Source organism: Hemitrygon akajei, chromosome 27, assembly GCF_048418815.1.
Source record: "Hemitrygon akajei chromosome 27, sHemAka1.3, whole genome shotgun sequence".
Lineage (NCBI taxonomy): Eukaryota > Metazoa > Chordata > Chondrichthyes > Myliobatiformes > Dasyatidae > Hemitrygon > Hemitrygon akajei.
This window is the reverse complement of record NC_133150.1, coordinates 31,593,667-31,737,845: the sequence shown is the minus strand read 5'-3', so window position 1 is coordinate 31,737,845 and position 144,179 is coordinate 31,593,667. Positions and strand designations below refer to the sequence as shown.

At 42.9% G+C, this 144,179-nt stretch overlaps 1 protein-coding gene across 8 annotated transcripts; it reads left to right on the top strand.

Annotated features, from left to right (window-relative positions):
• The first annotated feature begins 32,057 nt into the window (after nt 1–32,057).
• Nucleotides 32,058–132,549, top strand: LOC140717229 (chemokine-like protein TAFA-2). 8 transcript variants are annotated; one of them, XM_073030567.1, is made up of 7 exons: nt 32,083–32,651; nt 45,582–45,633; nt 87,689–87,773; nt 90,605–90,720; nt 111,414–111,566; nt 120,390–120,514; nt 121,646–124,815. In XM_073030567.1, the coding sequence occupies exons 3-7, from the start codon at nt 87,763–87,765 to the stop codon at nt 121,769–121,771; spliced, it is 531 nt and encodes a 176-aa protein (XP_072886668.1). In that variant the 5' UTR covers nt 32,083–32,651; nt 45,582–45,633; nt 87,689–87,762; the 3' UTR covers nt 121,772–124,815. The 8 variants fall into 8 exon arrangements, with proteins under 8 accessions (XP_072886671.1, XP_072886669.1, XP_072886668.1 ...); XM_073030566.1 differs by having other exon boundaries at nt 45,571–45,633; XM_073030563.1 differs by lacking the exon at nt 45,582–45,633 and having other exon boundaries at nt 32,084–32,651.
• The last annotated feature ends 11,630 nt before the right edge of the window (nt 132,550–144,179 follow it).

Here is a 144,179-nt window from a genome sequence, read left to right as displayed (position 1 = left end):
TCTCCAGTGTCAGCAAATCCTTTCTAATGTAAGGGGCCCAAAACTGCTCACACTACTCCAAGTGAGGCCTCACCAGCACTTTATAAAGTCTCAGCATTTCATCCTTGCTTTTATATTCTAGCCCTCTTGAAATGAATGCTAACATTGCATTTGCCTTCCTCACCACAGACTCAACCTGCAAATTAACCTTCAGGGAATCCTGCACAAGGACTCCCAAGTCCCTTTGTGCCTCAGATTTTTGAATTTTCTCTCCATTTAGAAAATAGTCTATCTTTTTATTTCTTCCTCCAAAGTGCATGACCCTACACTTCCTGACACTGTATTCCATCTGCCACTTCTTGCTCATTCTCCTAATCCGACTAAGTCTTTCTGTAGCCTCTCTACTTCCTCAAAACTACCTGCCCCTCCATTTATCTTCATATTGTCTGTAAGCTTTGCAATAAAGCCATCAATTCTGTCATCTATGTTATTGGCATATAACGTAAAAAGAAGTGATTCCCAACACAGACCCTGTGGAACACCACTAGTCACTGGCAGCCAACCAGAAAAGGCTCCCTTTATTCCCACTCTTTGCCTCTTGCTAATCAGCCACTGCTTTATCCATGCTAGTATTTTTCCTATAATACCATGGGCTCTTAGCTTGTGAAGCTGCCTCATCTATGTCAATGTCTTCTGAAAATCCAAGAAGACAACATCAACCATTTCTCCTTTGTCTATTCCGCTTGTTATTTCTTCAAAGAATTCCAACCAATTTGTCAGGCAAGATTTTTCCTTGAGGAAGCCATGGTGACTTTGGCCTATTTTATCATGTACTTCCAAGTACCCCAAAACCACATTCTTACCAGTCAACTCCAACATCTTCCCAACCACTGGGATCAGACTAACTGGACTATAATTTCCTTTCTTCTGCCTCTCTCCCTTCTTGAAGAGTGGAGTGATTCTTGCAACTGTCCTTACTTCTAGAATCATTCCAAAATCTGATGATTCTTGAAATATCATTACTAATGCCTCCATAATCTCTTCAGCCACCTCTTTCAGAACCCTGTGGTGCAGTCCATCTGGTCCATTCCATCTGCCTTTTACACTTTATGTATCTGAAAACACTTTTGGCTTCCACTTCAATATTATTGGCTAGCTTACTTCTGTATTCCATCTTTTCCTTCTTAATTACTTTTTTAGTTGCCTTCTGATGGTTTTTAAAAGCTTCCCAATCCTCTAACTTCCCATTAATTTTTGCTCTATTATATGGCCTCTCTTTGGCTTTTATGCTGGCTTTGACTTCTCATTAGCCACAATTGTATCATCTTGTCTTTAGAATACTTCTTCCTCTTTGGGATGTATCCTGCACCTTGTGATTGGTTTCTAGAAGTTCCAGCCATTGCTGCTCTTCCTTCATCCCGACCAGTGTTCTTTTCCAATTAATTTTGGCCAACTCCTCCCTCATGCCTCTGTAATTCCCTTTACTCCACTGTATTACCAATATATCTGACTGTAGCTTCTCCTTCTCGAATTGCGGAGTGAATTTGATCATATTATGATCACTTGCCCCAAAGGTTCTTTTACCTTAAGCTCGCTCATCAATTCTGGTTCATTGTGCAATACCCAATCCAGAATAGCTGATAGTCAAGTGGGATCAACCACAGGCTGCTTTTAAAAAGCTGTCTCGTGGACATTCTAGAAATTCCCCATCTTGGAATCCAGCGCCAACATGATTTTTCCAATCTACCTACAGATTGAAATCCCCCATGATGATTGTAACATTGCCCTTTCAGCATGCATTTTCTATCTCCTGTTGTAATTTGTAGGCCACATCCTTACTATTGTTTGAGGGTCTGTATAGAACTCCCATCAGGGTCTTTTTACCCTTGCAGTTCCTTAGTTCTATATATGATGATTCAACATCAAGATAAGGATCCATCTTGGAAAAAAAATGGATGTTGTGCCTCATAATTAGCAGAACTTAGTTAATGAGAAGGCTTCCAAGGAATAAAGCGTGCAGAAGGAGAGCTTTAGAACAAGGATATTAGTGCATGGGGCCTAGGTGCCTGAACACACTGGTACTGGTTGTCGGTAGATGAAGTCATTAGGTCATATAGCACGGAAACAGATCCTTCAGCTCTCTGCAGCTATTCTGACCATCAACCACCTATTCACAGTAATCTCATTTTTCCTCTCACATTCCTGTCATTTGCACCCCCCTCTCCTGATCCTTCAGCCACCCCCTTGCTCCAGAGGCCAATATATAGTGGCCAGTTCTCTTGTTATCAATATGCCTGTCGCATGTGAGAGGAATATAAATGAAAGTACCCGCAAGGAGACCCATACTGCTCGTGACTGGTAGGGGTTGGTGTCGGGACCACAACTTTTCACATTATACGTTAAAGATCTGGATGACAGAATCGATGGCCTTGTGGCCAAGTTTGCAGATAATACAAAGACGGGTGGAGGAGCAGGTAGGGAGACCATTCAGTGTGTGTGTGAAATCAGCCTTGTCCCCCACTGGGTCTCCCTTCCACCCACCATCCGCGCACTCTCCTTCCACCACGATCACCCCTCCCTCTCACAATCAATGTGACCATCCCTCTTCAATGTGATCATGGCTGATCATCCACAGTCAGTACCCCGTTCCTGCCTTCTCCCCATATCCCTTGACTCCGCTATCTTTAAGAGCTCTATCTAAGGACATGGACAGATTGGGAGAGTGGGCAAAGAAGTAGCAGATGGATTACTGTCCGGGGAAGTGTATGGTTATTCATTTTTGTAAAAGGAATAAAGGCATAGACTATTTTCTAAACATAGAAAACCTACAGCACAATACAGGCCCTTCGGCCCACAAAGTTGTGCCGAACATCTCCCTATCTCAGAAATTACTAGGCTTACCTATAGTCCTATTTTTTTCTAAGCTCCATGTACCTATCTAAAAGTCTCTTAAAAGACCCTATCGTAACCGCCTCCACCACTGTTGCCGGCAGCCCATTCCACACACTCACCACTCTTTGAATGAAAAACTTACCCCTGACATCTCCTCTGTACCTACTCCCCAGCACCTTAAACCTGTGTCCTCTTGTGGCAACCATTTCAGCCCTGCGAAAAAGCCTCTGTCTATTCACACGATCAAAGCTTCTCATCATCTAAGTGGAGAGAAAATTCAGAAATCAAAGGTGCAAATTGTCTTGGGAGTCCTAGTGCCTAAAGACTAACATTCAGGTTGAGTTGGTACTAAGGAAGGCAAATTCAATGTTAGTATTAATTTCGAGAGGACTAGAATATGAAAGCAAGGATGTATTTTGAGGCTTTATAAGGCATTGCTCAGACTGTCCAGAATTTGGAGTATTGTGAGCAGCTTTGGACCCCATATCTCAGACAGGATTTGCTGACATTAGAGACGTCCAAAGCAGGTTCATAATAATGATCCTGGGATGAGAGGTTTAACATGAGGAGCATATGATGGCTATGGGCCTGTAGTAAAATGAGGGGAATCTCATTGAAACATTGAATATTGAAAGACCTAGACAGAGCGGATGTGGAAAGGATGTTTCCTATAGTGGAAGAGTCTAGCCTCAGAATAAATGAATGTCCCCTTAGAACAGAGATAAGACAGAATTTCTTTAGCGTGAGGGTGGTGAATCTGTGGAATTCATTGCCACAGATTCTGAAAGCTAAGTCATTGGGTATATTTAAAGCAGAGGTTGATAGATTCTTGATTAGTAAGGGCATCAAAGGTTACAGAGAGAAAGTAGGAGAATGGGGTTGAGAAGGAAATTAAATCAGCCATGATTGAATGGCGGAGCAGACCAAAGGGCTAAGTGCTCTAATTTTGCTCCTGTGTCTTAAGGTCATATAGTCAAGGGAGCGAATCCCTGCTAATAACATTCAGAGTCATGATCACACCCAAGATTCTTGAACTGGGAGGCAACATTGCCAACAACTGTACTCTGAGCTTGATGCACCATCAATAACTCTCGGAGACGTGAGGCGAGATATAGGCTTTTATTGGCTGGAAGAAAGAACAAGCAGCAATTGACCACCACACTACATCCTGGAGACTGAGGCCGGGCCTGTGTCTCCAATCGCCTTTATACCGGGGTCCGTGGGAGGAGCCACAGGAGCAGTCAGTGGGGGGGCGGGGGGGCGTGTCCAGACAGGTATATGTAGTTCACCACAGTGCTGCAGTGGAGGATGCATAAAATACTACCGTTAGATAAGGTCAGTGAAGTTGGAAGAGGAAACAGAAGTGGGGAGTGCCAGGCTAAGAAGGAATTAGGGTATCTTAAAATCGAGATGTTGTTGAAAGGGGAGACAGTGGGTTCGTGATGAATCAGACAAGGTGATTGGTTATATTTTGAAAACAATAAGGCAGCTTACCACCACCACCACCTCAAGGGCATGGAGGAACAAGTGCCAGTGTAGTTATTAGTGCCCACATCTCCTTTTGCCAGCAGATGTTAAGTGTCAGATTATCATCAGCTGGGAGACATTGCAAGAGCAAAACCAAAGCACAATTTTCAGAAAGAGCTCTGGATATTAACTATGTAGTGGCAAGTTGTTAACTAGTGCAGGACAATCTTTCAGTGTTGGGGACTGGATATATTTCCACATGTCAACCAGTGATACAACCTAATGACTCGCTGCAGTTGTTCACTTTTGTAGTAGCATTAATCTCCGCTACCAAAAAACAAAGTATGGATTGAACACCGCATTCATGTTTCCCTCCAAATCACCGTTTAGCTTTATCTCTGAATTACGCCGGATCATTATGAGAATGATGAATTCCCCAAGTAATTGGATCTTCAGAAATGGACTGCAGCATTTCGAAAGAAGCCCCTTTACAAGAGCAAACTGGAATAGGCATCAAAGCAAGTCTTGCTAGTGTAACATTTATTGTGAAAACAAATGATAAAACGGCTGCTCTTCAAAAACGTCTCATTGATTTGTGGTGGCTTTTGGTAAAATCAAATTACTTCGGTATTTTTTAGAGATCTCCAAACCTCGCTCATGCTTTGACCATTATCTCTTCTAACTAAAGGAACGCACACAAAATGCTGGAGGAACTCGGCAGGTCAGGTGACATCGTGCTGGAGTTCCTCCAGCATTTTGTGTGTGTTACTCTGCACGTCCAGCACCTGCAGAATCTCTTGTGTCTACCCTTCTAAGCAAATGTTTTATTCTGAAGGCACTGGCTCCTGCAGTCCTATGGGCTCCAAGATAACTCTGAAAGCTCAAAATAACACTACCAAAGAACACACTCCTCCAAGGGGACCACAACCTTGTTGTGGTTTGGAGTCTTGTGCACCTCAATGACCCGGCTGAAGTCAGGGCTTTACGCTTTGGCTCATGGTCATGTCACCCATGCCAAACAGGTCAAAGTGCAGAAACTAGACTAAGAATGGTCCACCAGGGGGTTCAGCTCAGGGTTAGCAACCCTGACTGGTAAAACAAAATTGTTATGGAAACAGCAGTGAAGACGCCTTCTACATCTGAGTGCGATGGTATTCCCGTGTCTCCAGCTGGGGCTTGTATGACTGATAGTAGTGAAAACTGAGAGGAAGCTACTGACATGATGACATACTGAACACCGCCTGAGATGGAGGACCTTCACTGCTCCCTTCACACCAGTGCCGTAAAGCACCCACTCTTTCTGGGTGAGCTTAGATCGGGGGATAGTCAACAATGGAGAACTCCACAACTGAATGGAAATCCGTTCTTATCTAAAGGTCACAAACAAAGGAGATGCTGCCTAACAGTCTTGTAGCAGGACCCATGACTTTATGTTATTGAATGATTTGCCATTGATGTTAAGTTCAGTATGGTTGTTCCACACTGCAGGCACTGTTAATTACCGTAGGCTTTGGCCAAATGCTAATACGGGAGTGATTGAGCGCTCGTTCAGCATTCTATGGGATCTGCCTTCACGGTAGAGATGAGTTACGTCTGTCATTTAATGTCCACACTTTGCTCTTGCAGAGGCTGTACACTTCACACCTCACTTGTAAGTGAGTCTGTACTGATTCCTTCTCAGTTACAAAGACTATATCTTTGTAACATGCTACAGTCTAACAACCCTCTGGATTCTCCTTGCACGTTCGATTTTCCACATCTATGCACCCCAGTTTTACTTGTTCCACCGTCAATGTCCTGGCCTTCAGCAGCCCAGTTCCTATTGTTTGGATTTCCCTTTACAAGATCTGTTTATATCCCTCATTCCTTCAGGTTTCTTTTAGCACTATTAATTGGAACAGGGCTTTGTGCTTCTCCTAGTATCTGATCATGTGGCTCACTGCCAAATTTTTCCAGTAACAATGTATATCATGCCTTGAACAGTTGGCCCTATCTTGATAGATTTGTCCTCCGTCCCAGTCCTGACCAGTAAGATCCAGCCAACTATGTTAAAGAAGTTATGTGAATTTATTTTTGTTCATTCTTATGAGGTATGAGCAGGATTGTTTCCCTATCCCTAACCCTGATAACCCACTGCCCAACTATAACTGCTACCCGACTATTCATGAATCCAGTTCACAAGATAATCTTTGCCACGCTCCCTTTTCACTTCACCCATTTAAAATGTGTGAGGAAAGTTAAGGGGAGATGTCAGAGGTAGTTTTTTTTACACAGCAATTGGTTAGTATCTGCAACACACTGGAGGGGTGGTGGTAGAGACTGACGCAATATGGACGTTTCAAACGTTTCAAAGGTACATTTAATGTCAGAGAAATGTACACAATATACATCCTGAAACGCTTTTTCTTCACAACTATCCACGAAAACAGAGCAGTGCCCCCAAAGAGTGAATGACAGTTAGATGTTAGAAACCCAAAGTCTCCCCCAGCTCCCCCTCCCTCCCGCACGTAAGCAGCAACAAGCAATGATCCTCCCCACCCCCCACCACCGGCAAAAAAAAGCATCGGCACCCGCCACCGAGCACTCAGGCATGAGCAAAGCAACAGCAAAGACACAGACTTGCAGTTACCCCAAAGACTACTCGTTCATTTAGGAGACTCTTAGATGTAAGAAATATGGAGGCTACAGGCTGTGTAGGGGGAATGGGTGAGATTGATCGTGCAGAAGGTTTACATAGGTTGGTACAGCATCATGGGTCGAAGGGTCCACACTGTACTGATCTAAGTTCACAGGGCTCCTTCCAAATAACCCGGGTCCGGGTTCCTACACTCCCTTCTGGTCAGCAGGGCCCTGATTCCCAGGTTCCCATTCTCTGGGGTCCTCCCACTTACCCGGGCCTCAGCTCCTACCCTCTCTTTTCATTCACTGGGGCACATGACCTGCCTCCATTTCAACTTGTCTGGCTCTCTGGAAAATTTAGTATCTCGCTGTGTAACATCTGTATAAAAGTAAATGAAAGAGGGCGTTGAGAATTAACAGAAATTATATCCGACAATCTGGAAAATTTGCCAGTTTGGCACCAATTTAATCTTGAACGTGCCAGATTATTGGAGCGTTGCTTGTCATCGTGAAGGTGGTGTTGATATGAGATATTGGATTCTGCCTGACGCAGACGGGGACTTGCTGACGTTGTTAAGTAGAGATTACGTGGCTCAGTGGCACAGCTATTAGCACTATTGCTTCACAACTCCGGAGGCCAGGATTCAAACTTGACATTGGGCGCTGTCTGCGTGGAGTTTGTATTTCTGTAAGTGCCTGTAAGGAAAATGAATCTCAAGGTAGTCTGTGGTAACACATGCGTACTGTGATAGCCTTTGATTTCCAGAAGTTAGATCAAACAGCAATGAATATAGTTGTTAACAATGAAACAACCTTCTTTCTTCGGCTGTCCATCGATTTCGAATTTGACTGAGGCCTGGGCAGGGTTGTATGGAAGACCGGCAGTTGCCCAAGCTGCAAGTCTCCCCTCTCCACGCCACCGATGTTGTCCAAGGGAAGGGCTCTAGGCCGATACAGCTTGACACCGGTGTTGTCGCAGAGCAATGTGTGGTTAAGTGCCTTGCTCAAGGACACAACAGCTGAGGCTCGAACTAGCGAGCTTCAGATCACTAGACCAACGCCTTAGTCGCTTGGCCACGTGCCAACACCAATATATTTCAACAACAACAATATATTTCAAATTCAACATGATATGCAACTGATAGATGTCTGCTGCACTTGTCTCTTGAACCGGTGGAAGTCACAAGTTTAGCAGGCACCGTTGAAGAAATCATGCGGAGTTGCAACAGATTATGTAGCTGGTACACACTCTATAGCCACGGTGCGCTAGCAGTGTATGTTCAGTATGGAAGACTGAAGCTCACAAGGGGCTTACTTTGTCCTGGAAAGCTTTGAGTTCTTGAGTGCTTTATTATTTCAAAAATAAACTTTATTCATAATTTATGTGTGTGTGTATATATATATATTTATATATATATATATATATATATATATATATAGCAGTGTGCTACACACAGTGCTGAAATAATGACACGCAGTCAGTGAGCTGCAGTTGCAAAAGAGGTTTATTCAAACTTCGCAGCCTCACTTTAAAGCCTTCCTGATTCGTCCTCCCCGGGCGGGAATGCTGTAGGGGGCGCGTATTCACAATCCCGTCCTGCGCGCGGGCTTTTCCCCTTGCTGGTGAAGCAGGCTTGGCGCCCTCTTTGGGACCGGCCTCAATGCCGGGGCGCGCCACTTTGTGAGCTGGTTCAAGTGCGCTGGGAAGTGGGTCGCCACATATATGTATATATATATATATATAAATAAAGTCTATATATAAATATAAAATAAATATTTTTCTCCCTGGGATGATACATCCTTTCGATGTTTGTCCTGCTTCCCCACCATGTCTAGATGCCAATGGAGCCTATACTGCGTTCCCTCCCCACAGAGCCTTTGTGTTGGCTGCACCCACTGTCCCTTTACGGTTTTCAGCACTCTACTTTTACTTGTGTCATCTATAATGAGAACGTCACTTTATAAACTTAATGTGTGGAGGACAGTGGAAACCAGGCAAGCGGGGAACATAAAGAGTTTTCTTTCTGCTCCTTAATAAACTCCGGTGTAAATTTCAGCAAAAATGGAATTCATTGCTCTGTTTCTGTTACTTCCAAACATTTTGGATTAGAATACTGTGTGGTTTATTCAAGTGCCATTATGTCTGAGATGCTGGGGTTTAATGTTGAACTGATGCTCACATGCAATGCACTAGACAACACAATCGTTGTCGGACACCTCGTACTACAAGTATTGAAGCTGACCTCAGTAACAATGTAGTCAGCTTCTGCACTGCCACAGTGAGCTGTCTAATCACATGTCTGTCATGACATTTAGCTTTCCTACTGAAAAAAATTTCCACGCACTTGTATGGAGAAGCACTTTGTTACATGACTGATGGTAGAAACTGAGAACTTCCTCTCCCAAATCCTGTGGCTGCTGGGCCTGTGAAAATTTGATAGCTGCTTGTTCAGTGACAATATCTGGTGATATTCAGTAAAACAAAGGCAGAAAATACTCCGCAGGTCAGGCCGCATTGGTGGGAAAAGAAATAGTCAGTGTTTTCCCACAGATGCGGCCTGACTGCTAAGTATTTTCTGGTTTTGTCCTGGATCTCCAACATCTGGAATTTTTTTCTTGGTATTCAGTGAAGTTTAATCAAAAGAACTGTGGTGCATTTCAGCCATGAGGGTATAGAATTGTGCCAAGGGATTCAAGAGAAGCTTTTTCCGGTGATGTATGGTGCTGCAAGACATAGATTGTGTGAACTCGCCAGGTTATTTTTAGCTTGTGTTGATTTTCCTTGTGACAGGAAAGAGTGATGTTCTGTGAAGCACCACACCACTGGACAGTGATTCAACCATTTGGTCATGTTACGCATTATGCGTCAGTGCCGTATCAGCATGTCTTGCCTTCCTCACACCATTGTGGATCTGCTAATGGACGCCTTTGACAGGGATTTATTGTCAGACGTAGTTTAAAATTATGTCTCTTATAATTTTCATGTCTGTATGCATGTAGTGTTTAAGGTACAGAGGGGAATTGGGGGAGGGTGTTTGTGGTGGTGGTGGTGGGGGGGGGGGGGGGTGGTGAGGAAGCTGTTTCTTCCAAACGTTGGCACACTCCCGAGGTTCTCTGATGAACAGTTATGGATAATCTCATTTTGGAGTCAGAGGGCAGAATGAGAATCAGAATCAGGTTTGTTACCACTGATGTATGTCGCGGAATTTGTAGTTTTGTGGCAGCAGTGCAGTGCAATTTATAAAACATTACTATAGGTTAAAATAAGACAAAAATTAAATAGTGCAAAAAGAGAGTAAAATACTAAGCTAGTGCTCGTGGACGATTCAGAAAACTGATGGTGGAGAGGAATAGGCTGCTCCTAAAATATTGACTGTGTGTCTACAGGCTCCTGAACCCCCTGATGGTAGTAATGAGAAGAGGGCATGTCCTGGATGGTGAGGGTTCTTATTGAAGGATGCCACTTTCTTGCGCCTTTTGAAGGAGTCCTCGATGGTGGAGAGGATTGTGCCCATGATTGATCAAGCTGAGTTTACAACCCACCTGCAGTATTTTTCAATCATGTGCACTGGTGCCTCTGGTACCAGGTGGTGATGTTTCCTCCCACAGTTAGAGTTCTCTCCATGATGCATCTGTAGAAATTTGCACGAGTCTTTGGTGATGTACCAAATTTCCTCGAATTCCTAATAAAGTATTGCCACTGGCGTGCCTTCGTCAGTATGTTGGGCCTGGGATAGATCCTCTGAGAAATGAACGCCCAGGCATCCGGTTCAAACCCCACCGTGGAGTGTCAAACATATTTGCTGCTGCCAAAGGAGTAATGTGAAGGTCTGAATGAGAGATGATGAGGTCTCTAAAATCTTACTGATGAAATACGAAACAGAAGGCCAATGGGTCCCTGCTGCCCATTTACTGAACCTGTTTTATTCCCACCTTCTCTCTTTCTCTCCTCACATTGTCCCCAACAGATTCACCTGAACCGTAGGAGGAATTTACAGTGACCAATTAACCAATCAACATGCAGGCCTTTGGGATTGATTTATTTAGAGCAGCCTGGGGACCATGGACAACTTGGTTAATGGTAGGTGTTCATGTCATAAAATAGGTTGGGAACCCCTGATCAGGTGCTTCAACTCAGTAACTGGTCCTTCTGGCCCAATGAGATTGCCCAGTTACACACATGTGACCCATTAACCTACTCACCTGTATGTTTTTCAAACTTGGAAGGAAACAGGAGCACCCTTGCTGCTGCACAGCTGGAATTATCTTTACATAATGTGCCGCACAATTTTCAGGCTCTATGTAGAATTTCCTGCTCAGAGCAATGATTGGTCCACACAGCTGTAAAGAAAAATTAAAGCGAACGATGTACAGAAGCCTTAAGTAGGAGTCTTAGAACATTATTGCATTCTAATCATTACAGTTTAACAACAGTATGAACACTTTGGCTACTTTGCATTAAAATAGACTTTTTTTGTTCTAATTATATATTTGCATAATTGTGCATAATTTATCTTTATGCTTTTCCTGTGTAAGTGCTTTTGATGCTGCTGCCGGTGACTTTTACATTGCACCTCTGCATCTGGAAATAACCTTGACTTCCACTTTTGACTTTGAAAGCAGCAATTGCAGAGGTTTTGTAGAACAAAGGCAGAGTTACTGCTCCAAGGACTTGAGAGAATGCAACTGCACAGTAACAAGCTGTTTGAGATGCCCAAAATAACCACTGTGCTTGATAGCATTTATGCGAGGTCTTTCTAAAGGACGTGAAGGATGACGGCAAGTGCTTAGGAGCATTGCCATTGCGGAAGGTGTCATGGTGGTGGACTGTGGAGACAAAAACACATGCATTAGCTTTGAAATATACAATAAAATGCATTATTTGCATCAAGGATGAGCCCGCATGTAGCTCCATGCTCTGGTGGCAACATAGCATGCCTGAAGCTTGCTAACCCTAATGTGTACATTTTTGGAATGTGGGAGGAAACCGGAGCATCTGGAGGAAACCCATGCAGAACTATACTCACTTGGTTTCTCAGCAGTCGATGATTTTAAGCTGTAATTCCGGTGTTAGATTGGAAGGGCCACAACTTAAGCCAGCTAGTTACTGTAAGCAGTTTCCCTATCCTGCAACGTACCTCATCAGCTGATGCTGCTCTTTTCTCTGATCCTGTGACATCAGTTCTGGTTTGTTTGATTTTCCCACCAAAAAGCACAGCTTCTCCCAAGCTTCCTTTGTGCAACAACCTTATAAGCATAGGTTAGTTATTAAGAAATGTGCCTGCCACATTTACAGGAATGGATTGAAACTCAGAAACGTTTATGCTTATGAAAAGCTTCCAATTACTTCCTGTTATTTATGGTCTTGAGACAATTTCAGCAGCTGATGTTGCAAGTTGAAGAGATCAGCAGGTTTTTCCTGATTGAATTGAAAATAGTGGTGTGACTGTATCATACAGTAGTTAAGAGGGCAGGACTATAATAATGTGTTTAACTTACTGGAACTAATCGGTGTGACTGAACTATAATTAATGTGGTACAAGACTTTAACATGGTTAATGTGTGTGACTGTATGGGGGTACATGACTGCTCAAAGTTAATGAGGGATATGGATGTACGCTTGTTATTGGTGTGGGGGTGGTATGGGTTAGTCTGCAGCAGTCATTGTTGGTGAGATTGTACAATGGGCAGTGTGGCTATCCTAAATGAGGACAGTAGTCTGTCTGTTTATTCATTTATTTATTTAGAAAAACAGCACGGTAACAGGCCCTTTCGACCCAATGAGCCCATGCTACCCAATTATACCCATGTCAATGTTGTACTGTAGCTCCTGGGATTTGTGACTGTACTACTGCTAATTAAGTGTGGCCAATGGGTGTTTCCCTGGGTTAAGAGTCATAGAGTCATCCAGTGGGGGGGAAAGGCCATTCAGCCCATCAAACCCATGCTACCCGTTGTACCTCTTCATCATCACAAGACGTGAGCGATCATGGTCTATCCGTGACCATGATTGTTCTTAGTAACTTGGAGACCCCAACCATTATCGATACTCTTCAAAGCTTGTCTGCCTGGTGTCAGTGGTCGCATAACCTGGACGTGCTATGCACCAACTGCTCATAGGACCATACACCACCTGCTCCCATGGCTTCACGTGACCCTGAATCGGGGGCTAAGCAGGTACTACAGCTTGCCCAAGGGTGGTCCGCAGGCTAGCAGAGGGAAGGAGCGGCCTTACCCCTCCTTTGGTAAAGCTGTAGGATGGAGGTATGTCCTACCTACCTACTCTAATTCCAGTTATCTCATTAGGTCTGTGGCACTCTATGCCAAGGGGATCGTCACTACAGTTAGTGGTCTGTGGCTACTCCGTACTTAACATAGCTATCTATGACTGAATTACTGTACATTAAAGTTGTGTGACTAATTAAATTGAGTCAGCCATGCAATAAGTGAAGACATGGCTGTACAACAGTTATTGAAGATGTGATTCCACTATTGTCGATTAAGGTGTGACTATATCATAGTTAACAGGCAACACACACAAAATGCTGGTGGAATGCAGCAGGCCAGGCAGCATCTATAGGAAGAAATACAGTTGACGTTTCGGGCCGAGACCCTTCACGAGGACTCCTGACGAAGGGTCTCGGCCCGAAATGTTGACAGTACTTCTTCCTATAGATGCTGCCTGACTTGTTGCATTCCACCAGCATTTTGTGTGTGTTGCTTGAATTTCCAGCGTCCGTAGATTTCCTCATGTTCACAGTTAACAGGTTTGATTCTGCTGCAGGAAGTGTGATTGTTCCTCAGCGAATTAAAGCAAGCAATGGAGGTGTGATTCCCATGCTAGATGGATGTTTTGCTGTACTGTAGATAATGGAGGTGTGTATAGGGGTTTAAGGAGATTTGGTATGTTACCTAAAGCACTCGAAAACTTCTACAGATGTACCGTGGAGAGCATTCTGACAGGCTACATCATCGTCTAGTATAGGGTGGGGGTGGGGGGGCTACTGCACAGGATCGAAAGAAGCTACAGAAAGTTGTAAAATTAGTCAGCTCCATCATGGGTACTAGTCTCTCTAGTATCTCAGACATTTTCAAGGGGCAGTGCTTCAGAAAGGTGGTGTCCGTTATTAATGACCCCCATCACCCAGGGCATGCCCTCTTCTCATTGCTACTGTCAGAAAGGAGGTACAGAATTCTGAAGGCACACACTCAATGATTCAGGAACAGCTTCTTCCCCTCTGCCATCCGATTCCAAAATGGACATTGAGCCCATGAACACTACCTCATTAGCTTTTTATTTCTGTTTCTGCAGTATTTTTAACTCAGCTACTTAATATGCATATACTTACTGTAATTAATTAATTTTCTTTTGCTATTATCATGTATTTCATTGTACTGCTGCGGCTAAGTTAACAAATTTCACAACGTATGCCAGTGATATTAAACCCAATTCTGACTCTGATTCAAAGGAGGATTGTCTCCAGCGGTTAATGGTGATGTGACACCACCACAGTTAACAGCAGTGTGACGTCGCTACGGTTGAAAAGGTTCATGAGCCGCTGCGAGTGCATCGAGGATGTCGAAGGCCCAATATCTGCGAGTCCCCGTCTGCTGGGTGGAGGCAGGAGGCCGAAGATGGCCTGTGCTAGGATTGGGGAAATATGTATGTGCTCGGGAGGGTGGGTGGGAGGGAAGAACGGGGCTCGTTTTGCCATTGTTGCTTTGTCCCTTGTGTCCCGTTTTGTTCTGCCGAGGGTTGTTTGCACCGGAATGTGTGGCCACACTTGCAGGCTGACCCCCCAGCACAATCTTGGGTGTGTTGGTTGCTACTGCAGCAATGTTTAATGTTTCGATGTACATGTGATAAATAAATCTGAATCTTGAGTCTTCAGCCTTAATGGAGTTTTGACTATCATAGTTATGATGGTGGTATAATTAAATGAAGTAACAGAGGTCTGACTCCTCTGTGGTTAATGGAGGTGTGATAATACAGTTGAAGGAAATGCCACTGTTATAGTAAACGGATATATGATTGTATTAGAGTTAATGTGGGTGCAATTGTGACTCTATACTTTATAACTATGCTAGAGCTAATGGGGATGTAATTGTACATATAGTTAATAGGGGTGCAATTGTATGCACTTAAGGAAGTGCAATTGTGTAGTTACTAGAAATTTGCTTGCACTACAGTTAGTGGAAGGTGACACTATAACACTGGTGCAATAAATAACTTGCTGGAACATCTCAGCAGGTCAGGTAGCATCTGTGGAGGCAAAATGTACGTACTGATCTTTTGGGTTGAGACATGGCAGAGGAAGAAGACAGGTAGCCAAGATATAGAAGTGTGTGGGAGGGGTAGAACAGGAGCTGGGAGGTGGCAGGTCAGTCTAGAAGGGGAGGGGCAAGGATGGGTAGATAGAGTTGGGTGCGGGTGGGTGGAAAGGTGATCAATAGAGGAGAGAACCTGGGTGGATGGGTTGGAGTGGGGAAGGAACACGAGGGATATTGGTTACTTGGAAGGTTCAGTGTTCATATCATTGGGTTAGGAGAGACGCATGTGAACCACAACTGTTAAGAATGTAGAACGTAGAACATCACATTACTATACAGGCCCTGTGGACTGCAACGTTGTGTCGATCTTTTAACCTACTCTAAGATCAATCAGGATTGTTTATTGCACTGGGTTCCAGCATCTGCAGTCTTCTCTGTCTTCTAGGCTTATCAACCTTTTCTTGTAGTCTAACCTACTTGTATCCCTCAATTTTATATACCCCAGTCATGCCCCCACTTAACTTCCTTTGTTCTAGAGAAAACAGATCTAGACTCTCCAGTTTCTCCCCATAATTCAAATGCTCCATCCCAGGCAAAACAGAACATAGAAAACTACAGCACAGTACAAACCGTTTGGCCCATAATGCCGTGCCAGTCTTACACCACACTCTAAGGTCAATCTACCCCTTCCCTCCTACAGAACCCTTCATTTTTCTCATCTAAGAGTTCCTTAAATGCCCCTAATGTATCTGCCTCTACCATCGCCCCAGCAGGGTGTTCCACACACCCGCCACTCTCTGTGTAAAAAAGACTTACCTTTGACATCCCCCCTATACTTTCCTCCAAACCCCTTAAAATTATGCCCCCTTATTTTAGCAATTTCCACCTTGGGAAAAAGTCCACTCCATTTATATCTCTTATCTTGTACACCTCTATCGTTACCTCTTATTGCCCTCCGCTCCAAAGAGAAAAACCTTAGTCCAGGTAGCACCCTGGTAAAATTCCTCTGCGCTCTCTCTAATGCTTCCACATCCTTCCTGTAGTGAGGAAACCGGAAATGAACGCAATATTCCAAGTGTGGTCTAACTAGGGTTTTATAGAGCCGCAACATTACCTGGTGGCTCTTGAACTCAATCCCCTGACTAATGAAGGACGATACACTATATGCCTTCTTGATTATTGATCTATGCATATGGATCCCAAGATCCCTCTGTTCCTCCACACTGCTAAGAATCCTGCCATATTTCCTGTATTCTGCCTTCCGATTCAACCTTTCAAAATGAATCACTTCACCTTTTTCCGGGCTGAACTTCACCTGCAAGGTTGGAGTCCGATGTCCCCACGGGTTTGTGAATTGGTGAGATTGAAGTTTGAGGCCTGGCGTTTGGGGTCCTGTCATCAGTGAATCCAGTGCTCGAGGCCTGGTGTTCGGCGATCGGCAGGTTTGAGGCCCGAGGGTCAAACTGGAAGTTGGGATGTCAAGGTCCACTGGAATGAGACCCAGGTCTGTGAATCTCTGTGAGTCTTTTGGGGTTGTCGATGGCCTGCATATCAGGGTCTGAATCCGAGCCTGTCTTGGGAGTAGTAGACTGTGTATGTGCATGTGTATGAGTGAGAATTGGGGCTTGGCTTGCTTTGGATGGTCTGTTGCTTACGTTCTGCCAAGCATCGTGGGCATACTATGTTGGTGCCGGAAGGAGTGGCGACCCTTTTGGGCTTTCTCCAGCACACCCTTCAGTGTGTTGGTTGTCGATGCAACTAACTCACTGTAAGTTTTGATGTACACATTGTAAAAAGAACTTGAATCTTGTCAGCAGGGATATGGGCTCACTGCCACCTGCAGGTTGCACTTCAAACTGCAACAGAAATAAATTGCTGATCTATTAGGGTCTAAATCTGGCAACTTTCTACTCAACAGCAATGTGGAATGCATTCACTGAAAGGACTGCAGTGAGTCATGAAAACTCTCTTCAGGGAGAGTTAGCGGTAGATAATAAGTTCTAGCCTTGCCAGGAATGCACAGAGAGCCTATGTGGCACCACTGTTGTTAATAGAGATATTCTTAACAAAGGTGTGACAGACTGCTGCTCAAGGTGAAAGAAATACTTCAGTTAACATAACTGTGACCAACCATAGACTGTGGTGGTGTGACCATGACAACCAACAACTGAAGACATTATCACTGTGCTAGTTCCAGTTACCATGGTTGGGGTTTATTTCCCACCAGTACCTGTAAGGAGGTTGTATGTTCTCACCGTGACTGCATGTATTTCTTCCAGGTGCTCTGGTTTCCTCACACATTCTGAAGGCGTACAGGTTAGGGTTACTAAGTTGTGGGCATGCTATGTTGGCGCCAGAGGCATGGCGAGACTCGCAGGCTGCCCCCAGCACAATCCGCGGACTGTGTTGGTCGTTGACGCAAAATGACAAATTTTCAATGTTTCAATGTACTCGTTAAAAAATAAAGCTAACCTTTAACGGAAGAGTTCTCTGCTACAGTTACAGACGTGTGATTGTATTAGTTAATGGAGATGTGACTTCTTCAGTGGCCTTCCCTCATTCAATAAGTTGGACACTTGACCTCACTATCTACCTCATTATGATCTTGCACCTTGTTGCACGAGCCTCCCATCGGGGACATTTTCAAAAGGTGATGCCTCAAGAAGGCGGCATCCATCATTAAGATCCCTCACCAAATGGACATGCCCTCTTCTCATTACTACCAAAAGGGAGGGGGTACAGGAGCCTGAAGATGTACACTCAATGTTTTGGGAAAAGCTTCTTCCCCTCTGTCATTGCATTTCAGAATGCTCCATGGACCTGTGAACACTACCTCCCTGTTCCTCTTTTACGCCATCTATCTATCTGTTTTTATTCCAACTTATAGTATTTTTTATGTCTTGCACTGTACTGCTGCCACAAAGCAGCAAATTCATGACATACTGTATATTAGTGACAACAAACATGATTCTGGTTCTTATATTTTACCTGCACTGCATTTTCTCTGCATTTTTACCTGCACTGTTGCACTTCATTCTGCATTGTTATCGTTTTACCTTGTTCTACCCCAGTGCACTGTGTAACGATCTGATCTGTATGAACAGTATGCAAGACAAGCTTTTCACTGTATCTCAGTACACGTGCCAATCATAAACCAATTCCCTTTCCAATTCCAATACCATAATGAGATTGCAACTGCGCCTCAGTATAACAGATAGTCAGAAGTGATGTGATGCCACTCCAGCTAATGGGGCTGTGACTCTGCTCATTGAATGGAAATGTCTCATCTGTCGTTAGCAGAGGTATGATTACTACAGGTAGAAAAGGATGTGACTGTACTACAGTTGAAGGACGTGTGCCTCCAACAGGTTTGACGGAGGTGCGCCTGTATTCCGGTTAGAACACAGAACATAGAAATCTACAGCACACTACAGGCCCCTCAGCTCACAATGTTGTGCCGACCATGTACCGGTAACCTACTCTAGAAACTGCCTAGAATTTCCCTACTGCATAGACTTGTATTTTTCTAAGCTCCATGTACCTATCTAAGAGTCTCTTAAAAGACCCTATTGTATCCTATTGTATTGCCTCGCCTGCTGTGTTCCACCAGCATTTTGTGTCTATTGTATCCACCTCTACTACTATCGCTGGCAGTACATTCCATGCACCCACCACTCTCTGTGTGAAAAACTTACCTCTGACAGCCCCCTGGTTAATTGGGGAATGCATATACTATGGTTATATGTTGAAAGGGTCTGCCCCTGTTACTGCAGTTAATGAAAGTGTTACTGTGTTATAGTTAATGAGAAGTGAATGTTTACGTAATTGAATTGTGCCTCTTCTGCATTTACAGGGGATTTCAGTTTATACAGTTGATGGCATTATTGTATTATCATTTAATGTACATGTGACTCTCCTACATACTGTCTAGGCTCTAAATATTCTCCCCTACATCTCTCCATCCCTCCCTCTTCCTCTAAGAATTTCATTAAAAATTACCTGTTCATCACTCTTTTGCCAGCCTCTGCCGAGATGTGATTTGGTGTTCCGTGACTTGGATTGGGCTCCCTTGCAACATCAAAGGCTCTATGCGAACGTGGGTTGTTGTCGTTCTGCTCGGACAGGAATCCCAGACCAGCTTTTCCTGTTTGGGCCTGGGTTAAAATTGCCGTCAGTGTTGGCAAAGCGTGCTGTGGGTTGGAGGGTGTGTTCCTTGACTGTCAATCCAGAGTCAATGGGACCTGTATGCATAAGGAGTGGTAAGTAATCCAAATGGATATTTAAGTCCTGTTTCCATTGGTAGTTAAGGTTAAATCCTCCCTCCACCAGCTCCTATCCGTCTCTGCCCACACGCTGCTGAGTATTAAAATCTGGCATGCTACCAAGTCGGATTTTCAGAACCTTTGTATCTGGAAAGAATCCTCATGAATGTTTATGACTCAGGAGAGCAGATTTGTCAATGATTTGTAGGCTTTGCTTCTTGTTATAAATAATTCAGAGTGTTCAAATCTCCAGACTGAATTTACAAACTCTCAGGTAACCAGCCTTGACAGACTAAATATTTGTGGGTTCTCCCTGAAAACCCATCGGTGACCCACTTCAAAATCTGTTTGGGAAAATCACAGCAAGTCATCGTGTTGTACAGCACAGAAATGAGGCCTTTCAGCCCGTTGTGTCCATGCCCACCTTCTTTGCTCATCTGCACTAGTCTCATTTAGCCGCATTGGAACTACATCCTCCTGTGCCTTGACTACTTAAGTGCATATCTCAATCTCTGAAAAGTAGTTATTGTATCTGATTTCCCCTCCTTCCCTGGCAGCATCCATTATTAAGGACCCCCATTACCTAGGACATACTCAATACTACCATCAGAGAGGAAGTACAGGAGCCTTAGGGCACACAGTCAACGTTTTAGGAGCAGCTTCTTCCACTTGGCCATTAAAATTCTGACTGGTCAATGAGCTCATGAACACTACCTCACTATTTTGTACTCATTTTCCATGACTTATTTAATTTACGTACAGTATAAGTGGCCGCTTTATTAGGAACACCTGTCATTAATGCAGGTATTTAATCAGCCAATCATGTGGCAGCAACTCAATGCAAGCAAGCATGCAGACATGGTCAAGAGGCTCAGCTGTTGTTCAAACCAAACAGCAGAATGGGGAAGAAATGTGATTGGAGTGACCATATGGTTGTTGGTGCCGTTCGGGATAATTTGAGTATCTGTGAACCTGTTGGAATGCTGGGATTTTTCATGCACTCCAGTGTCGTGAGTTTACAGAGAGTGGGGCAAAAAGCATAAAACATCCAGTGAGCAGCAGTTATGTGGGCGAAAACACCTCATTAAAGAGAGAAGTCAGAGGAGAATGGCCAGACTGGTTCAAGTTGACAGGAAGGCAACCGTAACTCAAACAACCATGCGTTAGAACATTGGTGTGCAGAAGTGCATCTCTGAATGCACAAAATGTTGAACCTTGAAGTGGATGCTTACAGCAGCAGAAGACTGCGAGTTCCACGCCTGTGCCTAACGAGGTGGCCACTGAGTGTATGTATATATTGTAATTTGTAGTATATCTTATGTCCTGTACTGTATTGCTGCTGCAAAACAACAAGCTTCACAATGTACAACAGTGCTAATGAACCTGAACCTGTTTCTGATTATGATTGAGCATGCTTCAGGTATAAACCACTCTCTGTGTAATAAAACTTACTCCTCAGATCCCCTTTAAAAGTCCTTCTTCTCACCTTAAAGCTGTGCTGCTTTATTCTAATACCCCTACCACAGGGGGAAAAGTAGATTTTGATCTATGTCTCTCATAATCTTATATCATCAGGTTACCCCTTCATTGTCCTTTGCTCCAGGGGAAACAAGCCCAGCCTATCCAACATCTCCCAACATATAAAGGGTAAGGATTTGGGGGAGGGGTTGTTGGTTGAGTATTTGTTCTGTCTTCTATGGGGGATGGGGCAAATGTCAGACCAGAATGTAAATCCACTGCGGGGAATTACACATACTGTTACACAGCTAGGATGCCTAAAACTTTTGCATGGTACTGCATTTGTCAATGTTAGTTAGTTAAAGTCCTTATAGGCTCATCTCGGTTTCCGTGCGGAAAGCGACTGAGAGTACAAGACTACCCCCCCCCCCCCCCCCCGGATAGGATGTCAGTCTATCGCGAGGTTAGCCCCCAGCATTTTGCAGGTACCCATTTTCAGCTGGGTGGACTGGAGCAATGTGTGGTTAAGTGCCTCGCTCAAGGACACAACACGCTGCCTCGGCTGGGGCTCGAACTCACAACCTTCAGCTCGCTAGTCTAACACCTTAACCACTTAGCCACACGCCACACATTTATCAATGTAGAGTGGCGAACAAAAAGCGGGAGCAAAAGATGTTGGGAATGGCGAGGGTGGAGTGCCACAGGAGGGGTGTGGGATAGGTGGCAGAGGAGGAGTGCCAGGGCAGGGGTGGCTAGGGTACAGACACACCCAGCCCTGAGCCACCAAGCAGGGTCATTCGATTTCAAACAATTGGTTTATTGATCATTACAGAATGCCCCTCTGGTTCTCCATGCTCCTTTCACTCTCCTTACCATGATTTGCCTCTCCCACTCTTCCCCCTTCCCACACTCCATTCTTAATAGAGACCCATATCAGAATCAGGTTTATCATCACTCACATTTGTCATGAATTTTTTTTGCGGTAGAGGTACGGTGTAATACATAAAATTTATTGCAATATTGTGCAGAAGTCTTAGACACTTCAGCCCTGTTTATATATGTGTGCCGAGCACTTTGTACAGTACTGTATATTGTACACAAAACAGAAGAAGAAATGGAATTTCCTGACTCTTGCAACAATACAGCTGGTTAAGACCAGAATCCTCCTAGACAGAGCGTTTCCAGGAAGAAGGACAATAGTGAGACGCAAGTAGATATCAGGGCATGTAATCTGAAGCTTATTGAAAGAGGGAGCACCTGAGGAAAGAGAGGCACTTAGGTTAAAGGAATCCCCTCCAGACCCTGAGGCTTTACTGCAGTATCTTCTGATGGCTACTAGCAGAGGACTGAAGAAATGAATGGCGAGCAAGAGGTCAGGGTTGAAGCACAACATCAGTACCTCGTCACAGACATTCAGACAAAGCAGGGCAGTGAACAGTTGCTTTTCTCCCTGCACTCCTCTCATTGACTCTTTAACTTAAGGGATATCCAATTCTTTGGTTTAGAAAATACATATTTTGTTAAAGCCAGAATTCTAAAGTTACCTCTCTTCCACTTTCTGTGAGCAAGAGGGAAGGTTGTGTCAGGGTGGGGTATGAATCAGAGGATTATTCGAAGCTCAACAACACCCAGGATTTGGGATCTTTCTGCCTCTGATTGAAAACCAGTGTGACAGATTTTAAGAGGGGCTTTCCATCTCCATTGACCTTCTCTGATGATAAAGTTTTATTTCTGATGCTCTGCTTCCCTCTACTTAAGACTCCCCCTCCCCAACATCTAGTTAACGGGGTTTATTGATTGTGCAAGCAAGGACCCCATTAACAAGGCAGGAGGAAAGTCCCACATCTCTGCTTTTGTACCTTCCATCTTGTCCCGAAGACACAGAGAATTTCTCATCGTCTCATCTCTAGATCTCTGTCCACTATTTCTGACACTTCCAATCTATTGCTCACACCATCTTTTCCTCCTAAATCATTCCTAAAGGACTGTTCTCTAACCAATACCCTGATTCACCCATCCATCACACCAACACCCCATTCCTATCCTCAGCACGTTAGCAAGCAGTCAAAGCTGGCTCTGCTTTCTACCATCCAAGCCATTATCACAGGGAGAGTGACTTACCTCTTTCTATTTAAGATATTCTACTGATGGACATGACAGTCTCCTCAGCAGTGGGTACATCATACACTTTGTTTAGTTACAAGCATCACCCTGGTTTTGAAAATTTCTATTAATCATTCCTCTTTTTGCTTGCTTACTTGAGCCGATTTGGCGCATAGGGCTCTGACAGCGTCTCGCCGGAGTCCTGTATCCTGGGCTAGTCTTTCAAGTTGTCCCCAGGTGTACCCCACCTTGACCATCCTTCCTTTTCCTGGGATGAGGTCTTTGGAGTTTCTGTTGGCATTTCTGTAGCACTGGGTTGTATGCGAGATGGGGTTGCTAGCCCCGTGCCCAACCCGCCTCCTTTCGCTGCCAGGCTTGGGCCACCTATGAAAGAGTTAGGATGTTTTTTTGGTGGGACAGAATGATCCAGACACTTCTTTCTGATTGTTGTGTGAAGAAATGGTTCTCAACATAATCACAGAATTCTGGGGTCACGTCCCACTAGAGCAGGGGTACTCAACCTGGGGTTCATCTTGCTTAATGGTATTGTTCAATGGTATAAAAAAGGTTGGGAACCCATGCACCAGAGGAAATGATTTCTCCCTCCTAATCTTAGCATCTCCTCAGAAATGCATACCTTTACAACAGGAGCATCCTTTAATCTAATGTCAAGGTACTACAGTCTTGGTCTCTTGTTGTTTAATCTTTTCAGTTCAAGAACCACCGAAGTTAGAAGTGAGGAGACAACAGCTGCAAGAGCTGAGGTGACTGGAGAGGAAGGACGAGGAAGAAATGTATACAATGACCCAAGGAGGCAAGGGGAATCTTGTATTAGGGTGGCACTAGAGCAGAGGAATATTGTGCAAACAATGTCATTCATAATAATGGGTACAGGAAAATAAAATAGAGTATTGTCTATTGTTCAAAACTGTACACTGGATTTCCAGCGTTACACTGAAATTTTGCTGTTACAGAACTGCAGATAACTGCATGCCAGTAGATTTATCAAGAGACTTTGATATTCCTAACTTAATACTATGGCCTGTGTTAGAAGATCACTTTTCCCCCCTGAGTTTTACCAAGTTTTTCTTGCTGCAAGTTACATTTATTTTGCATCAGATTTTGGAATAAATCCCCACTGATTCCTATAGGCAATTCATGAGATTGCCACACAGGGGCAGCAGGACACCAAGAACCAAACAGCTGGCAAAACAAACTCCTTTTTGATGATGACTTTTCCTCGTGAAGAAAGTGGGGCAGATATTAACTTTGCCCAGTGGTGAACACAGGGCATTGTATGTTATCACCCATTTTTTTCTTCGTCCTGCGTTTTATATTTCCAACAGCTTCTTCATCCAATTGGAAGCATGCAAGTGTACGAACGCAAGCCTGTGGTTGCATTTACGGTGTGGGTGTGCACACGTGCAAAAACACATCAGCATGCATGCAACAGTACAGCACACAATGTCGTGCTGGTCTTGGTAATCAATTTATATTAAATGTCTTTTTCCAGTGTGTATTGCTTGGTTTGTGTGCATTGCTTGGATTTCCAGCATCTGCAGATTTTCTCTTTTTTTCTTCCAGTGTATCACCCAGATCCCTCCATTCCTTTCATATTCACTTACCACTTTTTGTGTTAAAGAAAACTTTGCCCCCTCCTCAACCTTTTAAACATGTAATTTGGTGTTTGACATTTTTACCCTGGGGAAACAATTCTGACTTCTACCCTATCTATGCCTCTCATAATTTTAAAAACCTCTACCAGGTCTCCACTCACCCTATAACACTCTAGGGAAACCACTCAAGTTTGTCTAGTCTTTCCTTGCAGTTTATACTTTCAAATCCAGGTAGCTGGTAAAGCTCTTCTCCACCCTTCCACAGTATCCACATCCTTCCTATAATGGAGTGCCCAGAACTGTCCTCAATCCTCCAAGTGTGGTCTGAATGAATTCCTTATTCTTTGCAACACACGCAAAATGCTGGAGGAACTCAGCAGATCACTGGGCTTCTATGGGAACGAAGACACAGTCGGTGTTTCGGGCTGAGACCCTCTTCAGGACTGCAGAGGCAGTAGGAAGGCATCAGAATAAAAAGATGGGGGGGGCGAGGTGAAGGAGGATAGCTAGAAGGTAAGGCCAAGTGAGTGGAGAAGGTAAAGGACAGGAGAGGAAGCTGGAAGATGTCAGAATAAAAAGGTGGGGTGGGGGAGGTGAAGCAGGATTGCTAGAAAGTAAGGCCAAGTGGGCGGAGAAGGTAAAGGGCAGGAGAGGGAGGAACCTGATAAGAGAGGAGAGTGGACCATAGGAGAAACGGGAGGAAGAGGGGATCCAGGGGAAGGTTTCAGACGAGCGAGAAGAGGTAAGAGGCCAGAGTGAGGAATAGAAGAAGAGAGAAGGGAGAGGGAATTTTTTTTTTTAACCAGGAGGAGAAATCTATATTCATGCCATCAGGTTGGAGGCTACCCAAACAGATGTGTCTCATCTTGGCACAAAAGGAGCCTATGGACTGACATGTTGGAATGGGAATTAGAATGTTTAGCCACCGTTTGGAAGCCTCGGTTAATGACAAGAGTTTTACTGCTGAACCGAGGCCAGTGTTAGGGTAATTGAACATTATGTAAGTAACGAGTAGAGCAGATTAGCTTTATTTGTCATATGTGCATCGAAACATTGAAAATACAGTGAAAGTCATCGTTTGTGTCAACCACCAACATGGTTCAAGGACGTGCTGGGGGCAGGCCACAGGTGTCGCCAGGCTCCTGGTACCTACATAGCATGCTCACACCACACTAACACCAACCTGACCATCTTTGAAATGTGGGAGGAAACCGGAGGAACCACACACAGTCATTGGGAGAACCTCGCTGTAAAGTGTTAGGCTAACTTCTACACTATCGTGCCACCTGTTTGAATATGTTACCTACTGCACCCCTTATAGAATCCGTGGAATGCTCATTCCCTTTTCAACAGCTATGGAATCTGCTTTGCTGCACTATCTCCCTGATCACCAAGAAAGTTATCTGACCAGCACTCTGAGGTCCAGAGGGTCTAGATCAGGTCATCTTTAACTTTATAACTGCCATGAATGAAGCTCCAATACACCAACATCTCTTCATCTCTGATTCTTAGCGCAACCTTAGTGAATTTTCTTCTCAATTGCTTTTAAAGTCGATGTGTAAATACACACTCAATAATGCAACTGCGATCCAATTACAATTTTGTAATTGCTTCATTATCTCCTTATTTTCACATTCAAAACCTCTAGATATTATATGAAGGATGTCAATTGTCAGATTTTATGTTATTACCTAATTCATATATGTCAAACTCAAGGCCCGCGGGCCAAATCCGGCCCGCGGTGGAATTATCTTTGGCCCACGAGATAATATCTAATTACTATTAAAGCTGGCCCCAGTAATCGAAGCGCCTATGGCGTATGATATGGCTAATGCTGAGTTTATTCAGGTACCAGGTTTTCAGGGTTTTTAGTGTTTATTCGGCAGTCTTGCTCGGCAGTCTTCTTCATAAGAAACGGAATTTGTAAAGTGAAACACTTTGTAGTTCTAGCAGAGACTGAGACACATGAGAGCAGGCTGAAAAAACGGAGGCAACGAAAGCTGCGTTCGCACGCGTCCGACTGCTCCGGCCCGCATGAAGCTGCATTTTGCTCAATCTGGCCCGTGACCTAAAATGAGTTTGACATCCCTGATAATTGTTCTGCCACTTTTTATGACCTATGTCCTGGCTCAGCTTCGTTTCCTAATCTGGTTAAAAAATGTATCCTGTTTGTTCTATTGCTTTCAAAGTATATTATAAAGGACAGCATTTGCACATACATCTTATGGTGACTCAGAAAGGGAGGTAGAAATTAGAGGAACTGAACAAGAACCAGGGATGGAGTCTGAATGATAGAAAGAAATGCAGAGGCAGAGTAAAAGACAAAGGAATAAGGAATCACAGTCAGTGATCGAGATAGAAACAAGTGAAACTGTTAATACAGAGTCTGACACAGAAAGAGAAAGCAACAGTGATAGACTCTGGGGATGGGGACAAATAATGGAAATTGCAAGTAGAAAATTGGAAATAAATGGATATGGAAATGAGAGATGGGTGGGAGACAGATGCTGAATAAAGATAAAGTTACAGTCTGAGTGTCATATATTTATAGGTGGAAACAGGCCCTTTGGCCCAACTTGTCTATGCTGACCAAGTTTGCACTCTAGATTGGCCTATCTAAATATCTCCTACCTAGGAATAAAGGGACTGACAAAAAAGAGTAAGGGAGAAACTGATACAGATAATTGAACAAGTGACCAACCCAGAGTGACCCAGAAATGTCAAAGGAAATGAAAGAATCAGAGTCAGGTTTAATATCACCGGCAGATTTAGTGAAATTTGTAAACAGCGGCAGCAATACAATACATGATAAATAAATGAAAAAAAGCTCAATTACAGTGTGTATATACAGTATATAGATGTATATTCAACAGTTAAATTAAGATAAGTAGTGCATAAAGCAGAAATTAAAATTTAAAAAAGAATAGTGAGGTAGCGTTCATGGGTTCCATGTCCATTTAGAAACCAGATGGCAGAGGGGAAGAAACTTAGTGTGTGCCTTCAGACACATGGAAAAAGAAATAAATATATATAATTAGGCACAGAAAAGATGTTCATGTATGAGAGAATTGCTGAGAGGAAGAATGATGACAAGAACCTCTCAAGACTCTGAATGGTATGCTATTGACTCAATCACTAAGTGAAGACTGGGCCTCACACCACTGTGTCGCTTACTTGTAGCCGCCCAGGAGAAAGGTGTCAAAGTCAGTACGCGCCACAGGATGCAGTGTGGCACGGCGTCCTTGCTGGAATTAGTGCTATCCTCTAGCGTTCACCCAGCAGAAGACAAGATGTATTGTGTTCAACTGCAGACTGCTGCAACATTCATGGACTCAGGGACTTGGACTCTTGTTTTTGTGTGACTGACTATATTTTTCTGCTGTTTTGTATATGCTATGTGTGCCTTGTGCTTGTATGACTGTTAGTGCTGTGTTTTTTTCACCTTGGCCCCAGATAAACGCTGTTCCGTTTGGCTGTATGCATGGGTGTTCATGTACGTTTGAACGACAGTTGAACTTGAACTTGAACAATGATACAGCTCAGCAGTCATGACCCTCAGAATACTCTGTGTTTTCTTCTCTCCTATCAATGAATTTTCACAGGAATCATTCAACTCATTATTTATGCGGTTGAGTGTTTTTCTAACATACAGATGACAGATATTAGGATATTGTTTAGGTTACATTGCAGAGATTTAAGCAGATCATCTTGGCAGACATACTCAGCTTGGCATGCTAATGTAGTGTTTAGTATAACGCTCTACAGCACCAGAGATTGACAATCGACGTTCAGTTCCCACCACTGGCAGTAAGAAGTCCGCACATTCCCCCCCACATTCCAAAGACATACAGGTCAGTATGCCCCCAGCACGTCATGGAACTGTGTTGGTCTTTGACGAAAATGACGCGTTTTACTGTATGTTCCAATGTGCATGTGACAAAGCTAATCTATAATCTTTCAGATGTGAGCCAAAACCCTCTTTGGTCTCTCAGCTGGATGAGTAAAGTAACGCAGTCCCATTCAAAGAACAGAGGTACTGTCTGGATAATCACCCACTGGACATCATTACCGTCTGATCATGAACACACTTCTGTTTGTTGCATCTTGCTGTGGTCTAAATTGCTGATATTCCTTTGTATATAGTACCGTGCAAAAGCGTTAGGCACGGGTGTATAGCTAGGGTGCCTAAGACTTTTGTACAGAACTGTATTTGTCAACATGGAGCAGACAGCAAGTTCATAAGTCTGGTGGGAGCAAAGGATGTTGGGAATGGTGAGGGTGGATTGCTGTTGGAGGAGGGGGTGTGGGACAGGTTGCCGAGGAGTACTAATGGCGAGGGATGGCGTGAGTGCAGACACACCTAACCCCGAGATACCAGGCAAGGTCATTTGATTCCAAACGATTGGTTTATTGATCATTACAGAATGTCCTTTGGTGCTTCCCACTCTCTTCCCCTTTTCCCAACCATGATTCCTCTCTCTCTCTGCCTCCTTCCCACTCCCAGTCCACAATAGAGACCCACATCAAAATCAGGTTTACCATTATTCACATATGTCATAAAATTTGCTTTTTTTCCCAGCAGCATTACTATGCAATACATGAAATTACTACTGTACTGTACTAAAACCTTAGGTACCCTAGATATATATATATATATATATATATATATATATATATATATATATATATATATATATATATATGTGACTTTTGCATGGTACTGTATGTTATAGTAAATAAAATTCAAAAGTAGTTCATTAGCTTGTAAGATGTCCTGAGTTGATAAATTGGAGGTTGTTATTTGTTGTTGATCTTTACAATTCATGAAAATTCTGAGGATGTTCTACTTGATGCAGAGTCACCACGGTCTTGTGAAAGGAAAGTCAAGTACTGGTGTTCAGAATCCGAATTAGGGTCATCAGCACTGATATATATGATCAAATCTGCTGTTTTTGTGGCCACAGTGCAGTGCAAGACATAAATGGATACTCTAAGTTGCTATAAAATATAAAATAAACAATGCAAAAGAGGAATTCTGAGGTTGTGTTCGTGGACCATTCAGAAATCTGATGGCAGCGTGGAAGAGGCTGTTCCTAAAATGTTATGTGTGTGGCTTCATGCTCCTGTATCTTCTACCTGATGGCAGTAATGGAAGAGGGCACGTCTTTGAAGGTGAGAATTCTTAATTACTGATGCTGCCTTTTTGAGGCACCACCTTTGGAAGATGTCATTGATGGTGGGGAGGCTTATCCCTGCTGTGGAAGATAGCTGAGTCTACAACCCTCTGCAGCCTCTTTCCATTCTGGGCATTGGAGCCTCCATATCAGGTGGTGATGCAACCAATCAGAAGGCTCTCCACAATACATCTGTAGAAATTTGCTAGTCAAAGGTGACAAGGATGTGATGCTGAGGCTTTATAAGCCACTGGTGAGACCTCACTTTGAGTATTGTGAACAGGTTTGGGCCCCTCATCTCAGAAAAGATGTGCTGGCATTGGTGAGGGTCCAGAGATGGTTCACAAGGATGATTCCAGGAATTCTAGGGTTATCATATGAGGAACATTTGATGGCTCTGGGTCTGTACTCACTGGAATTCAGAAGGATGATGGGGGATCTCATTGAAACCTTTCGAATGTTGAAAGGCCTAGACAGAGTAGATGTGGAAAGGATGTTTCCCATGGTGGTAGAGTCTTGGACAAGAGGTTACAGCCTCAGGATAGAGGGGCACCCATTCAAAACCGAGATGTGGAGAAATTTCTTTAGCCAAAGGGTGGTGAATTTGTGGAATTTGTTGCCACATGCAGCTGTGGAGACCAGGTAGTTGGGTGTATTTAAGGCAGAGATTGATAGGTTCTTGATTGGACATGGCATCAAAGGTTATGGGGAGAAGGCCAGGAGCTGGGGTTGAGGAGCTGATAGAAAAAAGGATCAGCCATGATTGAATGATGGTGCAGACTCAATGGGCCAGATGGCCTAATTCTGCTCCTATGTCTTATGATCTATTCTAAATGTTCTCAAACTCATAATAAAGCATAGCCACAGTCATGCGTTGGTCATGATCGTATCAATATGTTGGGGCCAGGTTAGATGTTTATGCCCAGGAACTTGAAGCTGGTCGCCCTTTCTATTGCTGACCCCTCAATGAGGACTGGTGTGCGTTCTCCTGAATCTGTCTTCTTTGAAGGTGGAACATAATGTTGTGGGTCAAGTGAACATGCTAAGATATTTGAAAGAGCACAGCATCAAAAGTTGGGAAAATGGGAAAAGGTGAAATTGTCCATTTTGGCATAAAAATGAGGTAGAACGTAACAAAGCTTATGATCTCTGTGGTGAGCGATTGCACTGCACTGAGGTGCTGAGGAAGTTGGGTATATGCTTTGTAAAAGATTAACATTCAGGAGCACAACGTAAATAAGAAAGGTACCAGAAAGTTACTTCTTTTGCTAGGGGAAGTGAACATAAACATAGAGAGGTTGTGTTTCAGTTATACTGTATATGGAATTGATAAGTTCACATTTTAAGCACTGTACAAAGTCGGCCTCCTTATTTAATTGGTGGGGGGGGGGGGTGTCAATACACTGGAAAAGGTTCAGGGAAGGTTTCCCAGACTTGGGTCTGGAGATAGCGAGCTGCCTGCTGAGGAAAGGTTAGACTTTTATCTCTCGGAATTCAGAGGTGTGAGAGGGGTCTAGATTAAAACATACGATTCTTAAGAGAGCGGATGTGCAAAGGATGTACCAGGATCAAGATTCAACTCTATTCGCCATATATATTTACGTGTGTTAGGAATTTGCTGTGGTGAGTTAGTCGGGGTGCAACTTGCAACAAAACAACAGCATTCAACAATTATAAAGAATAAGGAATTATATATACGCTAATAAAGTGAAAGGTTAAGGGATGGATATGAAGTATAATGCACGTACATGAATAAATGCCAGCATGTATTTACATTGTAAGAACATTATAAACCTGTGGTTTAAAGTGTCCACAGTGCAGTGACGGGGGTAATAGATAGAGGTGTGTGTGGAAAGGGAGAAAAATGGTTGATTATTTTGGCCGAGACCCAGGTCCTAATGAAGGGTCTCGGCCCGAAATATGACTGTTTATTCCTCTCCATAGATGCAACCTGATCTGCTGAGTTCCTTCAGCATTTTGCGTGTGTTATTCTGGATTTCCAGCATCTGCAGAATATATAGTGTTTACAATTGTTGAATGCTGATTTTTTTTTGGTTGCTCGTCGCGCCCTGACTACCACACGCCACACCGAATCCTTAATGCATGTTAACGCATATGGCGAGTAAAGTTGATCTGTGATCTTTGATTCTCGATGTGAGTTGTCTTCTCTCGGAAAGGATTGATTCTGTTGGCTGCACTTTGCTAAAACGGGCGTAGAGTGGCACTGTGGCCCAGCGCATGAAGTTCCGGGGAGTCCCTCAGCGAAGACAACATCAGCAACAGCCGCGTAGCCCAACCCTACTCCCTCCGGTTCACCCTCTCTCTAACCACAGATCACACATCACACAACAGCTCCAAGGTCAGCATCTGAAGGAGCTTATTTCCTCCGGTAAACAGTACAGACATACAAACTGTGAAACCAACATCGGCCCCCTACCTACAGCATCTCGCCGCGCAGGGGAAACTCGCTCAAATTCCAACCACTGATCGTCCGTAAGAGAAGTTGGACTCACTCGCCCTCCTGTTCGTACGATTTCCTATTTTCTTCCGGAGATTTAAGTCAAGACTTTTAGAGAGGCGACGCCGCTGTGAAATATTGAAAGTTGGAAGAAATTATATTCCGGAAAGCATCCCTTCCAAAATTCTGCGCTTGGCGAGGTTGGGGGCGAATATCCCCCGCTTGCTGAGAGGAGCGGAGTCAGAGGAAGCGGCATTGCCAGCGCCCGTCTCAGACTCACCCAGAATGATCGGGGCTGCCGGGAGGACTTGAATGGACGGAGGTCGGCCGGTGGTTCAGACCCGCACAACAGGTAAGTGAGAGGAGACTGGGGGAAGACGCTACCCGAGGCTCTGTGTCCTTTGGGAACTTTAAATGACATTCAACACCCATTGCAGTGTGCTGCGATAATTAATTCCATTTTATGTCTTCGGATTCTGCCGATGGAAACGGGGGAGAAGGTCAGCGCTAGCAAATGTCCAGCCCATGAACAATTGGATTTTTCCACTTCACGCTATGCAACTAGCGGGAACTGGTGAATCTTAGTTGGAGGTTCATTCTCGGCGGCTCTGTAACACGTTTTCTAAGGGAAGCTTTAAAATAGGAGTAATTTGTGGACCGACTTTCACTTTGAAGTTCGCTCTAGTATTCGCTGTGCGATACCGTTAAGCCCTGTGTGTGTTTGCACGTATAATCAGTGTAGTAGCCACCAGCTCCACGGTTCATCACGTACTTCCAACCGCTCTACGAGGGGAAAAAATAGAATTTCCTTTAAGTTTACTAGGAATACGTTTTTAGCCACAAAGTTTGTCCTATTTTTTTTAAAAAAAGGTCGGTCAGCATTCGTCCCCTTGTTCCTGTGCGGGCCCGGTGAGAGAGCTTTTCAATGGGCCCCACCTTCCTGGCCTCCTCTTCCTTCAAAGCCAAGCAGGCATCTCCATCATTCAATTATCTTTTTGAGAGTTACCATTGAATCTGCCTCTGGCGCTCTTTCAGGCTATGGTTAGAAACAGTTCATCCCTGTCAACAGCCCTTGAAATATTGAAGTTTTCCTTTAACCTTTTCTGCAATCAGGAGAATAGATGAAGTCTTGTATAATATCCGACCTGTTCTTACAATAGACCCAAACATAAAGATGCTTGAAGTGGTAATGAAACTAAATTAGCTCTATTTCTGACTGCATTAGGGTCTGTTTAACAATCCTAAATGTTTCTGCTTGTTATTGCTAAAGGTACAAATGTAAGACCATGGGACATAGGAACAGAATTAGGCCATTTGGCTCAGGGAGTCTGCTCCACCATTCCATGATGGCTGATTTCTTATCCCTCTGGACTCTATTCTCCTGCTTTCTCTCCTGCCTTGATGCCCTGACTAATCAAGAACCTATCAACCTCTGCTTCAAATAGACCCAATGACTTGGCCACTGCAACTCTGTGGCAATGAATTCCACAGATCCACTGTGCTCTGGCTAAAAGAAGTTAATGGAGTGCATTTTGGAGGCAGAGTAGGACATGCTGACACTACTGTCCACTTGTAGAGACACAGGAGGATGTTGATACTGGAATCTAGAGCACCAAACAAGAAGCTGGAGGAACTCAGTGGGTGGCAGCATGTGGGCGAAAATATTGCTTGTCCATTTCTTGTTAGAGCTGCCGTCTGAGACATGGAGCTTCTCCAGCATTTTGTTTGTGGCACCTATACAGGAGCTTAATGTTACCAACCAGGGAGGAAGTTCAACTCATCTATATCCTGCTTGTCAACATGGGGGGTGGCCTTGTCTTTCACTCCTTCCCTCTTTCATGTCTCCATCCCTCTTTCACCCCTTCCTCTTTTCTTTCTATTTCACCCTTTTCCCTCACTTCCTCCCTTCTTTCTCTTTTCTACTTTCTCTCCCCCCCACTTTTCCTGAAATTCTTCTTGCTCTCACCCTCCCCACTCCCGCATATTTGTTTTTTGCACTACTGGTAAAAAGCTTTGGAGGTGTTTGAATAAGAATGAGGTTAAAGAGTCCATGAAACTTCTAAACTGGCCAATCAAAATGATATATCTATAGTTCCATGAAGTCTTTGCAGGTGAATTGTCATTGCCCACTCATTCATGGCCACACTTCATGAGTTACCTAACTATACATAAGGATTAAATAAGACATACAAGCAGAATTAGAGCATTCTTCCCTTGACTCAGCCATTCAGTCTCAATCCCTTTCTTCTGCCTTCTCTCTTTAACCCTTAATCCTTATACCAATCAAGAACCCATCAATCTTTGCTTTAGATGCACCCAATGGCTTAGATGTCCACTGTGACTTCAGATTTCCCGCATCTACAGGTTTTTGCTCTTCAAGATCGTTGCGTGGTCCAACAATTTTTCCTCCAACAGATTAACATTAGATTATAAAATAAGATCAGCTTTATTTGTCACATTACATCAAATCATCAAAACGTGCAGTGATGTGGGTAGCTTGCGTAAACGACCAAACTGTCCGAGGATGTGCTGGGGGCTGCCCGCAAATATTGCTAGACTTTTGGCTCCAGTATACCATGCCCACAACTTACTAGCCCGTACGTCTTTGGAATGTGGGAGGAAAATGGGGCACCTGCAGGAAACACACGTGGTCACAGGGAGAATGTACAAGCTGCTTGCAGTCAATGTCGGGAATTGAACCCATATTGCTGGCACTGTAAAACACAATGCTAATCGCTATGCTATCATGTAGTCACAATTTGGTTTCATTTTCTGAAGGCAGCCTTCCACCAAACATATTGTTAGCAGCAGAATAACACTGCATTGGACAGTCAGGTTAGGCAGCGGCATGGACACCAAGAGAATACTCCATTTGGGAAGATAATTGAATCTGTACTCCATTTAATATTTGCTCTGTTTATGAGAGGATAAAAAGTAAGTGGTGTAGCTCTACCCTGGATGCATTTTACACATGCTTTACTTGGCCCAAGTTCTAATCAGCAGTATCTATCTATACGAAATAAGGCAATTTTGTAAACAGATGGTAAAACCCTACAGTTGTGAAAGAAATGATTTCACCTACCATATCTCCACTGAATTTGTAATTCAATTTTCTCAGGAATTTATAGATCCAAATACTGTTCAAAATATATCACAATCCTTCTCAGATTACAACCATTATTGAGAAACTTTGGATTAATTTCTCATTTGAAACCTTTTAACTTCCAGCATGTGGTTGAAAACCTTGTGAACTGCTGTCCCGGGGTGGTTTTGGGAACAGAGGTCGTTTAGCCATTCTTTCTCCTTAGTGAATTTTGTTCAGGTTCTCGTGCTTTGGAAGTGCAATGTAAGAATTTTCATGAGGAATAATGTCTTGTTCCATCAGAATGAGCGGCATGAGAGTCATGCTAAAGAAGAGACATTCCAGACTGTTGTGGAAATAGACTGACTGGGAGACACATTTGATGGACTGAATAATCTTTTTATAAGTGTATGTTTTTATTTATTCATAGGATGTTGATAGCTGAAGCATTTAAAGTCAACCATGTTGATTAGTCTGCAGTTGCATATAGTCCAGAACACATCCTTTCCTAAAGACATTTTCGGTTGTCATAGAATCATAGCTCACTACAGCACAGAAACAGCCCTTTGGCCCATCTGGTCTGTGCCAAGCTGTCAATCTCTTTAGTTCCACAAACCAGGTCCCTTCTTACCCCTCCCACCTATATACCATCCAAACTTTTCTTAAATGGTGTAATTAAATCCACATCCACTGGCAGCTCATTCTACACTCATACCACCTTCTGAGTGAAGAAATTCTCCCTCAGGTTCCCTTAAATATTTCACCTTTCACCCTTGACCTATGATCTCTAGTTCTAGTCTTGCCCAAATTGAGTGGAAAAAGCCTGATTGCATTTACCCTTTCTATCCCCCTCATCATTTTATATGCCTCTATCAAATCTCCCTTCATTCTCCTACTCTCCAGTTGTCTCATAGCTATGTACTGAGATGAGGTTTGTTATTGCTGGTGTTAGTTTTAATTTCAGTTTAATTACTTGAATTTAACTTCATCTGCCATGGTAGGAGTTAAAGTCATGACTCCAGATTAATGGTCAGGAGATCAGGTTTCTATTCCATGAGGGTCCTATAGCCCTATTGCCAGTTTAAAAATATTACCAGATGAGTGCTGGGCCAATTAGGAACCAAAATAGCCACCTATTGGGAAAGGTTGTAGGTATGGCTGGGGGCTAAATCTTGCAGTGTCATTTCTGAAGACGACTTTGCCATATCTGCAAAGGACATGAGAAGTGAGCTACCAGAGGAATTCCAAATCAGTAAGACTGGTTACTAAAAAGGCTGATATAGCGATACAATACCCAGTTCTTCACCAACCTGTCATTAACACTAAAGAGTCAAGATAGGCTCAAAGAGGAATGTTTATTTTCCTCAGAGAAAAGCTGGATTCAATGTGGAGGAGCAAGCAGATATCTGCAGCTTGTAAGTATCTGGCATGCTACAGCATGGGCTCTGAGAACCTTTCCAACATGCTTTGGCAGATGAGAAATGTTGGGAACTGGTAGATACCAAATAGCGGAATAAAAGTGAGTATGAGAGCAAGCAGTTACATACCTATATGTGTTACTTAGTGCAGTGTTTGGCTTCAACCAGTGAATTGAACGGCTGTGGTAAAAAGTTTTTCAGGGTCTTTGCATAGAAGACCTAAGATTTAGGAGCAGAATTAGGCAAGTCGCTTATGGCTAATTTATTATCCCTTTCAACCCCATTCTCCTACCTTCAGGTATCCTTTAATACTTTTACTAATCAATCTTCACTTTAATGATTTGGCCACCACAGCTGTCTGTGGCAATGAATTCCACAGATTCACCACCTCTGGCTAAAGAAATTCCTCTGTTCCAAAGGACTTATTCTGAGGTTGAGCTCTCTTGTCCTAGACTCTCCCACTAATGGAAACATCCTCTCCGCTTTCGCTCTATCCAAGTCTTTCAATATTTAAAAGGTTTGAATGTATCCCTCCCCCTCCCCATTCTTCTAAACTCCAGTGAGTACAGGCCCAGAGCCATCAAACACTCCCCACACACGAACCCTTTCATTCTGGGATCACTGTTGTGACCCTGCTCTATATCCTCTCCAATGCCAGCATGTTAGATAAGTGGCCACAGACTGATCACAAATGCAGTCTGACCCAATGCCTTGTAGAGCCACAGCATTAAGTCCTCAAGCCCTTTGATGTCTATGTACTGAGTGAGGGCAGGAGAACTTTCCAATGGTTCCTGTTTTAACTATAAAACTTTGGCACACAATGTAATGAAAGAAATTGTACCCTAACCAGGAAGCTGCTTAGCAGAGTAAATTGGCAGAGAGATCCAATGGTTTAGTCAATATATTAAAATAATAACTCACATTTGGCTGAGGCAAGGATTCTTACTATGATTTGAACTCCCTTTGATCTGTTAATTGCTGGAAGTGCAAATTGATAATGGACCATTTGGGAAACCTGAAAATATTAAGACTAAAGGCCAGTTTACTTTCCCAATGAAATTTAAGGTTTGACAAAAATAGAATTAGGAATAATGGAAGAGAAAGTAAAGTGAACTGGACATGATACAAAGAAAAAGGTGAAAGAAAAATCGAATTAAGAGAAATTGGGGAAAAAGCCATGAATGGAAAGTAGGAAAGAAAATGGAACCCTGAAAATTTGAATAACATGACCAATGTGATTTAATAATATTTTTGTAACTGAAGGATTGCTTTTCCATTGTTTCTGTTGTGCTGCCTCAAGTGTGGAGAGGTTGAGCGATATTGTAGGATCAAAAACGTCATTATAAATGTACAATTTTGATTCCAACATTTCTGATCAGGTTAATTGGTAATTAATGTGCTGGTGCAGTAAATTTGTGGAACTCAAGGGAGGGTTTAGGATCAGCTGCTTTTTCAGGAGGCTAGTAGTGAGGAAGTGTAAATTATCTAGAAATGGTTATGGGATTATCAGTATTTCTGCCTCAGCATGATCAAGTTGCTGGATGATTTACAGGTTAATAATAACATTGAATACTCCCTTATTCTGATCATGAAAACTAGGCATTGCACGGGTTTGAAGTTCATTTCTGCTTTGAAAGAGATTTTATGAAATTGTGTGAGTCTCAGCTGTAAAACACATCTTTCTGTTACCATTTGCTTCTTGCATTCCATTGTTTTTGGGAACAGGGCTCGTACTCGAGGAGAATCACAAACCCGTTTCCGTGCTATAATGTCCATGGGGAGAAAAGGTCAAAGATAAGTCAGCAGTCAGAGGACCTGCTGAAAATCTGTCCTTCAAAAGGGATAAAACAGGCTCACAGCCCTTGTCTCCCTTATAAACCTGACCTGTATTTTCATAGCAGACAAAGCTGTCAATCAAATCCACAAATCCCAACAGACCCAAAAACGTGCATCACATAAAATATTTACTCGACAGTTTTTGTTCAATCAGAACTGAAAACTAGCTTGTTCAACTACCTACTAAAGCTATTACTAAAGTAAATAAAGTTCATCAAATCTTAATGTTCAAGGTAGAAACATCATGTTCCCTTTAAATAATGGCAGATCTGCAATTAGTTTCTGCTGGAGTTGATGCGCATCATGTCCGTCATGGGCACCAGCCTCCCCAGCCACGGGGACATCTTCCAAAGGCGAGCATCCATCATTAAGGGCCCTCATCTCCCATGGTGTGCCCTCTCCTCATTGCTACCATCATGGAGGAGGTACTGAAGCCAGAACATCTTCTAATCCTCCACCCTCCGATTTCTGAATGGATAATGAACACTACCGCACTAGTTTTACTCTCTATATTCAATAGTTCCATTTAATATCAGAGAGATGTATAGAATATACATCCTGAAATCCTTTTTCTTCACAGACACGAAAGCAGAAGAGTGCCCAAAAATGAATGACAGTAAAAACATTGGAACCCCAAAGCCCCCTTCCCTTCCCTTGCACAAGCAGCAGCAAAGCAAAGACTTCCCCCACCACCACCCACTTCCGCAAAAAAGCATCAGCACCTTCAGAAGTTTGATTTATTTATATATATTTATTAATGTAATTTATATATTTTAATGTATTGTGCTATAATACTGCTACAAAGCAACAAATTTTATGACATATGTCTGTGATATTAAGCCTGATTCTGCCACACAAGCCTTCTCTTAATTAATGTTCTGCACTCCCGTCAGGGTAACTCCCTACAACATCCTACTTCCCTAACTTTATTGCCCTAAATACCTCTTTTACTAATCTGGCTGAAGACGTTTTGTTTTGATTTCCTTATTGGATTTTTTCTACCAATACTGTAGAGTTATGGACTAGTTTTGAAATCTGCCGCAGCAGAAACATGCCCCGGGTTTTCTCTTCTCTACCCCCTTCAGAATTACACCCAGTGGCCACATTATTCGTTACCTCCTGTACCTAATAGAGTGGCTGCTGACTGTACGTTCATGCTCTTTCGCTGCTGCAGGACGCTCACTTCAAGGTTCAAGATGTTGTGCATTCAGAGATGCTCTTCTGCACACCACCGTTGTAACGCATGGTTATTTGAGTTACTGCTACCTTCCTGTCAGTTTGAACCAGTCTGGCCATTCTCCTCTGACTTCTCTCCTTAACAAGATGTTTTTATCCACAGAACCACCAGTTTTTTTTGCATCATTCTCTGTAAACTTTAGAGACTGTTGTGCAAGAATATCCCAGGAGATCAGCAGTTTCTGAGATTCCCCTATCACCCTGTCTGACATCAACAATCATTTCACAGTCAAAGTCACTTAGGACGCATTTCCCCCCCATTCTGATCTTAGGTCTGAACAGCAACGGAACCTCTTTACCATGACTGCATGCTTTTACGAATTCAGTACCTGCCACAGGATTGGCTGAATAGATATTTGCATTGATGAGCAGATGTTCCTAATAAAGTGGTCGCTGATTGTATGCTCATGGTCTTCTGCTGCTGTGGCACATCCACTTCGAGGTTGGACACGTTGTGCACTCAGAGACATCCTGCACACTGCTGTTGTAATGCATGGTTATCTGAGTTGCTATCACCTTCCTGTCAGCTTGAACCAGTCTGGCTAATCTTCTCTGACCTCTCCCACTATCAAGATGCTTTTGCCTACAGAACTGCACCTCAATGGATGTATTTTTTTTTGTTTATTGCACCATTCTCAGTAAACTCTAGATACTGTTGTGTGTGAAAATCACAGGGAATCTGCAGTGACTTGAGATACTCAGATCACCCCATCTGGCACCAACAATCCTTTCACGATCAAAGTCATCGAGATCATGTTTCCATCCTGTTCTGATGTTTGGTCTGAACAACAACTGACTGTGTCTGCATGCTGTTATGGATTGAGTTGCTGTCACACGATTGGGTGATTAGATATTTGCATTAAGGGGAGCAGGAGTTCAGGTGTACCTAATAAAGTGGCCACTAAATGTATAATGGAAAGAAAGAGCTTCAGACTGTTTATTCTGACCCAATGTTATAATCCCTCAATTCTGGTATCATATTAATGCTCGTTTTATTTGACAAAAATCATTCTCGGTTGTTTATTAATATTGCTGGCTTGATAAAGCATAATTTATGTTCCTGTATCTAGCAGAAAGCAATAATAGCTAATGTGCTCAGGAAATAATCCAATAAATAATCCAACAGAGAGGAAAATGCTCTGTTCTTATCTCAATTTCCCCAGCACGGTCTGTACAGTGAGCTTCCAATCATAGGACAGATATTAGCACCACAGAAGTGATTCATTCCACTGAAATATCTGATGAGACAGTGTTTTTATCTGGAGTGGGGTGTGAACCTTCTGATAGTTAAGGCAAGACTAATGTCACCAAGTCATAAGCGGCATTGGGAAATATAGGAGTTAATGCATCAGAAGTTGTTTAAGGAATACTAACTGGACTAACGTCTATATGGGTGACAAAAGAGAATTCAGACAGTGGAGTCGGAAGCATAAACAAACTGCTGGAGGAATTCAAGGAGCACCTATGCAGGCAACGTGGTTATCATTTCAAGTTTATTTTTATTTATTCAGAAATATAGCAGATTACAGGCCTCTGTGGCCCAACAGACCCATACCACCCACTTATACCCATATCAGAATCAGAATCAGACTTTAATCGCCAAGTACCTATGCACATACAAGGAATTTACTTCCGGCAGATGTTGTCTCTCTGCTCATAACAATAATAATGATAAATATAAATGAAAATATAGATTATACATACAGGTAGTGCAATCCAAGTAATAGTTAGCCGACAGTTAGCCGACAGTTAACCGGCAGTTAACTGTTCAGCAAAGTGACCGCAGTAGGGAAAAAACTTCTCCAGTGCCTATTAGTCTTAGTCTGAAGGGATCTGAAGCGCCTACCAGACGGAAGCAGATCAAACAGTCCGTGCGCAGGATGGGAGGAGTCCTTTATGATGTTCCCCGCCCTCTTCTTCAACCTGGAAGAGTACAGGTCCACAATAGAGGGCAGGGAGGCTCCAATGATGCGCTCGGCAGTCCTCACTGTGCGCTGTAGTCTGGTTCTATCCTGCTTGGTGGCGGCTCCAAACCACACAATGATGGAGGTGCACAGGACAGACTCAATGACTGCAGTGTAGAACTGCAGCAGCAATTCCTGAGGCAGACCGTATTTCCTCAAGAGCCGCAGGAAATACATCCGCTGCTGGGCCTTCTTCAGGATGGAGCTGATGTTCTGCTCCCACATCAGATCCTGAGAGATGGTGGTTCCCAGGAACCTGAAATTCTCCACGGTGGACACAGGGCTGCTGAGGACTGTGAGGGGAGATATAGCGGAGGGATGTCTCCTGAAATCCACTGTCATCTGCTGATTAATCTGCTGATACATTCGTCTATAGAATGTGGGAGGAAACATGAGCGCTTGGAGGAATCCCACGCCAGTCACGGGAATAGCGCGAAAGCTTTTGCAGTCAGCGGTGGGAATGGACTCGGGTCAGTGTGGTTCTGTGATAGCATTGTGCTATCTTCTACACTACCTTGCTGCCCCACAGTATCAGGATATGCAGAGTCTCGACCCGAAACCTCGACCATCTCTTCGAATCCACAGATGCTGCTTGACCCACTGAGTGATTCCTGCTGTTTTTTTAATGATATCGACTGGGTGGGTTGTGTTTGTACTCACACAATATATTGCGAGGGAGCTTCGTAGAAACACAAGATCCTAATGGACTTAACGTGGTGGATGTGGAGAGGATGTTTCCACTTGCAGAATAATCTTAAGCTAAGGGCTGTTGTTTAAAAATAAGAGGTCACCCATTTAAGGCAGGTTCAGAGATGGGAAAATCTTCTTTCTGAAGATCCTGAATATTTGAAACTTTTCCCCAAAAGCAATGAAAATGGTCCTTGAATATTTCTGAGATATATACGGTAGGTATTTGATAAGCAAGATTAGTCTGGGTAGGAGGAAGTGTAATAAAGAGGTTACACGCAATCTGATTAAATGGCAGAAGAGACTTAAGGGGGAACGTAGCATATTCTGTCTCCTAATTTGCATGTAGATGTATTTGTACGCGGAGCAGAGAAAGCAAAGTAGCCAATCAGAACCTCAATCAAATAAATCACGGTGGCAAAGCCCTGTAGCTCATCTACCTGTCTCGATTTTGTAACCCGTAATGCAAATGCCGAAGGGCTATTGAGGTAGTGAACTTTTCTTATGGACCCGTGGTATTGCTGCCACTGTTAGCTTCTACTTCACTTAAGAGCTGCTTTAAACTACTTACTACGGCAGGTGACGCAACACCTCTTCATTGATTTATTGAGATACAGTGCTGAATGGGCCCTTCGAACCACACCACCCAGCAATCCTCCAATTTAATCCTAGCCTAATCATGGGACAATTTACAATGACCAATTAACCTACCAACCAGTACATCTTTGGACTGTGAGAGGAAACTGGAGCACCTGGAGGAAACCCACACAGTCACAGGGAGAATGTACCCTTGCACAAATTTATTAAATTATGTGACTTGCAGGCAGCAGCGAGAATTGAGCCTGGGTCACTTGTACTGTAAAGCCTTGTACTAATCACTACACTACCAGCAAGTACTGGAAAACTAAGTAGAAGCAATATAATAGAACCACCAGTAGCAACAGTGCCTTTGGTAAGATCCGAGTACAATTCCTGCTGCTGTCTGTAAGGGGTCTGTACGTTCTCCCCGACCTCACGTTGATTTCCTGTGGGTTCTCTGGTTTCGTCCCACATTCCAAAGACGTATGAGTTAGGGTCAGTAAGTTGTGGGCGCTGGAAGCACGGTGGCTTTGCGGGCTGCCCCCCCCCCCCCCCCGCGGCTCATGTTCGGAGTGTTGGTCCTTGACATATTTCACTGTTTCAATTTTTAGATGTACATATGACAAACAAAGCTCGTCTTTATCTTTATCTAAAAGCAGATGGTTATAGACAGGGAAATCGGCTTGATTGAAGTTTAAAAAGCTAGTAAGGTTGAATTGCCTTGATGTGGTGTAGCATCCATCCAACAAGTTTAAAAATATTTTTTGCCTGAACACAACAGGTTGATTAGTTATTACACTGCTTGCCATTTCAGTGTGACTGTCACCTTTTAAATCTGAATGGTTTTGTACATGCTAAACTAAAGAACAGGTAAAAGACTTTTTTATTCATTCATCAGCTGTGCCAGTATTAATTGTCCATCCATATTTGTCTCTTGAGCTGAGTGACTTGCGAAGGCCATTAAAAATTAACCACATCTGTGGATCCAAAGCCACATGTGGACTAGATTGGATAAGGATGACAGATTTCCATCCCCAACAAATATTTATGGACCAGATGGGGTTTTTGATACAAGTTAGAATGATTCCAGCTGCTGGTATAAGATTTTCATTACAAATTTATTAAATGATGTGACTTTAAATTCTCTGACTGGGGTTACAAACACTTGTTTCTTGATCAAGTGTCCAGGTCTCTGGATAGTAGTCCATTAGCTTAACGCTCTGCTACCATACTCCTATTAATAAGCCGCAAATTTTAAAAAAATGTCAATTAGATCATCAATAATTCATGACTCCAGCCTCCTGTTCAAACTTATTTTTCCTCCCCAAACATCCTTGGCCTCCTCACTATTCCCTGAAAATCTCTTGATTTTGAACGTGTCTCTGTAAACCATTACCTCGGGCATTATTTCCTCCTCTTTTTAACTGCAGCACAATCAGCCGATCACCCTAATAAATCCCAGGATGGTTGAATTCAGGTTACATTTCAAAGAATAGAATAAATCTTTTTGACATCAGGTATTATATTTTGCAGGCTTTTGTCTCATTATTTGAGTGAGTCTATTTGTTCCTGGTACTATGTGCACTGTATTTTGTGTTATTATTCTCAACTGAGTTATTTTTTTTGTAAAATGATCTGCAAAGAAGGAGAGCTTACACCCATCAGACCCATGGTGGCTCTTTCAGAGAGCTTTGCAATTAAACGTGCCATTGTTCTTTCCTCAATAGTGCTAGAAGTGTTTGTACTTATGCAGCCATTTCTCTTTGGAAAGTTATTATTAAATCTGCTTCCACAGCCCTTTAAGGGATGCGTCGCAGATGAGAACAAGACACAGTATTAGAAAAAGAAAAGTTCTCCCTGATTCTTTTGTCAATTGTCTGAACATAATTAGTTTTCTTTGTATGATTGCATAAAATCCTTGTGCTAGTTTCTAAACCAAGCCTTTGTGAATTTTGATGTTTAGAATTCATTTAATCAAAACTGAAAACCCATTTTATCCCTTTCAATTTTTGCACTTTTATGTAGGTAATTTTGACATTAACAGGTAAGAGTGAGTTGGCAGTCTGCTTTAAATCTATCCTGTATCTTTTTTCCACACACACGCACCATATGTCATATCTCAAATTACTCATATAATATTACCCAAAATATTATTTCTTGAATTTGAATTTGAATAAATCAATACTACCTCCCAGTGGAGCCCGGACCACTCGTTCGCCAGCACATTGCTTCGGCAGTTTAATTTTAAATTCGTTCCCATTTCAAGTTCAGTCTATGGTCTCTAGTTCCACTGCTCTGGACAAGGTGAAACAGCTCATCATGGTCAGCATATTATCTAGTCACTTTGAAGTCTCGAGCACCAGCCGGATCGGAACTCAACCCTTTATTTTCCAATGAGAACCTGCACAATTTACATAATGGTTTTGCAATAATCCAATCTCTTTCCACGCTCCTTTCAAATAACTGCAGATTTTCTTCAGATGTAATCCGGTGGCCATAGCTTCACTCAGCCAGAAGACGGAGATTAAGGAGGTAAGCAATTTGATGGACTAAGGGCCAGGAAATGGCAGATTAGACTGAAAAATGGAGAATGTTAGTTCTGAGTGAGTGAGTGTTTATGTAAGGATTTATATAGAACGCTGTGTTTGAAGCTTGATTGTGACTTTTCTTCAGTTTAGTGGCATGTTTTGAGTGGTGGAAAGATGTTAGTGGCATTTTGTCCAGGATATTACTAGTTTGAATAGCTGAAACTCTCACTATCAAGGAAACAAAGAAGTTCAGTGATTAAGATTATGAGCTGAAGGAAGCTGGAGATAAGTGTACCAAAGCCACAGGAGTGTTTCCATGAGAGAAAAATTGTTGAAGAATTATTGTTTCTAAGAGAACGGTTTGCCATCAGAGAATGATTGTGTACCAAAGAAAGATTGTTCATGAGGCATTGACTGTCAGGGAACAATTTATTCTGACTCCCAGGCAGCCATGGCATCGAAGAGAACAGTTGTCTACCCAAAATTATCTATCAAAGAATAACTGTCATTAGGGAATGATTATCCATCAGGGAATGGTTGCCCATTAGAGACTGAATGATGGTCAAAAACTAACGTAGAATGAGTTACAATTATAAAACACTATTAATGAACACTGGTCTACTATAGATTGAATTACTTTCAGAAAACGGTTAGCAAATCGCACAGCGATGCACCAATGGAGAATGGATGATTTAGAATACTTTCTTGGAGAATATTATAGAATGACTGTTTATCAGAAAGCAATTGTCTATTGGAAGTGACACATCTGAGTTTGATTTACTATTTGAACTGTTGACTATTAGAGGTCAATTTTTCATCATGGGTCGATTGTTTAAAAGAGATGGATTAACTAATGGAAAAGGTATGTCATCAGAGAAAGATTGTTTAATGGAAATTGTCTAACCCAGATCAGATGAATGTTTAAAATTGTGTACCGGGGAACAATTGAGTGTCAGAAATAGTCTATTGGAGAGCAGTTGTCTTTTACAGTCAATCAGATGATTGTCCAACAGAGAACAATTCCCTGTCAGCAAATGATTTATTGTCAAAGACGCATTGTCTACCTCTGTAAAAGTGCTCTACCAGGTAACAAAACATGTTCGTGCACCTAGCCCTACCAAACACGAATACCAAAAGCAGTGATTGGTGCAGTCAACCTTCTGAAAATAGAAGAAGGAATAGATTTCAGGATGATTTTGCTAACTAGAATTTCTTAATACCAAGTTTTTCTAAAGTGATCATTTTTAATACAGTATATAAGACAGTAAATGAAAGGGTGGCTTTTGGATATTGTCATGCAGTCAATGGAGATGGGTAGTAAATTTTCTTCACTTGGTATTCCTTTGACGAGGCCTGTAAATTATTTTTTTTTGTGCAGTGTGTGCTTTGCAGGCTCTTGTCATGCTATTTGAATGAGTCTGTTTGTTCCTGCTATTGTGTGTATTTGTTTTATGTTATTTTCCTCAACTGAATTATATTTTTTTACAAAATAATCTGCAAAGAAAGAGAGCATTCTCCCATTATACCTATGGAGGCTCTTTGAGAGAGCTATCCAATTAAACTCTCCATTGTATTTTCCCCAATGGTGCTGGAAATATTTGTACTTGTACAAACATTTCCTTTCCAAATGTTAGTAAATCTGCTATCACTGCTCTTTCAGGGAGTTCATCTCAGATTAAAACAAGACACAGCATTAAGGAAAGTTCTCCCTTGACTCTTACATTAAATGCCTGAACATAATTATTTTTCATTGTATGATTGCACAAAATCCTTGTGGTCAAGCTGACAGAAACAATTCAGCCGCAATTATGTCGGTGTACCAACTGGAAATCCAACAGAATGCTTGCCAGTTAAGCACCTTTCCAAAGATGCAATTACTAATCCCAACCTCGTAGCTGCAATTGCATTAGAAGGAAATGATCATTTGCATGAAACAGTTAAATCTGCCCTAGAAAGTTCTTAAAGTGGAAGATTTCCCAGAAGTTCTACTTTAGCAGTCTCCCACAAGCAACATGAACAAAGACATATTGTACAGAGCAATTCATCCGACCATTAGTACTTGCAAAAGCTATCCCAATTGTTCCCTGTTTTCACAGTCCTTACATTTTCTCCTTTCAAATTTTTTTTCCCTCTATCTTCTCATACAATCATAAAATCTTACGTTGATGATGGATGCAGGAGGTAATTATCTGGCCCATTCTGTCCCTGCTGGACAGAGTGGTACTTGTCAGACAGATTACATGTCTCAGCTCTTGATGCCTTACTGGAAATTAATTATCACCCAGATATATTTTAAAGTGACAAAAGCTTTTGCTTCCACCATTCTTTTCAGGCAAAGTTCCAGACCAGCACTAGTTTATTGTAGAAAATATTTTCCCACTACTCTAAACAATTTGTCTATCAATCTGTGACCTCCTTATTACTGACTTCCCTGGTTAGGGAAATAATGCTTGCCTGTTGACTGTATCTAGATCTCTCTGAATGTTACTCTTGATTCTGATACCATCACATTTCCATGTAGAACATTCACAATCGAATAACAGATCCTTCTTCTCTCTGGCTCTTTTGGCAATTCCATCAAACAGAGTTGTGGATGAAAGAAAAAGTCTAGGTATCACTGCAAAAGTACATTGGTAACTTTCCAGTAGCTATGGGATGAATGCATGAAGCGAATAAATGAAACCAATGGGAAAGGCAGGAGATAGGCAAAAAGTTAGTACAAGCAGAATGGGCCATATGGCCTCCTTCATTTATATATTTCAGTGCTTTAAAAATTTTCTGAAATTGATGGTTCAGCCTTTCAAAGTTCAAAGTAAATTTATTATCAAAGTACATATATGTCACCATATAGAACCCTGTGATTCATTTTCTGGCAGGCATACTCAATAAATCCAATAACCATAATAGAATCAATGAAGAACTGTACCAACAGGATGGACGATCAGTGTGAAAGGACAATAAACTGTGCAAATATGAAAAGAAAGAAAGAGGAAAAAAAATAAATAAATGTGCAATAAATTTCGAGAACATGAGATGAAGAGCCCTTGAAAGTGAGTCCATGGTTCGTGGGAACAGTTCAGTGATGGGGCAAGTGAAGTTGAGCGATGTTACCCCTCTGATTCAAGAGCCTGGTGGTTGAAGGGTAATAACTCTTCCTAAACCTGGTCATGTGAGACCTAAAGCTTCTGATGGCAGCAGCAAGAAGAGAACATGACCTGGGTGGTTGGAGGCCCTGATGTTGGATGCTACTTTCCTGTGACAATGCTTCATGTAGAGGTGCTCAATGGTGGGGAGCACTTTACTTGTGATGGACTGGGTCATATCCACTACTTAGTGAAGAATTTTCTGTTCAAGGTGATTGGTGTTCCCATACCAGGCAGTGATGTACTCTCCACCACACATCTATCGAAGTCTGTCAAAGTTTTAGATGTCATGCCGAGTTTTAGCAAACTTATAAGGAAGTAGAGGTACTGTCATGCTTTCTTCGCAATTGGACTTATGTGTTGGGCCTGGGACAAGTCCTTTGAAATGTTAACACTGAGGAATAAACTCTTCTTGGGCATCCAGATGGATACAGGCATCAACTTTAACCAAAATTTTGATGGCAAACTCTGGCATCTTCATCAGGGATGATGCCTGGGCATGCCTAGTCAGGTGGTATTTATACCCCATCGTCCGTCCCTCCTGATTGATTAGTCCTCATCAATTCAGAGTTTTGCTGTCCCACCTTATTTACAATTGAATTTCTGCTCTTTCCTAGAGTGAGACCTTTGTCTTCAATAAAATTCTTTTTCTCTAGTTTAATTTCAAAGGGTTCCTTTACCAGGCGGTCCCAAAAGCCATTGGCATGGCACAGTAGTGTTGTGTTGTCAAAGTCAATCATAAGGCCATTGTAAATGAAATGTTCTGCTCCCACCAATTTCTCCGGGTAATCCAAACGGATACACCTCCTGTGCTCCCTGATGCAGGTTTCCACCAATCGTCCCATCTGGCTGATATATTGCCGCTCTGCATTCACAGGGAATCCTGTATCCATCAGCCATTCAGAATCCCAGGCCATCTTTGACCTGCATCAGCTGTGACTTGAACTTCCTTACGGACTTGTGGATCATATTAATCGGGTATTTTTACAGGATCCTGGCGCTCCTTCCAGAAACTGTGGAAGCAGAGGGAAGGCAAGCGGTAGCGACGGGTTCCTTCTCGTTGTTAGGTTTCCTGGATTTTCTGTCTTCCCTATGTTTCCACGGTGGAAACCTGCATCAGGGAGCACTGGAGGTGAATCCGTATGAGTCACGTGGAGGGATCGGCAGTAGCAGCACGTTGCATTCACAATGGCCGTTGGATTGACTTTGGCTCAAAACTATTGAGCCACGCAATTGGTTTTGGGATCGCTTGGTGAAGGAAGCCATTGAATAAAACTAGAGGAAAATAATTTTAACAAGGACGAAGGTCTTGCTCTAAGTGAAAACTGGGATTCGATTGTAAACAAAGTATGGCAGTGGAAACCTGATTGGATGAGGACTAACCAATCAAGAGGGATGGACAACGGGGTATAAATACCTCCGAACTAGTCATGCCCAGACATCATCCCTGATGGAGATGTCAGAGTTTGTCATTGAAATGTTGGTTAAAATCGATACCTGCACCCAGCTGGAAGCCAAGAAGAGTTTATTTGTCATATATGCTGGGAAAACACTAGATCAGTTTTCACGACATTGAGGAAATTATAGTTGTTGACCCTCTCCACCTCCTATTCTGCTAATGAGGACTGGCTCATGGACCTCTGGTTTCCTCCTCCTGAAGTCAATAATCAGCTCCGTGGTCTTGCTGATATTGAGTATTATTGTGGCAACACTCAGCCAGATTTTCAATCTGCCTCCATTATGCTGATTTGTTAGCACCGTTGATTTGGTTTATGGCAGTGGTGTTGTCAGCAGTGGAGCCACAGAGTCGTAAGTGTAAATTGAGGCCACAATACGGTCTCAAAACTCTGTACCAGGTATTAGATGTTCAAATAAAGTTTATCTCCCTTGCACAAATGAAATTGCTAAATACTCATTACTCCTTTCCTAGTCAAAATAAAATGGTCTTTTTTTTTAGTCTGTGAAGACCAACAAGCTAACATTGGGACTGTTGTACCTGCATTACTAGGTGAAGTTAATGGGGTATGAGTTACTCACAGTGTTTGAGTGGACAGATTGCCAAGTTAGCAAATAGTTATGCAGAGGGTCAAAATCCTGCCCATTAGTTCATGGTCCCCACACATTTTCTTGAACCTCAACCATGTGTAATTCATCCCAAGGCATGTCACCAGCAGCCGACAAAAAGCACTGATGAGGTAAAAAGGATGCAAACTGGAGAGTAGTGTAAAACGATTTTTACTTTGAATCTAACCTAGGCTCTACTTGCCCTGCGGGGGCTCGTTGAGATAAAGTTGTTGGAATTTATTCCTCATTTAATCCAGGTCATATCTGTTTTGGAAATGTTTGCAGCAGTGATGAGGATAGAGCTTTATCTCTATCAATGTTTCAAAGTTTACTTGATTCAGAAATGTTTGACAGGTGAGTATATAAGGTCAGGTGGAGGGGTGGAGATACGTCTCTAGCAAAGGAGGAGTAAGGTGCTCCTTTGCTCCGCTAGCTTGCGGGTCACCCTTGGCCAAGGTGTAGCAGCCGCTGAGCTTCCCGATCAGGGTCACGTGAATGGTGGATGGTCGTGTTAACAGCTGTTGCATATCACAGGTCCTGTTCACTGACGCCAGGCAGACAATCTCTGAAGAGTATTGATAATGGCTGGGCTCATCCTCGTGAAGACACTGCCCAGAAGAAGGCGATGGCAAACCGCTTCAGTAGAAAAAAATTGGCAAGAACGATCAGATCATGATTGCTGTCACATGACACGGCATGTTATGATGACGATAAGTACATAAGGAACTTCAATTTCTATCCACTTAATCTATCTACCTGCCTTGGAAGGAGGTTTGCTGTGCATCTAACCTGTACTGCATTCACCCATCTATGTTGAAGTGCAGTGTGGAAGAAGATTTAATCTGAACCTAACCTACCAGTAAAAGAGTATAAATGGATTTTTACTCTATATTTAACCTGTGCCATTCTGACACAGAAGTGACTAGCACTTATTGATATAGTTGAGTATTAATAACACCATCAATTTGGTGTTATATTGTTAACCCACAGCACTATTTATCCACTGTGTGGACAAGTACAAAAGACCCTGCAGCTCTATTCAAAAAAGACGAGGGTGTTTCAGTTTGCTTCGATCAACATTACAATGAAATGTGGGGCATTCATCTAATCGTTTTCTGTGAGACGTTTGTAGTTTTGCCTTCAGCAATAACTTTAATGCTCCCAAATATTTTTGCTGAGTCACTTTTCAGAGTGCTTTGTCCTTTCTGTCTGCGCCGGACTCCTGCCCCTCCATTCTGGATGCTAGTTGTTAATTTTTCCTGATAATCCCTGTCCAGGACTGTATTCCTTGGGTCGCAGAAGACTGTGGGGTATCTTTTATATGTTGTAATATCTACCCCAGTCAGGTAATGGCCAGATTGCAAATACTGAAGTGCTTTAGAAATGTTGTGGCCATCGAAAAATATCACTTCAGCATTCAGAGGCAGGTTTGTCGTTCAAGGAAGGTGAACTACAAAATCTGAGAGGCTTGCAATGCTCAAGAGCGACAATTAAGTTTTACAAAATAGGTGCAGGAAGAATTGAATTGACTTTATTTCTAACATCCTTTGCATGCATGAGTAAAATCTTTGCGTTACGTCTCCGTCTGAATGTACAATGAGCAAATTATAGTCATTTGTAACAAATAGTCAATATAGTTTATAAGTACAATTGTGTCAGCGTGAACTAAGCAGTCTGATGGCCTGGTGGAAGAAGCTGTCTGTTGGTCCTGGCATTAATGCTGCGGAACCAATTCCCTGTGGTAGCAGCTGCAACAGTTTGTGGTTGGGGTGAGATGGGTCACTAATGATCCTCCAATGATCCTTCGGGCCCTTTTTACGCACCTGTCACTGTAAATGACCTGAGTAGTGGGAAGTTCACATCTACAGATATGCTGGGCTCTCCGCACTCCTCTCTGCACAGTCCTGCAATTGAGAAAAGTACAGTTTCCATACCAGACAATGATATGGCTAGTCAGGATGCTTTGAGTTCTGTCCTTAGGATTTGGGGACTCATGCCGAACTTTTTCAACCATCTGAGGTGAAAGAGGCGCTGTTGTGGTTTTTTCCACCATACAGCCGGTATGTACAGGCCAAGTGAGGTCCTCAGTGATGTGGATACCAAGGAACTCTCAACCCCAGATCCCTCGATGTCAATAGGGGTTAGCCTGTCTCTGTTCCTCCTGTAGTCCACAACCAGCTCCTTGGTTTTTGTGACATCGAAGGAGAGGTTGTTTTCTTGACACCACAATGAGTAGGTTGCCTCGTTATTATTTGATATCAGGCCAATCAATGTAGTACCATCTGAAAATTTAATTAGACTGGAGCTGTGGGTGATGACACAGACATGGGTGTACAGAGAGTAAAGGAGGGGGCTTAGGGCACAGTCCTGGGGGGCTCCTGTGTTGAGGGTCGGAGGTTTTTGTCAAGCCTGGAGGGAATTATGGTGTTGAATCCAAGAACGGCATTCTCACATAAGCAACCCTCTTCTCTAGGTGTGTAAGGATGGTGTGTAGAGCTGTGACTATCGTGTCATCTGTCGATCGGTTGTGTTGGTAGGTGAATTGTAGGGGGTCCAGTGTGGGTGGTAGCAAGCTACAGATTTAGTCCTTGACCAGCCTCTCAAAGCATTTGCTTATTATTGAGGTGAGTTTGACAGGACAACAATCGTTCAGACATGTTACCTTGGTCTTTTTGGGTACAGGGACAATAGTGGATGTTTTCAAGCAGGAGGGCACTCTACACTTGGAGAGGGAGGGATTAAAAATGTCAGCAAACACACCAGCCAGTAGTGCTGTACACACTCTGGGTAATCTCCCTGGGATGCCGTCCAGTCCCGCAGCCTTGAGCTGTCCACTCATTGGAAACACCTGCGTACTTCAGCCTCAGAAATGACCGAGGTGCAGGTCGCATCGGCAGCTCTCCTCGGGGGCTCAGTGTTGGCAATATCGAACCGAGTGTACAAAAGATTTAGCTCATCTGGAAGAGAGGCAGAGATGTTAACAGCGCCACTGCGTTTAGCTTTGAAGTCTGCGATGGTGTGCAGACCTTGCCATAAGCTGCGTGTGTCGTTGGTGGAGAGTTGTGTCTGGATCTTGTCCCTGTATAGTCGTTTCACTGATTGTAGCTGCATTTCTTGAGCTGCTGTTGGTTACCGGTGGGTAAAGCTCTGTGCCGTGCAGTGAGTGCAGCGTGCATGGAACTGTTGATCCAGGGTTTCTGGTCTGGATAGACCCTGACTGATTTTGGGGGACAACCTCCTTGATACACTTCTGGATGAAGCTCGCGACCCCTTCTGTGAACTTGGAGACATCTTCATCATGAAAGGCATTTCAGTTGACGTCAACAAAGAAGGCAATGTAACAGGGGAACAGTAGTCAAAGTAATTCTTGTTTTAGACCAATGGATATAAAATCATCATTTTCCAAGAGTATAGCAGTGTCATATTGTGACAGGATACTTTATGGAGTTTAACTATATTAGGAAGGATGAAAGTAAGCACCATTAGACACATTAACATTGTACATTTGGGATCAGTTTTCCATGAATTAGCGAGGGATTCTCAAGTGAATGTCTAGCCATACTCAATAGTAAAAGAAATTCAGTTTTGCATCATTCAGTACGACGTGCTCTGTTTATGAAACATACTAACTCATTTTCACCAGAGGTCTTGCAGATGCTGGAAATCCAGAGCAACAAACACAAACACGGAATGAACTCAGCAGGTCCGGCAGCATCTACGGAGAGGGATAAACAGTGCAGCATCATTGGCTGGTAGCACCTTCCACTTTCTGTAACAAAGCAAACTAAATGTTCTGGGCATAAAGCGCTGCTGAGGTCTGAAAGATTTTGCAGTATGTGTTAGACATCAGAGAGCCCCGACCACTGCAAGCAAATGAGTTGATATATTTATGTATCGGTACAGACATCAGTAATGTGCATAAACAAACATATTGACTTAACTAATTTCTTCACATCAAGTAGTTTCTTTCCCTCTTGAGGAGCCTGATTTATCATCCTTTTCAACCCATATTCCTGCCTACTCCCTGTAACCTTTGGTGCCCTTACTGATCGAGAACCTATCAGCCTCTGCTTTAAATATACCCAATAACGCGGTCTCCAAAGTCGCAATTAATTCCACAGATTCACTGCTCTTTGGCTAAAGAAATTCCTCCTCATCTCTGTTCTAAGGGGATATCCTTATATTCCGAGACTGCCCTCGTAATAGGAAGCATCTTCTATCTAGTCCATTCTATCTAGGCCTTTCAATATTAGATAGGTTTCAATGAGATTTTCCCCACCCCATTCTTACAAACTCCAGTGAGAACAGGCTCAGAGCCATTAAGCGCTTGTCCTATGTTAAGCTCTACGTTCCCGGGATCATTGCTGATAACCATCTCCAATGCCAGCTCATTGTTTCTCTCATAAGGGGCCCAAACTGCTCACTATACCCCCAGTGCATTCTGACCAATGCCTTACATCCTTGCTTTTATATTCTAGTCTTCCCAAGCAGGAGCAATGGGTCACGATACAGTGTGGTGGAACTCTGCTACCCTTTTTGCTTCCTCCCTCTGCGCACCCATCAAATCCTTCTGAGCCTCCTACGCCGATCAAAATAAACTCAATAAAAGCAGGTCACTCTGGAAATATCAATACAGTAGCTATCAATAATGGTACATCCTAAAATTAGATTCTATTCCCAACACATGTAACAATGCATCAGAGAGTGAGATGCCATGCAGCCCATCGTGTCTGTGCTAGCTCTTTGAAAGAGATGGCCCCATTTGCTGCCCTTTCCCTAGTGCCATGAACCTTTTAAAGCCCGCATCTTAATCCCTTTTCACTATGTGTTTACTCTTCTGAATGCTGATTCCAGTGTCTCCTGCTTGCTATTTTAAGGTTTGCTTCAAATAAACACTGTTTTTATGTTCTCCCACGGTGGTGGTACGTTACCACATTTGACAGGTGGCAATCAGTCTTTGTGTCTCTGAGTTGCAGAGAGGTTTGTGTCCAGAGTCTATGAAAAGACATGTTTGCAGTTTTCTGCTCTGTTCAGGCTCATTTCACTTCTTACATGTGGCTTGATAGGTCTTCAACAGAGCTTCAGCAAAGATATCTTTTGTCTTGTCTCACACATAGGGTCTAATAAGATGAGAGGAAGTTTCCATATCTTAAACTTCAGATCAAAGTTCAAAGAAAATCTGTTAACAAAGTACATATATATGCAACCATATACTACCCTGAGAATAATTTTCTTGCAGGTATTGACTGTAGAACAAAGAAATATAATAGAATCAGTGGAAAGCAACACACAAACACATTCTGACAAACAATCAATATTCAAAAGAAGACAAACTGTGCAAATATAAAACAAATAATAATGATAATAATAAATAAATAGTGAATAAATAATACCGAGAATATGAGTTATAGAGTCTTTGAAAGTGAGTCCTTGGGCTGTGGAATCAGTTCAGTGTTGAGGTGAGTGAAGTTATCTATGATGGTTGAAGGATAGTAACTGAGCAAGAAGGGGGCATGAGAAGGCCTTGGCGAGTAAGGTAAAGGAAAACCCCAAGGCATTCTTCAATTATGTGAAGAACAAAAGGATGACAGGAGTGAAGGTAGGACCGATTAGAGATAAAAGTAGGAAGATGTGCCTGGAGGCTGTGGAAGTGAGCGAGGTCCTCAATGAATACTTTTTTCGGTATTCACTACTGAGAGGGAACTTGATGACGGTGAGGACAATATGAGTGAGGTTGATGTTCTGGAGCATGTTGATATTAAGGGAGAGGAGGTGTTGGAGTTATTAAAATACATTAGGCCGGATAAGTCCCCAGGGCCTGACGGAATATTCCCCAGGCTGCTCCATGAGGCGAGGGAAGAGATTGCTGAACCTCTGGCTAGGATCTTTATGTCCTTGTTGTCCACGGGAATGGTACCAGAGGATTGGAGGGAGGCGAATGTTGTCCCCTTGTTCAAAAAAGGTAGTAGGGATAGTCCAGGAAATTATAGACCAGTGAGCCTTACGTCTGTGGTGGGAAAGCTGTTGGAAAAGATTCTTAGAGATAGGATCTATGGGTATTTAGAGAATCATGGTCTGATCAGGGACAGTCAGCATGGCTTTGTGAAGGGAAGATCGTGACTAACAAGACTGATAGAGTTCTTTGAGGAGGTGACCAGGCATATAGATGAGGGTAGTGCAGTGGATATGATCTACATGGATTTTAGTAAGGCATTTGACAAGGTTCCACAGGGTAGGCTTATTCAGAAAGTCAGAAGGCATGGGATCCAGGGAAGTTTGGCCAGGTGGATTCAGAATTGGCTTGCCTGCAGAAGGCAGAGAGTCATGGTGGAGGGAGTACATTCAGATTGGAGGGTTGTGACTAGTGGTGTCCCACAAGGATCTGTTCTGGGACCTCTACTTTTTGTGATTTTTATTAACGACCTAAATGTGGGGGTAGAAGGGTGGGTTGGCAAGTTTGCAGAGGACACAAAGGTTGGTGTTGTTGTAGATAGTGTAGAGGATTGTCGAAGATTGCAGAGAGATAGTGATAGGATGCAGAAGTGGGCTGAGAAGTGGACAGCCAGCGCCTCTTCCCCAGGGCACCACTGCTCAGTACAAGAGGACATGGGAAGGGAAGTTCAAGGGGGATATTAGAGGAAGGTTTTTCACTCAGAGAGTAGTTGATACGTGGAATGCACTGCCTGTGTCAGTGGTGGAGGCAGATACACTAGTGAAGTTTAAGAGACTACTAGACAGGTATATGGAGGAATTTAAGGTGGGGGGTTATATGGGAGGCAGAGTTTGAGGGTTGGCACAACATTGTGGGCCGAAGGGCCTATTAAGTGCTGTACTATTCTATGTTCTTCTATTCTATGTTAACTGTTCCTGAACTAGGTGTGGTGTGATTTAAGACTTGTGTACCTCCTTCCTATTGGCAACAGTGGGAAGAGATCATGACCTGGTTGGTGGTGATCCTTGACAATGGAGGCTGTTTTCTTGTGGCATTGCTCCTTTTAGATATGCTCAATGGTGGGATGCACTATTCCTGCGGGGGCCCGGGCTGTCTCCATTGCTGTTTCCATAACAGGCCGTGATGCAATCAGACAGGGTACCTGTATCCAGAGATACCGGCCACGTGACAGATGCACTGCCACCTGGCTGGTCAGAGGACACACCACATGCCAATCAACGTTTGGTCCCTCCCAACTAATCAATGCACACCTAAATTATTGGTCACCTTAATTGGATTATCTCACCCAGCCCCATGCTTTAAAAGGTGAGACTTGGCCTTGGCTAGCCCTCTCTTACAGACCACCACATTCGAGGTAAGTGCATTGATTTATGCTTGGGAAGGTCTATCGTTTGTCCTGGTAAGGGAGCCGCAGCTATCCAAGGTCAAGGGGGATAGTTGTTGTAGTGCTTTTCCCTTGTTCTTTGTTTGTGTAACCGTACCCTGTCCCCACACCGCTTCCTGTGTATTGTAGTTGCTTGTGTTGACCCGACTTCCCCTTGTAAATAAATTCCTTATTATTAAAACTGTGTGTGTCCAGGCCTCTACCGTTGAGACTCAAAGAACCAGTTATTTTCCATCACAACAGTACCCTTCTTATTTATCAGCTAAGCAGAGAAGTTAAGCTCCAATTTCGTGAAAACTCCAGACCTTATTATTATACAAGTTGCAGTGTGGTTCTCTAAAAGAGATTCATCTTATCAGGAGATGGATATCTTTATTGATTACAGCGGAGTTGATAATTGGGCTAGAGAAACATCTTGTTTCTTTTTAAGATTCACTCCTTGAATTCAAAGCTCCATCTATTAGAACTTGAATAAATCAAAATGGATGAAACTTATTGGCTAAGTATGCTGGGTTTAAAAAAAAAATGAGCAGGGATTGTCTGTAGTTACGGTTTCTCTCTGCGACATGTTTGAAAATCTGAATGGTTTTTGATTTTGAAACCCGTTCCCCCCCCCTGTGGTCTCTACCACCCAAGTCTCCAATGTACCTTCTTTGACCCTATTGGTCTAGGTTAGAACAGTTGTCCACTAGCACAAAGAGGCTTGCATGGTGGATGGCTTGTATTCATGGAAAGTGAATGATTTAACATGAAATCTTGGAGTGCAGCAAGAGGCCATTCAGCCCATCATACCTGTGCCACCTGTTCGTTTGAAGAAAATGTCTAATTTTTCCCACCTATGTTTTGCACTTTTTAAAGTTGAGACTGAAGCAAGTGTACCATCCAGACTATAACCATACATTGGCCTGAAAATGCAGCAGGCTAATGCATTGAAAATCTACCTTATTTGGAGTAAAATAAAATGACTGTTTCCAGGTTGTCATGTATTGCACTTGAAACTTCACTGGCCAGTTCCTAGAATTAATCAGACTTTCTGCAAACAACTTTATAAACAGACACGTAGACCTTGATCCCATTTGTAAGCCAACGCGGGCAAAATTCCAGACAGAGGGTTCGCCTCGGCACTGATTAGCAATGAGATCCCCCTCCCTACGTCACAATTGAGTTTCCATAAAGATGACCAATCAACTGATTGATAAGTATATAAAGGCCAAGCATTCAGAGGTCCCAACACAAATGATCAGCGCACTGTTGATGTTTCCTCTGATGGTGGCAAACAAGTGGTTTGCTAAGATCGGAGAATGACTCACTATGATCTTGCACCTTGTTTGTCTGCCCTGTACATTGTCTGTAACACATTATTCTGCATTCTGTTATTGTTTAACCTTGTGGTACTCTGTCTCAATGCACTGATGTGATGAAGTGATCTGTAATGGATGGTATGCAAAACAAATGTTTCACTCTGCCTTAGTACAATTAACACTAATAAACTAAGTTACCAATTTAATGTATGCCCCATGCCTACTTTTCATTCTTTGGGTGCGTCACTATCCTCACTACCTTCTAGAGCCCCCAGCTATGTCAGTGACCTCTGTACTTGTGCAGTCTGGCTCTTGAACCTCTTGCTGAGGCCTAGGTTTTATTAGCCATAACTCTCAGATGTCCTGCTGTTCAAGGCTTGGCTTCTCCAGTTTTATTAGTTTATCCTCTGAGCCTCCAGTTGCACCAGTTTTCACCCTCATGGTCTTCAATCTAAGGTCCTGATAGTCAAGCAGTTACCACTCCATCCTAGGCTTTTGGTCATCGTTCTTATGCCAGACATGTCCCCTCTCTGGCTATGTATCACACTCACAATTTTATCCTTGGGGCTCGATCCACAACCTAAGTCTGTGGTCTTGACCCATGTATCTACTCCGCAATGTACTTGCTCAGAAGACCAAAGCATCAGTCTTGGGTGGCATGTTATCCACCACCAAGAAAACAACAACCTTCGGCTCTGCTTAAAAACTTGAGCCTGACGGACTGCTGAAATTTGCAGAACAAGACTGCTTCTCACACTAGTGTACCCTGCTGCTACACAAATGGGTGCACAAGAGAGTGCATTTGTAGGACACCCTCTAATGGGTGTTGAACTAGAGCACCTATTTGGATGCACAAGGCATTGTCCTTTGAAAGCCACAATTCCTTAGGCATCCAAATGGGTGCTCTAATTTCCCTGGAATTAATTTAGCCAGAGGGCTGTGAATTTGTGGAATTCATTTCCAAGTTATTGAGTATTAAAATGGAGGTTGATAGGTTCTTGATTAGTACGGGTGTCAAAGGTTATGGGGGGGTGAAGGCAGGAGAATGGGGTTGAGAGGGATAATGTCAGCCAAGAGAGAATGGCAGAGCAGACTCAATGGGCTGAATGGCATAATTCTGCTCCTATGTCTTGTGGTTTTCTGAAAAATATTGCGTTATCTTCCTTCCAGGCATTGACATTAAAATGCCATCATTCTACAAAATCACTACATTTCACTGTTAATAAAAACTGTCTGTATCAACGGATTGGATCAGTGGAAGGTGTTGAAAACAAATAGATTGGAATTCTGGCCGATCAGCTATTACTCAGTGTTGTGCTTCTATTTACAATGAGGTCTGGTGTTCCAGGGCTCCAGTTACAGATGTGTTTGTTTTGTTGTTATCCCCTAACATGATTACACAGCAGAAACAAAAGAATGATTGATATCTGGATCTTGCTGCCAGAGGAGGTGGTGGAATGAGATACAATGGGTTTAAGGAACATTTAGACAGGTTCTTGGATAGGCATAGCATTAAAGGACGGGGACCTAATGTGGGCAGGGTGGATTAGTGTAGATGAGGATAAAGGTTTTCATCAATTGGTTGAGCCAAAGGGCCCATTTCTGTGCAATACAACTCCGCCCTAATAATGGAGACACCAGACTAGGATTGATGATGCTGGGATCTCTGGAGCGAGAAAGAAAATGGCGGATGAACTGAACAGGTTGGGCAGTTTGTATGGAGGGGCAGTTGTGATCCTTCCACAGATGCTGCATGACCCACTGAGTTGAGTTTCCCCACCATTTTGTGCTATGTTCTATCACCATGGGGTGTCATGGTAGCATAACGCCATCTGGGTTCAATTTCCAAGGAGGTTGCATGCTCTCTCTGTAACTGTGTGGGTCTCCTCTGTTTGCTGTGGTTTCCTCCCACAGTCCAAAGACATCCTGGCGAGACTTGCGGGCTGCCCACAATGTATCCTTGGAGTGTGTTAGTCATTGATGCAAAATGACAGGTTTCACTGTATGTTTCAATGTACATATGACAAATAAAGCTAATCCTTTTGTGTGTGTGTGTTTGTGTGTGTGTTTGTGTGTGTGTTTGTGTGTGTGTTTGTGTGTGTGTTTGTGTGTGTGTGTTTGTGTGTGTGTGTTTGTGTGTGTGTGTTTGTGTGTGTGTGTTTGTGTGTGTGTGTGTGTTTGTGTGTGTGTGTTTGTTTGTGTGTGTGTGTTTGTGTGTGTGTGTTTGTTTGTGTGTGTGTGTTTGTTTGTGTGTGTGTGTTTGTGTTTGTGTGTGTGTTTGTGTGTGTGTTTGTGTTTGTGTGTTAGGAATGATAATGACAGAAATCAGTGCCTGTAAGAAATGATGGAAGTAGAGCGAAGTATAGTAGTTTGGGATTTAAGGATGGCTTTACAGGTAGAGTGTTGTTCTCATTTTCCCGTTATCCTTGACTTGTAGATGGCAGAAGTGGCTTTGGAGGTGGTGTGGAAGAAGACTTGGTGAGTTGTTGCAGCAATCTCAGCCTCAATCCCTAACCCATCCATTTGTCTAGCCAGATCCTCCCCCCAACAATCCTAAGCAAGTGACCCAATATCTGATCGTTAAATCATCCACTGACTATAGTTAGCAGCTGACCATATAGTTAAAAAAAATCCCTCTTGAACACCAGTCCATTTTTTCACTCTTACAAGTTCCTGCATAAGAAACTTTACTCCGACCCCTATAAATCACACTGCCTCATGCGTTTACCAATCCCAACCTCAACTCTACATCGTATTTCCACACTAAGAACCCACATTTAGATCTGCTTTGTAAGCTCTCGCATTTAATTCCTGTTCAGTAGCATGCAATGTCTTGACCCTTGTGGGTTTTTTCATTTGCATTCCCCAGCAGCAGATCTTTGAATGACTGCTTCATTGACACATTTTGAACTGAATGGTTAATGCAGCCAAACAGGCAGAATTTCTAGATACTTGTCACTTATCAGGGTATGCCTGAGTGTTATTCAGGTTGCTTTATTTTCCGAGGAGTTGCAATTGAAACCAAACATTGTATGATCAATGATAATGACCCTACCTCTGACCTTGTGTGAAAACAATTTCTGCTTTCTTTCTACACGAATAAAGTGAGTACAGTACATGCCAAATGTATTCCACTGGCTACTGAGAGCTTTCTGCCATTCTAAGGTCATGGAAAGCATTGTAAGAACACCAGTTCTCTCTTCTTCCTTCTTTCTCAAGCAACATTTTCAGAAGCTCTTTATTTTAATAAAATGAAAGTTTCAGGGATATACTTATGTAAGAGTTTATTTACTTTAATCTTGGTTGTAACTGTTTGTTTGAGACATGTCAAATGTTTCTAGGTGTGAATGCATTAACAGAATTTATTTGACAATTTATCTTGCTGTACAGACCAAACTGCCAAGCTTTGGAAGTAAAAGGGAGGGAGTTTGAAGCAATGACGGATTTTACCAAATAAAAAAAAAGAGACGGTGAGATTGACACTGAGTGTGTTCCAGAATAACAATATCTGCACCTACTCAAGTGTCAAAATTCAAAATGTTCTGAGAGCACTGTCATAATAATAAAAAGGCGATGCCTTCAGTATTCACATTCAGTGATTTCTAACTCATTAATGCAGCTGCATTAAAAAAAATGGCTTTGTTACTAATTTACAAACCAGAGAGTGTGAGTTCAAATTCCAGTGCTGTAGGAGTTAGAATTCTATGAAATGCCAGAAATTATGGAATTACAGAACACGTCTTATGTTCCAATTGGAATACGCCTGAGTATATGCTTCACACAAATTAAAAACCTCCACACAACTCAGAAGCAAGCAACATTTGTCTGAAGTACAAGGTCATCTTTCATGTTACTACTGTAGGGAAGAAGGTACAGGAGTCTCAAGACCCAAATTCGATGATTCGGAAACAGCTTCTTTCACTTTGCCATCAGATTTCTGAACGGTCCATGAATCCTTAAACACTACCGCATTACTCCCTTTTTTATTGCGCTATTTATTTATTTTTGTGATGGATAGTAACTTTATGCCTTCAAGCTATTCTACTGCCACAAAGCAAGACATTTCATGGCATATATCAGGAATAATTGATCTGATTCTGAAATATGATTTTAATTTTGACTCTTATGGGCACCGAGCACTTAAACATGCACCCATGATCTTGTGCCACCATCTCAGCATCTGCTTCACTCTGCTGTGCTCTATCAACAGTCCTCCTCCCCCTTTTGAGGATTTACAGTGAGAATCTAGTGTGACGATAAGAATACATTTTTAGTGGTTAGGAAGCGGGGGGGAAAGAAACAATACTTCAAAGTCAGGCTTTTTAGTGTTTCTTTGGAATTAGTGTTCTACATGAATCTCCTCCTGGCTTATCTCATCTCACTGTCACCATATTCCTCTGTTCCTTACACACTCCCCTCAAACTTAGCTGGGATTTTCACCGCAACTGTTTCCTTTGATGGTAAAATGTTAGCGGTAGATTCTAGTCAGGCTCTACTTATACGGTTTTCATCTGAATTTTTAATGGATTTATTTCTGATGTTCTCCAAATTTTGAACTTCCTCCGGAGTCACTTAGTTTCTACATTTACATAAGGACTCATTTGCAGCTGAATGTGAAGATGACCGTTAGCCAACTGAATCCAAAAGACGTGGGTATTTTTCTGCTTAGAGGCTGAAGGATGGTCAGTTGTAATTGTCAGTTTGTGTGTTGCTAGATGTCCAGCTTCTGGCCTCATGTATAACAATTGCACAGACAATATGGTGACCATAATTTGAGGATCAAAAACGTTATAAGGATGAGACCCAATCTTGTCTTGCAACTTGTATCCAATTCGAATTGCCGATTTCTTACCCAATAGTCTCCCGAGGTTTCATGTTGTGTTCTGCTGCTGTTGACTTCCAACCTCTATTAGGTGAAAGATGACCCACACATCATAGGTTGTAGTTTGGTTTAGCAAGTCTGGCTGAGTGTATCCTTGAGGGTTTAAGCACAAGAATCCCAGCCTTGTATCTGCCAGCATAGTAGCCTTTTCCTAATCACCTCACTATTCAAAGCAAACTGAACTTTTTCCACATCTCCTGCTGTGCTTTTGCTTGCTGTGTCCTTTGTTCCTGGAAACTGCAGGACAAGAGTGTTGGCCTACCTACCCCTGACTCAACAGCCACGAGGTGGCTAAGGAGCTTGTAATGGTATCGCAAAAATATTGGGTACTTTGTTTATCAAACATAGTGGCTACTCAAATGGTGAGATAGGGTTACCTCTCTGGCTGAGCTAACAATAATGCTTCTGGCTGCCCTTGAGTAGAGCTCTAAAAGACTTGTTTTCAATGGAAACTTTAGTTTGCATTTTTGATCCCTCCCCTGAGCTGCTTTAGAAACATAAAAATATTTTTGAAGTGCAGTCACATGTAGACAGTCAAGTTAGGTGCAACTAGATCCCACAAACCATATAGCCATATAACAATTACAGCACGGAAACAGACCATCTCAGCCCTTCTAGTCCGTGCCGAACGCTTACTCTCACCTAGTCCCACCTACCTGCACTCAGCCCATAACCCTCCATTCCTTTCCTGTCCATATACCCATCCATTTTTTTTAAAATGACAAAATCGATCCTGCCTCTACCACTTCTACCGGAAGCTCGTTCCGCACAGCTACCACTCTCTGAGTAAAGAAATTCCCCCTCGTGTTACCCCTAAACTTTTGCCCCTTAACTCTCAACTCATGTCCTCTTGTTTGAATCTCCCCTACTCTCAATGGAAAAAGCTTATCCACGTCAACTCTATCTATCCCCCTCATAATTTTAAATACCTCTATCAAGTCCCCCCTCAACCTTCTACGCTCCAATGAATAAAGACCTAACTTGTTCAGCCTTTCTCTGTAACTTAGGTGCTGAAACCCAGGTAACATTCTAGTAAATCTCCTCTGTACTCTGTCTATTTTGTTGACATCTTTCCTATAAACGGCAAAAGATAGTTACCAGATGAAGAAAACATTCTGGTTCTTTTCTGCCATGGGATCATTTAAAGCCTTGGAAAGCGAGCGGAAGACCAGTGCTCTTGTCTTAACTTAGAGAATGCAACCTGAGTAGTGTAGTACTCCCTCAGTAATGCACAGTGAGGTGTCAGGGGGTATTATTTGCTCAGTCGCCAGATGGGACTTGAGCCTGTGTGATTAAAAGCAGGAGATCCCGGAAGCACTCAGTAGATCAGAGCGCAAAGTCAAAGTTGTGTTTCTGGTCACGTGCATGTATCTGTATGCACAGCTTCAGTGAAAATCGTGTTTGTAGCAGCATTCACAAGAGGAGTCTAATTTAAACATAGATTATGCAAAACTTTAATGAGAAAGAGCACAAAGAAAGAAAGCAAGTTGATTGAAGTGGCAAGTGGTCAAAGTGGTCTTTGTGTTGCTGTACTGAAGTAGAGATTGAGGCTGCGCAGGCTGGTTCAAGAATTAAAAGGGAAGGATCCATTCTTGAACCTGTTGTTGTGGGACTTGGGGCTTCTAAACCTCATGCTTTTGTGGCTGCAAGAAGATGGCATGGTCCAATAGAAATTAATAGAGAAAGAAACAAAGTTAATATTTCAGGTCCAGGACCCTTTATCAGAGATGACAGAAGGTCCCAGACCTGAGATGTCAACTGTTCCACAAACAAAATGCTGCAGGAACTCTGGTCAGGCAGCATCCATGGAAGTGAATAGATAGTCAACATTTCAGGCCAAGACTCCTCTTCAGAACAGAGAAAGAAGGGGGAAGATGCCCGAATTTAAAGGCTGGGGGAGGCCGATACTATTTGATTTGCTGAATTTTCTGTTTTTTTTATTTCAGATTTAGATTTTTAAGTTAGGAGGCTTGGGGTGAGAGGGGGAAGATTTAATAGGAAACCACGGAGCAACGTTGTCACTCAGAAGGTGGTGTGTATATGGAACGAGCAGCCAGCAGAAGTGGTTAAGGCATTAGCATACATTGACAACATTTAAAAGGTACTTGAATGGCTAATCCCCTTCAGTCATTCTTGAACATGGTTAGGAGAGGTTTGGAGCAGGGGTTCCCAGCCATTTAATGTCATGGACCGATACCATTAAGCAAGTGGTCTGTGGACTCCAGGTTGGGGACCTCTGGTTTAGAGGGATATGGGCCAAACGTGGGCAAATGGGACTAGCTTAGACCAGAATCTTGGTCGGCATTGCTGTGTTTGATATTGAGAGAGAGTGCAGAGCACACCAGGATGCCAGCATGCAGGATATTTTATTGAACTTTACTGGTAACACTGCTTGTACAATATGTGAACTCCTTCCATAGCTGACTGAGTGGCATAGGAATGATACTATTAACTACCACAACAGGTATGATCCAGTTGGGCTGAAGGGTCTTTCTTCTTGCTGTATGACTCTATAACTCTATTTACATCAAATGCAATTTAATATAACTTTAGTTTTTTTTAAATTTCATTGCGTATCGGTTAGTGCAAGTGGGATATGGAAAGGTCTAAGGAGAAAACAAGATGGGGTGAGACTAAACACCTCGTGGTGGAGACAACAGTGCAGGTTTGATGGGCAATATTTGCTGTGTCCTTGCTGTATTAATTCTGCGATACCTGGCGGCTAAGATGCCGGTTACTACTTCAGGCAACCCACAGCAAGTTCCTGCTCTTCATACAGAGTTATAGTTAGGGGTAGAAGCAAAGAGTCACTGCTTTTTCTGTCACAGCCTCTGATCAGGAAGCAGAGGAGGCAAGTAGTGGCTGTGTAGCAGATGCACAATTAAAGCCCTTCAATAATTCAGCCTTCCGTCTGTGCCGATGGAATTGCCAAGATGATTATAACGTGCACACCCATTGCTCTGCACTACTACCATGTACCATTGTACTCTTCACTTTCAGGGGCCAAACAATAATTCATTGGTGTCGATTGTCTCTCCTATCCCATTAATATCCTTGCTCTAATTACAGCTGCCTGATTAGTCCAACAACTTAAACTCCCTTTTTTAATTAAAAGTCTGTCTCCGCAGAACAGAAAATTAAGCCAATGAAATTTGAATCCTTTCTGGAGACAAAGCTCCATGAAAATAAGTTCAGTTTTGCTTCATTTTGTCTCACTAAAGCTGGTTGCTTTTGACTAGTTGAAAATGACACAGCAAGCCTTCAATGACATATCATAAATCATAACCCTGGTGATTTTTACATAAAGGTCGAACTCTTTAAATAAATTTATATTTGAGGAACGTGCTGAGCATATCACAGGGAGATCAGCCTTAAACAGGAGAACTTTACAGCCTTTGATATGAATATTTAAATGACATTTTAAAAAATTCTGCCAGTGAATGGTGATGTATGGAATGCTTGATACCTAATAGGCTTGTTCTAGAGTTAATGAGTCAAAAAGAAATCAAAATGGGAAGAGTCTTTATGTTGCACCTTTCAAATCTATGGGATCGCTCAAAAATGCTTAATGATAATTAAACATTTCTGAAGGATAGTTGTGTTAAACAGACAAATATAGCTGCTAGTTTATACCCAGCAAGAGTCATAAATGCAATAACTTGTTAGTAATCTGCTCCATTGTTATTGGTGTACGATAAATATTAACTAGGGTAGTGAAACTCTCTTGTTCTTTAAAAATAGTGACAAGGGATCCCTCATTGAGGTCAAAAGCAATTGGCTTCAGTGAGACAGAATGCAGGAAAACTGAACTGATTTTCATAGAGTTTTGTCTCCAGAAAAGATTCAAATTTCATTGACTTAATTTCCTGTTCAAAGGAGACAGACTTAATTAAAATAGTGTGTTTAAGTTGTTGGGCTAATCAGGCAGTCATAATTACAGCAAGGGTATTAATGGAAAATCATAAACACGAGAGATTCTGCAGATGCTGGAAATCCAAAGCAATACACTCAAAATGGTGGAGGAACTCAGCAGGTCAGGCAGCATCTATGGAAATAAAACAGTCGACTTTTTGGGCGGAGACCCTTCTTCACGATATTGGGGTAGGAAAGACAATCTACACAATGAAATATTTCAAAGAAAATAGTGACAATTGGACATTTTACTAGTGCCGACAAGGTTTGGCTGATGACAGCTCTGTCACTGTAGCACCTCATTATTGAAGTGAAAGCCAAGTGACATTTAAAATGCAGTAACACAACTAGGAATACCTAATCTCTGACTCAGAGGAAAGAGGTTAGGGATTATCAATTAAGCAGAAATAAAGAAAACAAAACAAAATTGTGAGTGACAGAATTCTTCATTAAAAAGCATTGGATTTTTTTCATATGTGTTTAATCGATTAATAGCCGAAGTGCCTAAACGTGCTTAAGCCTGCAGTGTCAATCATCAGCTGCTTGTTGCTGCGTTCTGTGTCTGCTTGCTTGCAAAGCTGTCAATTGGAATATCGGGATTGGAAGAAATGCTGAGCTGATCCATTGTTGCAACAGCTCACTTATTCAACATTCTGAACTCTTCTTACATTATAAAGACATCGATAGTGTTGAAATTGGAAAGGTTTTCTGGGCAGTAGAACTGGATGATGGTGTAATACCGAGACCTGCCACCAGAGGCTGCAATTCCCTGCAGTGATGATAATTCTGTATAACCCTCACACCAAGGGTGTCCAGAAACAACATGGTATCAGAGAGTCCTAGAAATTTACATCTCTTCAGCCCAATGAGTCAACTACAGTGCCTACCCACTTAGTCCCAATTTCCTGCATTTGGCCCACCCCTCAATCTGCCTACGACCAAGAGAAAATCTGCAGATGCTGGAAATCAAGTAACTCTGATGACCTCCTCCAGCATTTTGTGTGCGTTATTTCAATCGGTGTTCTGCTTAATGATACTACCTGACCTAAACACTTCCTGTAGCAGCTCATTCCATATAATCACCACGCCCTGCATGAAAATGTTGCCCCTCAGGATCCTTTCTGATATTTCCCCTCTCAGCCTAAATCTTTGCCCCTAGTTTCCCTACCCTGGGGCAAAGACTGGTACTGTCCACTTTTTCAGTGCCTCTCATATGACATGTTCCTGTAACATTGCCCCTCATTCTCCTATGTTCCAAGCCATAAAGTCCTAGTCTGGCTAACCATCACCCTACAGTTACATCATATTCAGCTCTGGCTAACCTTTAGCCCTTATGTTCCTTTGTTTCAATAATGAGTGTGGATTGAACCTGAAGAAGGGTCTCGGCCTGAAATGTTGACAGTTTATTAATTTCCTTAGTTGCCGAGTTCCTCCAGCATTTTGCGTCTGTTGCTATGGACTAAACTTGCTGGTTTTGTGTGATGGTGGTTCTGGATACTGGGGATGTTGCATGCGAGAAAAAGATAAAACCTTATGAATCAGAGTTGAAATTAAGCTGGCCTATATCACTGGCCTATATCGTGAAATATGTTGTTTTGTGGCAGAGTACATTGCAATACATAATAAACTAAATTTTTAAAGCTCCCCCCCATGAACCTCAATCAAAATTAATTCCAATCCCTCCCACATTCATGAAACCCACTTCTCTCTGAAACTGAAGCTCAGTGAAATATTGGTAAATCTATTGAGCTACAAATCCTGTTAACCCTCTCTGTGACCTGACCCTTCCGAGAGCTGAGCTGCAGTGAATGCTGCCTCATTCCGTGAAGACGGCCTGTTGTTTAACCGTGCTCGCTGTCTTTTATGTGGAAAAATAACGCAACAATAGTGATTCAGGAGTTAGTACTGCTGCCGTCAGCTCCAGGGTATTGCACTCAGGGGCCATTTTGTTAGGTGCCTCCTGTAGCTAATGAAGTTGTCACCGAGTGCACGTTGGTGGACTTCTGCTACTGTGAACCGTCACAGATGCACTTCTGCACACCGCTGTTACAACGTGTCGCTATTTGAATTACTGTCGCCTTCCTGTCAGCTTGAACCAGTCTGGCCATTCTCCTCTGACCTCTCTCATTAACAAGACATTTTCACCCACAGAACTGCTGCTCACTGGATGTTATTTGTTCCTTTGCACCGGGGGGGGGGGGGGGGGGGGATCTTATTGAAACGTATAAAATTCTAAAGGGTTTGGACCGGCTAGATGCAGGAAGATTGTTTCTGATGTTGGGGAAGTCCAGAACGAGGGGTCACAGTTTAAGGATAAAGGGGAAGCCTTTTAGGACCGAGATGAGGAAAAACTTCTTCACACAGAAAGTGGTGTATCTGTGGAATTCTCTGCCACAGGAAACAGTTGAGGCCGGTTCATTGGCTATATTTAAGAGGAAGTTAGATATGGCCCTTGTGGCTAAAGGGATCGGGGGTATGGAGAGAAAGCAGGTACAGGGTTTTGAGTTGGATGATCAACCATGATCATACTGAATGGTGGTGCAGGCTTGAAGGGCCGAATGGCCTACTCCTGCACCTATTTTCTATGTTTCTAAAAAATAAAAAATTTAAAAAAAAATCCTCTGTAAACTTTAAAGGCGGTTGTGTGTGAAAATTCCAGGAAATCAACAGGTTTTGAGACACTCAAAATACTCTGACATCAGCAATCATTCCAGTCAGTCACTCAGGTCATATTTCTTCTCCATTCTGAAGTTTGCTCTGAACAACAGCTGAGCCTCTTGACCATGTCTGCATGCTTTTACGGACTGAGTTGCTGCCACATGATTGGCTGACTAGATGCATACATTAGTGTGTAGGTGTACAGGTGTACCTAATAAAGTGGTCACTGAGTGTATATTCGATTTTGATGTTGGCTGTAGTTTGTGTACACTTTGCATGTTCTCCCAGTGACTTTGTGACTTTCTAGTAGGCGCTTGGTTTCATCCCACACCTGAAAAATACACCGGTGGGTTAATTGTCAGTTATCACTTAACGTAGGTGAGTGTCAAAAGAATCAAAGGAGATTCTTTGTGAAAAGTAGTAAGTTGTAGGGTTACAGAGAAATAAGGAGGAGGGAACTGGTCTGATAGGATTGCTGTTTTAGCAGCAGTATTGATCCAATGGGCTGAATTGCCTCCTCCTCTTCAAGTTGTCAATTTTTTTCTGTGGAAAACGTCTTGAAATTGCTGCCCAAATGCCTTGCTCTTTTGGTAAGCTTGTTTTTCACAGAGACACAAGAAATGTGTCTGCAGTTGGTGGAGATGTTGAGCATCACATACAAAATGCTGGAGGAACTTAGCAGGTGGGTTATGGTGGGAAATAAAGAGCTGATGGCTTTGGCCCAGACCCTACATCAGGTCTGGAAAGGAAGGGGGCGGGAGTGATTGAGGCCTCCGTCGGTCAGGGTCGACCATGGATGCTGCGTCCGCACTGTCGGGATACACAAGCCTGGGCAGTACAACATGGAGAGCCAGCTGTTGCCTGTGTAGCAAGCTCCCCCCTCCACGCATCTGATGAACCCAAAGGAACGGCAGAGACCGATACAGTCTGGTACCAGCAGCATCACAGGAGTTGCCAGTCGGCATTGAACTCAATATAGGACTGTTTTGGGGACTCCAGCTCTGGATTTTTCCCTCAGGGGTTTACTCCTGAAGCCTTCCCCATCAGAGGGTATAGCTGCAAGACAGCAGAGGTTTGAGATCAGAGTTTTTCAAAGTTCTAAAGGTTTCAAAGGTACATTTGATGTCAGAGAAATGTATACAATATACATCCCGAAATTATTTTTCTTCACAACCATCTACGAAAACAGAGGGGTGTCCCAAAGAATGAATGACATTTAACTGTTAGAACTCCAAAACCCCCCCAGCTCCCCCTCCCACACGTAAGCAGCAGCAAAGCAATGATTCCCCCTCCTCCACCAGCAAAATAGCATCAGCACCCCCCACCGAGCAATCAAGCATGCAGCAAAGCATCAATAAAGACAGACTTACAGTACCCCAAAGACTACTCGTTCACCAGGTAATTCGACATACCACAGGCTCTCTCCTTCCCTAATAAGGGAAAAAGGTATCTCTATTTCACAGCGAGAGGGGAGACATACAAACAGCTTGCTAAAAGCCTGTTGTGTCGCTTTTTCCGAGCTCTGTGCCCAAAGAACTCAGGTCCAGCAGCCAGCTCGTTGCTTTCAATCTTCTGTCTCTCACGACACACCGATTTCTTGCAGAGGCACCGACCTCGAGTCCGCCCGCCTCCAGAGCCACGAGATCCTGAAACTCCGAAGGCGCGCTAATTTTCTAGCTGCTTCCTTGCTAGATATCAAATAATGGCCGAGAGCGGGCCCCGTTCTCACAAAGAACCAAAGTCAGCTCCTCTCTTAGATGAGCTGCCACCCATGACCGACAAGCCCCATCTACCTGAAGTGACTTGTTTGAAGGTGCCAGTAACCGCCTTTGCCCGCTGTCCTGTCAGTAGAAACGGTTCTGCGGGGCTTAGTAGCGAAGCCACACGTGAATGCTAGCAGCCAGACTTGGTTGTCAGAGGCTGTTTGAGACGCACGCAGAAGCCAGAGTCAGATGCTAGTGGGTGTCAGGTGAAACCAGGTAAGGGAGGAGGGGATGAAGTAAGCAGCTGGAAGGGTTAAAGGGCTGGAGAAGAAGGAATATGATAGGAGAAGGCAGAAGACCATGGAGGAACAGGAAGGAGGGGGGAATCGTAGGGAGGTTTTGGGCAGGAGATGAGAGAAATGGTGAAGGGGTAACTAGAATGGGGAATGAGAGCAGAGCAGGAAAGAGGGGAGAGAAATTACCCAAACTTAGGCCCATTGTTTCTGTCTGCTCCTGCCGCACTGAACCTGTATCCGCAAACCCTCGATTCTATTTTGTCCCCCCTTGGTGTGTGATACTTCACACACTCGATCACTTCAATCACTGGCACCTAATCCTCTCTTTTTCTCTAAGGGTGTTCAGTCCTGATAAATTCCTATCTCCCTTAAAGCTCTCTGCTTCTTTTTGGACAACAGAGCTAACTAGCTCCCCTCCTCCACCTCCCCCCTCCACCTGATAGAACAAAGTTCTCACCTTCAACAGTTTCACTTTCAGCTCCTCCGACTTACCCCAAACTGAAAGTGTAGCCATGGTCACTCTCACGGGCCTCAGCTATGCCTGTGTTTTTTGTCGGCTATGTGGAACCATCCATGTTCCGAGCATACACTGGTCAAGCACCCCATCTCCTTCTATACTACACTGATAAATACATTGGTGCTGCTTCCTGCACCCATGTTCAGCTCATTAATTTCATCAACTTACCCTCCAACTTTCACCCTATCCTCGTTTACCTGGACTATCTCTCACACGTCTCCCCCCTTTCATGATCACTCTGTCTCCATCTCTACTGATTTATTTTATAAATCTACTGATTCTTACAGTCATCTTGACCAAAGCTCTTCCCACTGTTATTTGTAAAAAATGGTATTTCCCTTTTTCAGTTCTTCTGTCTCTGCCACATCTCAGGATGAAGCTTACCACTCCAGAACATCTGAGTGTCCTCCCTCCCTTCCTTTCCATCCCACCACCATCGATGCTACCCTCAACTATATCTCCTCTATTTCCTGTCTCATCTCATCCTCCTGGCACCAGAAAAAGGGATAAGGTACCTACCATCCCATGAGGTGTGGATCCATCAAATCATTATCTGTAACTTTGGCCATCTACAGCAGGATCCTACCAGCAAGCACGTTTTTCCCTCCCCTCCTGACTCTTCGCTTTCTGCAGGGATCACTCTCTGTGTGACTTCCTTGCCCACTTCATCCCTTGCCACTAATCTCCCTCCTAAAGAGTCATTCCAAGTGAGGTGACACCTCACCTGCGATGTCTGTTAGGCCATCTACTGTATCTGTTGCCACCTGTGCAGTATCCTCTACGTTGCTGAGACCGGACATAGATTGGGGGACTGCCTCATCGAGCACCTTCTCTCCACCACTGCAAAAGGTGCTTGATGACCCCGTTCATTGTATATGTGCTTTTACATTGAATTTGATCACTCAGTTCTTCTTTCCTGGTTCGTGCTCTTTGCTACTCAATAACCATTCGTCAGTTGTTTGCTTGTTAAGGAGACACACTATTATTTATTCTCTTCACATAGGTCACTACAGAAGCCCTTATAGAGAGGATACATTGCTTGATTGTCCTGCTGCCAGTAACATGCCTCAAGAGATTTGATTATTGGGGAAGAAATAAGATGCAGAAATTCCTTTTTTTTTAAAGTATTCCTTCTCAGGATATGAACTTCACAGTCAAGGAAGGTGGTTATTGACCGTCATTTGATAATGTATTGAATACTGTAGCCTACGCTGTGAGGAAGACTCTGATCTCAGAGCTCCGCTGCCTTGCGGCTATAAGCACTCATGGAGAAGGCTTCAGGAGTAAACCACGAGGGGAAAAATTCAGAGCTGGCATCCCTGAGGCCGCCCTACATTGAGTTCAATGCTGACTGTATCTCCTGCGATGCCGCTGGTACCAAGCTGTATCAGTCTCTGCCGTTCCTTTGGGTTCATCAGGCGCGTGGAGAGGGGGAGCTTGTTACATGGGCAACAGCTGGCTCTCTGTATTGTACTGCCCAGGCTTGTGTATCTAGACAGTTAGATCACCGTACCCATGGTCAACTCTGGCTGATGGAGGCCCTCACCTCACAGCTGTTGTCAGCTGTTGATGAAATGGAGAAAGGTGTCAAAATGGTGTGTGTCATAAGAAACAGGAACAGGAGTAGGCCATCTGGTTAGTTGAGCCTGCTCCGCCATTCAATAAGATCGTGGCTGATCTGGCCATCGACTCATCTCCACCTATCTGCCTTTTTGCCTTAATCTTTAATTCCCCTACTATGCAAAAATCGATCCAACCTTGTCTTAAATATGTTCACTGAGGTAGACTCCACTGTTTCACTGGGCAGAGAATTCCACAGATTCATTATTCTCTGGGAAAAGCAGTTCGTTCTCATCTCCGTCCTAAATCTACTCCCCCGAATCTTGAAGCTGTGTCCCTTAGTTCTAGTCTCACCTACCGGAGGAAACAACTTTCCTGCCTCTATCTTATCTAACCCTTTCACGATTTTATATGCTTCTAGAAGATCTCCTCTCATTCTTCTGAATTCCAGTGAGTACAGTCCCAGGCGACTCAATCTCTCCTCATAGTCTAAACCCCTCATCTCTGGAATCAACCTGGTGAACCTCCTCTGCACCGCCTTCAAAGCCAGTATATCCTTCTTCAAGTAAGGAAACCAGAACAGCATGCAGTACTCCAGGTGCGGTCTCAGCAGTACCCTGTACAGTTGCAGCGTAACCTCCTTGCTCTTAAATTCAACCCCTCCAGCAGTGAAGGGCAACATCCCATTTGCCTTCTTGATAGCCTGCTGCACCTGCAAGCCAACCTTTTATGATTCATGCACAAGCACTTCCAAGTCCCTCTGCACAGCAGCATGCTGCAATTCTTATCATTTAAATAATAATCTGCTCTTTCATTTTTCCTTCCAAGTGATCTGAAGTAGAGCAATATATGAGACTGCCGACGCTGGAATTTCAAGCAACAGGCTAACTGCTGGAGGAGTTTAGCAGGTCAAGCAGCATCTGTGGGAGGAGAGGTATCAACATAAAGCGCCCTGATGCCGGTTTTCCACCGAAAATGTCAGCCCCTCCCTCCCCTCACCACCCCCTCCACAGATACTGCTCAACCTATGAGTTCCTCCAGTGGATTGTTTGCTATTGAGGAAGTGGGTGGTGCTGTCATACATCTTAGGAGCAACATGGTAGCGTAACACTATTACAGCTCCAACGTGCTGGGCTCACTTGCCACTGCAGTCTGTAAGGAGTTTGTACGTTCTCCCCGTGAACACATGTGTTTCCTCCGGGTGCTCTGATTTCCTCCCACATTCCAAAGGCATACGGGTTAGTAGGGTAATTGGTCATTGGGTAGGTAGAACCTGTTACCGTGCTGTGTCTCTAAATAAAATATAGTAAAATCTTCTGTACTTGTTTTGTGCGGTGGAGGCTGTGGGTTTGCGGAACCAATGGGAACCAGGTGGATACAGTGATGAAGTGACTACAATGAGTTACATGGATCAGTATTCTCCTGAGCTTAGAGCTATGTTCATACCTGATAATTTGTGATGTCATGTTGGACACTGAAGCAGCAGAGGTCATATTGTAACATAGGGGTCACCTCCCTAAGATGATAAACCTACAGGTTATAAAGCACAGGACAAGATGGGAAACTGACTAGTTACCAAAAGGTTAAATGCTGAGTAACATTTGCAGCCATTAACTCTGATTATTAATTAATGTTTTTAATGATAATTACTATTACTGAACTGAAAACCAGGCACATTATCTAATTATGGGTTCCTTTGGCTTCTTTTCACATTTGGCTGAACTGACAAGTTAATTAGTGGAAAGTTCCAATATTAATCTTTGCATTCCATTTGAAATGCTAAAATGCCATTTTACCTCCAGCGTAGACATGACTGGCTCTTCTTTTCGATTCTGTTTAATATAAACATGCCACGTGAATTTAATGAACAGGATGGGATTTAATGAGCTCTTCGTTCAGCTTCAAACTCATGGTATTGCAGAACACAATGAGGTTGTCCATTTGTTGAGGTTGACCACAGATGCTGCGTCCTAGTGGTCTGCGTACTACACAAGGCAGGTCAGTACGATATGGCTGTTGCCCATGTGGAAGGCTCCCTCTCCCTATGTAGCGGACGAATCCAAAGGAATGGCAGAGACTGATACAGTTTGGCACCAGCGGTGTCACTGGAGCTGCCGGTCAGCATTGAACTCAATGTCGGGCTGCTGTTCCTCTGGGTTTACTCCAGAAGCCTTCCCCATGGGTGCAAAGCAGCAGAGGTTTGAGATCAGATTTTTTTCTTCTCCAATATGAGTTACCGACAAAGGCCGGTGAGCCCCTTTTGCCTGAAGCAACACGTTTTAAGGAACTAGTAGCCTGCCTTTTCCCTTTCTCCTGTCAGTGGAAATGGTTCTGCTGGGCTTAGTAACTAAACCACATGTAAATGTCAGGAGCTGGACTTGGTTGTCAGAGGCTAATTGTGACGCAAGCAATTGGGAGCATTTAATAGCTAGTGGGGCTCATCCCCACTACCACCTTGGCTATTACAACCTTCGAAAACCACAGTGTAGAATAAGGCTACTCAGCCCATCGGGTTGGCCTAGCTCTTAGAGATATCTAGTTAGTTTTATTAATCTATTCCCTTTAGCCATAACTGCACAATTTTCCTCCCAGTCAATGTTTATCGAGTACCCTTTTTGAAAGTTTCCATTGAAGTTGCTTTCATGCAGATCGTTCTGGATCAGCAAGGTGAAATTATGATTTTCTTCATCTGCTGATGGAGCCAAGTGTCATAAAGTCTCCTTTCTAGTTACCAAGTATCATAAAGCTTTCCTCCCAGCTGGGTTGTAGAAGCGATTTCTTCTTACTTATCCTTTTCAAGGTTTTAATAATTTTGAACATTGAATGTTAGAGCACAGGCATAAGAAATAGGAGCTGGCTTAGTCCAGATGGCCATTAGATGATAAGACATAGGAGCAGAATTAGGCCATCTGACCCATCGAGTCTGCTCCACTATCCAATCATGGCTGATCCTTTTTTCCCCCTCCTCAATCCCAGTTCCCAGCCTTCTTCCCATAACCTTCGATGCGTTGTCCAATCAAGAACCTAGATAAGATTAGATAAGATCAGGGCTGATTCAAAATTGGCTTCATCACCAACTTCCTGTTCTTTCTCCATACCATTTAACTCCCTTGTAGTTTAAAAGGTTGTAAACCTCCGTCTTGATTATGTTCAATGACTTTGCTTCTACAGCTCTCGAGCCGAGAATACCAAAGGTTCATGATCTCCTGAGAGAAATCTCACCTCACATCTGTCTTAAGTGGGCAAGCCTTTATTCTGAAATGATGACCCCTAGCTTTAGATGAAACCTTCTCCCTGTGTCCATCTTCAGAATCTTCTGTGATTCTATAAGATCACCTCTCATTCTTCTAAACTATCAATGAGCTTAGGTCTAATTTGCTTACGTTCTTGTCATATGTCAACCCTTCATACGAGCAATCTAGTAACGATTGTCTGCACTGCCTTTAGTGCAAGTACATTATTCCTTCAGTATGCAGTCTTCCATTTCTTTAAAGGATTTGAATGCAAATATATTATATAAGCAGAACAAAAAAAAAGTAGTGAGGTAGTGTTCATGCGTTCAGTGTCTATTCAGAAATTGGATGGCAGAGGGGAAGAAGGTGTTCCTGAATCTTTGAGTGTGTGCCTTCATGCACCTGTACCTCCTCCCTGATGCTAGCAATGAGAAGGGGCGTTTCCTAGGTGATGGGGTACAAGCTTGATAAGGTGGTGAAGGCATGCTGGCCTTCTTCAGTCAGAGCATCGAGTATGGGAGTTGGGAAGTTATACAAGCCATTGCTGAGGTCACTTTTAGAGCATTCTATACAGTTTTGGTCACCTTGTTGTAGGAAAGATGTTATTAAACCGGAAAGAGTAAAGTAATGATTTGCCTGGATGTTATGTGGACTTGAGGACCTAAGTTACACAGAGGAGTTATGTAGACTGGGACTTTATTCTCTAAAGTGTAAGAGCGAGGAGTGACCTAATAGTGGTATATAATATCATGGGGGAAAAAAGGCAGGATGAAAACATGTAGTCTTTTTCCTGGAGAGGGTTTGCTCAAAACAAGAGGGCATAGATTTAAGATCAGAGGCGAGGGATTTGAAGGGAACAGCTTCTTCACTCAAAAGATGGTGTGTATTTGGAATGAGCTCTAGCTGAAGTGGACACATTAACAACATGTAAAGTCTACTAAGATGAGAGTGTAAAGTCATGAGGCACGGAACCAGCGCTTCTTCGGGCCAAGTAATCCACGCCAGCTGTGTTGCTCAGCGAGCTCGTCCCATCCACCCATGTTTTGCCCCATAGCTCTCCGTGTAAGAATGGGTCAGGATCAAACGGATTCTATTTGGTGTGCGCTTTGTTTGCATAAACATGATCAAATACAACAATTTTATCTTCCCCCATCTCCAGTGTACACTAATGCATCCTCTATGGTTTCCTTAAGCATTCATTCATCCAAATGCAGTGTGCTGTCTACACCATGGTCTGCAGCAATTCAGCATAGCCACTTCGACAGCACTCTCCACACATGACATGCAAGGACAGGGGCCGCAGAGATGTGCAAACACCACCACTCCAGATCTTGCTCTATGTCCAAACCACCCTGACTTCAAACTACATTGGCTATTTCATTGTGATATTTAAATCAAAACTTTAAAGTTCAGAACTGGTGAAACTTCACTGCCATGGATTACGTGGTACAAAAAAAAAGATCAATTTCTCAAGGTCAATAGTATAACGGCACTTGATCCTAGCTGTTAATGTAGCATTAAAATTAGTATTGAAATAAATTTAAACATACCCAATAGCTTTTTTTAAAATTGACTTTTGTTTCCTGGCCCATTATCCTGATGGTGAAGTAAGGGAATCTGATGGGTGAACTAATACTGTGGATTGTGTTTTTCTTTGCCTGAGAAATCAAATTGGGAACAGTAGGAAATCAGCCAGATTATTCATTTTAATTCGTCACTAAATTAAAAAGTAACGGGTCTGGGTGCTGCTTCTGTTCCAATGTCTGTTGATACTTTTATTCAACACAAGTCCATCAAGTTTGTCTTGTCCTTTTAACATTCACAGCCCTTAGTGTGAAAAGCAGGTTCCCAATTTCAATTTTGAACAGAGCTCAAATTTAGGATTATGTTGCTTTGTTTTTGATTTTACCCGACAGAGGAAATTGATTCTCTATATTTACCTTATTGAATCCTTTTAATAATTTAAACTCTTCAATCAACTACCCCATTCAATCTATCTAGATTCAAGTAAATGTAAGCCTAGTTTATGTAGCATAATGAAATGCCTGGTTTAATTCTGGAGAATGACCTCAGCACCCTTTCCAGGGACCATAACTCCTGGATGAGAATCCTCAGCATTGTCGAGGAACGCTTCCCGTCCACCTGACAATCTCTTTGCCATCCTACTGTCAGGCAGAAGGTACCACAGTATAAGAGCAAGGGCTGTTAGGCTGGGTAACAGCTTCTTCCCCCAGGCTGTGGCATTTGTGAACACCCAGCTACTATCCAGTGCACATTATTTATGATAACACAGTAACATTGTGATATGTTTAACTAAGTTGTATATGCACTTTATGTCAACTTGTACATCGGTGCAATTTTTAAAAATTGTCTGTTTTATACATAGATATGTACTGTGTTTTGCACCTTAGTCGTAAAGAAATGTTTCATTTGGCTGTTGAATGACAATAAACTTTAACTTGAACTTGAATCTGACCGAGGTTCTACATAACTGAGGTAATTATTCACTTAATCAATAGAGGCGTTCAAATTGCTTTTAGACTAACACGTGGAAATGCAGGGAATAGAGGGTGATGGATCAAGTGTAGGCTGAAGAGATTGGTTTAATGTAAAGCAGCCACATAGGCATTGTGGCTGAAGGGCCTGTTCCTGTGAGCTGCTGTTCTACGTTCAGTGTTGTGTTTCAGTACTGACTAAATCGCTTTATGCTGCACCATCTTGTATTTATACAGCTCTTTCATGGAGTGAAACATTTAAATGTGCGCTGTAAACAAAACTTGATTGGAATCACACAAAATTAGGGCTGGTTAATTGGAGAGAGGCTCTGACAAGCACCTTACACGAGAAAAAGTGGCAGAGAAGCTAAAGGAGAGAATTTTAGAATGTCTGCCATTGTGAACCAACTAATCCAAGCGATTAGTTGGAGGTGAGGAAACCCTGGTGTTGGCCAGGCTGCCCATCTGAAACTTTGAGAGGCAGTACAGAGCAGAGCTCTCCAATGGAGATGTTCACAGAAACAGCTCGCAGAGGGCCTGGCCAGAATCAACCAGAGCTAACCACCCAGAAGCTATGAAGTGTGGTGCTACCAGTTCACAATGTACCAAAGGGTGGTGTGGCCCCTGAAAATGTGTAAAATCCCCTCATCAACAGCCAGTAGGATGGATTGGGATAGCCAACAGCCACATCCAGAAATGGCAGGGGCTGCCTCAGTGTTTCTCCGACACTGGCTTCTTTGGGAAGAACATGTAGCAGCTTCGACTCAGATCCATCAGCCTAGGGTACAAGCAGGAGAAAGCCCAACTGGACATTGAGCTGAGTGAGTCCTCTGAGCTGCCGGAGAGGGATGCAAATGCCCCAGTCCATACCTGCCGAAGTGGACAGCTCAAGCTGAAGCAGACCAGGCCATCAGCAGGCTGCGGCACCACGAGGATGTCAGCTGAGTCCAGGCTGGACGTGCGGGACTTGGCTGGGGCAAGGCTGCACGTCTCTGGTCCAAGGCCCTGAAGAAAGAGTGGTAGTGGAGGAAGTGAAAAGGACAGACCAGGAGCGCAACAGGGTGAAGGCAGTGGCACAGGACTGTTATGGAAGATGGACAACATGAAGGTGGCACAACCAGCTCCTAAAAAAGCTGGCAGAGATCCTAGAGACCTGAAGGCGGGTTGTGAGAAATAGCCTTCCCCAGCAGGACGACAACTCATTCCATCGCTTAAGGCTGGTAAGAGCGCTGAATGTACCTGCCCAAGAGCTCCTTTGGGACTCCTATCTACAGGCAAGGAATGGAACACGAGGACAGATCTTGGCAAACAGCTTCAGCGCCTCATGAAAGTCGCTACCAAATCTCTCCACCCAGATGTAGTACTGTGGTCCACAGCTGCCAAGACAGACCTCCTCATTGAGTTAACCATCCCGTGGGAGGAAGGAGTGGAGGAGGCTGAAGTAATCAGACCTGGCAGCTGAGTGTAAGGACCATCATCTACCCTGTGGAGGCTTTATTGGCGCATCAGCGACGTTTACTCTGTGATATGGCATTGAGTGGAGTGAGTCTGTGGAGGCCCACCAGAGAGTTGGCTGAAGAGGCCGAAAAGAGCAGCTTTTGGCTGTGACTGAGGAGGGAGGGCAAAAACTGGGGGGCTGACTGTTGCCATTGGAAGCTGCAGAGGGTGGCAGTGCTCCATCACCAGGAGATATACCAGGGCCAAAGAAGCAAAACGTCATTGAGTGGTGGTCCCTGACTGATGACCCTGCAGCTGACCCCAGGGCTTTGTTGGTGTGCCAAGCAGCAAACAACACCTTCCTGTAAATCTCATAGAAACATAAATTGTTATGGTGTAATCCATTCTGCCCATCAAACTTGTGCCAGCTTCCTTTAGAGCAATCCATTCAGTTCCTATCCTAAGCTCCCGGTTGTAACAATCTAATTATTCCGGTGCCAGATCCCTTTTTGAAGCTTTGCTTGGCATTGTTTCCACCAGCTGCACAGGCAGTGATTTCCAGATCATCCCCCTTCTTTGCATGAAAGACGTGGATCAAATGGAAGGCCGGGGTTTAGATTGGTTTAGAACACATGGATACGAGTAAATTGGGGGAGAACTTTCTCCATTGAAATGTGCTGTCAGGGGACTAGAAGCAGATCCACAGCAATGTTTAAGAGACATTTAGACAAGCACATGAATAGGCTGGAAATAGAGGGGCGTGGACCATGTACAGGCAGGCAGGATTAGTTTAGAATGGTATTATAGTTGGTGTAGACTTGGTTGACTGAAGGTGCTGTTCCTGTGCTGTATTGTTCTGAGTTCTATGAAAAAAAAATGCAGAAGGGATGAAGGGTCTCTACCTGAAACATTGATGGTTGATTCCTCTCCGTTGATTCTGCCTGACCAGCATTTTTTGTGTGTTACTTTGGATTTCCAGCATCTGGCAGAATCTCTTGTGTTTAGGAAACAGGGTTTGCAGGTTGGGGGTGAACAGTGATATAAGGAATTGATCAGAGACAACCTTACCTGTGATCGCCAGAATTGCTAACTGAACTGTGTTCCAGTGAATGCAACCCCAGCCGGCTCTCCCAAACTTGTATTTTTGTTTCAGTCAGTCTGAGTGAGGTCTATGAGGAGTTGCCATTGACAACCATCCATCTGCAACACCCATAACCAGTCTGTGAGAAATTAACTGAAAATTACACTGGCCTTTCAGAATCAGCTCTTCAATTATTCCTAATTTTGCCTTCATTACATTGGTTCATTTTTAGTTTTGGAAGATAACACAATTTGCTTTGAGGGAGATTGTGCATGAATTTACTAAGTAATCACCCGTATCTCTCCCGTTGCTGGGCATCTTTCTGTAGCTGTGCTGAGCGAAGGTTTCACTGTTAGAGGTGCAAATGGGAAACCAAGTTAAATTAAAGCCCCCTCTGCTCTCTCAGGTGAATGTAATTAAATTCACAGCCATCGTGGAAAGAGCAGGGAGGTTGTGCACAGTGTCCCGGTCCATAATCATCTCTTGACCATCGCTGCTGGAGCTGATAATTTATCTCACTGCTTTTGACAGGTCTTGAATGTGCATAAGGGAATGTTATATTGTGGGAGAGACGTCAATGAGTCGTATATCAAAAGTGCCCAGTTGGTTACAAAGAACCATTCTAGTTATGAAGTGGAATATATATTCTAAAATGTTATACAAATTCTTTAAAAGCTCAGAGTAAATTTTATTATCAGAGTACATATGTCACCACATACAACCCTAAGATACTTTTTCCTGCAAGCACACTCCACAAATCCCTAGAATAATATCTCTAAGAGGATCAATGAAAGACCAACCAGAGTGCTGAAGACAACAAACTGTACAAATGCAAATACAAATAAATAGCAATAAATAACAAGAACATGAAATAACATAATGAAGAATCCTTAATGTGAGACAATTGGCTGTGGGAACATCTCAATAGATGAGTATACTAATCCCCTATGGTTCAAGAGACTGACGGTTGAGGGGTAGTAACTGTTCTTGAACCTGGTGGTGTGAGTCCTGAGGCTCCTGTACCTTCTACCTGATGGCAGCAGCGAGAAAAGAGCACGGCCTGGTTGGTGGGGATCTCTGATGATGGATGCTGCTTTTCCACAGCAACATTTCATGTAGATGTCCTCAGTGGTTGGGAGGGCTTTACCCTTGATGTACTGGCCCAAATCTACTACGTTTTGTAGGATTTTCTGTTCAAAGACATTGATGTTCCTGTACTAGACCGTAAGGCAGTCAGTCAATACACTCTGCACTACACACCTGTAGCAGTTTGTCAAAGTAGTGTCCCTGCAATTTCAAATTCAGTGCTGCTGTTATCATTAACAAATATAGTTACAGTGACTCAAATGCACTGATATTTTTATTAAGCTTTGCTTTGATTCTTGCGATCTGACATCATGTTTCTCTTTGGGCATAGCAAGAACTCTTGAGTTTTTTGTCAGTAGCTCAGCAACTTCCTGCGGCTGGGTAATGTCCGGATGGCATCGGCTCCAAACACTAACCATGAAACGTAGCATCTTCTAATATCTTCATGATCGTGCACATGTTCTTCGCTGTAACCTTCTGCGCCCTTCACAGTCCCGATGTAAATTGTAGGTTCCCAGTTTCCATTATTTTACCATTTTTGTTCATGCTTTCCAGTTCAATTTCAAGTTCGAGTTTGATTGTCATTAAACCATCCATGAATACAGCCAAATGAAACGGCGTCGCCCTGGAGCCAAGGAACAAACCACAATGCCCACAGTCATACACAGCACAAGGCACATATAGCACATATAAGGTAGCAAGCACATATAAGATATCAGTAAAATACAGTCACAAAAAAAAAAGTCCAAGACCCTGAGTCCATGAATGTTGCAGCGGTCTCTAGTTGAAAACAATGTGGCTTGTCTTCTGCTGCACGAACACTGAGGGGCAGCATCAACTCCTGCTTAAACGTTGCACCACACTGCCCTCGACACACTGGTGGAGCTCACTGACTCCACTGCCTCTCTCCTAGGTGGCGGTAAACAGGTGACTCTGCAGCCTGAGGCCTAGTCCTCACTATGACCGAGGCCACGCAGCTCACCCCCCCATCCAACAATAAATCATTAAATCTGACTTGCAGCATTCCACGTTAACAATGTCCAACAGTGTCTTGCAATCACTGGAAAAGCAGCTAAGATGACCACTTGCTGTTAGACTGCACACCGCCTTTGTGCATCGACTTCTTTGACTTCTCTGCAGCAGCACGAGCCAGGCCAAGTCCTACTCTTTCTCTGCCAATGAACAACTCACTGATGGGGTAGACCTGCAGTACTAATGAAGTTCTTAATGCCCAGTGGGGTCTGGCATTTGTTTTTTAAAAAAATGTTTAAGAAAGACAATAATAGCCTTTGTTGGCCCGGTGGAAGCCATTGCAACTGAGCACACTGTCATTCTACCAAGAAGTCAGAGCCTCAATCTCTAAATATAAAACATAGAAATCTACAGCACATTACAGGCCCATCGGCCCACTAAGTTGTGCCAACTTATGTAACCTTCTCTAGAAATTGTCTAGGTTTTCCCTACCACATAGCCGTCTATTTTTCTAAGCTCTATGTGCCTATCTAAAAGTCTCTTAAAAGACCCCATTGTATCAGCCTCTACCACCGTCGTGGGTCACTCTCTGTGCGAAAAACTTGCCTCTGATATCCCCTTTGTACCTACTTCCAAGCACCTTAAAACTATGCCCCCTCGTGTTAGCTATTTCAGCCTCTGGCTATCCACATGATCAATGCCTCTCATCATCTTATACACCTCTATCAGGTCACCCCTCATTGTCTGCCACTCCAAGGAGAAAAGGCCGAGTTCACTCAACCTATTCTCATAAGGCATGCTCCCCAATCCAAGAAACATCCTTGTGAATCTCCTCTGCCCTCTCTCTATAGTATCCACATCCTTCCGCTAAAGTTTCCTCCCTGATACTGAGAATGGGGTGTCATGTATTAACTTGGTTTTAGGAATGTGAATAAATTAACAACAGAAATTTAAAATAAATAAGTCATTTACAGGTTATCAGACTTAACTATTGGGACCAAAGCTTAACTAGTCAGAAATGAGGAGGCTGAGGGTTCCATTTTCTCACAATACAAGGTTAGGTGGGAAAGTAGGCAAACAAGTTTGGTCTACAAAGAAGTTGCAAAGGACCTATTAAGTGAGTGGGAAAGAGGTTTATAGAATATAGTTAAAGGAAATTTTGTTGCAGTTTGTTTGTCTGTTATGTGCCATGTTGTACAATGTTGGTGATCATGGTATATCCATGACCATGATTGTTCTTGGCAAATTTTTCTGCAGAAGTGGCTTGCCATTGCCTTCTTCTGGGCAGTGTCTTTACAAGACGGGTGACCCCAGCCATTATCAGTACTCTTGAGAGATTTCTGCCAGTTGTTGATGGTCACATAACCAGGGCTTGTGATATGCACCGGCTGCTCTTACAACCATCCACCACCTTCTCCCATGGCTTCACGTGACCCTGATTGTGGTGGGGGGGGGGGGGGGTGGGGGCTACACCTTGCCCAAGGGTGACCTGCAGGCTAGTGGAGCGTACGAGTACCTTACACCTTCTTTGGTAGAGACAAATCTCTACCCTGCCACCCAATTTGCTGCAATTGTATAGTCCTTTCGCAAAACCATGGTTGGAATGCCTTGTGCGGTTTTGGTCTCCTCACGTAACAAACAAAGTAACTGCACTGGTAAATGAAGTTCACTCCATTTACTAAATTCATTCGATTGATGACTGGAATGAGAGGATTAAACCTTGGGAATGAATAAGATGTGCTTAAATGTTGCAGGGATCGGAAGAGTAAAATTCTTAGAGTCAGGGTCAATGTAGAGAAGTTACTTTCCAGGAATGTAAAGTCTTGACTTGGAATTAGTCGTAGGTTAAGGGCTTGGTATTTTCGAGCCAAGGTGAAGTAGAATTCTTTCAGGTTTCTAAATCTTTGGAACTCTCTATCCTGCAGCATTGCAGAAATTTGGTCATTGATTGATTTTTGCACTGGCGGTGTGGGTGGAAATCCAGAGTTAAGGTGGGGAATATAGTCAATAGCCTTGATCTTAAGGAATGTTGGAAAAGGCTTGATGGAGTCTATAGATGACTCGTGTTCTCGTGTGCTTTATTACAACTGTGACTACTCTTAACAAATAGCTCTTTATTGAGTGTTAAGTTCATTGGGACATCTTGATGCTTTGAATAGCTCTGCATAAAAGCATCATTCTCTGCTGTCAGGATTATTCCATCCACAGAGTTTGTGCTGCTAGTCCCGTGCCACGCTCACAGCGGACCCTACACTATGTTCGATGTGGACAGTAACAATGCACAGATCATCAATACTTTTGGAAGCTGCTTGGTGGGTTTAATAGGTATCACAGGGCATAGATTCCCTGTGGATTACTCCTAATTGAATTGCTTCATTCTAGATGCACCCATGTGCTTGTCTTCTCCAAGAGAGCATCCAGTTGAGACCGGCTAATGTACACGCCATAAGACTGCAATGCTAAAGAGGTACAGTGCTGCTCATTGACTTCTCTCATCTACACTGCACACTTATTTATTTTGAAGTGCGCCGGTGACTGCATCTTCTTTATAATGCATGAAGGGAATGTAAATGATTTAAAGTGCGGGATCACCCAGCAACCACATCTGAGCTCGTAACAACAAAACCATTTATTATCATCCCTGGACAAAAAAAATACACAAATCAATGGAGAGAATAAAATCTCAGGCATTTCTTTAAGAGCTAGGCAGGATTAAAGGGAGAATGAATTGGAGTTGAGCCCAGGCTGTGTCGTGAAATGTTAGAGATTTTTCTTGGACCTTAATAACAAAATAATTAAGTTTTATGGTATATATTGTTGGCTTTCACATGGGCTGGAGTGTTTCGCTACTGTGGCCAATAGAACATTACAGCACAGTACAGGCTCTATTGTCTATGATGCTGTGACGACCTTTTAAACTACTCAGATTAATTTAACCCTTCTGTCCCACATACCCCTTCATTTTTCCATCACCCATGTGTCTCTCTAAGAGTTTATTAAATACCCCTGAATGATCTCCCCTGGCAGGGTGATCCATACATTCACTACTCTCTGTGTAAAAACTTACCTCTGATATCGCCCCTATACTTTACATCAATCGCGTGAAAATGATGCCCCCTCACATTGGGCATTTCCACCCTGGCTATCCACAGCTCTATCAAGTCACTTCTCCTCCTCCTTGACTCTAGAGAGAAAAGGCTTAGCTTGCTCGTAAGACATGCTCTCTGAATGTGGCAGTATCCTGGTAAATTTCCCCCGCTCTCTCTCAAAAGTTTCCTAAAAGCATCATTGCTCTCTAAAGTAATGTTACAGCATAGGGAAGGAAGATGGATTGTTGGGTCTGCATTTTATCACTGTAATCTCGTGGAATTTATTTTGATCACCTTTAGTGAGGTAGAAAATAGTTCCTTGAAGTAGCGTTCCGGGTAGATGGGGTTGTTAAGAGAGCTTCTGGCACATTGACCTTCACAAATTTTTGAGTACAGGAGTTGGAATTTATTGTTGAAGTTGTATACAACATTGAGGCTAAATTTGGAATGTTGCGTGCAGTTCTAGTCAACAGGAAAGACATCAATAAGATTAGGAAGAGTACAGAGAAAATATAAAAGTACATTACTAGAGAACTTGAGGTATAGAGAAAAGTTGAGTAGGTTAGGACTTTATTCGCTGGAGTGTGGGAGAATGAGGGGATTTGATAGAGATAAATTATGAGGGCTTTAGATAGAGTAACTGCAACTGCTTTTTCCACAAAGACATAGGGGCAGAACTAGGGCATTTGGCTCACGTTCCCTCTGCTATTTGATGATAGTTGATTTATTTTCCCTCTCCACCCTATTCTATGCCTTCTCCCTGTAACCTTTTATGCCCTTACTGATCAAGAACCTACCAACCTCCACTTTAAATGATCTGCCCTCTGCAACTGTCTGTGGCAATGAATTCCACAGATTCACCTCCCTCTGGTGAAAGAAATACCTCCCCATCTCTGTTTTAAAGGGATATCTTTCTGTTCTAGGGCTATGTCCTTGGTTTAGACTTTCCCTCAATTGGAGAGTCTAAGGTAAGAAATTTTTTTAGAGGAAGCAGTTTACAAAAATGCTATGCTCTTTCCTCGGTTAAAATGCTGTCCCCCTTTCTCAGTTACTTTGTTTCCACAGAATCTGTTCCCAGGATGTTGCTTTCCTTTCCAAGACATTAGAGACGTCCTCCTCCTTCAAAGAACTGGGTTCCCCTTCCTCCACTATAGTTACTGCCCTCCCCCGCATCACCTACATTTTCCAAATATCCGCACTCACCCCATCTTCCAGCCTCAACAGTGATAGAGTTCCTTTTGTCCTTACCTACCACTCATGAGCCTCCACATCCAAGACATCATCCTCCACAACTTCTGTTATCTCCAAAGGAGTTCTACCACTAAACATATCATCACCTACCCCCACTCTCTGTTTTTCTCAAGTACTGCTCCCTCCATGATCCCCTTGTCTACTCGTCCCTCCCCACTAATCTCCCACCTGCCACTTACCTCTGCAAGTGCCTATTCACCTCCAGCCTCACCTCCATTCAGGGCACAAAACAGTCCTTTCAGGTACACTTCAGCTGCAAATCTGCTGGGGTCGTCTGTTGTGTCTGGTGCTCACGATGCGGCACCTTCTGCATTGGTGAGACCTGTTGTAGATTGGGGGACTGCTTCATCGAGCAGCTGAGCTCCAACCACCAAAAGTGGAACTTCCCGGTGGCCAAACATTTTAATTCTGATTCCCATTCCCATTCCGACTTGTCGGTCCATGGCCCTCGCTTATGCCAAGATGATGCCACCCTCCGGGTGGAGGAGCAACACCTTGTATTCCAGCTGGGTAGCCTCCAACCTGACATGAATATTGATTTCTCCTTCTGGTAAAAGATATTTTCCCTCCCCCCCCCCCTTCTATTTCTCACTCTGGCTTCTTAACTGCTCCAGGATCTCCTCTTCCTTCCTTTTCTCCTATGGTCCACTCTCCTCTCTTATCAGATTTTTTCCCCTCCAGTCCTTTACCTTTCCTACCCATCTGGCTTCACCTATCTCCTTCTAGCTACCCTCATTCATCTCCCTCCACCTTTTTTATTCTGGCGTCATCTCCCTTCCTTTCTTGTCCTCAAGAAGGGTCTCAGCCCAAATCGTCAACTCTTTATTCATAACCACAGATACCACCGGACCTGCTGAGTTCCTTCAGCATTTTGTTTGTGTTGCTCTGGATTTCCATCATCTGCAGACTTTTGTTGTGTTTCAAGAAACCTTATTTCTATTTTACAAATTCCTTGCAGGATGAGTGGGAAGTATATACGGAACGTGGGTAAATGGATTATTCTGTTCACCATTTGCCTGATGCCTACTTTAGGAAGAGTGAGTCTGGCTTCAACCCATCACCGCAGCCACTCAGGTAAGTATAAGTTTTTTTGTGTGTTTGTGTTATAATCAATTTTTCCAAATGCTCTAGTTGTGAATGTTATCTAGAAATAGGATGGCTGTTCTGATTTAGACTTGGTCAAGATCTGTTTGGAGTTCTGTAATCAGTTGTTGGTGGTGCACATCAGGAGGGAAGATGATCAGCAAGAGTTTAAAGCGTTAAATTATAAGGGTGCATTGCAGATAGCAGTCTTGAGTTTGGAAGTCTGAAGAGCGCTAGAATCTAGCTGAATAAAATGATTACATCAGCAGAGATAATATTTCCTCTGTTTGAGGAACAATAAGACATAATCTTGGAATTGGAGCCAAAACATTCATGACTTTACTGATCACAAAGATAGTAGAGATCTGGAAGTCTCTCCCTGAAATGGCTACAATCTTGGAATCACTTGGGCTTTCGAAACTGAGATTGATTGCATCTGTCTGGCTATCAGGATCAAAGTAGAGGACTAATGCATAAATGGGACTGAGGTACGTATCAACACACACAAAATGCCAGAGGAGCTCTTCAGGTCAGGCAGCATCTACGGAGGAGAATAAACAGTCGATGTTTCGGTCTGAAACCCTGTATCAGGAATGGAAAGGAAGGGGACAAAAGTCAGAATAAGAAGGTGTGACGAGGGGGAAGGTCTGTCCATGACCTTCTCCACTACCACGATGTGGCCACATGTAGATTGGAGGAGAACCCCCCATATTATATTTGGGTAGCCTCCAACGTGATGTCTAGAATACGGGTTTCTTTAACATCCTGTAACTTCGCCTCTCTCTCCTCTTTTTTTCCATTCCTCATTCTGGTTTCCCTCTCACCCCTTCTCTTCTGCCCTTCAATTTCCTTTGGTTCCCCTCCTTCTTCACTTTATTCCATGACCCAATGTTCTTTGGACTATTAGATTCTTTCTTCTTCAGCCCCTTCCACCTATCTCCTCCCAGCATCTTACTTCATCCCCTCTTCCCCCGCTCACCCACCTTCCCCCTCACCTGGCCTTGCCTATCACCTGACAGTTCGTATTCCTTCCCCTACCTCTCCTCCTCATTAAGTTTTACAATGCTCAAATCTGTGAGTACCCCCATGGCCTCATTCCAACCCTATCGTTGTAACCTCCTCCAGCTCGACAGTCTCTCAATATCTCTGCACTCCCCCGACTCTCACCTCCCGTGCAACCCCGTTTTAGTTGCATGCCTCCTCTGGCTCTGCACTGCAGGGTTAGTCCAGATAAAACTGAAATCTGCCGAACAAGAGAGGAAGTGTTAGGACTATTTATCTATACAGAGGCCAATCAACTCTAGACTCGCTCACAGAAAAATCCCAACAATCCCATTCTTCAACTTATTTCCTGTAACCTATTCTCACACAAGTGCCCACCAACTCCACTGTGATTCTCTTACCACCCATCTACACTGGGAGAACCCTACTTTAGCCTATCCCCTGTTGGTGCATCTTTAGATGTTGGAAGATATTGGAGCAGTTGATGGAAACCATTGAAATGACCGAAAATGCAAACAGCACTAAGGCAGAACCAGAGGTCAGGATTGAACTTGACTGATGGAACAGTGTGGCCACTGTACTGTCTGCTTCCTTCTGTGCAGCTTCCCATAGGTAGCCCCCCCACCCTGTTGTGATACTCAATGCATGGGGGGGATTAGTCTACATGAGACATCTCAATGTAACAGTCCTTCTGTACTGAATGACCGTTTCAGATTCAAATGCTGCAGGAAACTATGTTCGTCCTGGGAATATCAGCAAACTAATTAGTAAGTCACACAAAGAAAGATGAGCACTGTTACCCAAGATCTACGTCGAGGTAGTCATAATCAACGAGAAGTTTAGAGAAGGAATTCTGTAGTAAAGAGCCTAATAAACATTGATACCAATAATGAAGCAATAATATCTATCTATCTAGTTAATTAGTTAGTGACAGAGCACAGACACAGACACTTCCAGCCCAAGAAGCTCTCACATCACCCAATTACACCCATGTGACCAATTAACCTACCAAGCTTGTACGTCTTTGGAATGCAGGAGGAAACTGGAGCAGCCATTTATAACTGGGCCGCACGAGAAGCCGGAATTGGAGGAGTGTAGGGTTATTGGGAGACCTGCAGCGCTGGAGGAGATTGCAACGATAGGGTGGGAGTGAGGTCAGGGAGGTACTCACAGAATTGTAATAGTGAGGTGTTATTGGCTTGATATTGTAAGTAAAAATGAAACCAGCTTCTCTGTCGGCACTTTTTCTCAGTCTCAGCACCTTCCTGATTAAAACCTTTGGAGTTTGGCATGAACTATGAAGGAAAGAAAATGCACTTCTCCCCCAGGAGAACAGGAACTATGACTGGCTTGACTGTGTTCTAGATTGCAGGCTGGAAGGACAGCTAGCAATGGCTTGGTAATGAGATTCTTAGCTTACTCCTCTCAATGGCTGGCATTCACCTTTCCAAACACATAAACTGCTCCCCCTCGGTCCCTTTTCTCTCCTCACCTGATTTGTGTGTGCCTCCCCCTCCCCCTCCCCCTCCCCCTCCATGCTCTACTTTCCTCTCTACCATCTGCAGCCCTTTTTAACCTCCATTTTATCTTAAACCAGCTTGTGTTCACTCTTCCTTCCTTCTGCTTATCTCCTCTCCTTACCTAGAACAGCCTACCAGCTCTTACCCCAACCTTTCCCATCACCTCTTCTCAGATGAAGGGTCAAAGAGCCAAGACTTCAATTATCCATTTCACTCCACAGATACTGCCTGACCCTCTGAGTTCCTCCAGCATCTTGTGTGTTGCTCCAGATTCCAGCAGATGCAGTCTCTTGTGTCTCCAGATCAACAGTGTTATGCAATGCACATGTAAGAAATTGAATAGTTATCCATGACCATAAGGCCTAGTAGCAAAATTAGGTCATTCAGCCCATCGATTTTGCTCTGCCATCCCATCATGGCTGTCAGTCCCATTCTCCCACCTTCTCTCCTAACCTTTGCAGACATCCCACCCTGCAAAATCTCATTTCGGGGAGGTAGCACCCCAACCCCCCGCAACTCCATATTCCCCCCCCCCCCCCCCCCACGGTCGACCTCCAAGGGTGTATGTAATATTTTGTTTAGTGATTTTGTCTAATCTGTAAACCAAGTTGGGTATACGCAGAAAATATGACATTGAAATATGTACTTATATTATCAGTGCAGTGAGCAACACTGTCATTATATTTGAGGTCAACTGTAAAGCCCGCCCACAGAGAAAACTGATAGGTCTACTTAACACGAAGAGAGACCAATCAGGATCCTCCCTCTCACTCTCGCTCTTCCTCTCCCTCTTTTATATAAAAAAAAATTGATTTCCAGGATATTGTATATAATTTGCGGGCATTAGGGAGCTGCTTTCAATATGTGGGAGACTCCCGGAACTTTCAGGAGAGGCGGGATGTCTGCTTTTGACATCCTTACTAATTAAGAGCCTATCATTCTTCATTTTAAATATATCCATTGACTTGGCTTCCACAGCTTTCTGTGGCAGTGAATTTCACAGTTTCACTATCCTCAGGCTAAAGAAATTCACCCTCATTCTAAAGGGACATTCTTCTATTCTGAGGCTGGGTCTGAGATTTCCCCGCTATAGGAAACATCCTCTCCATGTCCACTCTGTCTATACAGTATTTGATAGGTTTCAATGAGCTCTCTCTACCTTTTTCTAAATTCCAGTGATAGCAAAGAGACATCAAACACTCTTCATATATAAATTCTGTCATTCTGAGGGTCATTTTTGTGAACCTCCTCTGGACCCTCTCCAATGCCAGCATGGGCCCTTCCCAATCACCAAGGTAGCGATGATTTTTTTTACATCAAGCCCTCCAGCTCAGTCAGAATCTTTTGGTCATTTTCCCCCATCTGTTAAACCAGTAGGTATGAGTAGGTATTAGACAGATTGTTCCACCATGTTCACCGCTTCAAAAAATATCTTGTCAGCAAAAGCCTTAAGTGAATTCACTACCACAAAGGTTTCATTTTGTTTGCAAATATTTTCAGTTGAAACAAGTCACCAATCAATGCCCTTGTCATTTGCAAGTGTGACCCGGCTTGTAAAGGTCCATAGCGATCTGCCACTCGTTTATCAAAATAAATTGTTTTTTAATTGTTTATCCAAAAGCAGCGGCAGAAACATTGGCAGCCGGGGTTGGCGCGCAGCGACAGGTAACGAGCATCCACTCAGAAACATACTGGTCCCCAAGCACAAATTGTATAAGTATGTTTCTGTTGCACCACAGCTACTGCCTTCAGGGAATCTGAGACTGAGCTCGAGCCAAGTCTAGGCTGGGTAGACTGCGATGTCAGGTTCCCTTCTCTGAAGTACATCTTAAACACCAATTAAACTTCTGTACTTGCCTAACGACTTTTATGGCCACATGAAATTGCAGAGAGTTGTGGACACAGCTCAGCACGTCGTGGACACCAGCTTCCGGTCCGTGGACTCTTGTCTATACTTCTCACTGCCTCAGTCGAGCAGCCAGTATAATCAGGGATTCCACCCACCCTAGACTTCCACACTTTTTCTCTCTTCCTTCAGGCAGAAGATACAGAAGTCTGAAAGCACATACCACAGGCTCAAGGACAACATCCATCCCATTGCTATAAGACTATTAAATGATTCCCTAGTTTGTTAAGATGGACTCTTGATCTCAGAATCTACCTTGTTATGATCTTGTGCCCTATTGTTCACCTGCACTGCTCTTGCCTGTAGCTGTTATACTTTATTTTGAATTTTGTTGTTTTATCTTGTACTACCTCAATGCTTGGTGTAATGATTTGATCAGAAAGAATACACTGGGTGGCACAGCAGCGTAGTGGGTCGCACAATACTTTACAGTACAGGCGACCTGGGTTCAATTCCTGCCGTTGTCTGTAAGGAGATTGTACGTTCTCCCAGTGACCATGTGTGTTTCCTCCGGGTGCTCCAGCTCCCTCCCACTGTCCAAAGATCGGTCATTATAAATGATCCTGTGATTAGACTAGGATTAAGTTGGGGGATAGTGGGCGGCGTGTATCGAAGGGCCAGAAGTTCCTGTTCTGTGCTGTATCTCAATAAATAAATAACTGCAAGACAAGCTTTTCTCTCTATATTGGTACATGTGATAATAATAAGCTAATTCTGATTCCAATTCACACCCCTCTTCTGATGATGACTAGCTATAAAGAATCGCGTGGAATTTGAATTTGTAGCTCTTAGATCATAAGACCACGAGACATGGGAGCAGAATTACGCCAACTAGACCATCGAGTCTGCTCCGCCATTCAATCATGGCTGATCCTTTTCTCCCCCTCCTCAAGCCCAGTTCTCCCCGCAACCTTTGATGCCATGTCCAATCAAGAACCTATCAATCTCTGCCTTAAATACAGCCAACATCCTGGCCTCCACAGCTGCATGTGGCAACAAATTACACAAATTCACCATCCTTTGGCTAAAGAAAGTACTCCCACATCTCTGTTTTGAAAGGGTGCCCCTCTATCTTGAGGCTGTGCTCTCTTGTCCTAGACTCTCCCACCATGGGAAACATCCTTTCCACATCTACTCTGTCTATGCCTTTCAATATTCGGAAGGTTTCAATGAGATCCCCCCTCATCCTTATAAATTCCAGCGAGTACAGACCCAGAACCATCAAACACTCCTCGTATGATAACCTTTCATTCCTGGAAACATCCTTGTAAACCTCCTCTGGATTCTCTCCAATGCCAGCACATCTTTTCTAAGTTCAGGTGCCCAAAGCTGTTCACAGTATTCAAGGTGAGGCCTCACCAGTGCCTTATAAAGCCTCAGGGTCACATCCTTGCTCTAGACCTCTTGAAATAAATGCTAACATGGCATTAACCTTCCTCAGCACCGACTCAATCTGCAAGTTAACCTTCAGGGTGTTCTGCACAAGGACACCCAAGTCCCTTTGCATCTCAGATTTTTGGATTTTCTCCACATTTAGAAAATAGTCTGCACATTTATTTCTACTACCAAAGTGCATGACCATGCATTTTCTAACATTGTATTTCATTGCTTATTCTCCTAATCTGTCTGAATCCTTCTGCAGCCTACCTGTTTCCTCAACACTACCTGCCCCTCCACCAATCTTCGTATCATCTGCAAACTTGGCAACAAAGCCATCTATTCTGTCATCTAAATCCTTGATATACGGCATAAAAAGACATGGTCCCCACACTGACCACTGCAGAACAGCACTAGTCACTGGCAGCCAACCAGAAAAGGATCCTTTTATTCCCACTCGCTGCCTCCTACCAATCAGTCAATGCTCTGACCATGTTAGTAACTTCCCTGTAATACCAGGGGCTCTTAACTTGGTAAGCAGCCTCATGTGTGGCACCTTATTAAAGACCCTCTGAAAGTCCAAATATACAACATCCACTGCATCCCTTTTATCTATCCTATTTGTAATCTCCTCAAAGAATTCCACCAGGTTCGTCAGGCCAGATTTTCCCTGAAGGAAACCATGCTGACTTTGTACCATCTTGTCCTGTGTCACCAAGTACTCCATCTCATCTTTAACAATTTACTCTAACATCTTCCCAACTACTGAGGTCAGGCTAACTGGTCTATAATTTCCTTTCTGCTGCCTTCCTCCTTTCTTAGAGTGGAGTGACATTTGCTTAGCTGGTGAATCATCTGGAAGATAGTAGAACACCATAGTTTTCTAGAACAGCTTCTCCCCAGACACTTTGTCAGGCAGAGTGTGATAACTTGGAACCTTGACATTCTAATGAACCTAATGCAGAGAGTCAGCCTTTATAACCTCCCAATGACAAGGCAGCTTAATCCATAACATCACCTGACACCCCCTCCCCCACCTCAGCTCATCTAAAGTTGCAGTGTCTTAATAACCAACTATCAATATGTTTAGTGATCTACAATGATACCAGACCCAGACATGTCTTTATTGTTAATGTTTTCATTCTGGTGTTCAGCCCATTCTCTGCTCATCTTATTCCCTGTCTCTGTAATTCCTTTGAGGAAATCACACGGTTCTAGTTCCAGATGTTTCCATTTTTTCCAATTTTCCTGCCCCGCTGCTGACAGCTGAGGCTTCAGTCTGAAAGGCACTGGGATTCTCTCACCAAACCTCTCCAACTCTCCACCACTCTACCCATCAAAGCGACTCTTTAGATGTTGTTGCGGTCTTTAAATCTGCCATTTGACCAAGCTTTTGGTCTTCATTCTTACTGCTTCTTGATGTGTGGTCATTGCCAAATTGTGTCTGATTATACTCCTGATGTGTGTTGCTATGTACTTCGATACAAGTCTTGACTGGTTAAACAGTACATAATACAAAGTTCAAAGTAAATTTGTTATCAAAGTATGTACAGCATATGTTTCCATATACAACCTTAAGAGTAATTTTCTTGCAGGCACTTACAGGTTTAAAGAAAGAAATACAATAGAATTTATGAAAAACTATACATAAACAGGCAAAGACTGACAAACAACCAATGTGCAAAAGAAGATAGACTGTACAAATAAAATAAATAATACCGAGAACATGAGTTGGAAAATGTATTTGAAAATGAGTAGGTTGCACAATCACTTCAGAGTAGCGGTGATTAAAGTTATTCACACTGGTTCAGGAGCCTGATAGTTGTAGTGTAATAACTGTTCCTGAACCTGATGGTGTGGTACCTAAGGCTTCTTTACCTCCTACCTGATGGTAGTAGTGAGAAGAGAGTAAGGCTTGGATAGCGGGGGGCTTTTGATGATGTATGCTGCTTTCTTGTTGACTTCTAAGCGCTCTATGTTCAGAATTCAGGGTTCAGCATTTTAAACATAGACCCCACCACCTATGGCAACTCCTAAATGATTAATGCTGAATCAGTGCCTTCAATCACTCTAAAAGAAACAGGAATAAATCTGCCCATTAAAATTTGTCTGTGGAAATCTTTGACTAAACACCAACTCACCTTCACTTACCTTATGTTAATAGGGACACTTAATTTTAGAGATTGCAGTAGTGTTGGTTGGGATCCTTTGGTTTACTTGAAATCTATTGATGATTAGTACCTGTATCCATTTATAAAATGTCTTAATCAAGGTTAAAACAACGAACAATGTAGAGTTCATCTTCCCAGTTACCAAGGTAGTGATGATTATTTTTACATCAAGCTCCCAGAGATTAAAATTATATCAACTTCATGTAAACAATAACTGATGAAATACTGAATGTTTGCTGGAACTAGTTAATTTTATGAAAGGACAATCAATCCAAAAAAATGCATCAAATATAAAAAGAGAATTAACCCAATACAACTATTTGCAGGTCGACTTTAAAGTCCGTGCAGTGAGCAAAGTGATTTTGCTTATCGAAGTTTCGAGGGAAAACTGCCCTGTTGGACAGTCAGTAGTGAGGGAGCAAGATGCTCTCAGATTCTGTACTGGCAGAGCATCACACTGTGCAACGGTTATCATTGACTCTCCGTCAGGCAGTCAGAGAATATGTACAGAGGGAACCTCACACTGTCAGAGACATGCACAGAGGGAGAAGCACACTGCTAGAGGGTTAGTACCTGTGGAGTACTGACATATTTTACTAGTCCTCTGACGGTCGGTGATCCAGATGTGATTAAGAATATTGAAAAGACAAAGAAAGCTGCTAAACCATTTAAGGCAGCACACATAAAATGCTGAAGGAACTCAGCAGGCCAGGCAATGGAAAAGAGAAAACAGTTGGCATTTTAGGCCAAAACCTTTCTTCAGGACTGGAAAGGAGGGAAAGAAGGGGCAAAGCATCCCATCAATGCTGCCTGACCTGCTGAGTTGCTCCAACATTTTGTGTGTGTGTTGCTTTGGATTTCCAGCATCTGCAGGTTTTCTTGTGTTTGTAAAGCATTTGAATCTTGTTCATTCAACCTGACCTGTGTATGTACTTAATGCATTAAAATGCGCTAGATTGCTTTGCTCTTTTGTGATTTTCATATTAAAATTTCTTGCATATTCAGAGGTTTTCTGAGAGTAGTTAATCTCCTCATAGGAATGTATTATTGGCATTGACTTAATGAGGAAGGTATAACTTGTCACAATTCAATAGAATTCTTCCACAGTCCTCACTGGATCAGCTTCTGAAATATACTCATGATCACACTGTAACTTTGTTATTCTCTTGCAACTCTTGCTGGAATTTTAATTTACACGCTTGTTCCTGATTCTGCCTCCTATTTTTGCAAGGCTTTTCTTTGTGGCACATACTTCACTATCACTCCTACGTTCCATTATTGAGTGTCAGAGTTATTTGATGGTGTGAACACACGGACTCTATTTTGTCATTTGAATTATTTCCCTTGATGGCTTGAGTCATAGTTTCGTTTCAGATTCAACAGCTTTTCTTCCTCTCTCCCTCAAGGCTTGGCTGAACAAAATCTCAATCATGCTGTGACTCTTCTGCACATTAGTGTCTCAACAGAGGCAAAGCAGCTTGAACACGCCCTTACATTTGCTCCACGTCCAATCCCTGTGAAAGCACTAACCTGTTACTGTCCTGCTGTCCTGAACTGAACTGAAGGTTTTCCTGTCAATGCTTTCATTTTAGATGGAGTGGTGTCAAGAGCCTGAAACCTGAAGACCCTACGCCCTGTTTCACAAACAATTTCGCAAACAATTCTACATGCAGATATGTAGACCTTGATCCCATTGATAAGCTAAAGCGGCAAAATTCCAGACATCATGTCGAGTTTGCAGTGCAACCAATCAGCGATCAGACACACTCCCTACTTCACAATTGACTTTCTGTAATGACGACCAATCAACAGATTGATAAGTGTATAAAAGTCAAACATTTGGCGGACACACCACAATTAACATGTGCACTGATGATGTCTCCTTGAATGATGACGAAACGTTTGCAAATGGATTGCCATGATTGGAGAACAACTCAACCACCTGAGCTACATTCTTTCTGAGTTATTTCCATAATTAAATACATAATTTTCAATATTTTTATTAATTTTCACACAGAAGAATACAGAGTACATGAGGATATATATTATGAATCAAAAAAAGATTGAATAGTACTGAATACATTATATTTAAATCACACTTGCAATTGCAGTACCCTATATTCATGATCAAACATGCACATTAATTAAATTGTAATTTGAATTGTAATAATTTTATTATTAAAAAAAGAATCTAAACCCACTACCAAGAACGGAGCTATTTGGTAAAGAAAGAAAGATGGAAAAATATCCTTATCACATTGTGATTTATATTATTAGCCAACATCTGTACTTTAACACCAAATCAAAGGTTTTGAAAGTAGTTCAAAAATGGTCCGCACAATATTTGAAAGTCTTGGTTAGAATCAGAAATTGAACATTGGATCTTCTCCAAATTTAAGCATGATATAACATCACATAACCATTGAGTGTGAATAGGCAGAGCAACATGCTTCCATTTAAGCAACACCGCTCTCCTAGCTGTAAGAGAAATAAAAGCCAATATATGCAAATCAGATCTCTCCAAAGTTATGCCTTTTTCTCCAACAATACCAAACAAGGCAGTCAAAGTATTTAGGCTTAAAATTTAATTTAAGAAGTACAGAAAAAGTTTGGAATACTTCCAGTATTTTTCAAGACTCGGACATGTCCAATACATATGGATTAGTGAAGCCTTTCCATTGTTACATCTATTAAAATAGGGAGATATATCTGGATAAAAATGAGATAGCTTGTCTTTAGACATGTGGGCCCTGTGGACCACTTTAAATAGTAGGAGGGAATGACAAGCACATAGTGATGAAGTGTTAACCAATTTTAAAATTTCATTCCAAGTCTCCTCAGAAATTGAAATCTGTAAATCTTGTTCCCAGGCATTTTTAATTTTGTCTAAAGGAGCCTCTCTTATTCCCAGCAACATGCCATAAATATTGGATATTGAGCCATTATGTAAAGGTTTCAAATTAGAAATTACATCTAATAAGTTCTTATCAGGACTCATAGGAAATGTATGTAATTGAGATTGCAGAATGTCTCTAATTTGTAGATACCAAAAAAAGTGGGTTTTTGGTAAGCTATAATTAGCTGACAGTTGCTCAAATGAAAAGAGACTTCCTCCAACAAACAGATCCTGGAAGCATTTAATACCCAATCTATCCCATTCTTTAAAAACTACATCGTTCGTAGAAGGTTTAAAAAATCAATTAGAAAAAATGGGACTAGGAAGAGAAAATCTCAATAAACCAAAGTATTAATACATAATTTTAAAATGTGGTGTTTATTCAAGGATATATTTCACTTATCTAAATTAAATAGAAATACTAATATTAAATAAACTAAAGAAAGAAATCACCTACCTTCATAAACCTTTACCATCAAGACAATCCCTTTCAACTGAATGTGGTGATGCTGGATATACAGTAGTAGAGTGGGAACCAGACAGTGTGATTTCTGACTAGCAGTGTGTTATAAACTTAGTCAGCTCCATCATGAGCCCAACCTTCTCCATGATCGATGAGACCTCCAAGAGGCAATACGTGAAGATGGCAGCCATCCATCATTAAGGACCATCAACATTTGGGTTACACCCTCTTCTTGTAGCTACCTTCAAGAATGAGCTACAGGCGCCTTTAGATTAGGGGTTTCCAACCCAGGGTCTACAGACCCCTTTTTTAATGGTAGGGTCTACGTAATAGAAAATGTTTGGGAACCCCTGCTGTGGATCCATAGTCAACAATTCAGGAACAGCTTCTTACTCTCCACCATCAGATTTCTAAATGATCCATGAACACTACCTCACTAGTCCTTTGCTCTTCACTATTTATTTATTGTAAAATTTAGAGTTTTTAAAGTTTTTGCATTGTAACGTTGCTGCAAAACAAAAATATCATGTCATATGTCAGTAAAAATAAATCTGATTCTGATTCTGAACTTTGCTAATGATCGTTGTATTATTAAACTTAAAGACCTGTTTCTTAAGTGTTTCCTTTGAAATCATCACTGATTTCTTTGGAATCATCTCTGTTAGTATTCTGAATCCAAAAAACTCTGTATTCAGAGATATGGCTTAATGGAAGATATATTTATCTATGAGCTCACAATATCTTAATTGAGGCAAATGTTTAATGTCTGTGGCAGTTGTCCTGAAACTCACAATACACAAAATCTCAGCATGTAGCTCTTCCAAAAATCCTCTTTTCAACACTCTTGCTGTGGAACTCCCTGTCCCTCATTTAAAACAACTTTGTTCTATTGAGAACATGTACCATGTCTTCATCTGAACTTCTGTCTCGTTCAATCCATCCACTTTTTCTGTAGACTTGTTTAGAATGAAATCTTATTTGTTTTCCTGTCTATTCCTTTGCTGCAGCCATAAGATCATCTTCTATTAATATTATTGTGAGGATCATGTGTTCAGTCCCTGTGTCTGAACTCACATCTGTAGATGCAGTTTGTTTTTGAGCTCTCTATTCATTCAGGCAATCTTATTGACATATGAGAATGGCTGACCTTTGCATTCTTGTTACAGCGGCTATCAGCATTGCCAGCTGAAGACCAGGAATTTCTAATAAAGGCTTGTGTTGTCTGTGACATAAGTAAGAATTCATGTTTTTTTTTTAATTCCAAAGGAAATTTCTCTAGCTTTTTCTTCAGTTTGAGCACTCTTATGGGAAGGGTGATGATTATAAGTGATTTAATCACTGTTGGTCTTCTATGATTGCAATTCCTACTCCACAATTGGAAACATTATATGCAAGCTTTGATAAATGTTTTATATGACAATAAACTAACAGTGGCTTACTTTCCTGGTTCCTTCTATGCAATTTGATGTTCTTTGTCTTCAATTCTATTTTGTGTCTTTCTTCAGTAACCGATAGTGTAACATCAACACTTGTTGCAAGATCTGGCATGTTGCTGTATCGTGCTTTGAAATAATTTAAGTCCATCTTTGACTGGTTTTAAACACAGGATTCTGCAGATGCTGGAAATCCAGTGTAACACACATTCAGTTCTGGAGGAACTCAGCAGGTCAGGCAGCATCTATGGAGAGAAATAAACAGTTGACATTTTGGCCAGGACCCTTCATTTGGATTGGAAAGCACTGTTCCCTCTAGGCTGCACCAGTGTGTGACCGTGCATAAACTGAAATGCTCTCGCGCACACAGCCTTTGCTGTTATGCAGATGGAATTTTCTTTTATATAATGTTAATACCAAGTGATGTGCAGTTTTCAGGCCATGTAAAAACTTCCTGAGAAATGATTGGTCTGTGCAGCAATGTATAATAAAAAGAGGGAACGTTGCTTGAAAGGAAAGGAAGGGGGAAGAAGCTAGAGTAAGAAAATGGGGGGTAGGAGGAGGAGGAGTACAGGTTATTGGTAAAGCCAGGTGAGGGGGAAGGAAGGTAGGTGGGGAAGGGGAATGAAGTGTGAGCTGGGAGGTGATAGGTGGAAACCTATTCCTTTTCCTTTTCCACCTATCACCTCCCAGCTCACACTTCATTCCCCTTCCCCACCTACCTTCCTTTTTTACCTTTTACTTGGTGAAGATGGAATCTCTCGGGAAAGGAGAGTGGACCATGGGAGAAATGGAAGAAGGAGAAGAGAAGGGATGAGAGGAGAGGCAGAAATGGGGAATGGAAAAAGAGAGAAGGGGGAATGAGAGAAATCGATGTTCTTGCCATCAGCTTGGGGGCTACCTGGAAGGAATAAGAGGCGTTGTTCCTCCAATCTGAGAGTGGCCTTATTGTAGCAGTAGCGGAGACCACAGACTAGCATATCAAAATGGGAATGGGGAGTGTTTTGTATTTACTTTTAACCCAATGTAAACTATTTCTTTCTGCACGGTTTACACTTCTTTTACAGTTTACATTGTAGCTGATGGAAGATTTCTAATATTCAGAGACATTCTCTGTTGTACAAATGACAATTTGCAATGATCTGTGCTTGTAGTGTTTGCCCACAGTAGCTCGAAGAATTTTCAGTGATGGTCTCACACCATAATATACTTGTGTGAAGCAGTGAAGGTTCTAACATACACTAATTGTCTAAGGCTTTGGGCTCTCGTTCAGCTGAGCAGATGATGTGGCAGATCTAGCTTGGCAAATACTTTGGGTTCTGCTAAGCCTGCATGATGATCCTTGAGAAGGAAGCTATGTTTTTTAACTGGCATGTGCAATACCATCTTTTAATCAACAAAACATGTAAAAGTCTTATCGTCATCAGGTACCACTTCATTTGGAATTGACAAGTCACTCTGACTTCTCTGCACTAGAACTACATTCCAATTAATCTCTTTCACCAATCAACTTCCCAGCTCATTACTTCACCCCTCCCCCCTCCCGGTTTCACCTATCACCTACTAGCTTGTACTTCCTCCTCTCCTCCCCCACCTTCTTCCTCTGACCTCTCATCACTTCTTCCAGTCCAGAAGATTCTCGGCCCAAAAAAAAAATGGACTGTTTACTCTTTTGATGCTGTCTGGCCTGCTGAGTTCCTCCAACATTTAATGTGTATTACTAATGTATTAAACTCTTGTTTCTCCAATGCATATAGAACAGGTCAAAGCTTATATAGATAGGCTTTGTCCATAACTTGGTGAAAATATGGGCACTGCAACATGTTGTACCTGGGAAATGCTTTGCCACCAGGAGGTAAAAGTTTGATTTTGATGCATTCATGTTGAACTCCTCTTTCCATTCAAGGTTAATTTTCCTGAGCCAATCTTTATCCATGAATGTTGATTGATTGTGTGTGTATTTGTGCAGGTGTATGTAATTATGTGCACACAGGAACTCTCCTGACTGCCAGAACCATTGATAAATTGGCTAACCTAGCCCCTTTGAAACCTTTTATGAACATGTTTAGATAAAATGCTGTTTCCTCTAGTGGTACTTGAACAAACTTAACTAAATTCATGGCCCATAATTTAGCTTCATTGTTCACGTTGATGATGAACCGTTTAACCATATATTTCATTTTGAAATGATTTGTTTTCATTTGCTGCTGAATGCATACATGTGAAGTAAGTTCAATTCTCCATTGTTCACACAAGATCTGAAACAATATAGATTTCCTCTCTGCAGTTTTTGCTGAGAAAACTTCCCTATGTGAAGAAATTTCACCATTGGGATTGCTTTGATTGACTAGTTTGGCTTTAGATTTGCCTATTGAGGAAATGCGGCTTTTTTTCCCCCACAAGAATTAAAGCATTTTGCCATTTTAAACTGGCAGACAAATGCAGGTTGTCTCTCAATAATCTATAAAGCACTTTGTGTCAGTCTTATCCAATTGCTTCAGATTCTTGTCGGTGAAAGTAAACTTGTACCTTGTATTGGATAAGATTATTTGACATTTTTCAATGCCATAGATACTAGCAGGATCAAATGTGAGATTTTTGATGTTTAATAACTGATTTATTTTATTCATTGATTAAGCCATAAATGAACTTGCTGTGTAGTGCATGGTCAATATATAACAGATATTTCAATGGGACATTGCACCTATCTCACCCGACTTCTCATTTCTAGTTCCAAAGCTGTAGTCTCCATAAATGTTGAAGATTTAGGTGGAAATAATCTGATAACTTTCATACCATTTGCTGATTCAAAACAATATTTTATATTGATATCGTTTATATATTTATCAATATCCATGACATCAAAAGATTCATATTTCTGAACACATTCGAAGTTTAAAGTAGAAGGTAATTTTATTATCAAAGTACGGACATGTCACTGTATACTGCCTTGACATTAATTTTGTGGCAGACATTCACAGTAGAAAAAAATACAAAAGAATCATGAAAAACCCTAACCATGAAAAATGATACGCAAACACTGATAAACAACCAATGTGCAAATGAAGACAAACTGTGCAAATACAAAAAAATAATAATAATTAATAAACAGTAAATAAATAATACTGATAACAGGAGCTGTTGACTCCATGAAAGTAAGTCCTTTGATTGTGGAAGCCGCTCAGCATTGAAGTGAGTTAAGTTATCCATGCTTGTTCAGCAGCCTGATGGTTGAAGGGTAATAACTGTTCCTGAACATGGTGGTGTGGGACCTAAGGCTCCTGTATCTCCTCCCCAGTGGCACAGCAAGAATAGAAAATAGCCTGGATAATGGAGTCCTTGATGATTGATGCTGGGTTTCTTGTAGATGTGTTTAATGGTGGGGAGAGCTTTCCCTGTGATGCCCTGGGCTGTATCCAGTAATTTTTGTAAACTTCTCCGTTCTTGTGCATTGGTGTTTCCACACCAGGCCATGATGCAACCAGTCAGGATACTCTTCAATGTGCATCTGTAGAAGTTTGTCAAAATTTAGATGACATGCTGAATCTGCGCAAGCTTCCCAGAAAGCTGAGGAGCTGCCGAGCCTTCTTTTTAATGGCGCTTACCTGCTGGTCCCAGGACAGAATCAGTATTTTTGCTGGTGTATTTTCACCGTCAGCACAAATTTCCACTAGGTAATTTGCTGTGAAAACCATTTCATACGATCAGTGTATGGGATGTTCACTCAGCAGATGCACAACTCCGGCTGCCTGCATAACCAGCTCGTATCAGTCATTAGGTCCTCTTCTTCTGAACTCCTTTCTGTCGAAGCTGTCAATCGCACAATAGAGCAGTGGATTTCCCACCTATCCAAATTTCATTTATGTACGGTATTATGTCAAAGTTTTAGATATGTGTATGTATGTATGTATGTACGTAGAGTGGAGAGTGAGTTTGTAAATCTGGCAGCAGCAAACGATGTTGGGAATGGCAAGGGTGGAAAACCGCAGGAGGGATGTGAGACAGGTGGTAGAGAAGGAGAGCGAGGGTGGGGGCTGGTGTAGATGCAGACGTACCCATCCCTGAGACCCAAATCAGAATCAGGTTTATCATCACTCACATATGTCATGAAATTGTTTTTTGTTGTGGCAGCAGTACAGTGCAATATGCAAAATTACTACAATACTGTGCAAAAGTACAGTCTTGGGCACCCTGGCTATATATATATATATATGTGCCTAAGACCTTTGCACAGTACTGTAGTTTAATGCCTATATCCTTGGATTCATTAGCCAAGCCTCTGGCAGCAGTGGGATTCTTACTGGACGCGTTGGCAGATCTTCTGTACTATTGTGTGCATGTGCGTACACACACACATACACCCCCCCCCCCCACACACACACACACACACACACACACACACACACAGCAGTTTTGCCAGTCATTGCCTAGGGCACTTTCATCCCATGCTGCTTTCCCCTTGTTGTGCCAAGTTTGTCCATCATTATCTTCTGTGCCTGTACTTGCCAGTCGAGAGACTGCCACATTGTTTTAGTAGCACACTAGATGCAGTGTTGAATTGGGACTCAGCTTTTCAGCCAGGACTCAGGAAGACTGTGTGTCTTTTTCAAAGCATTGGGTTTTGGGGAATATTATCCACTCTGGGCAGTTGATTCCAGGTTATTCTGAAAGAGACAAAGCATCTTCCAACGAAAGGAGAAACTCACACAAAATGCTTGAGGAACTGTATGGAAATGAACAGTTAACATTTCAGGCCAAGACCCTTCATCAGGGCTTCATCAGAATCTTTGCCTGATTAAGGGCATTGGCCTGAAACATTCCACAGATTTCTTAAACTGCTGAGTTCAAAGTACTATGCAAACTTGAGATTCAGCTTCCTGCAGGCAGACACAAAACAAAGGAACACAATAGAACTCATGGAAAAACCCACACCACACAGACAGCCATAGAACCATAGAACATTACAGCACAGAAACAGGCCCTTCGGCCCTTCTTGGCTGTGCTATTCCAATGTGCGAAAAAGAAAGTCCAAACTGTGCCAGCAAACAATCCGCCAAACGTGAACTGCAATGTGCCTGAGTAAGCCCACAGCCACACAGCCAGTCCAGGCCACGGCCGCAGATTCAGTTCTGTGCTGAGTGAGTACGTGCAGACAGTTCGAAATCACACCTCCCGGCAGGAAATTAAAGACTGTGGATTGCAGTGATCATAGACCTGTAGAAATATATTTAGTAGAATTGTTCATAGTTTTGTTTGCTGCCTGCAAAGCAGCCAGCATGATCTTTGCACTTAGTTCTTCCTGCATTTTGTGTGTGTTGTTCTGGAAAGAAAGGACATGTATTTACATATACTGTACAAGCATGCTGGAGGAACTCAGCAGGTCGGGCAGCATCCGTGGAAACGAACAGTCAACGTTTCGGGCCGAGACCCTTCGTCAGTCCCGACAGCTCGTTTCCACGGATGCTGTCCTACCTGCTGACTTCCTCCATCTTGTTTGTACGTGTTGATTTGACCCCAGCATCTGCAGTGTACTTTGTGTTTATGTTTTTACATAACAGCTCATGACCACAGGACATCCCAAATGCTTTGCAGCTAGTGGAGCACTTTTGAAGGATGATCATTGCCAGACTGTCTGAAATGCAGCAATCAACGTACACAAAGGGATCTCTCCCAACCAGCAAGGTGGTGATGAATGGAGTTGCATCTCAGTGATGTTGATGACAGATCTTGCTTGCCCCTCTGTGACATGTCAAAGAGCATGCAGTGAAATCGATAGGTTTAATGGGAGTGTGGCAGCAAGTGTAGTACTTTAAGGCTCCAGTAATCTGGGTTCAGGGATCGGGTTACAGAAGTCCAAAGGCACATACTCAGCGATTCAGGAACAGCGTCTTCCCCTCAGCCATCCGATTTCTGAATGGGCAATGAACCCATGAACGTTACCTCAATACTTTTTAAATTTCTATTTTTTAACTACTTATTTAATTTAACTTATCAATATGTATTGGTTTTACTGCAATTCACAGTTTTTTTCTATATTTCGTGTATCTATGGAATTCCTTGCCACAGGAAACAGTTGAGGCCGGTTCATTGGCTATATTTAGGAGGAAGTTAGATATGGCCCTTGTGGCTAAAGGGATCAGGGGGTATGGAGAGAAAGCAGGTACAGGGTTCTGAGTTGGATGATCAGCCGTGATCATACTGAATGGCGGTGCAGGCTCGAAGGGCCGAATGGCCTACTCCCGCACCTATTTTCTATGTTTCTATGTATTGCATCGTACTGCTGCCGCAAAGACAACAAATTTCACGACGTATGCCGGTGATATTAAACCGATTCTGATTCATTTCACGGTGCTGTCTACACAGAGTTTCTACATTCTCCGTGACTGTGTTGGTTTCCTCCGGGTGCTCCGGTTTTCTCCCACATTCCATACGGGTTAGGATTAGTAAGCTGTGGGTTTGCTATTTTGGTGCCGGAAGTGTGGTGACACTTGCAGGCTGTACCCACCACACCTCGGGCTGTGTTGGTCATTGGCGCAAATTGTGTATGTTTTAATATACGTGAGACAAATGAAGCTAATCTGTAAATATTTCTCTTCAGATTTTCATTTGCCAAAGATATAAATGTGTACAGTAAAACTCTAATGATCTGACAGCCTGAGAATTTATTGGACTATAGGATGTTATTGTTGACCAAGCTCAACTTCTTTCTACATTTACACTGTAGTATAGTAATTTTTTCAGTAAACTTGGTGTGTCGGGAGCAGGAAGTATATAAAAGATCAAAGTAAATTTATTATCACAATACACATACATCACCATATAAAACCATGAGATTCACTTCCTTGTGAGCATACTTAATAAATCCATAATAAAATAATAACCATAAGCAGCCTGAATCCCAGTTTCTGCCACACACCTGCTGCCCACATTCCTGGCTCCAACCCTCAGTCCGGACCCTGTGCCAGGATCTATTATCCGCGGGTTCCGCATGCGCGGATTCAACCAACCGCGGATCGGGAAAACCCAGAAGTTCTCTATGCAGCACTTGTTGTTTGAGCATGTACAGAATTTTTTCTTGTCATTATTCCCTAAACAGTGCAGTATGACAACTATTTACATAACATTTACACTGTATTAGGTATTATAAGAAATCTAGAAATGATTTAAAGTATACGGGAGGATGTGTGTAGGTTACCGCGGATCGGGATTGAAAAAAAACCTGGAAGTTCTCTTACTAAGTAAGTCGGAATGGGTACATCCGATATTATTTAGCGTCAGTTATTCAAACGTTTGTCTTAGTATATAGTATATATTTTACCTTCCTATGCATATAAAACACTTAAGAAACGTATGTATTTCAATAATTAACCACTGCGTTGTTTAGTAATAATTGTAGCTTTCATCAGGGCAGGGTGTTTCTCACTTTATCCATTAAAATTGTTCTGATCGTTGACCAACTGTAGCCTAACGCTTTTCCAATGACCAATGGCGTTTCACCTCTTTCCGATCACTTTATTATTTCCACTTTATTTTCAATCGGGATCGTGATTATTTTCGTGAACAGAAACACTGCGGATTCAGAGACTGCCGGGTCCTAAAGTCCACCGCATTGAGACAGGTTAAATAAGGTCTGGGGCTCTGCTGGGTCCTAAAGTCCACTGCACTGAGACAGGTTAAATAAGGGACTTGAGCATCCGCGGGGGGGGGGGTCCCGGAACCAATCCCCCACAGATAAGGAGGGCCGACTGTACAACCTACTGATGCACAGGCAAGAGAACCACCTGCTGAGCCGTGCTGAGAGACGTGGAGTGGGTTCTCAGCTCTCAGTCAGGGTTCTTCTGTGTCGGGGTGTACAGTTCACATGTCAAGGAAGTGTTGGGTAACCTGCCCCTCACTTTGTTTTTTCTGCTTTGCAGTGGTTCATGTTAAAGCTGGAACGTGCGAGGTGATTGCTGCCCACCGATGCTGCAACAAGAACAAGATCGAGGAGCGTTCCCAGACGGTGAAGTGTTCCTGCTTTCCTGGCCAGGTAGCTGGGACGACACGAGCAGCTCCATCCTGCGTGGACGGTAGGACCTTCCTCTGAAGTTGATAGAATCACCTCTGAGCTTTACCCGGTGAATGGTAGACAAATAATTACTCTGAATTACAGCACAGGCTGTTCAGGCCATCTGATTTAAAATGATGTCCATGCTTACACTCAATCCATTTCTCAGCACCACATCACTAAATGGCCAAATCCTCCAGCACAGAAATCATAGATTTAGTAACGGATTGTGAAGAAAGTACTTTAAAAAATTTGTTCCTTAGTTTTTCTGATTTAGCAGCAAGATCTATCCACAAAGGAAACATCATACGCATGTTAAAGTTTATTAAAAATAGTATTTAATTGGAATTATATAAAGAATACAGTACAAAAAGAGGGAAGAATACTGAATGAAGCAGAGGAGGAAACAAAATAATATTTATGATCCACTTATTGAACTGATCTCTACAATGCCTGAGGGAACCGCAGTTGTCCGACAACCTTTAACACAGCCTTCTCTAACCTAGCACCCAGTCTGAGGGAAGATTCCAAGAAATTGCCCCTTTTTATACTCTTCATAAACCATTTAATTTATTTTTTTAATATTTTCATTGAGAGAGACAGTGCAGAACAGGCCCTTCCAGCATCACACCACCCAGCAACCCACCTATTTGACACTAGCCGAATCATAGGACAGTTTACACTGACCAGTTAACCTACTAGATGTATGTCTTTGGACGATGGAAAAAAAACCAAAGCACTCAGAGAAAACACCATGCATTCACGCAAAGAATGTATGAACTTCATTACAGACGGTGTCCGCATTGAACTTCGAACTCTGGAACACCCCGAGCTGTAATGGCGTCGTACTAACAACTACGCCTCCATGGCACCCAATACTTACCTTCATACTTTCCCATCAACAACACCAGGTGGTATTTACACCTGCAGAACCATCCACTCCTTCCCAAACAAACATGTATTTTCACTATTATCTGCTCTCAAGGCTGTAGACTAGTACTCACACTAAGTTCAAACATTGCCATTAACTGGTTCCCTTGTATTTTCTCAAAACCTTCCTACCTTCCAGACTAACGCCATTTTGTCTTACAAACTTCCATCGTGTGTTACACATTTAAACATATATCAAGCAAGAATCAAATTTAAATTTCATTTAACTTTCCTACAGTACACAAACAGGTCTGTGCTGAACATAAACCACCCATGCTCATTACTCATACATTAATCCCATTTTCAAACTTCTCTCCATATTCTCCTCAACAAACCCCCAGATTCTACCACTTCATCACAGGCAGCTTATATTTGGGTCTCCCACTTCCACAGCCCCCAGTGACCCTGTGATTTCAGTCTCTGAAGCTGATGTGAGAGCATCCTTCAAGAGGGTGAACACACGAAAAGCAGCTCGCCAGAGGAGATACCTGGCAGAGTACCGAAGACCAGGACTGATTAACTGCTTGGAGTGTTCACTGATAATTTTAATATTCCACTTTGACAGTCTGAGGTACCCACCTGCTTCAAGCAAGCTTTAATTATACCGGTGCCCAAGAAAATCGTTGCCTCAAAAACTATTGTCCAGTAGCACTTGCATCCACTGTGATGAAGTGCTTTGAGAGGTTGGTGATGGACGTATCAACTCCAGCCTGAGAAGCAACTTGGATCTGCTCCAATTTGTTTACCGTCACAATGGGTCAAGAGCAGGATATCATTTCATTGGCTCTTCACTCAACCCTGGAACATCTGAACTACAGAGATGCATACATCAGGATGCTCCTTATTGACTACAACTCAGCATTCAATACTAACATCCTCTGAAAACTATTCAATAACCTTCAAGACCTTGGATTCAACACCTCCTTGTACAACTGGATCCTTGATTTCCTCACTTGCAGACCCCAGTCAGTTTGAATTAGCAACAACATTTCCTCCACTATCCCCATCAGCGCAGGTGCACCACAAGGCTGTATGCTTAGCCCCCTACTCTACTCTCTTTATACTGATGACTGTGAGGCTAGGCGTAGCTCTAACGCCATATTCGAATTTGTTGATGACACCACTGTCATAGACCGAATTAAAGGTGGTGGCGAATCAACATAAAGGACGGAGATTGAAAATCTGGTTGAGTGGTGCCACAGCAACAATCTCTTACTCAGCGTCAGCAAGACCAAAGAGCTGATGATAGACTTCAGGAGGAGGAAACTGGAGATCCGTGAGGCATTCTTAAATGACAAATCAGAGGTGGAGAGGGTCAGCAACTTTAAATTCCTCAATGTTATTATTTCGGAGGATCTGTCGTGGGTCTAGCATGTAAGTGCCGTTATGAAGAAAGCACGGGAACACCTCTAGTTTCCTAGAAGTTTGCAAAGGTTCAACATGTCATCTAAAACTTTGACAAACTTCTACAGACGTGTGGTGGAAAGTATATTGACTGGTTTCATCCTGGCGTGGTATGGAAACACCAATACCCTTGAATGGAAAGGCATACAAAAATTAGCGGATACAGGCCAGTCCATCACAGGTAAAGACCTCCCCACCGGTGAGCACATGCACGTAAAGCACTGCTGCTGGAAAGCAGCATCTATCATCAAGGTCCCCACTATTCAGGCCTTGCTCTCCTCTCGCTGCTGTCATCATGAGGAAAGCACAGGAGCCTCAGGACTCACACTACCAGGTTCATGAACAGTTGTTATCCCTCAACCACCAAACACCTGAATCTGAGAGGACAACTTCACTTGTTGCTCCACTGAACTGTGCCCACAACCTATGGACTCACTTTCAATGACTCTTCATCTCACGTTCTCAGTATTTATTGCTTGCTTATCTATTTGTTCGTTTATTTATTTATTCTTTCTTGACTTTGTATTTGCACAATTTATTGTCTTTTGCACATTAGTTGTTTGTCCGTCCTGTTGCTTTCAGTCTTTCTTTGATTGGATTGTGTTTCTTGCAAGAAAATTAATCTCAGGGTTGTATATGGTGACATATATAGGCTTTGATTAAAAAAAAAATCACCTTGAACTTTGAACCAACCCATATATCTTTGGGATGTGTGAGGAAACTTAAGTGGCCAGAGGAAGCCCATGCAGACACTGAGAACATGCAAATTCCACACAGACAGCACCCAAGGTTGGGATTGAACCTAGGCTGCCATTCCTTTAAAGCAGTCGTTCTCCCAGCTGTGCCTTTACACTGATGTGGGCACACTGACTATTGAAAAGTGGTCTGAAATTAATCGCACTAATTCTCCCCACCCCAGTTACTCCCACAGCCCTGTGATGCTTACGGCTCAAGCTTATTTTTATTTCCTTTTCTAGTGACGTTATTGCATCTGTTTCTACCAGTTTGTAGAGCTACCTAATCTCGCTCTATCCTTCTCTACCCTGAGGAGAACATTCCCCACATTCTCCATTCTATTTGTAGCACTGAATTCTGAGGCACTCTTTCTTCTTCATGTTAACATAGAACATAGAATAGTACAGCATAGGTCCATGATGTTAAGCTGAACTAACTAAATTAGTAATCAGATGCCCAACTAAACTAATCCCTGTTGCCTACACAATATCAATTTCCCTTCACTTCCTGCAGATTTCGGTGCTTAAACAAGAGGTTTTGAACGATCCTAATACATTTGTCTCCACCACGACTTCAGACAGTGAATCCTGGGCACCCACCACTCTTTGTAAAATAAAACGTGCCCTGCACGTCATCTTTGAACTTGCTCCTCTCAGCTTAAATGCTCTCTATGCTTGCAGTGCAGAATTGCACCAGTATGTTTGGGGGGATTGGAATTTATACCAACTGCCACAAGAGTCCTCGGCCCAGCCTTTTTGTTAATGGTTTTCTCACATGAGGTCCCGTGAAATGATGGTGCTCGGGGGCCTGAATGTTGAAATGGTGCTAACAGTAGAGCTGCTGATGATGAGCGGGTAGAGGAGGCACATTTCTCCTGAACTCGATAGGCATCTCCATGGTTTTGATGGCATTCAGCTCCTGATTCCACCAGGCCACAGTTTGTTAACTTCCTGGTGATTGGTCCAACGATGGTATTACCTTCTGCAAACTTTATCCGTTTAACTGGTGGATCACTGGAGACGCAGCCATTGGTGTATAGACAAGAGGGGAGAGAGTATACCTGTGTTGAGTGAGCGGGATGTGGAGATGTGTTTACCTTGTCTCACCTACTGCCACCTATCAGAAAGGAAGTTTGAGAACCACGTGCAGATGTGAGATCATATAATCATATGTTTATATTTAAGTGTGATGTGCGTGGCAGGGTGAAGATACATTGCTACCAAAGGATGCGTCTTTCCCTCCGCTAACCTTCGGGTCACCCTTGGGCAAGGTGGAGCACCTGCTTGGCCCCTCTGATCTGGATCACGTGAAGCCATGGGCCAGGCGGTGGATGGTTGCATGAGCAAACTGGTGCATATCACAAGTCCTGGTTATGCGACCACTGACACCAGTCAGCCAATCTCTGAAGAGTATTGATAATGTCTGGGGTCACCTGTCTTGTAAAGACACTGCCCAGAAGAACACAATGGCAAACCACTTCTGTAGAAGAATTTGCCAAGAACAACTTATGGTCATGGAAATACCATGATCACCTACGTCACATGACATGGCACGTGATGAATGATATATGTGATAATCATATTTATGTTTTCCTGTTCTGGATACCTAATCAAGTGGAAATATGTTCTCTTAGCTCAAATTTTGGGTGGTTTGCTGGACAGTATAGAGAGCCATGGACTTTTTGATCCCTAAAACTAATAGGTAGTTAAGAAGTCTCATGGGATATTTCCTCTGTTGTGAAAAACATAGAATAGATGAGCAAGGAGATCATATTCGATCTCCTTAAAGACTAGAGAAGCTACATATGGCTGAATGTGAATGGTTATGGCCAGCAAATTGCAAGAGGGTTGTGACAGCACTTATATAGACCCAGGGGAGATCTACAAATATATTACTAGGGATGGCAGAGTTTATTTATGAGGGTATACTAGTTGGGCTGGGATTATTTGGCACCAGAGAAGATTGAGGTAAGATTTAAATGTATGTAAAATTATAAGGGATCCAACTAATTTGAATAAGAAGGATAAATTCCCTTAACAAAGCTCAATAAATAGGGGATGTAGATTGAACATAAGCAGAGGAAGGATTACAGAAGTGATAAAGAAAACATTATTTACTCTGAAATGGGGATGGAAGTATGGAGAGCAGAACTGGTGTTCAAAAGTACTTGGAAGAGCACTTGACGTGTTGTAATGTATGGGGCAGCAGACCGAGAGCTGGCTTGTGGAATCGGTCGTATAGGCTGACATGCACACGTCGAGTGCCACCTTGACCACTGTTTGCTTCAGACTGAACAAAGAACACTACACCACACGACAGGCTTTTGGGTCCATGATGATGCACCGACCTTTTAATCTACTCTAAGGTCAGTCTAGCCCTTCTCTCCTACATAACCCTCCATTTTTCTTTCATCTATGTGCCCAAAATTCTGTTAAATGCCCCTAACGTATTTGCCTCTACCATGACTCCTGCACTGTGTACCATGCCCCAACCACTCTTCTTTTTTCTTACTTTGTTCTTTGTTCTTATAATGCTAAACAAACGGCCATAACCAAACACGAGGAAATCTGCAGATGCTGGAAATTCAAACCACACACACAAGATGCTGGTGGAACACAGCAGGCCAGGCAGCATCTATAAGGAGAAGCACTGTCGACGTTTCGGGCCGAGACCCTTCGTCAGGACTAACCGAAAGGAAAGATAGTAAGAGATTTGAAAGAAGTGTGGGGAGGGGGAAATGCGAAATGATAGGAGAAGACCGGAGGGGGTGGGATGAAGCTAAGAGCTGGAAAGGTGATTGGCGAAAGTGATACAGAGCTGGAGAAGGGAAAGGATCATGGGATGGGAGGCCACGGGAGAAAGAAGGTGGGGGGAAAGCACCAGAGTGAGATGGAGAACAGGCAAACAACTAAATATGTCAGGGATGGGGTAAGAAGGGGAGGAGGGGCATTAACGGAAGTTAGTGAAGTCAATGTTCATGCCATCAGGTTGGAGGCTACCCAGCCGGTATATAAGGTGTTGTTCCTCCAACCTGAGTGTGGCTTCATCTTGATAGTAGAGGAGGCCATGGATAGACATATCAGAATGGGAATGGGATGTGGAATTAAAATGTGTGTCCACTGGGAGATCCTTCTTTCTCTGGCAAACCGAGCGTAGGTGTTCAGAAAAACGGTCTCCCAGTCTGCGTCGGGTCTCACCAATATATAAAAGGCCACACCGGGAGCACCGGACACAGTATACCACACCAGCCGACTCACAGGTGAAGTGTCACCTCACCTGGAAGGACTGTCTGGGGCCCTGAATGGTGGTGAGGGAGGAAGTGTAAGGGCAGGTGTAGCACTTGTTCCGCTTACAAGGATCAGTGCCAGGAGGGAGATCGGTGGGAAGGGATGGGGGGGGGGAACGAGTGGACAAGGGAGTCACGTAGGGAGCAATCCCTGCGGAAAGCAGAAAGGGGGGGAGGGAAAGATGTGCTTGGTAGTAGGATCCCATTGGAGGTGGCGGAAGTTACGGAGAATTATACGTTGGACCTGGAGGCTGGTGGGGTGGTAGGTGAGGACAAGGGGAACCCTATCCCGAGTGGGGTGGTGGGCGGATGGGGTGAGGGCAGATGTGCGGGAAATGGGAGAGATGCATTTCAAATCTCTTACTATCTTTCCTTTCAGTTAGTCCTGACGAAGGGTCTCGGCCCAAAACGTCGACAGTACTTCTCCTTATAGATGCTGCCTGGCCTGCTGTGTTCCACCAGCATTTTGTGTGGGTTGGTGGCCATAACCAATAAGTCTTATACCCCATACTAGACTTCTGAAGAACCGTGGGATCACAAAATCAGCAAGGAACCAACAAGGGGGTCAGATGGCGGTCAGAGGACTCTGAGGAAGATTGCAGTGTCCAATGTTTGTTTAATTGGGGGCACAAATATGTGTAATGGGACCTGATGGTGATGAAGGGCAAAGAAGATGCCCATTAGCATGTGATTGTGGGAGGGAATAGGGTAGTTAGGGGCCAATTAGAGGTCAATAGAGATCCTGCATGAGTGTGAGAGAGCAGCTTGTGGGTGAGTTTTTGTCCAGAGTACTCCTCCTCCTCTTGTTCATAAAGTGATTCTGCAAAGCCACTTACTTCATGAATTCAGCCTCCCTTGCTGCCTTTCAACATTGAGCATAGAACAGCACAACGCAGGCACAGGCCCCTGGATGGACAATGTTGAGCTGAAGTTATTAAACTGGTAATTAAACGCCTAACTAAACCAATCCTTTCTGCCTTCTCGATATCCATATCTCCTCAAACTCCGCACATTCCCGGGCCTATCTAGGACCCTCATAATACTTGTCTCCACTACCACCCCTGGCAATGCACTACAAGGACCCTCCAGTCTCTGGGCAAAGACCCGCCCACACACACCCTTTGAACTTGCCTCCTCTCACCTTAGGAACGTGCCTTCTAGTATTAGATAGTTTGACCCATGGCCAAGATATTGGCTGTTTGCACTGTCCATGCCTCTCACAATCTTATGATCTTCAGCTGAATCTCATGGTGACATTTACGTACTTTGATAATAAATTATCGACTTGAGAGGGGAACCAGAGAAAGAAAGTCAGTAGGATCAGAGGTGGAGAGGGTTAGCAACTTTAAATTCCTGGGTGCCACTATTTCAGAGGACATGTCCCGGACCCAGCTCGCAAGTGCAATTGCAAAGAAAGCACGGCAGTGCCTCTGCTTCCTTAGGAGTCCACCGAGATTCGGCGTGACATCTAAAATTTTGACAAACTTCTATAGATGTGTAGTGGAGAGTAACTGATGGGCTGCATCATGGCCTGGAATGGAAACACCAATGCCTTTGAACAGAAAATTTTACAAAAGGAAGTGGTTTTGGCCTTAGTACGTCACTGGTAACACCCTCCCAACCATTGAGCATATCTACATGAAACTCTCTCATAGGAAAGCAGCATCCATCATCAGAGATTCCCACCACCCAGATCATGCTCTCTTCTCGCTGCTGCCATCAGGTAGAAGGTAAAAGAGCCTCAGGATTTGCAGCACCAGGTTCAAGAACAGTTACTACCCCTCAACCATCAGGCTCTTGAATTAAAGGGGATAACTACACTCACATGTCCCATCATTGAAACATCCCCACAACCAATGATCTCACTTTAAGGACTCTCTATCTCATGTTCTTGTTATTTACTGCTATTTATTTATATTTGCATTTGCAGAGTCTTTGATCTACCCTGACGCCGGCCCCATAGGCCTGAGTCGACGTAGCAGTAGTATTAGTAGTATGTTTCCTGAGTACTGGGAAGTGAGGATGTGATTCAGGTGAACTGCAGGTTCTCCATGTGTGGCCTTGGTATCTTTCCCTTCTGGGTGGCACCTGTCTCTAGATTAGCAACATGGAAGGTCTGGAAGCAGTTTGGGTGTTAAGCCCGATCTGTGGAAACATCCAATGGGCTCAGCAGGGAGATTGCATGACCTTTCTCCTTTAGATCTCCAAGAGATTTGATTTAGTTCTGAAATGCGCCTTTCTTTTCATTCGTGAGTTAACCATCAGCATATCAGCCCTTCCATTCTCTCTGGTCGCGTTCTTTCCTTTGCTGCAGGTTCACTTCCCCTCACAGAGATCAAGCCCGTAATCCAGGTTGGTGCTTTTCTGCGCAGTTCCAAAGGAGTGCTGGACCGTCTCTGTTTCCAGGGCCCGGCACTGGGACCAGAGGTGGCTGGGCCAGAAGCGATGAGGGGTTCCACTCTCATGGTGATGCTTTCTCTCTCGTTGCAGCCTCAATTGTTGTTCAGAAGTGGTGGTGCCACATGGAGCCGTGCCTGGAGGGGGAGGAGTGCAAGGTTCTGCCGGATCTCAGTGGCTGGAGCTGTAGCACCGGAAACAAAGTCAAAACCACTAAGGTTAGTGACTCCCTCAGTGTGTGTAGACATCAGCCTCCTCCGCATTCTCCTCACATTCCATCCCAGTACATTCATGGTCACACCTTGTCCCTACATCTGTTACCTCCTATAACTTCATAACCCTGCCCAATCTCTACATCCCCCACTTCTGACCACGTGTGCAATCCTGATTTTAATCATCTTTCCTTTGCCAGCTTTAGCTGATCTGACATAAAATTCATCTCAAATCTGATCTAAATTGGACTTTGATCTGGAATATTTGCAATAAACCTTTGGGCCTCTCTGAGGATACCCTTCTAAATTTAACCTCTTCCATTGAGATTGGGAGTAAACTGGGAAGTTAGCTTGGAATGAATGCTGAGGTCTAATTGATGAATTCAGTGAGAGCTCCCATGCTTTACAGTTGCTCACCCAAAACAAGTAATCGTTTTTGGGCCATAAAATCCCGGTGGGAGATGTGTTCTGATTTAAAGCTGAGGGTGAGAGTGTAATTAGTTCTCAGGATTCTTTAACCATGGCAAATTCTTTTGCTTTTAAGCATTTCCAGAAAACTACTTCCACTGAAAAGATTAAATGAAAAATTACACGTTAATTGGCACCCGCCATTTTGTTAAGAGACCCAATTCTTGTTCTACGCCTCATGTTACTCCATAGAACGCACCGAATAATCACTGAAAAGCTCCTAATGAGCACGTTTAATAGTCAATGGCATACCACGGCAACACCGTAGTGTAGTGGTTAGTGCAACGCTTTACAGGATCAGCTGTAAGACGGGGGGTCAATTCTCGCCACTGCCTAAAAGGAGTTTGTAAGTTCTCACCGTGACCATATGTGTTCCCTCTGGGTGTTCCAGCTTCCTTCCACATTCCAAGAAAAGTACGAGTTAGGGTTAGCCAATTGTGGGCATGCTATGTTGGCGTTGGAAGCGTGACTGCCCAGCACAATCCTCGCTGTTTTGATTTGACGCAAACAATGCATTCACTGTACATTTAGATGTACATGTGACAAATAAAGCTTACCTTTATCTTTAAAGATCTTCAGCCATTTGCATGTGATGATTTAAAATTTAGCCTGGTTAGTCCTGATGTTTTTTTTTAACTCAATATACCAACAAATCCTTTCCTCCCTCAGATGCTGCTCGACCCGTTGTGGCCTTCCAGCAGATTGTATGTTGAATCAGATTGCAGCAACTGCAGTGCCTTGAGTCTCCTGATTAAAGTTCTGGCTCCACGGGAAACTAGTCCACTTGGGGTTTAGTAAAATTGACTAACATTCATAGGATCTGGGATACTGTCCAAGCACTTGTAAAATTAGACTGGTGGGTAGGAGCACCACCAGAGAAATCCCCAGCCAAAGTGCTCTGTGCACAAACTACTGTAGAACTCAGGTTCAAAGGGTAAAGCTTAGCTGTTGCTTTTCACTCTATCAGATGTGGGCTAATGAATCTGCAACACTGAGATATGAATTGTCATCCCTAGGTCTGACATTTCGATGCTTAGGGTTCAGAGCTCACAACTCAAGTTGAACCTTGCAGTGCAGCACTGACGGACTGCGACCCTAATTGACTCATAGAGCCAGAGACCTCAAAATGAGTTGTAAAAATACTTGTTCTCAAAGTTCAGCGAAATGTCGAAAATCCCATGGTACAATTTGACAGGATTTCCCTCGACTCACATCAGCAAAATGACTGTTCTGTTGGTGGGAGTGTACTTTGTGGATTCCCACCAACAGAACCACAATTATTGAATTTCTAAGTACTTTTTGTTTGTGAGCTGATTTGAGGATTTGTGGTTAGACCACACTTAGGTTATTGTGTGCCATTCTGGTCACCACACTACAGGAGGATGTGATTGTGCTAGAGAGAGGGTAAAGGAAATTCACCATGATATTGCCTAAATTGGAGGACTTAAGTGAATAGGAGAGATTGGAGAGGCTGCAATTATTTTTCCTGGAGAGAAGGAAGCTGCGGATTTATGATGGATTTATATAAAATGATGAGGGGCTTTGATAATCAGAATCTTTATTCCCAAGGTAGGGATATCAAAAACAAGAGGGCTTAGGTTTAAGGTAAGAAGAAGAAGATCATCTTTTGCACAGTGGTTGAACATCCAAGTTGGTGCGGTCTTTCATGGATTCTGTTATGGCTATTATTCTCTACATTTAATGAGTATACCTGCAAGAAAATAAATCTCAGAGTTGTATATAGTGACATTTATGTACTTTGATAATAAATTTACTTTGAACTTTGATTTAAAGTGGATTTGAGGAGGTGATGTAATCAATAAGTTTTTGCAACATTTAGATAGCCAACTGAAACAGCAAGGCATAGAAGACCTACAAATCTATTGCAGGCAAATGGGATCCAAGTGAGTAGGCAAAAACGTTGTCTTGAACATGGTGGGCTGAAGGGCTTATTTCTATGACTGAGTCTCATCAGAGACAGCCACCTTTAAGCCCGATAAGATATCCAATGTCTCCTTTTAATGATACAAGTTCTATCTGGATAACATGTAGCCGCATTGAATTCCCCAAATGCAATGTTCTTTTCCTTAGTAAATGTAGGCATGTATGATCCTTAGTGACTGAACGATAGATGGTATGGTAGCGTAGCAATTAGTGTAATGCTTTTAAGGTGCCAGCGTCCCGGGTTCAATTCCCACCGCTGCCTGTAAGGAGTTTGTATGTTCTCCCCGTTAATCTGTGGATTTCCTTTGGGTGCTCCAGTATTCCAAAGATGTACAGGTTAGTAGGTTAATTGGTCACATGGATGTAATTGGGTGAAGTGGGCTTGTTTTACCAGATGGGCCTGTTACCACGCTCTCAATAAAGGCGGCACCCACTTCTCATTACTGCCATCAGGGAGGAGGTACAGGAGCCTGTAGACCCACACTGAATGTTTTATGAACAGCTTCTTCCTCTCCACCCTCAGATTACTGAATTAATTACTTACTAATTTTATTTTTCATTATAACACAGTAATCTTTTTAATGTCTTGTACTGCTGCCACAAAACTACAAATTTCATTGCATATAAGATCCTGAGAGGCAGGATTTATGAACATTTGGAGAGGCATAATATGATTAGGAATAGTCAGCACAGCTTTGTCAAAGGAAGGTCGTGCCTTATGAGCCACTGAATTTTTAAGGATGTGACCAAACACATTGATGAACGTATAGCAGTAGAATAGTGTATATGGATTTCAGCAAAGCATTTGATAAGGTACCCTGCCAGGTTTTTTGAGAAAGTAAGGAGGTGTGGGACCCACAGAAGGCAAAGAGTGGTTGTAGTTGGGTCATATTCTGTATGGAGGTTGATGACCATTGGTGTGCCTCAGGGATCTGGTCTGGGACCCCTTCGCTTTGTGATTTTTATAAATGACCTGGATGAGGAAGTGGAGGGATGGGTTAGTAAATTTGCTGATGACACAAAGGTTGGGGCTGTTGTGGATAGTGTGGAGGGCTGTCAGAAGTTACAGCAGGACATTGATAAGATGCAAAACTGGGCTGAGAAGTGGCAGATGGAGTTCAACCAAGATAAGTGTGAGGTGGTTCATTTTGGTAGGTCAAATATGATGGTAGAATATAGTATTTATGGTAAGATTCTTGGCAGTGTGGAAGATCAGAGGGATCTTGGGGTTCAGGTCCAAAGGACACACAAAGCTGCTGCATAGGTTGACTGTGTGGTTAAGGAGGCATACAGTTCATTGGCCTTCATCAACCATGAGATTGAGTTCAATAGTCGATAGGTAATTATTACATAGGACCCTGGTCAGACCCCTCTCGGAGTACTGTGCTCAGTTCTGGTCACTTCACTACAGAAAGGATGTGGAAACTATAGAAAGGGTGCTGAGGTTATTTACAAGGATGTTGCCTGGATTGGAGAGCATGCCTTATGAGAATAGGTTGAGTGACCTTGACCTTTTCTCTTTGGAGCTTTGGAGGATGAGAGGTGAAATATAGAGGTGTATAAGATGATGAGAGGCATAGATCGTGTGGATAGTCAGAGGCTTTTTCCCAGGGCTGAAATGGCTAACACGAGAGGGTGCTTGGAAGTAGGTACAGAGGAGATGTCAGTGGTAAGTTTTTTTACACTGAGAATGGGCTGCCAGCGATGGTGGTGGAGTCAGAAACTCCTGGATAGGTACATGGAGCTTAGAAAAATAGAGGGCTATGGGTAACCCTAGGTAATTTCTAAAGTAAGTACATGTTCAGCACAGCATTGTAGGCTGAAGGGCTTATATTTTGCTGTAGGATTTCTATGTTTCTATATCAGTGATAATAAACTTGATTCTGATTCTCAAATTCAAGGTTATTGTCTTTTCAACTGTATACGTGTATACTACCAAATGAAACAACATACCCCTGGACCAAGGTGCACATCACAGTACACGTGACTCACACTCTACACATAGAGTGATATTACCACAAATACATTAACAAATGATAAGATGCATTTATGACACACATATGTTGGCACTTCATATGTGGTGAGACCAGGGTGGTTATGACCTCACGACCTGGCGGAAGAAGCTGTTTCCCTTCCTAACAGCCCTTGTTCTAATGCTGATGGTAGGGGGTAAAAGAGATTGTTGGTCAAATGCGAGGGATCGTCGAAAATGCTACGGGCCCTGCGTATACAACACTCCCGGTAAGTATCTCGGATGGGTGGAAGGGAGACCTCAAAGATCCTCTCAGAAGTCCTCACAATCCTTTGTAAGGCCTTGCAATCAGATGTCTTCCGTTTCAGATGTAGCTGGTCAGGGCACCTTCAATGGCACTCATGTGAAAATTACTTAGAATGGAGGAGATGGGTGGGCCTTGCTTGTCTCAATCTCCTCAGGATGGGGAGGCTCAATTGTGCTTTCCTGACTAAAGAGATGGTGTTGAGGGATCAGGCGAGATTCTGATGAGAAGTATTTGTTTAAGACTGCACCTACATCCTCTAGCATTGTGTACAGAAAGCCACTTCACTATCCGGCAGGTGGATTGTTGTGAGTTGACAGGTCTCCATTGGAAGTCAGTTTTGAGTGCAATAATTTCCTTGAAAACCTAGCCAGGCTTGGTATTAAGTGTAAGCAGTGTGTTGAATGAGAATGCAGAGAAAGTGGAGGAGCCTGCCAAATGACACGGTCTTAAAGTTTGCCATTTTAATACGTTGTTTCAGGAGATCTACAGCTAGTGAAATCTGATTGTTCTTGGCGTAAACAAGACTCATATCTGTGATTTGTCTTCCATTCAGATCTCTTGTGCTTTCTGCATGGAGTTTGCATAGTTCCCCCTGTGGGCACCTGGGTTTCCTCTGGGTACTTCAGATTCCTCAAATGTCCCAAAGCTCTGCAGGTCAGTAAGTTAATTGGACACTGGAAATTTATTATAGTGCGTAGATCAGCACTAAAATCCGGGGGCAGCTGATGGAAGGTTAGCGAGAATACAGTGTATTAGTGTTGTCCTCATGAAGGGTCTGGGCCCGAAATGTCGACTGTTTACTCTTTTCCATATCTGCTGTCTGGCCTGTTGAGTTCACCCAGCATTTTGTGTGTGTTGCTGAGTGTCATCTAAAAATGGGTGTTTGATGGTCAATATGGATGGTGGGCAAATGGTCAGTTTCCGTTATTGACTATGAGCCTATGACTAAGATGCTGAGGCAAGGCAAGTCATGTTTATGGTTGCCATTGGTTCTCAGTCAGCTTTTGGTGTGTACAGAGGCTGTATTTCAATTACTGGATTGACCTTCAATGGAGTGGAGCATTGATCGAAAGACGTGAGTTCAAATCCCACCACGACTTCTGGGAATTTAAGTTTAAGCAGGTAAATGAACCTGGAATGAAAAAGCTGCAAACAGTAATGATGATTGTGAAACTACATTGGTAATTAATAGTCATGTACTGAGATACAGTGAAAAACTGTTTATGTGCCATCAGTACAAATCGTTCTAAACTATAGATACATCGAGGTAGTACAAAGAGAATGGCAAACACAGAATGCAGAATATGGTGTTATAATTGCAGAGAAAGTGCAGGTATATGGCAAGGTTCAAAAACCATGAAGCACTTGTTTGAGAGATCAAAAATTCATCTTTATCATACAGTACATTAGATCTATTCAAGTCTCCTCTAACAGCAGTATAGAAACTTTCTCTGAGCCTAGTAATGCATACTTTCAAGCCTTTGTTTCTTAAGCCTGATGGAAGAGAATGGCTGCTAAAATCCATTGGGTGCTCCAACACCTTTCAAGGAAAGAAGTCCACCATTCTTACTGGCACTCCAGAACCACCAATGTGGTTGATTCTTAAATACCTAGCCATTTCAGGGGTAATTAGGAACAGATAATATACCAGACTACAAAAGTGTTAGGCATAGAAAAAAATAACAAATTTCATGACATGTGAGTGATGATTAAACTGATTCTGATATGGGTCTCTATTGTGGACTGAGAGTGGGAAGAGGGCAGGGAGAGGGGAATCATGGTTGGGTAAAGGGGAAGAGAAAGGGGAGGGAGCAGGAAGAACCAGAGAGAGATTCTGTAACGATCAATAAACCAATTTTTTGAAAGGAAATGACCTTGCCTGGTGTCCCAGGTCAGGGTGAGTCTGTACCTGTGCCACCCCTGCCCTTAGCACTCCTTCATTGCTGCCTGTCCCACACCCCTCCCATGGTGTTCCACCCTTGGCATTCCCAACATCCCTTACTCTTGACAGATTTACAAGCTCACGCTCTGCTCCACCTTAGGCACCCTACCTATATATTTGTGCCTAAGGCTTTTGCACAGTACTGTGGTTGACATTATCAGTGATATCTATATCCTGTGAATGCACAAATGAAAGAAAAAGGCTGGTAGCCTACCAATTTGATGGTTTTTTTCCCTGGTCCTCAGTGGGGTCTGTCTCAAGGGCACTGCCTCATGCCCTGTCCACGTTGTTGCATGTGCAAACCATGACAATAATGGGAATAATCATGATATACCCCACCTAGTACTCCAGTTGCATCAAAATCATCTCCATCTCGTCCCTTCCTAACAGGACCAACTTAGACAATTATACCACTTCAGATTAGCTGCCACATTGAATGTGGAACACATTTACTAGACTATATTCTGGGTGCTAGCCAGAATGGTGAATTGTACAAATGTGATGTAATGAATTGAGGAAAATTCCTTTATCCTTCAGTTAGAATCATGTACTCTGGTTACATCTGAACACACACCAAATTCTGCTCACCATCTCCCCTATAACATGGCATTGTCTTTCAATCCAGCAATATCTCCAATTTACATTCTCAGCTTTATTGTCAAGACCTCTTCTCTAATTTAATGATATCCACAGATGCTGTAATCTCCTCACTCCCTCTATTCCGACCACGTCTCATCCAGAAATGGCCTTTGATCCACGTTGAACTTCCCTGCTTCTTTAAGGTGCCTGAGGGATCATCCTCGTTAACTTCTCATTATATGGGTTTGTGTAAAATTTTAATTGCTAATGGCTCCCGTGAAAGGTCTGCAGATGCTTAGCATGTAAAAGCCATGATAAAAGAAAAACGTGCTTTTGGCTGTGAAAAAATTGCGTTGCAATGCATTTATCTGGGAGAAATATATTGGTAGAGAGCCAAACACAGTGAAGGATATATTGAAGGACAATCTGAAGGGCAAGCTTTTCAATCTTCCAGCTCCTTGATGTAACAAGATAATGCGTTGAGTGGCTGCTAATGGCATTTAATCAGATCTCAGTCGGTTTGACATTTCCACCCCAGATCCAAGTCTTTTAGTGCAGACGTACCAGTCATTCCCTTTGGGAATCACGGATTCATACTGCGCAGAAGGAAGTTATTCTGCTTTGAATAAAAACAGAAAATGTTTTTAAAAAATATTCAGCAGGTCAGGCAGCATCTAAGGAACGAGAAGCCATTAGTATTTCCGGTCAAAGACCCTTAATCGAAACTGAGAAGGAGAGAGAGCAACCCACACAAGTGCTGGAGGAACTCAGCAGGCCAGGTAGCATCTGTGGAAAAAAGTACAGTCAACGTTTCGGGCTGAAACCTTTTGGCAGGACTGGAGAAGCTTCTCATCTTTTTTTATTCTCCGGTCCTGCTGCAGGGTTTTGGCCCAAAACATTGAATGCACGTTTTTCAATAGATGTTGCCTGGCCCGCTAAGATCCCCCAGCATTTTGTATGTTTTGCTTTGAGTTCCAGCATTTGCAGAATTTCTCTTGTTTACAAAGAGAGCATGCAAATTAATAGCTGAGAAGGTGGGTGAGGAACAAATAGGAGGAACACTCTGGTGGGGTAAAATAATGTGGCTTTCGAGGGATAATTAAGCTCCTTTGTCTGTGTAATGGTTGCTAATGTTGTAATGTTGTGAAGTGTATAGTCACATTGTCCAGCAGGCTTGAATATATTGATAGAGGAGAAAACAGACAATAGAGACAAAAACATTCAGTCTTTGAGGAAACACACAAGATTGCTGGGTGAAGTCTGACCTGGCCTGCTGAGTTCCTCCAGCATCTTGCATGCGTTGGTCCAGATTTTCAGCATCTGCAAAATCTCTTGTTTTCAGTCTTTATGGTACCTATCGGTGACTAAAAAAGCAGAGACGTTAAACCAGAATCTTAGACATTTCTGGAGGAAGAGATTTCAGCACCTCTCTCTCTCTCTCTCTCTCTCTATGTATATATATATATCTATATCATCAAATTTCAGAACAGGCAAGATCAATTGACGCCAGGGAGTGTGTAAAATGAGCTAGCTTTCAATCAGGGCAGAGATCAAGTTTTAAAGGTAGAGCTTTGTGGCAGATTTTCAGAGTTGAGGACTGACCAATAAGCGAAAGGGATTCATTAGAAAGGGCCAATAAAAATAGCACAGGCGCAGGCAGAGCGGCCATCCTTTGAGTGTGCCAGTGTTTAGAGTGGCTTTGGTTCATTACGCTTAGCTGAGGTAAAGTATCTTCTAAGTTACTCTCTTTCTGTTCTTATTTGCTGAGGCATAGTAGTTTAGTGAGAATGGCTCCAGGGGCAGCGTCTTGTACTGTGTGTTGGGTGTGGGAGGTCTGTTAGACCTCCAGCAGTCTCCCAGATAAACACACCTGCACCAGGTGCACCGAGATGCAGCTCCCGAGAGATCGTGTTTAAGGAACCGGAGGTGCGGCTTGATGACCTTCGATTCATACAGGGGAATGAGGAAGTGATGGATGGGAGCTTACAGGGAGGTAGTCACAGCTCGGTTGCAGGAGACAAGTAACTGGGTGACTGTCAGGAGAAGGAGGGGAATGCAGAGCCAGTGGAGAGTACACCTATGGTCATTCCCCTCAATAATAAGTATATGACTTTAGATACTATTGAGGGGACAGCCTGCCTGGGCGAGACACAGTGACCAGATCTCTGGTGTTGTGGCCAGAAAGGCAGAGAGGTGAAGAGGACTGTAGTGTTGCTAGGAGATTCCCTAGTCAGAGGAACAGAGACGGGGTTATGTAGGCATGTTAGAGACACTCAGATGGAATGTTGCTTCCCTGGTGCCAGATCCAGGATGTCTTGGGTTGGGTCCATGCCATTCTCAAGGGCGAGGGTGAGCAGCCAGAAGTCTCGGTACACATTGGCACCAATGACTTACCTGTAGGTAGACAAGCTGAGGAGGTCCTGACGAGAGATTTTACGGAGCTAGGTAGAAAGCTGAGAAACAGGACCTCTAGGGTTATAATCTCAGGATTGCTGCCTGTGCCTCACGCCAGGGAGGGTAGGAATAGGATGAATGCGTGGCTGAGGAACTGGTGCAGGGGTTCAGGTTTATGGATCATTCGGATCTCTTCTGAGGAAGGAACAACCTATACAAAAGGGGCGGGTTACACCTGAACCGCAGGGGGTCCAATATCCTTGTGGGCAGGATGGCTAGAGTTGTTCACGAGAGTTTAAACTAATTTGGCGCGGGGATGGAAACTGGAGTGATAATGCTGAGGATGAGGTAGCTGGTTTACAAACTGAAGCAGGAGAGGCTGTTGATAGGGAAAAATTGCAGTCAACAAGATGAGTTGCAACTAAAAGGTGGACAAAATCGAGAAAAGGTGAATACAGGAATGATGGTGTTTTATTTGAATGCGAGCAGTATATGGAATAAAGTAGGTGATCTTGTAGCACAGTAACAGATTGGCATGTATGATGTTGTCATATGAAGAGTGTTTGATAGCTCTGGGCCTGTATTCACTAGAATTCAGAAGAATGAGAGGAAACCCATTTGAAACTTATCAAATGGTGAGAGTCTTTGATAGTGTCGATGATTATTCCTATAGTGGGAGAGTCTAAGACCAGAGGACACAGCCTTAGAATAGAGGGGTGTCTATTTACAAAGGAAATGAGGGGGAATTTCTTTATCCAGGGAGTGGTGAATCTGTGGAATTCATTGCCACAAGTGGCTGTTGAGGCAAAGTCTTTATGTGTATTTGATAGATTCTTGATTGGTCAGGGCATGAAGGGTTACAAGGAGAAGGCAGGAGATTGGGGCTGAGAGAAAAATTGGATCAGCCATGATGAAATGGTGGAGCAGACTCGATGGGCCAAATGGCCTGATTCTGCTGCTATATCTTATGGTCATGCAGGAACTTGAAACAGAAAAAAAGACGGAGTCATCTAAAGTTGGAGAAATCAGTATTGGGTCCTACAGGCTGCAGCCAGTTCCCTAAACTTGCGTTGGGCCTCACTGTAACAGCACTGGAGGCCACAAATACAGTGGGAATAAGTCAGGGAGTTGACATGCTTGGCAACTGGGAGCTCTTGTGAACGGAGTACAGGTACACTAGCAGAGTGATCACCCAATCTGCATTAGGTTCTCTGATGCAAAGGAGGCCACCCACATAGTGTGACACCAAATGCAGTACATTTCATTGGAGGAATTTCAAACATGAAACCTCTTGGGTAAACCTGCTGAATTCTAATAATGATATTAATAGATGAGCCAAGGCTTGAGGAGCTCTCGGCCTTGCGGGTTTCTTCAATAATCCTGTTCACTCTGATTGTATTCCAGGTTACTCGATAGTCCTTTGGGAAAACGGGAGGCAGTGTTTTAATATTTAAAACCTGAAAAGTGCTCCACCTTTCAACTGAGGGGGCCCACACATTGGACTGGTTAACCTGACTTATAGTTTGTTCCCAAGCAGCTGCTTTTGTCCGAATGGGAATCGCTTCGGCTCCCAAAGGAACGTCAGATATAATGAGTGCAGTCAAGACACAACACAGGAGGAAAGGAAGCATTGGAGAGCCTCTAATGAACGCTGTGCAGCTGGTCAGGACAAAGACTACAGCGTCCATGAAGTCTCCTCACAAACACACTCTGGGGGTATGGACATGGGTGACTCCGCTTACTACCAACCTACTGAAGACTGAAATCAGAGGAACATCTCACCCCCAGCCCCTTGTTCTCACACGGGGCAATTCTCCACTGCCTCTTTTCCCAGTTCAGATACAACTCAGCCTGAACACGAGCTCTGGTCTTCAAAGAATATGATATAAAGTTGCCTTCAAAAGGAAGAGGAAACTAACTGCATTGATCTGCACCATTCCAGTGGAGTTTTGGCACTTCCCATAGTCGATGAAACTCCACTCTCTGGTTTCCAGCTGCTTTAAACAGGTCAACTATTTGGAGAAGCCATTGATTATGGCAATGGGGCATTTACCTGGTTTATAGCATCTTCTATGTCCACTGGATATTAATGCCAATGCTAAGTTGTCACTAACTACGTTGCAGTTCAGTCCACAGTGAAAGTTGAACAAGTTTCAAGGCTGCTAAGGCTGTGCACCTCCTGCCTCAGTGGGGCCACCTTCCCAGTAAGGCTTCTGGGAACTCGCTTCAGTTATGATGATTCTTCGCCCTCCATTTGCTCCGTTAAGTGACAACTGAAGGTCCTGTCCTTATTTTTATAACAGGCCTGCTGATTGGCTTCTTGAGACTGAGTAGTGAGAATAAATCCAATCTTGTGATTACTGTAGAACCCAGTTAGACTGTATTATAACTGTACAAATTCAGAGATAATACATGTTAATGTCTGATAAAGATAATGACTTGTGTTGTGAATTTCATTACCATTAATATGTGTAAATCACCTATGCAAAGATTGGGTCCTCCATGGCTGAATCCCTGCCATTTGAACCGAAGAGCCTCTTATTAAAGTGACAAATGATAATTCTTTGTGATGATGACCCTCCAGTACACTTTCATACATCACAAAATACCTGCAGCCTTTAACGGTGGTGACTACTCCATCCTCTCCAACTGTCTCTCTACTGTGTCTAACTTGATGGGATTGTTTGTCAATGGTTTCTTTCAAGCCCTCAAACAATAAGGTTTCTCAAGGATTTATCCTCGATCTTCTACTATTAGACCATAGACCTAGAAGAAGAATTAGGCCATTTGGCCCATCTTCTCTATTCATTCTCTCACTGCCATTTCATAAAAGTATATTAGTACCCTGTAAGCCAAGTTTAAGTTTAATTATCATTCAACTGCACTTGAATATAGCCAAACAAAGTAGCGTTCCTTGGGGCCAAGGTGCAAAACACATTGCATATTGCTAACATCACACATCATACATCTAGTATGAATAGCACATATGATTACAATTTCAGAAAAACACAGACAGTCACAAAGAAAAAAGTAGTAATATAGCTCAAGACCCTGAGTTGCATGTCTGTAGATTGGCCTGGTCCAGCTTGTTTTTCTACTGAGTGAACACTGGAGAGCAGCACAGACAGGAGGGTCCAGCCCCTAACCTAACACAATACTAGCGCACCCAGCAGAGGTCCCTGCTCTCTCCCCTGTGTGCCTGCCACAGGCCGTCATGGTCAGGGCAACCCCGTGGCTGAGGCCTAGTCCTTGCCACAACCGAGGCAATGCAGCTTCCCTTCTGCCAGTCTCACCAATATCTTGCTGACCCAATGAAAAACGTCTACGGTGTTTTTTGGTTTAAGGGCGGTCTCCCAATCCCAATAAAACATCCAAGATAATCACTTGCTCCGTTTGTTGGATTGCGCACCACCTTGGCAAAATGATATGCAACAAGTCCAGGTGACAACACAGCAACGATACTCAATAAGTCCAACTCCATCACTATCGAGCAACTCGTTGATGGGATGGTCCTGCAGTACTTGATTTTCATAGTATCCAGTAATGACTTCAGGCTTACGAGATGAATAAATAGACCTGTGACTGGACTTGGAGTGCACCACCATCCTATCAGTAATTGGTCTCTACATTATGATCACCTACTGTATCTCCTCCTGAGATTCAGATACATTTATTTATCACATGTACATTGAAACATACAGTGAAATGCATTGGTTGTGTCTCCTCCATTTGACTTTGATTTATCATAGTGTTTATCTGATACCCCTCATTATACAAAAGCAGAGATTACCTCCAGTTACATATTGGGAAGATCAAGGCTTCTGGGACTCAGGTTCATTCTGAGCAGTCGTAATGTAGATTTAAATTAGAACCAAAGGGTGCCTGATGGGTTCTGCAGATTTGTTTCCATCCTACAAGTCTCTATGACTTAAGATAAAGATTACTTGACAAATCAGTTTAGTCCAGCAACTGACATAGTTGCTCTATGCAGCCAGCAGTAACTACATAGTTGAATGTCTGTTGGTCTTGGCAGGGGCCCACATAAAGCCAGTCCTAAAGGACAAACACATGGGTGCTTTTGAACTCATTTTGCTCTGGGAGACATTGAAGAGGACAAACTGTTTTTCTGTATTCAATAATAGTCTATGTGTTGGACAAGGGGGTAGCACTGACTCTGTGGGTCTGTATACTGGAAGCTTTGGAGAAAAGTGTGAATTTGAGACATATGGTCTAATCAGAGGGGAACCAGACAAGTTCTCAGAAGTAGACAGCCACGGAGGTCCGTGCCAAAAGTGGAGCAACGAAGACCTGGATTCAGTTCCAAGAATATACCCTCCTCAAGTATGGTCAAGGTTGGAGAAGCATCCCACAAGACCTTGTCACTGTCCACTTTGCCTCAGCATCACTGTGAACTTGCCAACAAGGTTCAGTGGCTTATCTCACTTCTAACTACTTAGCACTACTGTAGCCTCAAATGTCCTTCCCTCATTCTTACATGACAAGCTGGTGTACAGATGGAGGCCTCAGCATATATCTGGCAGGGAACAGAGGCAGCTGAATCTCTCCACAGTTACTTAGTGGTTACAGAGTTTATCATTATTGAAATAGACACTGCACTGGCGCTAGGCAGCTGCAAATTTACACCAACGCATGTAATGCGCTTTCTCACAACCCACTAATCCCTCATCTTGTGATAAGGAGTGACAGATGCTTTCTGCACCTCTTCCCTGACATTGTTCCTTGCGCTACAAACCAATCTTGACGCCTGCTACAAGCCAACGAAGCAGAGGTAGAAAAACAACTCGAAAGAGCGAGAAGGTAGTGATGGTGAAGGTGTGCCATCCCTCAATCTCACATTAACAGCTGCCAACTGAGGATGCTGGCATTTAATTTACAGATGAGAGACAGTATCTACAAGGGGTTGTAATACTGGGTTACAGGTCGGGCAGGGGGCAAGGGTAACACAAGTGCCAACTGAGAGGGCAATGTCGTACATATGATTTTCAGCTAAATTACTCATTGGGGCAGGCAAGAGAAGATAGCGCACAGTTAAATGCTAGGTACTTTGCAAGCCTATCAAAAACTTTGTGCTGTCAAGGAGCACAGAGAATGGCCCCAACATTGCACAGGGTTTAGTGCAGAACTCAGAGATTAAACGGACGTCTCCATTAGCACAACTGTGGAGCTAATGGTGATGCAGGATCTGACAGATGTATCTTAATTTGCAGTGGAAGCTGAGACATTCTCAATGCAATCACAGCTTGCTCCCATTGTGACTACAGACACTGGTGTCTGAAGAGGCTTGCAGGGTTTCATCAAACTGACCTCCAAAGTAGTTACTGAGGTAGCTCTCTAAGGGAGGTGCTGTCCTCTCTCAAGGTGACAATGTTCATGCTCTAGGCTCAGTGTAGTTGCGGCTGAATCTCTCCACACTCTTGATGGTTCTGTTCAAGGCCGAGGAGATATAGCCGGGCAAGAGAGGATGAAATGCAATCAGCAGTCCCTGAACAAAGGCGGCCCATGTCCTCTTCCCGTTTTGCATCAGAGGGACAATAAGCAGAGTTGTCGCAAATATCCAGGGAGCCAACTTCTGTATTTTAAAGTTCATGGCCATTGTGATCAGGAGGGGAACAGGCAATATGGTCCTCATCCTGCCCTGTGCCCTAAATGACCCTCTGGAAGACTCTGTGGCCAATCTAAGCTCGTGGCTTCTTGTGAGGTTCAATGTCAAATTTAGTTGATACACCTTGGCACATCCTACAGTTGATAAACATGTGATATAGACAAAAGATGTTGTTATACAGTTGGGATCAGTACAGAACCAAGCTGTTCTATGATAATGCACTGAGGAACAGGTCCTTAGGCCCACGATGTCTGCACTGAACATGATGTTGAATTGAACAATATCCCTTTTGCTGGTGCATAATCCATATGTGTCTATCTCAGGGCTTCCCAACCTGGGGTTCATGGACCTCTCAGTTAACAGTAGGGATCCATGGCTTTAGAAAGGTTGGGAACCTCCGGTCTATCTAAAAGCCTCTGAAATGCCCCTTTCATATCTGCTTCCACCATTGCCTCTGGCAACCTGTTCTGGACACCCACCACTCTTTGTTAAAAACACTTGTCCAACACATCTCCTTTAAACCTACCCCTATCATATTGAGTGCATTTTATCCACCATGGTGGATTGGTATCAGTTTAAATTAAGTTTAAAATCATGATAACATTGCCCCAAATTTTAAACAATCTAATGAAGAATATTTAGGGCATGTTATTGATATTTGTTGATAGTTACTGATTAAGAATCCATAGTTACCAGTGCTGAAGGCGATATAGCTCTGCCCTGTCGAAATGGATGCAGAGAAAGACGGTACCACAGGAGAGTTGTAGAGAGGACTGGAAAGATATCTTATAAATGCATTTATGAACTGTTAATGAAAAACTGCGCCTCCTCTGGCGGGAAGATTAATTACAATGTGGCTTGTTTAGTTATACAGCATGTTGACATAGGGATTTGTAATGGGAAAAAAACCCATAGGAAAACCATATGGGTGTAATATTTTGAAGCATTTACCAGGGGGAAGATTAATGTCTCTTCATGTAGCAACATTGTAAATGAGTGTGCAAAGATTTCTTCCCACTGCTGGATAAATGCATGAAGTGGAACAACTTGCTGAGCTTTGGGACCACACTGGGTAGATCTTTCAAATGAAGGCAGTAGGGAGAACTGGTTCTGAGATTTTGTCAGGGTCCAGGTTCAGAATTAGAGTCTTTAAGGGAACAGGGAAATGTAGAGCTGAAAACATGGAGAGGTTTAAGGAGAGTTTCACCATCAACAAAGAAAATTTATGAATCAAGGTTTCCCAATTCCTCATTTTCTTAGTTAGGATGTAGGTATTAAACATTGTGAAGAACTCTCTTACTATCTCAAAATTCAGATAATTATTTGTCATTCCTGTCTTGTTTTAGTGTTTCCTCTTTAATCTTGTTCAGTTTGAAACTGCAAAAAGTGAAATGCTTACATGCTTTATCCCATTTATGACAGCAGGATGTTCTCCATTCCTGTATCACAGCTGAAGTTTTCACACTCTGAATTGCAGTAACAGTTGCTGTTTGACCAAGATGGGCTAAGTCGGTGACAAGAATTCACTGAGGGGCATTGCAGCTCATACTAAGACTTTGACCCCTCACTCTCCAAATATCTTCTTCCTGAAAGTCGCTCCATTCATGATCCAGTGAGGATCTTTTGGCATTCAGGACCTCTATGGACAGCTGGATCTCTCTTTTCAACCAGTAAGATTTAAGGATAAAGATTAAACAAAGATGATAGAAAAGGAAGCAGAATGAACAAAAACTAAATTGGGTACCGTAAGAGAAACAGAGAGAGCAAGAATGCTCGGAATTAGAGAGTGAGAAAAAAGACAGGAAAAGCAAGTCAAAGGTTTTTAATCTCTAGAAATAATTTACTATTTGTTAGAATGGGATAACAAATTCCTTTGTGGTCAATTAAAGAAGCATTGGTCTTGTCATTAAGGGTGTCTTCAGGCTGTAATGTAGCTCAACCTAATGCCCTGTGGTAATTTGTTTTCTCTTTAGGGAGTACCTTGGCATCGGAAGCAAGCTGCTTTCGGAGTTCTGAAGTGGGCTAATGTGGCCAATTTGGGACGAACAGATTCTTCTGCCAGTGGGTCAGGTGGTACTGAATGGGGTGGGCAGGTGGGTGGGTAGCGAGGCAGTGTGCCCCCTCCTGCTTGCACAGAGCCCTCCTTAGCTCCTGATGCATGGGCTCAAGGTTCTCAATGCCACCCTGAATACTTCTCCACTTTGAGTAGTCATGAGGCAGAGGTACTTCGAGTCAGTGGCAGCACTGCATTTCTCCAAGGAAGCTTTGATGACATAATTCCATCTTTTCTTCATTCCATCAGTTACTCTCTTACAGTGAAACTCAGAATGGAGAGTCTGTTTTGGAGCATCGACCCTACTGAACTTAAAGGACTTAGTTTTGACAATAATGGTGTTATTTTTCTAGTGCCTTGAAGGGCCTGCTATAGAGTTTGATTTTAATACATAAATACATCAATTTCACAAAGCACATGGAGAGATTAAGGTGAAGGCAGTAACCTGTGGCAATTTCTAACTTGCACCATGTCTCCAAAGAGTTTGAAATGCTCTTTTACTGATTGCTCAAAAACTCGAGCTTTTAGAGACTGACAATTATCCAAAGATTGGATTGATTTTGCTTCCTGGAATCTCGCCCTGGGGTTACATCCTTGAAAGAAAAAGAACATCCAATTTTTTTTTTCAAAATCTCAAGTGTTGCTGGAAGGCCACAACACTGACATCAAAGCTAACTTTCAGTGCCCGCGACAAGATCCATTCATGTTCTCATCAAGAGCCAACAGCAGTCCAGATGTTCAACAGAACAAGTCATTGGTTTATGATTCAGGTAATCAATAGCTCATCTCCCTCCCTACAGATCTGCTGGAGCGTGGAACTAAACAGAACTGATCTAAAGGTAAAATAACTGTTGTGCACACTTGGCAAGAAATAGACAGGAATAACTGATTAGATTAAAGCTCTATAATTTTTTTAAAAAATTGATGCAGGAGGGATTGAAGCAACCCAAATTAAGGTACAGACTAATGGCTTTCACTGCTCTTTATGGTTTCATTTCCCCTGAAATAAAGGAAGAGTTTGAATTTCTGTCACGCAGTTCACATCCTTCAGATGACTTAAAGATGATACAAGTTCTACAGAGACCATTTGCTTGTACCTGGCTGTTAATTTTAATGCTATATTTAAGTTTGCTGATGACACTACTTTCGTAGGCCAAATCAAAGGTGGTGACGAATCAGCATATAGGAGGGAGATTGAAAATCTGGCTGAGTGGTGCCATAACAACCTCTTGGTCAGCAAGACCAAGTAGCTGATTATTGATTGGCTGGGTTGAATTGCTCTTCGATCTTGGTGGTTTACTTGTAAACATTTCCTCACCATACCAGGGGACATCATCACTTTGAACTTTGAATTTTGATCTCAAAGTGAAATTCAAAGGAAATTTATTATCAAAGTATGGATATGTCACATATACAACCCTGAGATTCATTTTCTTGTGGACAGTAATACAAAGAAACAAAGAAAAATTAAGCAATAAATATGGAGAAAATGAGATAAAGAGTCCATGAAAGTGAGTCCATAGGTTGTGGTAACTGTTCAGTTTTGGGGTGAGTGAAGTTTTTCTCTCTGGTTCAAGAGCCTGATGGTTGAGGGGTAATAACAGTTCCTGAACCTGGAGGGATGATGTCTGCTGGCTCCACCTTACATATTTAGCAAGTTACAACATATATGTCAAACTCAAGGCCTGCGGGCCAAATCCGACCCGCGGTGGAATTATCTTTGGCCCGCGAGATAATATCTAATTACTATTAAAGCTGGCCCCAGTAATCGAAGCGCCTATGGCATATGATATGGCTAATGCTGAGTTTATTCAGGTACCAGGTTTTCAGGGTTTTTAGTGTTTATTCGGCAGTCTTCTTCATAAGAAACGGAATTTGTAAAGTGAAACACTTTGTAGTTATAGCAGAGACTGAGACACATGAGAGCAGGCTGAAAAAACGGAGGCAACGAAAGCTGCGTTCGCACGCGTCCGACTGATCCGGCCCGCATGAAGCTGCATTTTGCTCAATCCGGCCCGTGACCTAAAATGAGTTTGACACCCCTGAGTTACAATCTCCAAAGAACTCTAAAAGTTTTGGTAAACACGATTTCCCTCATAAATTCACTTCACTCAGCCAAATCGTATAAATTACTTCCCTTTCCTGTTATCTTTTCCTTATAAAGAGACTGCTGTCAGTCTAACCAGTCTATTATTTCCTCCTTTCACGCTCCCTCATTTCTTAAATTGTTTTACATTTGCTCCCTTCCAATCTCTGGGAGCAGTTGTAGAATTTATATTTGAAACAAATACATCCACTACTTCCAGAGCTACTTCTAACAATCTTGTTTGCCTTTTTTGCCTTCGTACTATTTCTGGGTGGGTGTCAGGGTGGAAATATGTCTCTACCAAAGGAGGCATACAGTGCTGTTTCTCTCCGCTAGCCTGCAGGTCACCCTTGGCCAAGGTGTAGCACCTGCTTAGCCCCCCGCCCCCGGATCAGAGTCACGTGAAGTCATGGGAGCAGGTGGTGGATGGTTGTATGAGCAGCTGGTGGACATCACAAGTCCCAGTTATGCAACCATTGACACCAGGCAAACAATCTCTGAACAGTATTGATAACGGCTGGGATCGCCTGTCTTGTCAAGTCACTGCTCAGAAGAAGGCAGTGGCAAACCACTTCTGTAGAAAAATTTGGCAAGAACAATCATGGTCGTGGAAAGACTATGATTGCCCACATCAATTCGACACGGCACATATCAAACGAATGAACTATTGCTAGGAGTTTATTGCCTTTCTGTCCCTTCTGGGATTGACTTATTCCTGACAATGAGGTTCTTGAGAAGGTTGGCTTCTGATCTATGCAGAGTACATTGGATGTACTCAACACTGTTTTCTCCAGCTCCGGCTTTGTTGGCTGTGGTATGCCTCCGATTGGTCTGCTGAGAAGGCTCTATGGAAAATGCAGAGAAAGGCCAAAGATCTGACACAGTGACAAGGCCAAGGGAGATGTGAGAAACACAGTACTTCCCGCTTTAACTGTCTGCCTACAGCCACGCAGACAGAGAAGAGCCAGCAGAGATCCCAGTCAAACCAGATTGCAGCATCTATATGATCCCATTTTGGGATGCTTTCTCGCTCATGCATTGAAATTTTCCATGATATGATTTCCAAGAGCCATTAATTGACTTAAAAACAGAAAGCACTGGGTATACTCAGATGAGTTGGGCAGCTTCCATGGGGTGGGGCTCAGGGGTTAATATTCCAGCTTGAATAGCTCCTTCCTCAGAACTGGAAAAAGTGAGAGATAAAAATGGTTTAACAGTTCAGAGAAAGGAGGAGCAGAGGGAACAAACCGGGAAGTCTGAGGGAAGGTGGAGAGCAGGAATGACTGAATGACAAATACGGTGACAGCTGAAAGAGATTTCAAAAGGCAGGCGAAGGCAAGATTGAAATATCTGGGGAGGTGCAAATAGGAGGCAAATTTAATCTGAAGTGACTGATTGACTGAGTTTGATGTCTCCATTCATCTGGCAAGATACCAGCCAAGTTTCTCAGTCGTTTCTTTGAACTCAGACTTCTGTTTCTCTTTCCAAGGAAAAGTTTTATTTTCAAATGCAGTCCAGCACAAATTCACCACATTGCATAGATATAAAGGGATTAATTATCAGGAAAAATAGTGCACTGAACATTATTTTTACTTCCTTGAGTTTGGAAGGCTGTGAGCTAAGTTAGCAGAACTGTAAAGACTTAGATGAAACTTTCAATAAATGCATTAAAAAAAAGTGTCATTCATTGCTTCATCATTTAATTAGGTCACAGCTGATCTTTTACCTCTGTGTCATTTTCCTGCACTAATCCTTTGATTCCATTAATATTCAAAAACCCATCAGCCTCATGTTGAGTATCCACAGCAATTGAGCCTGCACAGGTCTCTTGGGCAGAGTTTCACAGATTCACTATCCCCCGAGTTCTCACTGGTGGAACTGTCTTGAACAAGGGAATGTAACTACATGATAAGGAGCCAGTCATTTAAAATTGAGGTAAACAGAAACTTTTCAGGCAGTGGGTTGTAAATCTCTGAAATTCTTGAGGACGTCTTCAAGAGGTGGTGCCTCAATAGGGCGGCAATCATCATTAAGAGCCCTCACTATTCTGCACGTGCTCTCTTCTCATTACTACCATCAGGGAGAAGGTACAGGAGCCTGAGAGTGTACTTTCAATGATTCAGGAATAGCTTCTTTCCCTCTGACTTCAGAATGGTCCACGAGCCCATGTCTTCACCTTTTCTTTACCCTATTTATTTGTTTTGTAATATATATTGATTTTATGTCTCTGCATTATACTGCTGCTACAAAACAACAAATTTCACATCACAGTTGACTGGCAGAGCAGAGTCAATGGCCTGAATGCCAATTCTCCTCTTATCTCTTACAGCCTTATATAAGGCTGATAATGAAGGGAAACACACTCAAAATGCTGGAGGAACTCAGCAGGTCGGGCAGCATCTAAGGAGATGAACAAGCAGTCCTGAAGAAGAGTCTCAGCCTGAAACATCGACTGTACTCTTTTCCATAGAGGCTGCCTGGCCCGCTGAGTTCCTCCAGCATTTTGTGTGTGTTTGGATTTCCAGCATATTCCGACTTTCTCTTGTTGGTGATAATGAACCTGATCCTGATATTTGATAGATTGTGGATCAAAGGGGTGTAGAGAAATGGCACAAAAGGAGAGTTGAGGACAGCATCACTGAGCCACAATAATATTAAATGGTAGGGCAGCCTTGAAGGACTTGAAGGCCCATTCCTTCTCCTAACTTACTGGTGTGTTCTTGTGAAGAATTATCATTTGAATGCTGAATAGCCAACCCTACTTCCGGTGGAAGTTTGCAGCGCAAGGAGGCCCAATCTTAAAATGAGAGGCGGGTCAATTCAGGAGTTCATTTTCACACAAAGGAGAATGGAATCAGTCCTCAGAAAGCTGCAGTTGCTGCAGATCAATAAGAGCTTTCAAGACTGTGATCGATAGATCTTTGTCGAGTAAAGGCATCATGGGATTTCGAGCTAAGGCAGGTAAATGGAGTTGAAATTCAGGTCAGCTATGATCTAATGGAATAGGCACAAGACTCGAGGGACTGAATGGCCATATACTGTTGAGTATAAACAATGAAACTAAGAACTTTTAACCCACCTTATAAATTATTGCAAAAGCTAAAAGAAAAATACATGGTTAAGTGACAATAAAACTAATATATTGATGCATTAGACCATAGAACAGTGTAAAAAAGAGAAGCATTTTCATTTAGCTGCTTATTCCAACTGTGCCCATAACCTTTGCTGTTCAGTTTAAGTTGTTTTGTTTGTTTGAAGCTTTAGTCAGTTTGCAGAAGGACTGGTATTGAAGGAGCACATTGCCAAGGTTAGCCAGATAAAGGTTTATTAAAATTCATGCTGCTTGATTTATATTTTAAGATGCATAATACATTGTAATATTCTTTTGCGTCATTATTTCCAACATAATTCCGCTCCTCTGATCCAATGTTGTTTTAGTAAACTATTATATTTCGCAGTTCCATTTTCCTAGAGGGCCCAGCTAATGGCTTCAAGACTCTTTGCTCCAATTCAGACTGTTCCAGCTCAGTACTGACCTTTGCAAAATGACACGGAATTAAAGAGGCAGGGTCTCAATGAGCGAAGAAACACTAACAGATGATGGGGAGAGGCAGAACCAAGAGCCCCAATTAATGTCTCTTCCGCAATATTATGGCTATATTCAGCAATATTATCAGCTCCATAGCAAAGAAAGCCCAGCAGCGTCTCCACTTTTTGCAAAGGCTGAGGAAAGTCCATCTCCCACCCCCCATCTTCACCACATTCTACAGGGATTGTATTGACAGCGTCCTCAGCAGCTACATCACTGCCTGGTTCGGAAATTGCACCATCTCGGATTGCAAGACCCTGCAGTGGATAGTGAGGTCAGCTGAGAAGAACATCGGGGTCTCTCTTCCTGCCATCACGGACATTTACTCTACACACTGCATCCGCAAAGGAAACAGCATTATGAAGGACCCCACGCACCCCTCATACAATCTCTTCTCCCTCCTGCCATCTGGGAAAAGGCTCCGAAGCATTCGGGCTGTCACGACCAGACTATGTAACAGTTTCTTCCCCCAAGCTATCAGACTCCTCGATACCTGAAGCCTGGACTGACACCTTGCCCTACTGTCCTGTTTATTATTTATTGCAATGCCTGCACTGTTTTGTGCCCTTTATGCAGTCCAGTGTAGGTCTGTAGTCTAGTGTAGCTTTCTCTGTGTTGTTTTTTTTTATTACGTAGTTCGGTCTAGTCTTTTGTACTGTGTCATGTAACACCACGGTCCTGAAAAACGTTGTCTCATTTTTACTATGCACGGTA

What these genes read in the sequence shown, in the direction of transcription:
- LOC140717229 (XM_073030567.1), top strand. An exon ending in CCATCACCGCAGCCACTCAG is followed by an intron (nt 90,721 to 111,413) that starts GTAAGTATAAGT and finishes TCTGCTTTGCAG; the next exon opens with TGGTTCATGTTAAAGCTGGA. An exon ending in ACAAAGTCAAAACCACTAAG is followed by an intron (nt 120,515 to 121,645) that starts GTTAGTGACTCC and finishes TTCCTCCCTCAG; the next exon opens with ATGCTGCTCGACCCGTTGTG.